This window comes from Magnolia sinica, chromosome 8 (assembly GCF_029962835.1).
Source record: "Magnolia sinica isolate HGM2019 chromosome 8, MsV1, whole genome shotgun sequence".
In the NCBI taxonomy this organism is placed as follows: domain Eukaryota; kingdom Viridiplantae; phylum Streptophyta; class Magnoliopsida; order Magnoliales; family Magnoliaceae; genus Magnolia; species Magnolia sinica.
The window spans coordinates 77,090,672-77,234,850 of NC_080580.1; the positions used below are offsets into that span (position 1 = coordinate 77,090,672).

The 144,179-nt window shown below is 39.5% G+C and overlaps 2 protein-coding genes across 6 annotated transcripts; one reads left to right on the forward strand and one right to left on the reverse strand.

Annotated features, from left to right (window-relative positions):
• The first annotated feature begins 20,954 nt into the window (after nucleotides 1–20,954).
• LOC131253467 (uncharacterized) lies at nucleotides 20,955–58,948 on the forward strand. 2 transcript variants are annotated; one of them, XM_058254462.1, is made up of 10 exons: nucleotides 21,033–21,051; nucleotides 21,088–21,167; nucleotides 23,746–23,946; nucleotides 47,481–47,560; nucleotides 48,781–48,834; nucleotides 55,194–55,457; nucleotides 55,536–55,598; nucleotides 57,161–57,229; nucleotides 57,317–57,362; nucleotides 58,704–58,948. In XM_058254462.1, exons 2-10 carry the CDS (start codon nucleotides 21,134–21,136, stop codon nucleotides 58,760–58,762), a joined length of 870 nt encoding a protein of 289 aa, XP_058110445.1. In that variant the 5' UTR covers nucleotides 21,033–21,051; nucleotides 21,088–21,133; the 3' UTR covers nucleotides 58,763–58,948. The 2 variants fall into 2 exon arrangements, with proteins under 2 accessions (XP_058110446.1, XP_058110445.1); XM_058254463.1 differs by having other exon boundaries at nucleotides 20,955–21,167; nucleotides 47,484–47,560.
• Nucleotides 58,949–61,818: 2,870 nt separating this feature from the next.
• Nucleotides 61,819–103,265, reverse strand: LOC131253465 (uncharacterized). 4 transcript variants are annotated; one of them, XM_058254461.1, is made up of 12 exons: nucleotides 103,040–103,215; nucleotides 102,861–102,938; nucleotides 86,782–86,957; nucleotides 83,903–84,084; nucleotides 83,013–83,774; nucleotides 82,828–82,905; nucleotides 77,306–77,615; nucleotides 76,946–77,145; nucleotides 65,877–65,953; nucleotides 63,222–63,323; nucleotides 62,503–62,689; nucleotides 61,819–62,017 (listed from the first exon to the last, which is right to left on the reverse strand). In XM_058254461.1, the coding sequence occupies exons 3-12, from the start codon at nucleotides 86,954–86,956 to the stop codon at nucleotides 61,928–61,930; spliced, it is 2,163 nt and encodes a 720-aa protein (XP_058110444.1). In that variant the 5' UTR covers nucleotide 86,957; nucleotides 102,861–102,938; nucleotides 103,040–103,215; the 3' UTR covers nucleotides 61,819–61,927. The 4 variants fall into 4 exon arrangements, with proteins under 4 accessions (XP_058110444.1, XP_058110443.1, XP_058110441.1 ...); XM_058254460.1 differs by having other exon boundaries at nucleotides 102,842–102,938; XM_058254458.1 differs by lacking the exon at nucleotides 102,861–102,938 and having other exon boundaries at nucleotides 103,087–103,265.
• Between the last annotated feature and the right edge of the window lie 40,914 nt (nucleotides 103,266–144,179).

Here is a 144,179-nt window from a genome sequence, read left to right on the forward strand (position 1 = left end):
TAAAGTTTAACTCGTAGGTTTGTAGAGAACCAACTAGTTCTTCAACCCTCATATTATCCGTATCACGAAGTTCTTGGATTGCGGTTACTTTAGAATTGAACCGTTCAGGAAGTGAGCGTAATATTTTTGCACACACTTTACTTTTCGGGATTTTATCGCCAAGACCCCACATTGAGTTTACAATGTCATTCAATCTAGTGTAAAAGTCCATAAACATCTCATTTTCCTCCATATGAATTTCTTCAAATCTGGTTGTGAGGAGTTGGACTTTAGATTTTTGACAATTGTAGTACCCTCGTGTGTCATTTCTAATAGATCCCAAGCTTGCTTTGCAGTATCACAAGAAATGATTCTTTTGAACTCATCCGGTGATAGTGCGCAAGTAATTGCATTTAGTGCTTTAGCATTTGCACTACTCTCACTTTTCTCAAGGGTGGTCCATTGGTAATATGGTGTGGTTTTCATAGACTTTGAACCATCAACCCCAGAACTTCCATGATAGGAGGATTCCATTCACCACCGTGGCTTGCCACACATTTTCATCCATTGATTTGAGGAAGATCCTCATTCGGCTTTCCAATAAGCATAGTTGGAGCCATCAAAGGGTGGAGGCCTAGTGATCGAAAGGCTATCAAAATTTGACATCCGAATAGCTTAAATCGTTAGCTCAGAATTAAATCCAAGAATTAAAAAGGAGCTATTAGGCTCGATACCACTTGAAAAGGCCAAGCTATATGTCCTAGAGGGGGTGAATAGGACAATGCCAAATAAAAACTTATAACAGCGGAATAATAAAGAAAATGATAGCCAAATTAAATAAAAATCAAAGAAAGAAAAACAACATCAAAATTCAGATAAATAGAGATAGATACAAACGTTAATCTAAGGACAACCTTACACCAAAACCGAGTTTATGGTAGGACAACCTTATTTCTAGAAAGGTCTTTGTATCAAGTCTCAAATCGAAGAGGAATACAAAAACAAATATGAACTGAATTGAAATAACTTGTAATTAAAGATGTATTGTTCTAGGGACAGCCATACACCATAAAAATGGCAGGGCAACCTTTCTGGAACAACTTTCAAAATGAAATTGAAAAACAAGCTTATAAAGGAATAGCAGAAAGTAAATTCTAAGCTATTACAACATTCTCACAAAGCTTGAAATAATTACAACATTCACCACCATACATACATCCCACAAAAAGAATAAAAATAATTAAAAGAATAAATCAATCAACCACAACTCAAAGGATTTATAGTGGTTCGCCTGTGTGTTCACCAACTGTTATCCAACAGCCACACAAAAAGCTACTCCACTCCTAATATCCTCACACAGGGATATTAGCGTTCACTAAAAATAGGTTTTCCAGGTTCACCCAAAACCCTTACAATTGTGTCTTTGTATGTGGGCTTACACAATTAAAAACCCCCACTTCTGAGTTTTCCTGGCTCTCCTCAGATAACCAATATAACAAGATTTTTCCGGCAAATCTTGAAAGAAACCAAAATAATAGAAAGGAATTTACAATATGTAAAATACCCGAATATCTCCTTCGTTGTAGCAGCCCGGTAGAACCAAATGACAGTAGATGATTGAATGTCCTAGTTCAATGTCCAGTCCGCGATTACAATGGTTCTAGTTCGTCTTGCTTTTAAATTAAACCACATTGGGCTTGCCTTTTTTGATTTTGATTCGAAAGATAGGGAATAACAATTCCTCTTTATCAAATCGATTGGAATATAAGAAACAAAATCAATTAAAATAAAGCTAAGGAAAGAAGATATTAAATAAGCACACTTAGCTTAGATGGAGCACAAAATTATCTCTCGAAGTTCGACGAAGATTGGCGTGAATACTTTAATTAAATCGATGATTTCTTCGAGATTCGTGCACTATTTATAGGTGAAAAGATCGGGTCTTCGAGGTCTAGAGTGCTCTACGACTAGTCGAAGCTCTAACAGATATTTGAAAATCCGGCGGGATATGCTTTGGACCGTTCTACGATCGTCGTAGCCCTCCTACGATCGGTCGTAGGTCACCTACGATCGGTCGTAGGTTTCCTTCGCAGTCGTAGTCCCGCAAAGACCATTGGACTTCGAGTCGTAGATTCTACGATTGGTCGAAGATGCGAAACACTGTCCTACGACTGGTCGAACAGATTCCCGGACTAGTCGAAGGCTAACAGATTTTATCCAATTTGTAACAAACTTACGATCGATCCAGGAATTTCTTAGATCGGTCGAAGCAAGTCTAGGACTAGTCAAAGACCTAAGACTAGTCGAAGAACAGACCAATCACATGTAAAATAACATTCGACTTATTTATTCCGAAATGACCTACTTCTAAGGTCATCTTATGGTCAAACAAACCTCAATCATGAAGTATGGACATTGAAACAAGAGACCATGAAGAATGAGCCTTGAAGTCTTGATGTAGATTAAACCTTGAAGTAGCTCAATCTTAAAAGTGACTTGAGTTTCAGCTTGAGTCTTGAGTTCAGCTTGACTTTCAACTTGAGTCTTGAGTTCAGCTTGAGTCTTGCCTTGTACTTTCTTTTTCTTTTCAGCTTGAGTCTTGTGAGCGGTTCTTGCATTCAAGAGTCTTGTCTTGTGATCAGTTCTTTCATTCAAGATCTTGAGTCTTGTACTTGAGAGCTTTGCTTGATGTGAGCTTAGCTTGTACATGTATGTTGATCCTTGAGAGAGCTTCACTTAAGCAGGTTATATAAAACATAACAGAGATTTTGTCATCACAAATTTGACAACATAATAGAATGCGTATTAATGAAGGAAGATCAACTGAAGATACTCCCCAGTATGAGTACGATCTTCGCTAGTACTAACCCCTTAATGTCATGACATGGCAGTTTCCTATTAGTCTACATTAGGGTGCCAAAATGGGTGTAAACAATGCCTCCTACATCCCTTCATATCAAGAGATGTGATGGGATGTTTTATGTTTAAGTTTCGGCAACCATTTCGAAGTGTACGTGTGACAGAACAAGTTTCACACTTAACCATCGTGCAAGTTAATACAAGTGGCAGAATTCTCCTAGCATGATTATTATCTCTCAATAAAAAGGCTAAAAATGACACTCTCAATGGACGATAGCCTAAGCTTGGTAGCTTGTCCACTATTTTATTAAGAAAGCAAGGAAGATATTTACAAATTAGATTGACCAATAGCTACATTCTATATTTCTTTAATGGCCAATATCGTACCATTTTCTTTATTGCTTCACTCTTTGCTCTAGCCTGCTTGATCAACAACCATCTTTTCTTCAGTTTGAATAGACTTTCATAATGTTGGATAGTAATTTTTCATATATCTGTTGTTGATAGGATTTCTACTTTCTCGATCATCCACATCTTGAAGAAAATAAGCTCTTTTGTGCATGACTTTCTTAACTTTAAATGGTCATTCCCATGTTGGTGACCACTTTTCATATTTTCCATCATTGGTCTGATTGATAACTTAGTTTCACACATTATTTCTCTTTCAACAAAACTTCGTTCCTTTACCTTCTTATTATAGGCTATGGCAACTTTGAGTTTGTGAACCCTTAGGTTATCTAAGGCTTGTGACCGTATGTTGTTCAACTCTTCCTACTCCATAATAAGCATGGACCTAGTAAATTCTTTCGGGGTTAATTTGTGCTGATATGCCACCCTCAAAGATAAAATATTAACCTTTATGGGTAACATTGTGTCATCTTCATATGTTAATGCGAAAGGCGTCATCCCAGTACTTGTCCTTTGTGAGGTTCAGTAGGTATAAAATACTTCGGATAACGTCATTTGCCAGGATCACGGGTTATCATCTACCATCCGTTTAGAGAGAGATGACAGACTTAGACTTTTTATTTTTTGGACATGTATATATTGAGTCCCCGGGTTGAGCAGACTCTGTTGTTTATATGGTTGATTGTATCTTTTGCATACTTTCCCTTCAGTTATATATATATATATATATATATATATATATATATATATATATATATATATATATATATATATATATATACACACTGTTGATTTTGAGTTTCTTTACCATGAATTTGATACCTATTAAATTTATACCATTAAATTATTCATTTGCATTAAAAGTGATACTCAAAAATTTAGGGATTACTATTATACTCAATCCTCGAATTTTGGGGTGTTAAACTGTTGGAGCGACAAAGAACTAGTAAAAGCTCTTACTCAGCCAAACTTAGGCCATTCGTGCGCAAACTACCTTATAAGCTTTCTCTAACCCCTTGCCAACCTTGAAGTGCAAAGTGTGTCCTTACTTTGTTTAGATAAAAGTTCAAACCGTTCAATTCAATTAGAAAAAGCTTCCAAAGCCAAAGAGTATGGTTGAAATCAAGGACATCTAACAATCCATTTTGATTTATTTTTTTTTTAAAGGTGTGTAGTTTCTCATTTTCCTTCTCATATCTCGAATCAATACTCCGCTCCTCAGATTTAAAGAACATCCACAATGTCCACACACACATCTTTACTTTTTGTTACTTCTTTTATTTTTCTTTACTTTACGTACTTGGGATCCTAATACCCTGCACAATATAACGTAATGTAGTGATACTGAAGTTTATTCGATTTTTTTAAAAAGTAAAATCACGTAAAGTAGAGACTACATATCCTGTAGATAAAAAAATGGTGCTTAACCCCTTTATTTTTCATAACTGAGGCCTTATTTGGAATCCACGGTCGCATACTAACCACATGAGTCACTTGAGTTGGCTAGGGACAACTCCAAATCAAATTCACTTTTACCTCTGAGGCAACCCCACATTCAAATCAAATCGAACTAGAGAAATAGAGAGAAGGCCGACAAAGTGAGGACATCAATCTATGCTTGTACACAGGGGCATTCATACTTCTCCTCACTCCTCCCCTTCCATCCGTGCATTCACATGTGTGGGAACCATCGAGTGGATGACTTCCATCATGCACCCTAGCCCTATTGTAGGGGTGTGTGCAAGAGGTTTTCTCCACCTCTCATATAGGAGAGATTTGGGAGAGACTTCTTAATTGGAATATAAGAAGTGAGTGTTGGTATCTGTTTTTCCACAGCGTGGATCAAAAGTATGCATATATATAGTTTATGTTTATACTTTTGGATTTAATTATATATAGATGAAGTCCACTAATCTAATTAAAATTTTAAGTTTTGAAAAGTTACTCTTCCATTATCTTTTTAAAAATCCTAAAGTTAGTTCTAAACTAATTAAGTAGGGATTGAACTTTGCAGCTACTTAATGTCTTGGATTTTTGCTATTTTGAATTTTCAAAAATCCTTGAAATTTTTCAATATAACTAGCATACGTTGTCACTTACTGACCCTTAACGCTCGAGGTAAGCCTATACGTGGGTGGTACCAGTAAAGAACAACACAAATTTGATTAATCAACCATAGGAAGCTAAATAATCTGCCCGATCACTTAAACATCGAGTTTAGCCTCCTAATTTGTTCACATAGGGCCCAAATCTAAACGACCTATAAGTGACTAATCAAGACAACCACAACTAAATAAAAATTTACTCAAAGCCGAGACAACTAGGAGTCGGATCTTAACTAACAAACTAAAGTGACTCAATTATCTTTTTTGCCTAAGAACTAACAATTTATAGTGATTATGACTGAATCATCATTTTCGTTAATCGCGAATAGGCCACACTATGAACTTAATTATCTAATCCGAACCCTAATAATTGCGCACAAGAAATCTCTTTACCTAATTTATTACAGAAACGCTTTAATTATCCGAACAAGCTCTAAACCACTCATTAGTAGGCCACTGAACTCAAGGCTATAGAAATACATTCGTCTTAGTGGGCTTGACGTCTATCATGGGACACCAAGCTGAGATACGCTATTGCACGAGACGTGTGAATATTTTCTGAATTAATGAAGAACTTAAGGTAGTTGTGTGTTCCAGGCTTTTACAAAGTTATGGCTTTCCGACCATTAGATAATGACCAAATTTAGGTCACTAACTTAAGTTAATTCCTTGCATATATCCATATAACCGCGGCCTCGATCGACCATCAATGACCATTGAACTGACTTCTGATCATACTTGTCGATCAGTGCATTCAAATGGTAGGCCGATCATATCCATATATAGATCATCATTAGGGTCAACTATCATATAGTATATATCAACCCCTACACCCCATTGTGGGCCCCAAATGTTAGATACACCCTCCCATAGGACTAATAAAATGAAAACCTAGCCCTTAGGGCCATTTACACTACTTCTGACACTATATAAGCCCCTCATTTGGGTACCCCCTCTCCCCATACGAATTTCATGGCCTAGTCTTGGAGGAGAGAAGAGAAAGAGGAGAAATGAGGAGAGAGAGAGAGAGAGAGAGAGAGAGAGCTTCTCTAATATATTCTTTTGGGTTAGGTTTCTAATATTTATAATGGTTTGTATGATTATTTAGGCTTTGGTGGATTTTCCCTATAACCCTAATCTTACGAGTACTTTGAGTTGATGAATCATTTCAAATGTGCAGACCATTATCTCTATATTATCTTTTATCAACCCTTAAGGGTCTCAGTCAATGATTAGTTGTTTATATATAGATTCATTCATGCTAATATGTTTGCATTTCGATTTAGTTATAATATATGTTATTAGTTGGATATGGATGCTCACATGTTTAATAAAATGTCCAAGTGATTGAATGTGCTGTCTTGTTGATACTCATATGTTTAATTGAATGCTCAATTGAATGTGTTACTTTGTTGAAGCCCACATGTTTAATAAAATGTCTAAGTAAATTTATTGTTTTATTGATGCTCATATGTTTGATAAAATACCTAAGTAGGTGTATTACTTCTATTAATGCTCACATGTTTGATGAAATGCCTAAGTGGTTGTGTCGTTGAATCTATGCTATGACGACATGACGAATTGTTAAGTCCATAATGTTGTTTAGGATTGCTTATGATGTTAAGTCAGTTGGCTAACCGCCCGGCCACCCTAGGCTTGTTTGATCAACCCGGGTTAAACACAGATGACCGATAGTAGCTGGACTACACAAGATGCTTGTACCTAATACCGGTTGCGCTGGGGTTATCGTAGGTCAATCAAATTAGTTCATTAGCTGACTAATCATGTATCTTCACAACGTATGACACGACCAAATTAAATTTAGAATACCCCGTTGTAACATCCCGTACTTTTACATACACGGGTGTTACCTTAAAAATCTGAATTAATCACACGTGTGTGGGGTCACGCGTGACTCACCTTACACATAGGCATCCAGTGGTCTTGATCTATCCATCTGGACCAATTAGGACGATCTTCATTCATATGTCGAGTCATCTGACCATTGGTTCTCAAGAACGGACAATCATCTCATCCAAAAAGTGACATTGATCTTTAGGAACCCACTAAGTTGCTAGGATCCAAATAGCGATGGAAATCTAACCCTACTTTATTAGAAAGATTGAGCCATATGTGGTCAATCGTAGGCCTTAAAGCATCAGAACCACCATTCGTTGCATCCACAATGTCCAACTTAAAGATCTGCCTCTTGGTCATCACAATCAAAGAATCGAACCATCTAGCAATATATTTAATAAATATATTATTTTTTTATCATTTATTATATTATAAATTTTACACAAACACAAATCAAAAGAATTATGGATGTATTTTGATAATTTATTTATCAGTTGAATAATGAATGAAAATGTATTGTAATAGAGTGATATGTATGTACTTTATGTATATAAAATATTATGAAAATAATATTATAATAAATAAACATAATGACTAATAATTTTACAACATATAATTGAATTATAAATATTAGTGTAGTATTAGATACGTGTACAAAGATTATTGGATATTTTAATAAAGCTGTATCTTATTTAATAATGAAATTTTTAAATATAGTGTTGTACAATTTCCAATTCATATGTGTGTGTGTGTGTGTGTGTGTGTGTGTGTGTGTGTGTATAGTATGATATTGAATACTATGAATTATACACTAATAAATGTGTGGCCAATAGCATGTATGTAGTAATATGTTAATATTAAAATGATATTTATATAGGTGTAAATTGTTTTAATCAATGTAACTATAAGTAATGTACAACAGTAATAGATTTTATATTAATTAGCTTGTAATATATGATGGAAGCCTCACAAATGGCCCATTAGGATCTTTTAACCGTCAACGTTCAATCTCAGAAGACCTGACCACTAGAACGGCTGGAAATCTTCCAATACAACCCAAATCAAGTTGTGGGCCCACCCAAGTGTTGGACCAACCTCATTATTGGGCTCATGATCTTATATGGGCCAATGGATTGAATGAATAGAGTGGATTTCCCATGAGCATCATGATGGACCCTACCTTTAAGTGCGAGTGCACAGAGAGAGTGTGCACTTGATTTGCACCAGTCCGGGCAACCCAGTCAAAGCGGGCTGACTCACGTTTTCCATAAATGGAGTGTCTCTCTCTCTCTCTCTCTCTCTCTCTCTCTCTCTCTAGTTTCTGTCAAAGGATGGATGGGCATCCGTTTCCTTGAAATGTGGCCCACCTCCATCATCCAAAAGGAGGATCCGAGCCGTTCATCGTGTTGGGCGAGTCGTCCTGTCCAAAATCATGTAGGCCCCGCACGTGATACCGCATGTGATTACACACAATCTTCAGCGCAAACCGACCCTACAAACATAAGTTTCCAAAAATGGAAATTGTCTGCATGCCAGTAGGGCGATCCGTGTGAACCTGGCTCCCAAAAATCTCAGCCCTTAAATCCGAAACATCCTAGCATCCGTCCCTTCACAAGGATTTTGGTTTTGTAGAAAACCAACGGCTGAAAGAAAGAAAACGCTGATTTCTTGCTCTTTCCAAACCCACCCACCAAACAGAGTCCGAGCTCCATTCCATCCATTCATCAAGCTCCATCACACCCCTAGAAACCGTCCCATGTTGTCGGATTAAAGGAAGAAGCAGAGGGAGAGAAACCGCCATTAACGGCGGAGCTTCTTCCTCGTTCAAGCGGCACCAAACCAAGTCTATTCGGGTCGAATTCGGCAGTCCAGTGACTCTGCTAGACCTGCAGCAGATGAAAGAAAAGAAGAAAGGAAAAAGAAAGAAGGGAAGGAATGGAGCAGGAAAGAAGAGAGGGAGAGTGCATTGCTGCACTGACTCAATTCGAACCGGGCCGAGTCTGGCTCTCTACCAAGCTGTGAGCTCAAGTCTGGTCGGGTTCTCCTGAGTCCCTTATTGGACGTTCTCAACTAAAAAAAAAAGGAAAAGAAAAGAAAATAGGGAGACAAAGAGAGAGACCGTGCAGCTGCACCACCAGGACCCGGCTGTCGTACGCGAGTCAGGCCGAGTCACAACTCGAGTGGATGTGTAGGGCTGGGTTCAGATCCGACTCCAACACTCCAGTGGTGTTGCTGGATCCACCAGCCACAAAGAAAGGAAGGAAAAGGAGAGAACAAGGGAGAGGGGAAGAAAGAGTTTGAGTTGAGTCATGGGTTGACTCGCTGCTGAGTCTGACGTCCCTTGTTAGATGTACGAGCTTGAAGAAAAGAGGAGGAAGCAAGGAAGTAAAGGGAGCTTGAGAAGATGAGAAGGATAGAATAGAGAGTGTTGTGAGTCGAGTTGGTTGCTACCGAGTCGACTGGAATCAACTCGGTTTGACTCACAGCTCGAACCGGGCGGTCATCTTGCTGGAGTTTTCCAGCAGTAGGAGAAGAAGAAAGAAAAGAGAAAAAAAAAAGGAAGGAGAAGAAGAAAGAGAGAGAGAAGGAGAAAAGAGTTGAGCCGAGTCAACTCGAATGCCGAGTTGTGTTGATTCAAGTCAAATCAATCATAGGTGCGCTTTCTCTCAAACATTTTGCATCGGAATTCTAATTAGAACATTAGTAGATTGTTTAGGCTATAACTAGCTATTATAGACAAGATTGTATTTACCAAATAATAGTAGTCTTAAGGATCATCATTAATAATAGATCTTAGTATTTAGTTATCATCATTAGTATTTGCAATAATATAACATGATTAACTATTAAAAGATTATCTATGCTTATATTAATTATTATAAATAAATAAAAAGTTTTACAGTTATTAGATATTAACATTCTATTCATTATGCTCAAACATTATCATTGATAGTAGATTGTACAATTTGATATCATCATAATAGTTATCATTGTTGCGATAGCTAACATTAATCGTAACAGGGATGCTAATAAATATTTTATAGCTATTAAGTTAACATTATAATTAATTACACACCCTTAGGGTTCGACCTTAAAAAATATAGATGTTAATAAATATTATAGAATTATTAAATTAACACTAAAATTAATTGCACACCAACTAGGGTTCAAACCCTAAAAATCTAGCCTGGCCTAAACCCTAGGTCAAAACTTTAAACATAGACGGTGTGGAGCTTGGATCTAGGTGTAGAATCTAATGTCGGTATATTTAAATGTGAACTTATAAACCATCATTATTAACATATTAGCTAATATAAGTTATAAAACTAACGCTAATAGCATTCTTGTAATTATTAAGATTTAATTTTAACTAATACACCAAGTAGAGTTCAAATCCTAGAATCTAAGTTTAAGACTAAACCCTAGGATAAAAACCCCAATTATACACTAAAACCCTAAAAGATGACCCTAGGCTATGATCTTAAACCCTAAGTAGTGATTAAAACTGCGACCTAATTGTACAAGTTCATGATTTGTGGTAGGATACAATTCTAAGGGCACAAGCACTTAGCGACACTAAAAGGCGATTCAAAGTATAAGGTGATGATTCTTTTCCTTGAGCTTTCCATTTTTCCATTAACTTAAGTTATAGTTTGTATTCTAATTTATAATTGATATCTCCCTTTTGTAATCACATGTGTTAGCTGGTGGAAATTGAATTCTTATATAACATGCTTAATATTCATCCTGTATATTTGTTCATGCTTGTGGATTATTTGTGGATTGCTTAGGGAACTTAAACTGGTACATCAGTGGAAAACCCCCACTTATAAATGTACACCTATACGTGGGATGTAACTTTACTGATAGTGTTTATAATGGACCTTCGACTTAGTGGTTTTTGAACGGTGGTTTAAATTAAATGTTGATGTGTGCATACCATCCAAGGGTTGCTATGTCTAAGTGATTTTCAAGGATGATCTTTTATCGCATTGTTTTGATACTCGTCCTATGTGGCTTATTTTAATATTTGTCCTATGTGGCTTGTTTTGATATCGTCCTATGTGGTTTTCCTTTAGTATTTTTCTATGTGGGTTCTATGTTTTATACTATGCAACCATGCGATGGTAAGCCCCATATACTGTAATATGATTGGCCACTAGTTGATGGGATTCCATCAAACATTCTAAAATGGTAGTCTCATGAGCCAGAAATGGTGGTATGGGACCTATGCCCGAGCTGTCGGCTTACGCTGGTGACAAGCCCCCGTAGTGACCTTTGAACTTATTTAAATTGGCTGGTTGTAATTGGATTAATAACGGGTTAGCTAATCATACATACATGACACAGACTAACATCTATTGTTATCGTATGCGATGTAGGTATTTGTCTGACTGGATGTTTTTCCTGGGTCCATGATTACATGGGTGACGAGCCCACTGATCGTTTGGACATTTTTCTCGGGTCGATGATTACATGGGTGACGAGCCCACTGACCATCTGGATGCTTTTCCCGGGTCGATGATTGCATTCACGCATCCATGTATCTAATAAGACCTGTATCATGTATCGTTTTATATGCTTTATTTTATAACTATGCTTACCTAATGTGGTGGTGTTTAATCTTGAGAAAAATTCATACTGAGTTGGCCACTCATCCATCAAATATACAACTGTACAGGTAGTATAGGTGGCTTAAGTAATATGCAGGTTCAGATTGATGAGGAGCTGTTATGATGGTCAAGGATGCGTGGTTGTACTTGTTAAGGAAGCTGCGCGGTCGTGCAGTTTTTATTCATATATTTTCATTTATATTTCTCATGTATGTAAATCTTGTAATTGTTAACGTTGAGACATTGGTTTGTATAAGTCATTATAAGCAACCTCTTGTACATTTTAAATATAATTGTAATTTTTTCTTTATGCTTACTTGTCCATTCTACGCTCATCTGCTTACTCTGATAGTTGAAAAAATATATACTCGAATTTGACCATCCTTTAAGTTTAACACTCGGGTTTTTAGGAAATGAGTCATATACTCGGGTCCTAAAAAGTTGGGGCGTTACACTCATTCTCAATGAATGGGTCTACTTATAATCATTAATGCATTACGATCTCATTAAGACTCGTGAGCCGATTATACTGGTATGGGACATTGTGTCCAGGTTATCGGCCTATGTTGAAGTGACAAGCCTCCTCGTAGTGACTAATGAGCATTGACGGGGATGATAAATCATTGTTCAAACCGCCCCCATCAAATTACCCAGCCGATAGTTATATGTCAGAGTATCGTTCGAACAACCCCGGCATGAATGGAATTGGGTGATGAGTCATTTTCCTTTATAGTGATAAGCCCGCACCTTAGAACCGATTGATCATACCCGGTGTTTAAATGACAACCCATTCCGGATTGATTCATAGACCTTTAGGTATCATGTCATACCTTTGAAATTGTTAATTTGTGAGATAAAAGGGTGATACCTAAATTTAGATTAAGGGACATTGGTGAGGAGCCGTTACGTGCCGCAATGAGTCACATGATCCGGATAAAGACACGTGATATAACATCGATATCCTAGCTTTGCCAAACTGTTGTATGAATTGAAAATTAATAATCACTTAACTAATTATGCACATCAATCGCATTGCACTAGAATAGGATATTTCAATTTGGCATTGAAGTAGCTTGATAAGGGCGTGTTAACATTTGCGAAATAAGCATTGGAGTTGCTTGCAAGGGAGTGTTTGATTGTAAGGTACATGTATAATTACATAATCTTATTCGTGCATTTAACAAGAGTATTTAAGAAATGCTTGATTTCTTGTTTATCATTAACTATACTTATTGATTCGATAACATGTGTAACTTAAAACTAATGGAACAATTGAGTTAGCTACTAACTCCCAACTGGGACAGTGTTTTGAAACACCAACCAGGCATCGTTGTTGTTGCATGTGCTATCGAGGCATCTGCCGGGTAGACTTGGGTCAGCTTTCACTTTCACCATGTTGCCATGGGAGTATTGGGCGAAGTTTGAAGACTTTGTTTTTATTTTAGTTTTGTGCATGTATATGTTAGAGCCCTCGATCGGGCGTGCTTTATGTGTAAATTTTGTTGCATAATCATCGTGGCTTGTATAATTCTCATTTTGGGCAATCACCACTATTGGAATTGTATTTTTGACTCTTGGCCCTATATTTATGAATTTTTATTATTTCTACATCGCTTTGGTTCCGCTAAGTTGAATCGCGCTACTCTGATTATTCGTATGTTGAATAAATGTGACTGAATGAGAACACATGTTCGTTTTATTAAAATAACACCCAGGAACTCGGAATCTGAGTCTATGTACTCAGGTACCGATTTTTAAGGCGTTACGGCTACTAACAACCATTTTGATTATAATTGGAATAGAACATTCAAGAATAACCATAATCACTTGGAAATGAAGTAGATAATACATCACCCAAGCTACTTATTAGGCAGATCTCACTATATAAATCCCTTGTCACATATAACATGGCTACTTAGTCCTCTCAATGGATCATACACCTTAATGGAATTATATTTAGTTACTGGTTTTGAACCCGAGCAAGGATGAATCATCCATTGGAGGTGTTGTACATGCTAGTTGTATTTCATTTTCCAAGGCGGGGCCATTGGACATAAAATTAGTGGGGGCCATCGTGATGTATGTGACTAATCTGATGTCCATCCCTTCGACAAGCTCATTTTAAGGCATGATATGAAAAACAAAGCAAATTTAAAGCTCAAGTGGGCCAAATCACATCAAAAAAAAGGATTTGAATGCCATTCATTGAAAACTTTTTGAAGGCCCCCAAAATTTTTGGATGAAGCTGATATTTGTGTTTTTCTTTTATACATGTCTTTGTGTCATTATGAAGAAGTCAGATGACAAACAAACATCAATGTGTGTTCTAAGAATGAAATAGTTTTCAACAGTAGTTAAGAAGGAAATAGTTTTCAACTGTAGTTACCTTTAGGACCATTGTTTTGTGTTGTGTGGTCCACTTAAAATTCAAATCTACCTCATTTTTTAACTAATGCCCTAAAATTTTATGGTAAAATGGATGGATTGTGTAGATAAGTCACATATACCATGGTGGGGCCCACAAATTTAAGTTAGTCTTTCCCGATAGATTTTCAAGGAGAAAACACTTACTCCTTTAACAAACATTTATATATATATATATATATAAAAAAAATTAATAATGATTTATCTCTATTTAACTCATCGACCAATGCTCAATAGTCATAAATAAAATTTGCATTATTTAATAATACGTCAATTAGAAAATTGTATCTCTAAAAGCTGCAAACATAGCCCAACATATATTTATTAACAAATTTAAAAATTTTGACAATAATGATCCAAACCATTGATTAATACAACTCATCTTGCTCTAAAATAGATATTGCTCTAGAAATCATCAACAATGGAAGACCCAAGCTACTAATCTTGGGATTCTTTTAAGTGCTCCATGAACCTTGTTGTATTTCTATTTGGAACTGTCCAATTTATAGCATATAAATTAAAATGTTTAGAATTGCTTCGTCAAGGTGATTTTCAGGCACTATATCAATCTGAATTATGGACCATGGGCTCGATGGAAAAACTGATAAGAGGTTTCGTTGAATAGATCTTAATGTATTGTAATGCGTTGAGCCAGGACTTTTGGTTTTTTTTTTTTTGGTTAGCTTGTTACTACACACCCCACTGCCAGTACAGACTTTAGTGTTAGCCACCCCACTAAGTCTGGACTTTTGTCTTTGAATCTAGGTCATCTTCCCGTAAGTCAAATAATTTACAAGACATCTCACCTTTTTTTGGTGGAATGTTAACAAAATAGAACATTTTAATTTAATTATTTCAATCCTTTTGGTAATTTAGTTTCTTTTTTATTTATTATTATTATTTTATTTATTATTTTTTTGCTTTGGGAAGCCATTTGCATACTGAGTAACTCACCATGTAAATTCTGTAGGGCCCACCATAATTTATGTATTTTATCCACTTCATCCATCCATTTTACCATATAATTTTAGGACTTGAAACCAGCAGTGAATCACATCCAAAGCTTAAGTGGAACACACCATAGGAAATAGTGCAAATTGAACATCCACAATTGAAAATTTATAGGGAGCTATGGAAGGTTTGGATTAAGTTGATATTTGTGTTTTACTTCATCCATGTCTTTGTGATCTTACGAATAAGTTGAATTACAAATAAACATCACATTGATCTAGGAAGGTTCCAATAGTCCAAATCATTTTCTTGTGGTAAGGTCCACTTGAGGTTTGGATATGATTCAATTTTGATCTTAACTCCTAAAATGAGCTAGAAAAACAGATGTGCGGCATTAATAAATTGCACACATTCATGGTGGGCCCAAAAAAGTTTCCAAAAATGAAGCAGATGCAATTATCAGGTGGACCAAACCATAAGAAACAGTGGTGATTGACCATTAATGAGCCACAAAAGTTTTAGATCAAGTTGATATTTGCTTTTTTCTTTTCTCATGTAACCTTATCAATAAATTGGATGGTAAATAAACACTATCAAAAAATTAAGGTGCTCCCTAATTAATGGTAGGATGGTCAATCACCACTGTTTCTTATAGTATGGTCCACCTAATAATGGAATCTACTTCATTTTTGGAATTAGAGCGCATTAGATGAGACACCAGCTCACCTAAGACTGTTTAGCCTTTACCGTGGGGTTATTTTGGGCCTAACTTAATGTATGTATTATGTATCCATTCTGTCCATCTGTTTTTCACTTCATTTTTTAGAGCATTATTCCAAAAATGAAGTATATGCAAATATTAGGTAGACCATACCATCAGAAACAGAGGTGATTGACCATTAATGAGCCACAAAAGTTTACAATGAAGGTTATATCTGTTTTTTTAATTCATCCAGGCTCATGTGACCTTATCAGCAGATTGGATGGTAAGTAAACACCACAGGAACATTAAGGCGCTCCTTAAGAAATTTTTAATAATAGGACAGCCAATCACCAATGCTTCTTATGGTATGGTCTACCTAATAATTGGATCTGCTTTATTTTTGGGATAATGCCTTAATATGATCTAGAAAAAATGGATGGACGGTGTGGATAGATAATACATAAATCTAGGTCCAATGGTAAGGGATAGACCGTCTTATACATACATCAAGGTCCCATGGTAAGGGACAGACCGTCTTAGGTGAGGCCCGGGTCTCATCTAATCCGTTCTCATGCCATAAAGACGTAGATTGCCTGGCCAGTAGCTACTGGACGATGCTATGTAGGACCCACAATGATATATGTGCTTTATCTCTTCCGTTCATTTATATTTTCAGATCATTTTACAATATGATCCCAAAAATGAGGTAGATTCGAAGCTCATGTGGACCACACTATAGGGAACAGTGGTGATTGAATTCCCATCATTAAAAACTTTTTATACGCTACAAAAGTTTTGGATAAAGCTGATATTTGTGTTTTCTCTTCGTAAAGGCCTGCTTGACCTAATCAACAGGTTGGATGGTACATAAACATTACCATGGCCCTGGGAAGCTTTAAATTGTTGGCCTTCAATCACTAGTGTTTTCTTGTAGTGTGGTCTAATTGAGATTTGGATCTGACTCATTTTTGGGATCGTGCCATAAAATGATCCAAAAAATAGATGGACAGTGTGGATAAAATATGTACATCATGGTGGAGCCCACGGAGCACTGTCCAGTAGCCACCTTGCGACCGGCAGCGTTAGCAGGCAATGGGTATGTTTTTAGTATAGACTCGGCAGAGCACCCACCATTTTTTACTTGACCTGAACAAAACCTACTAAACCAAAATAGACCTCTACTTATACGGACGAACCTATAAAAACAAAAATACCCCTACTTTTTTCAGCTGCTTTATCCTAAAGACCAAGCCTATTTTTATTCATAACCCTATTTTCGTACCCTAAAAACCTCCTTTAGTAGCATAAGTTTTCTTGCGTAAAAAAAAAAGGCACAATACAAAAGAGTGCTAATTTTTTCGCAAGCAATCCCATTCGAAATCAGATTGCGTACTGAGTTACTCACGCTCTCATCGTACTGAGTAAACTCAGTTGGGTCCACCTTGAATGTATGTGGTATATCCACACCGTCCATCCGTTTTTCCATCTAATTTAAGGGGTTGAGCCCAAAATTGAAGCAAATCCAAAGATCAAGTGGATCATACCATAGGAAACAGTGGGGATAGTGATTTCCACCGTTGAAACCTTTCTAGGCCTCACAGTGATGTTTATTTGTCATCCAAACTATTCATAAGATCATACAAATATGGATGAAGGGAAAACACGAATATAAGTAGAGGTGGGCAAGATGGACCCGATCCGGCAGATCCGACCCGACTTGACCCGATCCCCCCCAATTCAAACAGAACCGATGGCCTGGATCGGTCAGGTTCGGGTAAGATCGGGCAGATCCGAATGGTAATTGGATCGGAATCGGGTACATAGCAAATCCGATCCGTTAGGATCCGATCCGACTTGATCCGATCCGGACCGGGTGTAGTAACTAGTGAATTACATATATACCCCTCCCCTGTATATACAGTATACGCGGATTGCGTACTATCCCCTCAGTCCCTAGCTCCGAACTGAGTTCTATGGGTGGGTCCACCGTGATGTATCTGTACATCCAAACTATCAATCCCTTTTCTCGGATTATTTTAAGGCATGTTCACAAAAATGAGGCATATCCAACGCTCAAGTGGACCACACTAAATAATAATCTTGGTTGCATTAAAATGCACAAAGCAGTAAGGGCATGTTTGATTTTTCAAAGAAGTTGTAAATACCGAGAAAGGGGTAATAATTACTTCCTCTTACCTTGTTTTTCCCTGGGCCTGATTTGACGGTGTACTTTTTAGACACCAAAAAAAGAAAGCTGCAAGATATTTGTGGGTCCCACCGTGATGTATGTCTCTTATCCACACCGTTCATCCATTATGGCAGGTGAATTTACGGTATGAGCCAAAAAATGAGGCATATCCAAATCTCAAGTGGACCACGCCACTTGAAAAAGAGAATTGAACATTAACCATTAAAAACTTCTTAGGGCCACTGTTTCTTTTGGTGTGGACCACTTGAATGTTGGATCAGGCTCATTTTTTAGCTCAGGTTTCAAAATGTTGTGGAAAAATGTTTGGACATAACAGATTTATCATATACATCAGCGTGAGTCCAAAATTTTAAACGGACTCTTTTGAACTGGTTTTCAAGTTCGAAGCTCTGATGCATTTTCAAACGAGTGAAAGGGACGAAGGGTTATTATCCGTTTGCAAGTATTTACAACTTCATGTTTTTAAAAAATGGTGTGGTGCATTTGATCGTTGGATCTACCTCAATTTTATTTTGATGCCTTAAAATAATACGAGAAAAGGGATAGACGATGTGGATTTACAGATACATCATGGTGGGCCCACCCACAGAACTGCCCATTCGGAGCTAGGGACGGGCGTGGGTAGTCCACAGTCCACTTCCACCCTATAGCTTAGGCACATGTCGTGCTACGTCGAGCATTGACGCTCTCGAGCTCTGAGTTGTACGAATGGATCAAATGAGGTCAAAGTTATTTATTATATCTACACCGTTCATATAGTTTCAGAGATCATTATAGAGTATTATCCAAAAATAAATCATATCCAAAGATCATCTGGACCACACCACAAATAGCAACTAAGAATGATTTTTCAAGTGTGGTCCACTTGATAGTTAGATCTATCTTATTTTTTGTCTCAAGCCTTAAAACGAGCTCACCAAATGGATGGATGGTTTGGATATAACAAATATCACATGATATGATTTATAGCCACCTACATAACTTGCTAACGTCAAATCTTGAACAACACGTTACAGCTGCTGTGACGTTCACAGTTGTAACCCTCGATCTCCGAGTTGTCCGAATGACTCGAATGATATCAATGTTAGATGGGCCCCACAATGATGTATTTTTTATAACCATACTGTTTATCAATTTTTGGTGATCATTTTAAATCATTTGGAAAAAAATGAATCATATCTAAAGCTCAAATAGCCCACACCGAAAATAATAACGAGGAAAATGATATTTCACCGTAAAAAAAAGTTGATCTGAATCACACCCAACCCGATCTGACTCGGTTTCCCTGACCGAGTCGGACTCAGTTTGGGTCAGGCCATCTGTGCGTCGGATCAAATCGGATCGTATGCCCAGGACCCGGTCCCGGATCAGATCGAGTTCGGGTCAGCTGAGTTAGATTTCAGTCTGAATCAAGTCAGCCCCAATCCAATCCGACTCAGTCTGATGCCCACCTCTAAATATAAGATTGATCCAAAACTTCTGTGGCCCCCAAGAAATTTTCAACGGTAAACGTTTAATCTAACTTCTTCCTATGGTGTGGTCCATTTAAACATTTTACATGCTTCATTTTTGAGCTCAAGCCATAAAATTATCTAATAAAATGGATGGACAGAGCAGATAAAATACATAAATCGTGGTGGACCTTAAAGAGTTTACTCACTACGCTATGTGTAGTGAGTTACTCGCTACGCAATCCACGTCCTCCACGTCCACCCTCTACATGGATACCTATAAAGTAAACGGTCTGATTTGTCTAAGAAAACCCAAATCCAAGGAGTCACAATGTCGGAAGCAGATTGGCTACTCCCCCTGACACCATCCCCGGAGCTGATGGTCGATGCTTTGTGGGCCCTACCATGATGTATGTGTTTCATCCATTTATTTCATCCATTTTTAAATATCATTTTAGGTCTTTATCCTAAAAACTAGAGGGATATAAATCTCAAGTGGACTACACTATAGGAAAACAATAGTGATTGGATATCCATCATTTAAATCCTCCTAAGGCCTACTGTATTGTTTATTTGACATCCAATCTGTTGATTAGGTCATACAGACCCAGATGAAGGGAAAAAGCGAAGATCAACTTGATCCAATACTTTTATGGCCCCCAAAAGGTTTTTAATAGTCAGTTTCCTGTAATGTGGTCCACTTGAGACTGGGATATACCTCATTTTTTGCATGTTACCATAAATTGATCTAGAAAAATAGATGGACGGAATGGATGAAACACATACATCATGATCTGCCCCACAGAGCACCGACCACCAGCCATTGGCTGGTGGCAGGGGGAGTAGCCAATCCGTTTCTCACAACGTCATACGTGGGATGTACTGGAGCAAACGTCAACTGAAAAACCGACCACGGATGCTGTGCAGGTGGGCCACACGTGCATTCTAGGTACATGTGCAAGGGCGCACGTTAGTACAAGGCTAAGGCAACTGGAGCTCTTTTGTGTCTTTCGCGACTGATTGTCCAGTGTGTGTCGCCATCTATTGCGTCCCACATGCTGAGTGGTATCATGATCGGAGCCTTCCGTGTCGTTATATATACTCTATAATACCAGAATAGATGTTATACTAACGAATAAATTTAAATCTAAACACATTTAAGCGAATTTAGAAAAGTGAGAAGAATATTTTCAATGGATGACTTTTAACAGTAAAAAATCAATTTTATATCATAAATTATTATTATTTTATCATAGTATATATAAACGGTTCGGATCATTTTAATATCTCAGCATATGGTCCACCTGGGTGGCGATAAATTCTTTATTCTATGTCGCGACGGAGGAAAAACGAACTCAGGCAAGTAGGATGAAGGAGATGGAGAAACTTATGAAATGGGCGGACATTTCTATGAAAGAAAATAGCTCATAAACACACTTCAACGGTGCCAGCTACCAAACCCAACCATCTCTCTCTCTCTCTCTCTCTCTCTCTCTCTCTCTCTCACTCTCTCTCTCTCGATTTCCACATCTCTCGATCTCGATTTCTGGTTCTGGCATTTCTGCTCATCTTCTATGGAAACTGCTGCGATTCTCCGCTCATTTCACTGTAAGTCTCTCTCCCGCCCTTCTCTCTCTCAGCTAGGAAACCCTAGGCTGAAGTTTTTGCGTTTTTAGCATGCGATTTGAGCTTAATTGCTTATAATTCGGCGACGATTCGGTCTGGAACGCTTCTTTGATAGATTTTGTTGTTCTACGTTCGAGATGGTCGGGAATGCTGCAATGCTATTGAAATCGGCTCACGAAGAACCTCCCTACGCACACTTGGTGGAGGGTAAGGTAATCTGGACCGTTGATCTCATGGGCCGCACTGTGGATGGGCTGAAGTTTGAAAACCACGCCAATGGGATGATTTTTTCCGTGTAATTTATGTTCTTAGTGATGGTAAGAGGTGTGAAATGGTTGAGGGTTTGTTTGGGGGGACAACGGGCGGCGGCGGCGGCTTGGATGGTACTGTTCCATGGTGCGGCCTACTAGATGGATGGTCCTGATCACCTTCTTCCCTGCTGCTGATACTGGTGGTCCAGGAGGTCGTTTTATGGGGTTTTGCATACAACTGAGGACATTGTATCACTACCCTTGTGATATTACGATTTTTTTTTTTTTTTTTCTCTTTTTCTTTTTCGAATTTCAGGTGTAGGATTTGATGCAATCGATGTGTATTTTAGGTTCTATTTTTATTGCTGTAGATCTGGAATTATAGTTTTTCATATGGCCAGTCTTTATGTTCGTTGTATCCTTATATGTTGCATCAAGTTCTCACATATGCTTGCCATTGGATTAGGAAGAAGAGAGGAAATATACAGTGCTTGGCCCAAATTGTCAACGTTTCCAATTGTCCCGTTCAGATTCATTATCCATACCATTCATCTGTTGGGTTCCACCATGAACTGGTGTTGGACAAAGTATCTCACTGAGCAATCTCATCATGCAAGAATTGACCTGCAAATGGATGTTTGCAAAAAAAAAAAAGTAAAATAAAATAAAATAATGTTAGTTCTAGTTCACATGAAATGGGAAGAAGTCCTCCGATTGGATGACTGGGATTGTCCACTGAGGAGATCTTTGTCTACACCCATCCATGATTTGGTCAGCAGCAGATGAACAGCCTGCATCACTGAAAGGTGGGCCCCTCCTGTACCAATACTGGCGCTGATCAAAGGACCGATAATTTGAGCAATATTTTTTTATTTTTTAGGTATACCTCTTTTTGCAAACTTTCCCCCTTTTTAAGTAACACTAATTTGAATTTCTGTGAATTGTGGTGGAAATATCAGAAGACTCATTGAAAGCAGCTCCTCTCTACATTAGATCCTTTTCTTAACAATCCTGACATGTGGGACAGAGTGCACACCCTTTAATTAACATAATGTTTGACAAAAGAGAAGGGAGGTAGTCACGTAATCCTGTTAACTGGTGTGAACTTCTGCTTCTTAAGGAAGCCTTACCTACTTGGTTGTTATCTATTTGAGCATAATCCACTGTGCCTTGGGTTACTTGCAAAAGATAGTAGCTATCTGGACTCAAGGTGTAAAGATTCAGCACTATCTTGGGAACTGCCCTGAGTTAATATGAATTGGGCAACAAGATGTTGTTGGTGCTTTAATGCCTTGTATTTTACTCTTTTTTTGAAAAATGAAAAACAAGATAAGATTTTCAGTTGATAAGTCCAGTTATCATTGTCAGGGGTTGTGAATTTTCATTTGGTTTCAATTCATTTTCTTATCAACCTTTTGGGGATTATGTCAACTGAGTCAAAATGATTTTGTTGGGAGGTTAGATGCTTCAAACTTTTTTAGGTAGATGAATTTTCAATTGGTTTCAATTCATTTTCTTATCAACCTTTTGGTGTCCGTACTCTGTAGCCATTCATTTCTTTGCATATTACATATTTCTTAAATACAAATCTCATCCTTCTCAAAGTTGCCCATAAAATGAAGCTCTCGTGATGAGCACAGATGACTCTGCAGATAGTTTCTACTGTATATTCTTTAATTAATGAAATGCATTTTCTTATCAACCTTTTGGTGTCTGTACTCTGTAGCCATTCATTTCTTTGCATATTACATATTTCTTAAACACAAATCTCATCCTTCTCAAAGTTGCCCATAAAATGAAGCTCTCGTGATGAACACAGATGACTCTGCAGATAGTTTCTACTGTATATTCTTTAATTAATGAAATGCATTTTCTTATCAACCTTTTGGTGTCTGTACTCTGTAGCCATTCATTTCTTTGCATATTACATATTTCTTAAAAACAAATCTCATCCTTCTCAAAGTTGCCCATAAAATGAAGCTCTCCTGGTGAACACAGATGACTCTGCAGATAGTTTCTACTGTATATCCTTTAAATAAAGAAATGCATTTTCTTATCAACCTTTTGGTCTTTGTACTTTGTAGCCATTCATTTCTTTGCATATTACATATTTCTTAAATACAAATCTCATCCTTCTCAAAGTTGCCCATAAAATGAAGCTCTCGTGGTGAACACAAATGACTCTGCAGATAGTTTCTACTGTATATCCTTTAATTAATGAAATGTTATAGCTGATTATGAAGCAATTTTTTCTTCTTTTTATTTTTTTAGTGTAGTACAACTTGATCATTGGTACCACCGAATCGCAGGTACTGTAGGAACAATTCCACGAGTTCAGTCCTTCCTTGAGAAGCCTGGTCTTCCTATATATAATGCTACCTCGAACAAGCCATTATTTATGCCAGGGCTCAGAGTAGGGAGAAGGTTTATTTCCTCTCCAGTGGATAGAAAAGAATCATTCATACCTAATGCAAAGGCCTCCGAAACTACATTACCTGCAACACCTGATGGTGAGTTCCTTCCAGTTCTCCTTTTTATACTTCATTTTCTTGATTCAGTTGACATTTGAAAAACTTGTTAGAGTTAAATGATAAATCTTGATGCTCCACCTTTTTGTTATAGAACTCTCGTTGGATGCATTTGGACACACACACATATCAGTGTTTTAAGTGGCACGTGGCGTATTGCATAGCATTTGGTCCTCTATAGCATGTAGTGTAAGCTACACAATACTTTTATTTTTTTTAATTAAACAGTAGAGAAAAATATGATAAATATTAAATAGTAAGAATACATGTAAAAAAAAGAAGAGCAAAATTGCATAAAAAATTTATTCATTTTTGCAAGTAAAAGCATGTTCAAACCAATGTTTATCATATCGGTATTGCGTTATGTGTCGCACCATTGGGATATAGAAATATAGATACGCATCGGTTATCCAACAGGATATCATTTGTATCAAGTAATGCATCAAACTTTTTGGGAAACATGGGGAAACATTGGGAAATTGGTCAAAATTTTCACTGAAACTTCAGGGATTGTTTAAAAATACCTTAATACACTTTCAAATCATAACATCACAGACAAAAAAGTGATCATAATAGGTTTCCTTTGTATAGGGTCCTAAGCTATGCGTTGTCTCATATTTATTAAATATTTTTTTAAAAATAAATTTATAATTATATATATTTTTAAAAATCAGCAAACACATTTAAAAGCTCAGAAAATGCAGCAGATTGACCGTTGGTAGAAACTAATTAAAAAATATTAATTTTAAATTAAAAAATATAAAAAATACATGAACTAGTAGATCATGCCTCATACATGTTTGATTTTATGTTTTTTTTTTTTTTATTTATAATGACGGCAGGTGTCCTTGCCCCCTTTTAAGGCGAGACTAATCCCTGCTGCTGCACGCAATCACACGCAAACCACTGCATCGGGTAATCTCCGGGAGGGGAATCGATCTTGCATATGTGGGGAGCAAACCCACAACACTAGTCAATGGCCCACACCCCGTGCGGCGGGATAAATTGTGAGATTGCAACAAATTTGGGAGAAATCTAGGAAATTTTGAATTATCCCTAATTTCCCCCAAATTAGACCTACCCTCAAATCTCGAAATTCGAGTGTATGTGATGATCATTTTGTCAAACACTCCTAAATACTTTGAGATAAGACTCAATTGATTGTTGTTAGAAGTGAAATTTTGAAAAAGAAAAAAAAATCATTTTTAAAATTTTTTTAAAATTATTTTTATTATTTTTAAATTTGACAAGAACTTAATAAATTAGCAGATTAAGCCTCATGCATGTTTGATTTCATTTTTGGAGTGCAAAATTGCAAGCAATTTGTGAGAAATTGGGGAAAATTTGAAAAATTTCCAAATTCCCCCAAATTTGGCCACCTACCATCAAGTCTCGAACTCAAAGGTTAAAAGTCTTGATTTTCCATGTAAAACATATAGAATAAGGGATTTCTTATGATTTCATACTGATTTTATACGATTAAAAAAAGGGATTAAAACACAAAATAACTCACCACAATATCTGACAAATAACACACTAACATTTAAGAATTTAACCATAGAAAACAATGGACAACTACATGATAGAAAAATGAAATCATAAAAAATAGCGGACAACCACAACACAGAAAAATGGTTCAACCCTATTCGGACTGGGTGATGGGTCACACCATAAAAATACTAGCCAACTGTGAGGCACCTAAGGCGTTGTTTGGTGTATGGTATTGGATGGGATTAGGTGGTATGGAATTGCATTTGGTCCCATGGAAATTCCATCCAGTGTTTGGAAATAAGGGGAAGGATTGGATTAATCTTGGTGTCATTTATTCTAGAGACAGTGGTGGATACTGTAGGATTTCAAAATCTACTACATCTGTGGGCCCCATGCGGATGCCTGTGTTTTATCCATGCTGTCCATCCATATGTGCCCTTTACATGTGACATTCAAGTTGCATGTGTACAAGTGATCGGCATTAGTTGTGAAATCTGGTATGTTGATTACAATTCCGTGGTCCATCAGAAGTAGGCTTCACTTAATACAATGTATTTCCCAAGGAAAGAATTTGATCCCAAACATGGGATTGGACGGTGAAAATACCATAGTATTTCCAGAATCTCGACATGCAATCATTATGCAATACTGATGTTAATTCCATCTAATGCATTTTCATACCATTTAATCCTGCGGACCAAACAAGCCCTAAGAAAATCAAGCCTATCCAACCATCACTTAGGCCACGCCATAGAAAACAAGGCATAACCACCCAAACACTTCCATAAACACACACAAAAGAAAAAGAAAACATTTCATAACACACATTGCCTAACAACAGGCTAAAACGCACACACACCACACACACAGCCCCCACAATAGGCCCTAAAAAAAGCATAACAACCCCTATCCTACAATATTGTATGTCAATTGGCCTCCTAAAATGCAAAAAAAGAAGAAGAAAAAAAGTCCTAAAATAAACCATAATTCTTCATTCGAAATGAAAAAGAACTCATTAATCGATATTAAGGGGCAAGAACAGACCTCTATAAAGCTCAAGAAGAGATTCAATCAATAACAAAACTAATTATTCCTGCTTCGTAGTTGTACGGATGTGACCCACCCCCCGGTTTCAGCTCCATTGCTATTAAAAATACAATAAGGGGCTGTTTGATTTTTTAATTTCCTTGGTAAATACACGGAATTACCTGATTATTACTTACTACACCTGTTTGAAAGTCGCCAAGAATTACGTTTCGAAAATCAGTCCATACAAACGTTTCTATTACCAATTTAAACATGTGGGCCCCACCATGATATATATGAGTTATCCACAACATCCATCCTTTTAAAAAATACATTTTAAGACATGAGCCAAAAAATGAGGAAAATCAAAAGCTCAAGCGGACCACACCTTAGGAAACAATGATCATTAATACGTCAATGGTTGAAAGTTGTTTTCTCCCTAGGGCCCACGGTGATGTTTGTTTGTCATCCAACCCGTTAATAAGGTCACACAGTCATGGATAAAGTGGAGACAAAAATATCAGTTTGATCCAAAACTATTGGGGTCTTCAAGAAGCTTTCAATGGTAGGAGTTCAATTCCCATTGTTTCTACTAGTGTGGTCCACTTGATCTTTGGATCTGCTTTTTTTTTTTTTTTGGCTCATGCCCTAAAATGAGTTGGGTAAAGGGATGGACGGTGTGGATAATACACAAACATCAAGGTGGGCCCCACAATTTACCTTTTTTCTCCTCAGGTGACGTGAGGAGTGCTATAAATGAAAGGTGGCGGTCAAATCACCTTAGAAATCCAACCCGAAACACAGAGGTAAATAATTATTACTCATTTTCCTTGAATTACCGCTGTAATTAGAAAAATCAAACAGGCCCTAAGTGGACCTTCTTGTTGGGTTAATGATCGGCCAAAATCTCCTCTTCAATGGTTTTATTTATTTATTTTTATGACGACAGGGTATCCTCGCCCCTTTTTAAGGCGAGACTAATCCTTGTGGATGCACACAATCAACCACAAACCACGTGCATCGGGTAAAGCACGGGGAGGGGAATTGAACTCGCGTTTATGGGGAGCAAACCCATGACGTTAGCCATTCACCTAAACCCCAAGCATCTCTTTAATGGCTTTATGGATCGAGAGAATCGAAAATGAGGATTTGGGGGCTGGAGGGGTGCATGCGTCAAGTATTAGGTTTTGAACGCCTTCTTTTGAAACCGTCAAGATTTAAGTTATTTTCTTAAAATGTGAGTTGCAAACCATTTAGAAATAGTCACAAGTGCTCAACCATACACGTGGAGGCCCATTTATAGATCGTCTACAATAGGACCCGCTACTTGGATGGTTTGGATGGCTCTACATCGTTGCTACTTGTGAGAAGGATGGGTCACCACCGTTTACAACAATAATTGAACTAACAACATTAAAATCTCTTTTTTAAAAAAGGTGCAGCGTACGTTTTGCACTATGTAGCGTACACCAATGTTTTAAATATCGAGGATATCAGCCGATATCCCACGATATATCTTCTATCCCACCTGTGCGATATGGAACGCATGGATAGTGCCGACGTATCCCACATGTTCAATCCAGTGAGCATTTTCAATTTCCGATCTTTTTTTTTTTTTTTTTTTGTTGTTGTTGAAATTATGTTAAATCAGTATCAAATGGTTACAAATCCATTGGTTCATCATGTTGTCCTTGTTTTTTTTTTTTTTTCCAAAAATTTCCTTCAACCAACTGTCAATTGAGACTGATTTCGAAGTATTTAGGAGTATTTGATTAAAAGATCATCACATACACTCTAATTTCGAAATTTGAGTGTAGTGTAGGTGGTTCGATTTGGGAAAAATTGGTGAAAATTCAAAATTTTCCCAATTTCTCCCAAATTGCTTACAATGTTGCACTCCAAAAATGAAATCAAGTATGTATGAGGGCTGATCTACTGATTTGTTAAGTCCTTGTCAATTTTTAGAAAATAAAAATCTTTTTTAATTAAAAGTTATTAATTTTTTTTTTTTTTTGAAATTTCCCTTTAATTAGCTATTAATTGAGACTAATTTCAAAGTATTTAGGAGTGTTTGATGAAATTATCATCACATACACTCTAAATGTTATGCATTCAATTTGAATATAGTTGCGTTAGTTTAGTCAGATAGTGCATAGCTTAGGACCCTATACAAAGGAAACCTATTATGTGCACTTTTTTTTTCCTGATATGTTATGATTTAAAAGTGAGTATTAAGGTCTTTCTTTAACAATCCCTAGAGTTTCACTTAAAAATTCAACCATTTTCCCAATGTTTCCCAAACAGTGCGATAAATTACCTGATACAAATGATGTATCCCATGTGATAACACACACACACACACACACACACACACACACACACACACACTACGGACGCTATTTACAGAGCGTGGTCTCCTGCGCATGGATTGCAGATAGGTTATTTATGATCCAGAGGCCTGGTTGGTCAAGTGGGGGCCACTGTGATGTTTACATGAATTCCACACCACACATCAGATGTGTTAATCCATTTTAGGTCCATGGCTCAAAAATCAAGCCCATCCGTGACCTAGGTGGGCCACAATAAGGGAAACAATTTGGAGGATGAGTGTTGCCTTTCATTATTTCTAATGGTGACGTCCACTTGAATCAAGGGTGGAGTTGGTTTCTCCGCCCGAGACCTAAAATTTGGTCACTCACTTGATGGTTGGAGTGGATTTTACAAATACATGATAGTGGGTCCACCCTGACTGGATGACTCCAAAGTAAATTTAATTCACGGTTACATGGATTTTGTATTGAGGTGCTAACCACCCTTTATGGTGCTGGGAAGATATTATGGGGCCCACTGTGATGTATGTAGTTTATCCATGCTGTCCATCCAATTTTTCAGCTCATTTTGGGGCATGAGACCAACATTGAAGTATATTCAAATCTCAAGTGGACCACGCCATATGAAATAGTGGGAATTGAATTCCTGCCATTGAAAACATTGTAGGGGCCACAAAAGTTTTGGATGAATCTAGTATTGGTGTTTCCCTTTCATCTTGGCTGTGTGGCCTAATGAACAGTTTGGGATGACATATAAACATCAGTGTGGGCCTTAGGATGGTTTCAACGGTGGATGTCAATATTCCCACTGTTTTCGGCGGGGCGGTCTAGTTGAGCTTTGGATATGCTTCAATTTTGGTCTCACGCCTTGAAATGAGCTAGAAAAAATGGATGGACAGAGTAGATAAAAAACATACATCATGGTGTGCTCCATAAACAATCCAGACCATGCTAGCATCTGGGCTCCTCAGCTACATCCACATCCACGAGACAGAATGATAGGGCTGAGGGTGGGGCCCACCATGATGCGTATGTAAAATCGGCTTTGACCACAAGCTGTATCGTGATCGGTTAGCTGAAGGGCTAAAAAAATCTGCCAAATCCATGATTCAGGTGGTCCACCCGAGAGGAAACAGTGTTGGGGAGGTCCACCATCCAAGTTGTTTCACTTGGTATGGTCCACATAAATTACATATTGGCCTAATTTTTCGTAGCCATGCATAACGTTTTATGAGGAAACTAATGGTTGGAGTAGATTTCACATAAAAATTACAATAGGCTCCATAAAAATCAAGTTTAGGCATCCTTTCTCACACTATTTATCTTTGCATGGCCCCACCTAAATCACATATCTAGCCGAATTTTTAGCTTTGTGGCTAAATTTTCATAATGCACTTGATAGTCGGAGTGGATTTCACATGCACATTATGGTGAGGCCCACCATGAGCTCCGACCCATCTACTTGTCCTGCACAAAGGTAACTTGCGCACAGTTCACACACACATATAGAGTGAAATGCTCACCGGCCCGCCAGTTCTCACGAGTTCCTGTGAGAACTTTTTGAGAACTCATCTCACGTGATATGAGCCCAAAATCCGAACGGTCCACATGATGTAGTGTCCTCCCTTTTTTTTGCATCTCTTTGCTATGCCCCACTGGAGTTTTGGATCATGCTGTAAATTGGGCCTTGGGGGTTTCATGGGGTGCCGCATCACACAGACCGTTCAGATTTTGGGCCCATGACATGTGTGAGTAGGTGCGCAGGTGATTGCATCACATGGACCGTTAGAATTTTGGGCCCATGACACCTGTGCGCAGGTGAACATTCCTCTATATGTGTGTGTGTGTGTGAGAGAGAGAGAGAGAGAGAGAGAGAGGAATGCGCTCACTTGCGCACCTTCTTACGTGAGCACCCGTGCACACCTTTTTACACGTGTCTTAGACACATAATCTGAACGGTCCACGTGATGTGGCACGCCTTGAAACCTCATAAGCCCAACTTTCAACCTGATCCAAAACTCTAGGGGGCCATAGCAAAAGGAAACAATTTCCCCCACTTGATTTGCATTTCTCTTTGCTATGGCCCACTAGAGTTTTGGATCAGGCTGAAAATTGGGCCCATAGAGTTTCAAGGGGCGTCGCATCAGGTGGACCGTTCAGATTCTGTGCCCATGATACGTGTACAAAGGTGCGCACGGGTGCTCACATAAGAACGTGCGTAGGTGAGCATTCCTCTCTCTCTCTCTCTCTCTCTCTCTCTCTCTCTCTCTCTATATATATATATATATATATATATATGGAAATAGTACTATGAGATCGACCTCATGGGAACTTCCCACGAGGTCGAGCTGTGTGGGCCCCACTATGATGTGCATCAAACATCTACCCCATCAGTCAGATGCACCATTCCATGGTGGCCCACTAGCTTAAAAACCAAGTCAATCCATGACTTGGGTGGTCCACACCAAATACAACAGTTGAGAGGGGTTACCCTCCCATTAAACATTCATAATCATTTATTGGGCCCACCGAGACGTGGTACACAGATCCAGCCCATTTATTGTGTGTTTCTCGCATGGATGAGGGGTCAGACTAAGTTTCAGCTGCATCCAAAAATTAGGTGGGCCCCACCAAGTGCTTTTATATGTTTTAGGCATGTCTTCACATAGTTTTAGATGGTATGGCCCATCGGAGTTTCGTATAGGGCTGATGTTTGGCATATCCCGTGACCTAAAGGGGACCCATCAAATGCACGGTGTTGATGTCCGACATATATCATGGAGGGACCCATATAGCTCGACCTCATCGGAAGTTCCCATGAGGTCGACCTTAAAGTACCATTTCCCATATATATGTATATATAATGCACTCTCAAGTCCAACCGGTTGGACTACACCTTCGGTCCAACCAGCATAGGAAATGAAGATTAATTAATGATTAATTAATGTTAATAAATGCAGAGAGAAGGAAAAGGGATTGCTCACTGGGGTGGGCCCCACCGTAATTTTTATGTGAAACCCACCCCAACCATTAGGTGAGTGATGCAGGACATAAAAATTAGATATGATGTGCAAGATTTCAGGCTTTAGATCATAATAATTTAGAAACAATCACAATAATTCCACATCCCACATAAAGTCAAGCATTCAACAAGGGGAATCTACGAAGGTCCAAGCCTACACATGTTAGGGCTGAATCAATTAAAAATTATAGACCAAACAATGCTCAAAGGATAATCGATTCATCCACACACAAAAGGATTATTTTCCAATCCAAGGGATTCTCACGTTTCAATTTGGGAAAACCTAAGGTTTCAAAAGTGGAATAGAACTTGGGGATTTGAGATGATCTAGGGCTAGGGTTATGGAAACAAGGCGAAAGAGGAGTGAATTAGAGACGAGAGGGAACCTGTGATCAACCCGCATGTGTGGTCAACAAACTGGCCTGACGCACGTGCGTGGATGGCGGCCTGCATGTGTGTGGAGCTCACGAATCTGGAATCTGCCAGCTAAGGCCACCTTCCCTCCAAATTTCAGGCCTCCAAATTTTAGGCCAAACGGATGATCAGTTTGAACACGGTGCACCGCCAAAGTTTTAGCCTTCCTGCAGGGCCAGATTTTGGAAATCTGCTGTAAAGGAAAGATTAGTTGCAAGCGTGGGTGGATTTGATGAGGGGATGGTTGTAGGAGATGAGGAATATGGAGGGTAGGAGATGGGGGCGATTTGGGATGGGTGTGGCTTTGCAACACGGTAGTTAGCTCTTTGAAGAATGGAGGGTTTCGCACCCAATTAGGTTTCCATAACTCAGAGAATTAGAAAAGCAGGAAAATACAGAATTTTATTAATCATCTTTAATGAAAAAACCCTACAAGGGGTTGCTTGTTTATGAGAAAAACCTATACCCCAAAAGCCGCGCCGTGTGCGCATATTATTATTTAAAGACGAAATAATAAAAAATAACAACTAATCAATGCAATCTAAACTGTTCATGGTGTTCATACCGATGGTAATAAGCAAAACTCAAAGTCCTAGGTCACCTAGGGTAGTGGGCCACGATTATAAGATCCAATGATGGGATCCACATGATGATCGGATCCACCCCAAGGAACCAAAACACAGTCCTGTAACTAGGAGGCCCTCCATGGATATCATCATCGATTCATATCGAAGGTGGGGCCCTCCTTGCGTAGGTGCGTTAGGGGGGCGTGCGTGTGCGCGAGATGTCCCCATTAGTGAGTCATCCCATGTTAAGCCCGGGGCTAAAAACTCAGCCCCCATCTATGATTCAAATGGACCCCACAATTAGAAACAACACATAGGACAACAATCACCCTCCTACCTATTTCCCTTGGTGTGGCGCACCTGAATCATGTATGGCCCTGATTTTTAGGCACTAGGCCTAAGTTGTAGTGTGTCATCTAAGAGTTGGAGTGGATTGCATATAATCATCAAGGTGAGCCCTATAACAATCAAGGGTGGACATCTGTCTCCCAACAGTTTCCCTTGGTGTGGCCCACCTGAATCACAAGTCAGCCCTATTTTTTGACAATAAGCCTAACATGTGATTACACATCTAATGGCTGGACTGGATCTTACATACACATCATGGTGGGCCCTGTCAAAAATCAAGGGTGGGTGTTCGCCTGATACCCGTTCCTGAGAAACTGGTGATATTCCTAAAAGACAGAGGAGCTCAAGTTCAATGGGTTGTACCACGAGCTGTAAAACACCCATATGACAACTTTTAAAGTATCAAGCGCATGTCACATCTCGTCCTACCAATAGGTTAGCCTCAACACCATGGTTTGCGTGGTGCAATTTACAATCCTATCCACATGCTAAGTAGGCCACATCATAAAAACAATTCCCAGACATTAGTAAACAGAGAAACATAAGTGTGATCCACTCAATGAGTGGCTATTGAGAATTTTTTCAAGAGGTAATGCTCATGATGGAGACAACCTATTAGATGGGTTAGACTTCGTATTCACACGAAGGTTGGAAGTTATTGCAGGTTGGACCTTAACCTATAGTCCAACGTGTTGGATTTAAACCTTCCATTAAAAAAAGAAGAAAAGAAAGACTTTGCTAGTACGTCTGGCCCTTATTTATTATGAGCCCCACCATGATGTGTATGTAAGATTCAATCTGACCATTAGATGTGTAATCCCACATTAAGCTTATTGTCAAAATATCATGCCCGTGTGTAATTCAGGTGAGCCACACCAAGGGAAACAATTGGGAGACAAATGTCCACCCTTTATTTTTATTTTTTTTCAGGGCCTACCATGATGATTATATGCAATCCACTCCAACCATTAGATGAAAAACTAAAATTTAAGCCAGGGCCTAAAAATCAGACCCATCCGTGATTCAGGTGGGACCGTCCAAGGAAAATAGTTTGGATGGCAATAGTTGCCCCATATGTTGTTTCTAATCGTGGGGTCCACATGAACCAAGGATGAGGCTAAGTTTTTGGCTCTATGCCTAACATGGGGTGATTGACCTGATGGTTGGGATGGATTTCACATAAACACCACGGTCATAACCACTAAGGCAGGGCCCACCTGAACGAGCAACCCCTTCCCCTTTACTTGTCTTTATTACCATTAATTACACATTAATTAATGGCCAATTTCGAAGCTGGTTGGACTTGAAAGTCATATATATATATATATATATAGAGAGAGAGAGAGAGAGAGAGAGAGAGAGAGAGAGAGAGAGAGATGCTCACACACAACTAGTTGGACCATTTAAATTGGTCCAACTAGCCGTGCATTAAATGTTAAAGATTCTTCTTTTCATCCCCATGTAATGCACCCTGTGTGAGGATATGTGACATTTGAGTCTTACATAAGTATGATGGGAATTATGTGTCATAGATCCAACTCGTTCATTAAATAGGGCCCACTAATGAAAATTTATATACTAAAAATTAGTAAATTGTCATCACCACTAAATCACATATGTAACTTGAATCTGAACTGTTGGAATAGATTTCTACTAGTTCACTTTTCTTGTAGATGATATCATACTATTGATTACAAAAAATTAAAAAAATTAGAAAAAAATCCTTCACATGCTTACAATGGACCCTACCTAATTAACAGACCGGATTTCCAATAAATGTGGCGCATCATCCGAATATATCACATGTGCACAACTTCTTTAGTCATCCCATTTTCTTTATAAATATTCCTCCTTTTTTTCTCTTCATTTAATGAGTAGTTAATGCTAGCAAACCTTTTCATGTGAAAGTTATTTCAATTAACAAAATGGATTTGCTTGTTTGGGTGGGCCCCACTATAACGTTAATATGAAATCCTCCCAACCGTTAGGTGAGTCACCTCATGTTAGACCCAGTGCAAAAATACTAGCCCCATCCCTAGCTCACATGAACCACATAATTGGAAAAAGTGTAGATAGAAAGCTCTCCCTTCAAACTCTTTCCTTTGGTGTAGCCCACTCGAATCACTTATGAGCCTTTTTTTGTTCGAGGCCTAACATTTGGTGTGGCACCTAACGGTTGGATTGGATTTTATATTCTCATCATGATGGGCCCTATAAAAATCAAGGGCAAACATCTTTCTCAACTGTTTCAATTGATATGGCCCACTTAAATTATAGATTAGCATAATTTTTATTTTTTATTTTTTATTTTGCTTTGAGTCCAATAAGGGATTATAGATCTAATGATCGGAGTGGATCTCTGAACACATCACGGTGGGCCCCTTTAAAAAATGAAGGTGGGCTTACGCTCAAACTATTGTTAGTTCCGAGAAAATTGTTAAGTTTCCATAACAACATGAAGCGGATTAAGTATTACCCGAGTAACACCGTGGTGTTTCCCTAACCATGGGCTCATCGTGATGTATGTGTTGTATATCTACGTTGTCCGTTGGCTTTTACGGATCATTTTAGCACGAATTCCAAAAAATGAGGTAGATCCGAATCTCAAGTGGACCACACCATAGGAAACAGTGGACATTGAACGTCCACCATTAAAACATTCATAGGGCCCACTATGATGTTTATTTTCCATCCAACCTGTTCATAATGTTACACAGACGTGGATGAAGGGAAAACACAAATATCAGCTTGATCCAAAACTTCCATGGCCCCTAAGAATTTTTCAATGGCAGGCATTGAATCCCCACTGATTTCATGATCTAGCAAAATTGGCCCATGTCCTTACATGATCTAGCAAATTAAATTGATGGGTGAGTAAATTTATCACAAACATCATGGTGGGCCCTACCTATCTTCCCTTGGTAAGAAGGCTTTCTTAGGCAATGCACCTCGATTTCCTATTTGCAAAGGGATACAAAGCATTAAATGAAGAGAGATAACATTAAGTAGAGAAGAAAAAGAATAAAAGACTTGTTCTCAAAGAAAATGGGTAATTAGAGAAACTGTGCACCTTCGATGTATTCTTGTGATGCACCATATGAGTAAAAAATCTAATCCATTAATCAAGTGAGCTTCCTTGTAAGCATGTGAAGAACATGAAATATTATTGTTTCGTGATTAATAGTAGGATATTTTTCGATAAAAAAACTAGGCGATTAGAAATCCATTTCAACTGTCCCGATTGAACTCAAATGTGTGGTTATAGTGATGAGGATCATTTACTAATTTTTTGCCAATAAAATTTAATAAGCAGGCCCTATTTGATGAACAGACTAGATCGATGATGCTTATTCCTATTGTACCTATATCAGATTTGATGTCACATGGCCTTTTACAGAAGGAATTACACTTGATTAAACAGAAATAATTTTGCTATTTAAAAATTGGTCCAACTAGTTGTGTGTGAGCATTTCTCTCTCTCTCTCTCTCTCTCTCTCTCTCTCTCTCACACACACACACACACACACACACACACACATATATATATATATATATAGAGAGAGAGAGAGAGAGAGAGAGAGAGAGAGAGAGAGAGAGAGATTATCTTCTTATAAAACTTGGATATTTCTCTATCAATATTGCTTGGTATATTGGGGTAGCTGACAATTTCCTTTAAAAAATATATATAACACGAAATTTCTTGTTTTAATAAAGATCATTTGTTTAGCTTCTAAAATATTAGAGCACATTTTGATATGCCATATGTTCAACACAAATGTCTATTGTTTGATATGATTTGATGTTGGTTTGATTATAACTTCATTGCAAGGATATGCACCCAAATATGACCTGTCAAGAGGCTTTTATTGATTTGGGAAACGAAGTACATTCCAGGTTGTGGTTTACCACAGGCCTTTAATTACATTCCTAGGGGGGAAAAGCCTTGATTAAAAGGTAAGAACAAGAGAGAAATACACATGGTACAGAATAGCAGAATGCAAGTGATGCATATAAGTTCTAATCTATGACCCGTTTGTCTTCAAACTGTCCAGACCATTGATCAGGGTAAGGAAACCAATGGTAGCCTTCAGCATTTAGGTGTCTCGAATAGCTAGCTGCACATCGAGATACTAGTAAATAACGTGTATCACGTATCCTGAGAGGCACTGGCTTCATATAGCCATGTATCTTTGCGGTGTACACAAGTATAATAATTCCAGCATTGCTAGGGGTCTCAGATGCCAGAGATGATGAAGAGATGCATAAAATTGCATGTTAGCACCTGCCATTCATTGATAAGATCCTTAGTGCTAGGTGCTAAGGGGTTTGCACTTGACGCAGAGAGTTAGGTTGAGAGAGTTTTTGGCCTCAGATCATAGCACCTATTGTCCTTGAACAATGGCTATGGATGTGGTACTCCGCGTCTAGCATAGATGTTGCAATAGGTTTGCTCTTGGGCACAAAGCCTGTCTTTTGAGAGCCTAGTGCTTGGTGCTGAGGCTTCCCCTGAGAGGTTGAGTGCCTGATGTGCCTTCTTGGTGGGAATGAGAGTTTTCGTACTAGTGAGACTCACTTGAATGAGCATTGGTGTCTGAAGTCTCGAAGTCGAAGATTGAAGTCTCGCAAATAATGCGCTAGTAGGTATTTATAGTCCCTAAGGTCTTGGTGTCCCTCAAAAAGTTTGTTACATGGTTATGTGTATGTGTCAACAACTCATTGGATGAGAGGAGTTGGATTTCGTGGAATCTTGGGAACCAGATAGACCGGCGCCTGTGGTGAAAGTGGCTAAGTGCCTATGCCTTGGCAGGATCTAGGTACTTGGTGCTTGGTGCAAAAGATTTTCTGAAGGAACTGTCCACAGGATAGGTGTAGAAGGGAATTTTATGCTCTAGGCATTTGGAGTTGACCTAAATAGGCGTTAAGGCTCCATTTTAGGTGTCCGGGCTCGTTTTAGGGAGTGAAAAATTCCATGTCAACACTCTAAAACCAAAATTGGGTTAGTTGTTCTAGTAAAAGACCAACTCCATTGTCAGAATTGGGTTGGTGTTCTGCCATGCGTAAAAGTTTAGAGAAAGAAAAGAAGATAAGAAAGAGAGAGAGGAAAGGCTGGAAGAAGAGAGGGACCCAAAATTAGGGTTGATGCCCCCACTCTCTTTTATATTAATGAATTTTCATAATAACAAAAGTGCCTTAATAAGAAAAGTCAGAATCCCCATCATGTCCTAAACCACTATTAACAAAAGAGAGTGTAGAAACAATTGAAGTGAGCCTAGGTGGGCCATTTAGTGGTATGGCCCACATCCACATCCATTAACACTGTGCATTCAGGATGGCCTGGAAACTAGAAATTGTATTAGCTGGGATCCCAGCCCCACGTAGACAGCCTCAAACCGGTAGTTAGATCCATTCTTATCCTAAAAATGATTTTTTTTTTTTTGGGGGTGTTGGCGGTCTGCAGCTAAAACTAGAAACACCAAACATACCATCTCCCCCAAAACACCGAAAATTAGGTTGCACTCCAAAATGAGTGAGATTAGTAAGTTTTGTCAATGTTTCCTAAGTCTCTAACCTGCCTACTTTTTCCGTTGATCTGGATCGCTATTTTACCCATTCAACATTAAGGTTCCATACTCCTAAGTGTATGTTAAGTTGTAATGTGAATATGTATCTAGAACCTAGAGTCCAGAGATTTATACTCTGATTTATGCAGCATCATGCATACATATAATACAATGCATATGGGGCCTGTGATACTAATATTATACAAATTAATCAATTCATATAGAAAACTACACTATATTTACCTAGTTTTTTTTACTGGAGCAACCCACATGATCCTATCCTTATGATGCAGGACATGAAAATTTAAACATGCTATGCAAGATTACAAGCTTTAGATCATACTAGTTCAAAAACCATCACACAAAATTCCATATCCCACATAAAGTCAAGAACTCAACAAGGGGAATCTATGCGGGTCCAGGCCTACACATACTAGGGCTGGATCAATTTAAAATTATAAACCAAACAATACTTAAAAGGAGAGTAGATTCAACCACACATGCACAAGAATAATAAACCAAACAATACTTAAAAGGAGAGTAGATTCAACCACACATACACAAGAATATTTTCCCCAATCCAAGGGATTCACAAGTTTCAATTTGGGAAACCTTAGGGTTAGAAAAAGGGGCAAATAAATTGGGACTTAAGACAATCTAGGGTTAGGGTTAGGAAAATCAAGTAAGAGGGGAGTGAAAGAGAGGAAAGAGTGCACCTGAAGCTAGCCCACGCGCGTGGACAACAGGCCAGGCCTGATGCACATGCGTTGAGGGTTGTCCGCACATGCGTGGAGTCACGAACCCAAAAACCCCCTCCTTAGGGCTGGTCGGCCAGGGTTGGGCTACAAACCCCCCAAGTTTCGGCCCGATCTGACATACGATTCGTGCCTGGTGCTCCACCGAAGTTTCAGCCCTCCTGCAGGGCCATATTCCAAAAATATGCAGTAGAGAAAGAATGACTTCAAAATAATGATGAATTTGCAGGTGGAAGGACTGTAGGAGAAGCAGAATATGGATGGTAGAAGGTGGGGGCAAATCGAGGTGGTGTGGTTTCGTACCACGGTAATTAGCCATTCGAAGAAGGGAGAGTTTTGCACCCAATTGGATTTTCATAAGTCAGAGAGGAGCAAGAAAACGTAGAAATTTTATTCAATCTTTAATGAGAAAAAAGACTATAAAAGGTACCTATTTATAATAAAATCCTATACCTCAAAACTCGCGCCATGTATGCAACTTATTGCTTAGAAATGAAGTAACCACAAATAACAACTAATTAAAGCAATCTAAACCGTCTATGATGTTCCTAATAATAAAAATAACCAAAATTCAAAGTACTAGATCATTTAGAATAGTGGGTCACAATTATGAGAACTCATGGAAGGATTCACATGACGGTTGGGTCCACTCCAAGGGACCAAAACGCAGTCTTCTAGCTAGGAGACTCTCCTTGGATGTCATCATCGATCTAGATCGATGGTCGGGGCCTTCTCCTCCTTGCGTACGTGTGTAGGGGTGTGCGTGTGTGCGTGATGTCCTCATCACCTTAGCATACTGTGCATTAGAGGAAGTAGCATACTGCATACCTGTTCCCATATGGTGTAGCAGAGCAATCTGTGAACCAGAGAACATGGGCTATGATGTTTTTTTTTTTTGGTGGAAATTGGAAGCCCATCTGAAAAATGGGGGGTTCTGAGGAATGAGGCAGAATGAATAAATTGAGACTATCTTTTCCTGTCCAGGGAAGGTTGCATATTCGAACAAGGTGAAGTCAAGGCTATGATGTGGAAAAGATTTGAGAATTCCCTCACATTCTTTTCAATTACTAGTTGTTAAAGGGAGTCATGGATATTGGCTTTTATCGTCAACCATATCTGGGTGTTGATCTGAAGTTTAATGTATCTTTTAGACATGCATTGAAGGAGGCTAATGAATTGCTAACATGTTGAAGTCTGTCTATCTGGAGCATAGTTACTAGGATTGATGATCAACCAAATTTTTTTTTTAATCTCCCAAATGCTTTCACACTAAAGTTATATTAAATACTCAAAGACTCAACTTTCTTACAGCTTAGGTGGATAAACAACATTCTTAGCAAAGAATGGTCCAAATTCCAATACAACATTGAATACACACCAAAACTAGAAAAAAGAAGGAAAGATTCTTGTCTTTCTTCTTGTTTTCCTTACACAAATAGACACACACTTTGCTCACGTATTGTTTAAGCTGTGCTCGATCAAAAAGCTTCTCTCTCTCTCTATCATAATGTTGGAGGAGGCTTACAACAACTTATTGCCTTTGGTTGCTTGCATGCGGTCCTATCCGACCCAAACCCGGAACTTAGAAAGGCTAACATGTTTTGGGTGGTGGAATGGACTCCGCATGGTGGCCAATACAGAAAGACACCTAGATGGTGGTGCAACCCAGTTATCGAGTCAATGAGATCTTGATACTCAATGATGCGGACATCAGTGGTGCACCTTTTAGAGTGTACCAGAGGAGGAGGCATCGCTGACAGAGTACCGGAGCGAAGGAGTTGATGTAGATGGATGCTGGGTCCATCGGATCGATTTTCTGACGCACTACGAGTGCAGGTGCGGCATGACCACACCCTGACCATAGAACCATGGGTCGAATTTCACACCCTACCACACGGGTGTTTTAATTTTAGGCATTTTTGTTTTTTTTCCTTATTTCAGGGGCTTTATTACACTTTCTTTATTTTTTTTGTATTTTTTTGTTATTTTTCTTGTTTTTTGGAGCTTTAGTAAACTTTTACTTTTTTTTTTTTCCATAACTTATATATACATTGTGAGAAACCCTATTTTCATAATTATTGGATAAATAGAAATTCGTATTCTTTTCTTCCTCTTTATTCAAGAGATTAGGATTTTAAGATTGGCTCTTGGGTGTTGATGATTCCACCTCGATTTCAGGTTTCTTTTTTTTTTTAGATCTTCGAGGTGCAGGAAAAGGTAAGAATCATCATCCTTTTCTTTTGATGACAAAATGACCCGTACTTTCTTCATCTCGAACCCTTCATTCTTCACCACTTTCGTTCCTCTTTAATACTCCATTTCTAGTTTGAACGGAAAAGATGGATGGTTAGTCAGTAGAATTGGATCCAAACTTAACTGTGAACTGACTTATGTTAGATCTAGGATATCTTTATATCCCTAGCTCCTCCCTTTTTACCGTTTACACGATTTAATGCTAAGGGGCATGATCCTGACGGAATGACCTCATCTTTGTTTTGAAATTTACCTAATCCCTTTGATTGGAAACGGTTAGTTGATTCATGTATTTACTTGAACATTCTTTAACTTGATTATACATGCATCTAGGATTAGGTCATCACATGTCCCTGCATCACCCAAATTGCAAAAAAAATAAAAAATAAAAATATGCCCTCAAACAATGTAGGAGAGAGGGAGAGAATTTTATTGATATTAACCTTCTTCTCTTACGAAAGCTTTAAGAAAACTCACACTTAGAAAAATATTCGAATGCCTAACTTCTATACTATGACTCCTTTTATAGATCCTAAATGCATCTCTCTTCTTTCACACTTCCCTCATTCTTTTGCACCTCTCTCTCTCTCTCTCTCTCTCTCTCTCTCTCTCTGGTTATTTATTTATACAGTTCACTCTTTTTTGTACTTCTCTCTTGAATTCCCCACCCAAAAAAAAAACTATGACATTGATTTTAAATCAATCACAATTTATTTCAAAACAATCTAATCTTCCTTAATATGTAAATACTCAACAATAAAAAAAAAAAAAAAAACATAGAAAGTAATTATGTCTCTAAAACCAGCCCTTATATTTAATTAATATCAATCACATCTTCAAATTAGCCCTCATATCTCCCAAAAACAGTAAACTATAATCTTTGATTTAGGCTCCTAAATCTGTAAATAATCATCCAAAAAATCAACACACATTGGGCTTTACAGTGGGCTATGGACCTATGTCTTGCTAGGCCCTATGGTGAGCCTAGATGGGTCGTGGGCCTGCATCATTCCCCTGGGTTAGAAAGAACTCGACTTTGATGAGCTGGACACTTCATATAACTAGTAGAGGTCTGGATCCAATCTTTTCAATTTGTTGCCCGCAATACATGTGCATTCAGAATAGTGTGCTTGTTCATCCGTTTTACCAAGTATTGCCTATATTGACCTTATCGAGTATTAGCAATCTTCATTCACAACACTTGTTTGACTTCTTCTTTTTCTTTGGGAGTTGTTTATCCATATAGATAATGGCTTCATATTACCTGTCAAAACTCAGATGCCTTACCATGGTACTTGAATAAGTCCGCTACATTGAAAGTTAGTGAGATATCTAAGTCATTTGGCAACTAGATTTTATGGGCAATGTTACCAAGCTTTCTCTTGACTCGGCATGGACCAATCTTCTTAGACTTGAGCTTATTGTAAGTTCCCCTCAGAAACCTTCCATTGCGGAGATAGACCATAACTAAGTTACCTTTGTTATATTTTTTCTCATGCTAATTTTCATTCACAGCTTCTTGGTACCTGGTATTATTGTTTTCAATCTTCTTCTTTATTTGAACTTGCAAGTCTTGGACATGCTTGGTAAAAGCATCAACATCTTCGCTCACTTGATCTTATACCGGTAATGGTACCGAGTCAAGTACATGATGTGGACTTCTCCCAGTTACGATCTTAGATGGAGATTTTCCAGTAGTATGATTTACTAAGTTGTTGTATGCAAGCTTGGCTGGAGATAAAGCCAAGCCTCACCGGGACACATTATTGCCTATGATACTCCTTAAGAGGTTACGAAGGCTCCCATTGACTATCTCAATTGGCCGTCTATTTGATGATGATATGTGCTAGATAATTGATGCTTAGTCCTAAATCGCTTACATAAAGTGTGCTAGAAGTGGCACATGAACTTCAAATCACGGTCCAAAGTTATTGTCTTAGGTACTCCTTGAAGTTGCATGATTTCTTTGAAAAATATGTTGGCAATATATGTAGCATCCATTGTCCTTTTTCATGAAAAGAAGTGGGCCGTCTTCAAGAAAAGTTCACCACAAAAAAAAAAAAAAAATCGAATATGCACCCCTTTTGAGTCTTAGGAAGACCTATAATGAAGTCCATAAAAATATCCACCTAAGGCACTACTGGAACAGGAAGCGGGCTATAAAGTCGGCATTTTGCACATGACCTTTGAAAACTTGTCATCGGTGACATTTTGCTAGGAACTGTTCAATGTCACGCCACATACGGGACCAACAATATTTTTCATTCACCCTAGTCAATGTTTTATCCTTTTCGAAGTTTCCACTCAGTCCTCATCCGTGTAGCTCAGATAGGATCTTCAGGAATGCATAGGTGGTAACCCTTAAATAGATTTTTGCCATCCACACACATGTCAAGTACTTTGCCAAAAGTGGGGTTCTTTTTGTATTGTTCTTTTAATGCCTTGAATCCAACAACCTTCACAGTGAGAGTTCCTAGTAGAACCATTCCCCTAATTAAAGCATCCGCTGCTTTGTTCTGGCTTTTAGCTTTACGATACAAAAAATGTATATTCTTATAGGATGGCCATCCGCTTCACATGACACGCACTCAACTTACTTTGGGAGTTTAGATATCTCAACGCCTCATGGTCCGAGTATAGAATAAACACCTGATGAATCAAATAATGTTTCCAATGTCGTAGTGCCTAGACCACTGCATAGAACTCAAGATCATATGTGGAGTAGTTCTTCCATACATCATTAAGCTTCTTGCTAAAGAAAGCAATAGGCTTTCCTTCTCGACTCAACACCACGCTAATGCCAACATTTGAAGCATCGCTTTCCACTTCAAAGACTTTATTGTAGTCCGAAAGTGCTAGAACTGGAGCTTTTGTGATCTCTCTCTCTCTCTCTCTCTCTCTCTCTCTCTCTCTCTCTCTCTCTTTTAATGACACCGAAGCTTTGATCTGCCGCTTTTGCCTATTCAAACTTGCCTACTCGCACGCAATTGGTGACAGGTGAGATGATGGTGATGGAATTTCAGATAAATCTCCGGTAAAATGTCGCAAAGACATAGAAAGAACAAACCTTCGAAAGGGTTCATGGGGTGGGTCACTCTGCAATAGCCTTGATTTTCTCTTGATCAACCTTGATCCCTTCTGCAGACACAATATACCCCAAATACACAACACTATTGACAAGGAAGGAACACGTTGTCAATTTAACAAATAGTGACTCCCTCTATAGTACAACAAGTATTTGTTGTAAATGATCCAGATGAACAGATGCATTAGAACTAAAAACAAGAATATGATCAAAATAGACAACTAAGAACTTTCACATAAAAGGGCGGAGTACCTTTGTCATCATCCTCATGAAAGTGCTTTGCACATTTGAAAGGTCGAATGGCATGACGAGCCACTCATACAATTCAACTCGAGTTTTAAATGTGGTCTTCCACTCGTCCCTAGGCCGAATATGTATATGATGATATTCGCTCCGCTAGTCGATCTTTGAAAAGACGTTTGCTCTATGTAGCATGTCCAACATATCGTCCAAGCAGAGAATAGAAAACTGGTACTTGATAGTAATCCGGTTGATTGCATGGCTGTCCACGCACATCCTCCAAGTTCATTTTTCATAGGGGTTAATAATGCAGGAGCAACACATGGTGACGTGCTTTCCCGAATTAAACCCTGTTGTAGTAACTCAATAACCCATCAGGAGAGCTCAACATGCTTAGCTGGACTCATCCGGTAGTGTGCAAGATTTGGTAGGCTTGAACCCGATATTAAATCAATGTGGTGTTGAATGTTCCTTATAGAAGGAAGTCCAACAAGGAGTTCTTCGGGCACCAAGTCTTTATATTCATGAAGAAGCTCCTGTATAGGAGGAGGAACATCTGACTGCTTTGTGACTTCTTTAGCAACCACGACATAGATGATGCCAGTCATTGTTGTCAAATGTGATCTCGTGTGTGCATACTGTGGATCAAATCGCATATGCCCAAAATTTGAAAATAATCAGCACATGTTGGGCTCTACAGTGGGTTGGGACCTACAATGGGCCTGGATGGGCCTAAGTGGGTCGTGAGCTTGCATCAGATGGACAGGGCTTTGGAGTATGTTGTCTACTCCAGGGTACCTAAGTGCAGTGTGGGTGGGTTCTTATCTCTCCTTTAGGAGTCGCGATTATTGAGACATCCTGGAAGTCTGTAACTTCAACCAAACTCTTTATATTGTTACTTGTTAGAGGCTTTTATATATATATATATATATATATATGGTCATGTCCTGTGTCTATCAGTTTTGGGCCGAGCCAATTCACCACCCGAAACTGATGCTCAGAACCTTGCTTATATGAGACTGACTGAAAATGCCACGAGGAGGAGAAGAGATGCCCTAAATGACAATAATGCTAGAAAAATGTAAGAGTACAAGTTATGGGTCGCGAACCTTGCTTATGTGAGATTGACTGAAAATGCAACCAGAGCGCAAACTGCTATAGTTAAGGAGAAGGAGATTCCCTGAATGACAATCATCATTGTTGTCATCATCATCTAAGCCTGATCCCAATTAATTGGGGTCAGCTACACGAATCCTGTTCTACCATTCCACTATCATTTGGAATGTCATGTTGTTCCGATTCATGATGAAAGTTATGGCATCAGTTTGATGCTGACTGCCAACATGATGCAACCCTCCTTTATCCGGGCTGGGGACCAGCAATGAGAGCACAAAACTCCCATGGGCACAATGTAGTAGACTAGTTACATAGGATGATTACAATCAAGCGCTATCTAATAGTCGATTATGCATGTTGATTACAATCAATGAGTTATGCCCTGAATGACAATAATGATTTAAAAAAAAATATGAACACCCCCTCCCACACCCCAACACACATTGTTTTGATGGGTTAGGGCAATCCAATCTCTTTATTTTTATTTCTGTAACGAGTGTATATAGTTGCATTTTACATATTTCTTAGGAGGGAAATGTGAATATGTGGAACCTATGATGCAAGAATGTGAATATGTTGAGATGGGAGTGGGAAATCAACCTTCTCTTAACTAAGACCATACATGCATTGATTGGAAACTAGAATAAATCCTAGGTGAAAGATCTGCTTCAAAGGTTCATGCATGCATATACTGTGAAAAAGTAAAAAAGATTTTAATAAAGAGGCATATATCAAAACTGTATACATCCTAAGTAATTCCAAAAAACTGAAAAATATGAATGGAGTTCATTCGGTCTCTCATGCATGTGTGGCATTGCAATTGCATTTTTTTTTCATCTGGAAAGGTGTTGTTCTTGTAATAGAATTGAAAGCATGTCGTGTAGCTTTGTACTTTTAATGTGTCTAGACTCTAGTCACAGATAAATGCATCCACACATTTGCACATATGAAGACTAAATGTAGAAGAGACTGAGAATATAAAACATAAAAATACATTAGCATTGAAAACTGTAAATGGAGTATCATAGTGTCTCAAGCTCTGGTTGACTGCTGTTTCAACTTCCTTTGAAAGGAAAATATTGGATAACTGTATGGTGCTGATCACATCCTCTTCCCCATTGAACAGTGTTGGGGATTATTTGCTGGCTTAAGCTCCACATTGGTTTGTTATACTGAACTGGAGTCACATGCCTGTTATCAGTGATCCATTGGTTTGTGGAAAGAATATGCTTAGTATAATGCATTGTGTGTCTGCACAAGAATCTTGTTAGATTTACCATGCTGAAGCCTGATTTTACAATCAATGCAGCAGTTTCTTCAGATAGCAGTTCACAAGGGCCATTGGAGGAGAAAAATCTGCGGGCTACAACTTTTCCTAATGGGTTTGAGGTCAGACGCATGCTTCTATTTTCTTTAGTTCGTTCTTGTAAAAGTTAGTTCAACTACTGTGGCATTGTCTGCATGGACATGCAGTACTGAATTTATTTGCAAATAAGAAATTATTGATTTAGTTTGTGAGTTGGGTGTATTCCATGCACATCACTGCATTTAGTTGCTTATGTCTTCTGAGTCTGGTATAGGGATATCTTCTGATTTGATTGCATCATCTGTAAAAATGAGATTGCTGATTGAGTATTCCTACTAGATGTTTTTGTAACTGATTCATGTAGGAATATATATACATACATTATATAAATATAAATTTGGTTGGGTGTATTCCATGCACATCACTGCATTTAGTTGCTTATGTCTTCTGAGTCTGGTATAGGTATATCTTCTGTTTTGATTGCATCATCTGTAAAAATGAGATTGCTGATTGAGTATTCGTACTTCTAGATGTTTTTGTAACTGATTAGGAATATATATACATATATTATATAAATATAAATTTAGAGAGAGGTTTTCTGTCTTTGATTCCAAAATATTTAGCACCCACCACCCCTTCCCCCCCCCAAAAAAAAAACTTGCATCTTTCGCTTGCCTTGAGGGAAGGGGAACCATCTTTTTCTGCTGTCCTCTTGCCCGGAAAATTTGAAAAAGCTTCTTAGCCTCCTTAAAGCTATCCTGATTCCTGGGTGCTGCATGGATCAGTTGGAGAGCTTTTATTGGCTTGGCATGGGGTTGGGCTGAGGAAGGAGAGGAGAGCAACATGGAGGTTGGCACTGTTAACCGGCCTATGGACTATCTGGGGGGTAAGAAACAATAGGTGTTATGGAAACATTCAAACCTCGGAAGGGGACGTGGCTATTAAAGCTAAGCTCTTCGTTTTTGAATGGGCCTCCTCGTTAAAGGATTTACAGGATTGTAATTTTTCTTTTCTTTCTAGGATGTAAATTTTGGGGAATGTCATTCTTTGCACCATCTCGGCGCCCTATACTGAAAAAAAGAATTTCAGCTGACTTTCAAAATAATAATAATAATAATAACTGCAGTATCTTACTGTGGTTGATGCTTTAGATGAGTTTAGCAGACTAACTTAAGGTCTGTATTTGAACTATATATATTTAACCATCACATCTTGTTCTAGTTCGTAATCGAGGTTCTATGCTTCTCCATTTACTTATCTAAATCTGGAACTTGTTTATCATGACTTTGTGTTTCCATTTCAGTCACTGATCCTGGAAGTGTGTGACGAGACAGATGTTGCAGAACTAATAATGAAGGTTTGGTTGTGTTCCTTTTACTGATTCTGGCTTATGTTTATTGTGCATAAGACCCCGTTATTATTCAACAATGGATGTCTTACTTCCGGTGTCTGCCCAACTATGCATTTTTTTAATGCAGTCTGTTACTTTAATTCCATGAAGACAATAGTTCCACATCAAATGATAACAGATCCCATAAACTTCTATCTTTTCCCTGGAAATTGCAACTTCTAATAGGCATATAAGATCTGAAGGCCCTTATTCTGTGTTGTTTCTAGGTTGAATGTCAGTGGGAAGGACAGGTAACCATATAGACATATTGCAGATGGTCTGCTTTTTCTTACTTAGGGTGCTTCTCAAGGAATCACATGTTTTCGAGTACACTCGTAGGGGGGACTGAAACCAGTACAACTTGTTCCAATTCAGTCAGAATTGTTCCAATTTTGTCCATGATATACATGCATTGATGGGGCGACTCCTTTTGTTCTCCATTGAAACTTGGTTTACTCGGATGAGTTGACTTGGTTTTGGATGATGCATTTGGATCTTAGTTGCAGGATGCTTCCAATTGCATAATGCTCCGGCTTCAGGACCATTAATTCTCACTTTCAATTTAAATTCTTGCAGGAACCATAGTACTCTCTCAAAAGATTCATGCTTCCAACTCCTTAGACCTGCTTTTTTTGGGCTTTCCGGGATGGGATATAATCTATTTTATCTCCTCTATACATTTGGGGGACATTTTACACTGGAGATATAATGTGTATGTTATGATATGAACATTTCCCATGTTACGTCATATCTACCCTGTCCATCAGGCATGCTTCTGTGTTAGGGCATGGGACAAAAAATCAGCCAAATCAGAAACTCAAGTGGGCCACACCATAGGGAGCATTTGGGAGGGGTAACCAACCAATAAAACCTTCCAAACTTATTGTGGGGTTCACCGTGTTGTGTATATGCCATTAAATCATGCACTCGACAGCAAGTTTGGTGGTTTTAGGCATGATTTGAGATTGTTCCCTGTTGTTTGGCCTACCTAAGTCTTAGATTATCCTAGTTCTTGGGTTATACGATGAACATGAAGGTCTGAACATGATGGACAGGATGGATTGGATGCACACATCATGTGGGTCCCTCAATAGGCCAATAACATCATGGTGGTACCAATGCCTTGTGAGCACACCCCACTTGCGTGTGTGTGTGTTCATATGTATGTATGTAATGCATGTATGTATGTGTGCATGTTGTGTGTTTTGAGTGCGCATGCATCTCAAGTCCAACCATTTGGACCATAAGTTACCTTCACCTAGTGGAAACTTCCAACCTATCATGCACATGCTACATCCGACTCATCCAATGGATTGGCCCCATCACGAGGATCACATCGTGCAAAAATAGCCCCATCCACTCATCAGGTGGACCCCACTTGTATTTTGTTATTTTTTTAGCAGTACGTTGTTTTGGTCCACATGATAAGTGGGTGGGGCTGATTTTCACACAAGGTGATCCTCATGGTGGGGCCAACTTATTAGGAGGGTTGGATGTTGCGTGCATATGATAGGTTGGAAGTTATTCCATGGGTGGACGGTAACTTATGGTCCAATTGGTTGGACTCAAGACCTCATGTGTTAGTGTGAGAAAGAAATGTTCACATGTTGTTTACCCTAAGGTTGAGCAAAGTGGGCCTCATCATGATGTCGTTCAGATATCCAATATAGCAATCAGTTGCAACTTGTGACTCTCCCTTTTAGGCTCAGTGCTAAAAAAATCAAGTAGACTGAATGTAACATAGCTTCCGCCCAGAAAAAATGAGGAACATTTATAGCTGTCATCAGGGTGTTGGCAGTTTCAACAATATGACGATTTTTTCGTTCAACCACCCCGTTCTGTTGTTGAGTATCAGAACAGGTGGTCTGATGAATAATCCCATGACTCTGAAGAAATGTACGAAAATCGGTTGAGAGATATTCCCCCCTGAGTCAGAGCAGAGAGTTTGAACTGGAACCCGAAATTGAGTCTTCGCCATAGCGTGAAATATCTTGAATTTTTCAAAAACCTGTGACTTTGAGTGCAGAGAGTAAATCCAGGTGTAACGTGTGAAATCATCAATGAATATAACATAGTATCGTAACCCAGAGAGAGACATAATTGGTGAAGGACCCCAGACATCTGTATGCACTAGTTCAAACAAAGAAGATGATTTTGTAATACTTAGAGGAAAAGGAATACACTTACTTTTTGAAAGACAACAAGATGAACAAGAATAATCCAAATCTTTTTTATTAAGAGAAATGTTCCCTAACATGACATAAGAAAATAACTGAATTAACCGATCGAAATGTGGATGACCCAGGCGCAAGTGCCACAGTTTCCACAATTTATTTGCCGAACAAATATCTGATGAAGATGGAGAAAAGAAACAACGAGCCGGAGTGACAGATGGATCAAAGTCCAGCACGTACAGACGACCATGCTGCCTACCCATCCGAAGTATCTTTCCTGTTTCCAGATCCTACACAAAACAACAGTTGGGAAGAAATATGACTAAGCAATTATTGGATGTGAGTTGACCAACTGAAATTAAATTGGAGGAAAGGTTAGGGACATAAAACACATCACAAAGGGTGAATTGACGATGAGTAGAAGGAGAGAAAGTCAATGATCCAATAGACTGAATAGGTAGTCTAGTGCCATCCGCAGTAGAAATAGCCTGATTTTCGGTGTATGGACAAATGTTACGAAGATGGGATACGGCACCAGTCATATGATTGGAAGCACTCGCATCGAAGAACTATGTAGAAGATGGGGATATATCTGACATACCAGTCGCAGAAAGGGCTTGAACGATTTGCTGGAGCATCGCAGGAGTCAAAGGTAATGAAAGACCTTCAGCAGAAACAGTATAGGTAGAATCACTAACAGACGACTCAGAAGAAATAGTGGCAGCAGTAGCAAAAAGAGCACGACCACGGCCATGACCACGACCACCACATCCACTGCCGAAAGAAGATGCATAAGCACGTGTACAGCAGTCCTGAATACCATGACCAGTCTGTCGACAATAAGCGTATCATTCTTTGCATTGAACGACAACATGACCCACCTTGTTGCAGCCCCAACAAGTCAAAGGAGTGGAACCACGTGTTGGTGTAGTGGTGGACACAGCAAGTACCATATCAGATGATCCCAGAGTTGAGGAAGGAAGAGAGAACTTTCAGTCGTTGTTCCTCAGCCAATAAATCATTAATAACCGAATTCAATGAAGGAGTAGGGTTATGGTTCAAGAGAGTAGCCCAACAATGCTCAAATTCCGGACGCAGCTTCATAAGAAATTGTCAAACTTGTGCACTCTCGCGCATAGTTTGGAATATCTTATAGTCATGAGGAAATGTTGGATCCATCATAGCCATCTCTGTCCAAATTGTGACAATTTTGGAGTAAAATAATTGAATACTGTCGTCACCCTGAGTAAGCTTAACGAGATCCTGTTCCAGGCGGTATAATTGGGCCGCATTACTTTGTTGATAAATTGTCTGGAGATGTTCTCACATTACCTTAGCAGTGCGATGAGGTGTGAGGCCAACAGCAATGGATCGATAGACTGAATCGAGAATCTAGGTAATAATCCGTCCATTGTTCATTTCCCAATCAGCTAATTTGTTGGCATCTGTGGAAGTGGGGATAGGAACAGATCCATCAATTAGTCCCCATAAACCACGACCCTTGAGGAAGTTCTGAAAATGGATGGCCCATAGAGAATAGTTGGTACCATCAAAACTACAACGTGGGGCCTCTGTACGTGAGGAGTCCTTGTCCATTGATCTGAAGTAATGTAAAGCGCGTAAGGAGTTGCAACTAAAGAAGGTTTTAGATGTACCGTACAACAGGAGATACCCAAGGGATTGCAGTTTTTGGATCTGGCGGAATAACAACAGCAACAGGGGCTCTGGAGCGGGAAAAGCTAGATCGGAACAGAGGAACGCTGGATCTGGAACAGAGGGGCGCAGGATCTGGATCTGGACCAGGATGAACAGAGGGGCGCTGGATCGGGATCGGGATGAACAGAGGTGCGCTGGATCGGGATGACGCAAGTGCGCAGAGTGGTCGAGCAAAGGGACCGGACGAGCAGAGGGGTCGGACGAGCAGGTGCGCAGAGGGACCGGACGACGCAGAGGGGCAGAGGCGCCGGACGAGCAGAGGGTTGGACGACGCAGGGGCGGTCGAATCTAACAGGTGGTGCCGGTTTTGGATCAATGATGCTCTGATACCATGAAAACCGAGATGAGCTGAAAGTTTTTCTGTATTTGAGACAACCCAAAGGGGTTGAATATATAGAGATTACAGTCATCTATACACGGAAAATAATAAAATCAGAATCCTCTACCTATGGAAACGAACTATACAAGGTATACTAGCTATACAAGGTATGTGAGTCTGTCTAACAGGCCACACCATAGGGAGCATTTGGGAGGGGCAACCAACCAATAAAACCTTCCAAACTTATTGTGGGGTTCACCGTGTTGTGTATATGCCATTAAATCATGCACTCGACATGCCCCACTAGGATGAAGGGAAATACCAAAGTTCTGGCCATTCCAAAATTCAGGTGTGCCAAACCATGCAAGTTTGGTGGTTTTAGGCATGATTTGAGATTGTTCCCTGTTGTTTGGCCTACCTAAGTCTTAGATTATCCTAGTTCTTGGGTTATGCGTTGAACACGAAGGTCTAAACATGATGGACAGGATGGATTTGATGCACACATCATGTGGGTCCCTCAATAGGCCAATAACATCATGGTGGTACCCATGCCTTGTGAGCACACCCCACGTGCGTGTGTTCATATGTATGTATGTAATGCATGTATGTGTGCATGTTGTGTGTTTTGAGTGCGCATGCATCTCAAGTCCAACCATTTGGACCATAAGTTACCTTCACCTGGTGGAAACTTCCAACCTATCATGCACATGCTACATCTGACTCATCCAATGGATTGGCCCCATCACGAGGATCACATTGTGCAAAAATAGCCCCATCCACTCATCAGGTGGACCCCACTTGTATTTTGTTATTTTTTTAGCAGCTCTACGTTGTTTTGGTCCACATGATAAGTGGGTGGGGCTGATTTTCACACAAGGTGATCCTCATGGTGGGGCCAACTTATTAGGAGGGTTGGATGTTGCGCGCATATGATAGGTTGGAAGTTATTCCATGGGTGGACAGTAACTTATGGTCCAATTGGTTGGACTCAAGACCTCATGTGTTAGTGTGAGAAAGAAATGTTCACATGCTGTTGACCCTAGGGTTGAGCAAAGTGGGCCTCATCATGATGTCATTCAGATATCCAATACTGCAATCAGTTGCAACTTGTGACTCTCCCTTTTAGGCTCAGTGCCAAAAAAATCAGCGTGATCCATGACTTAGGTGGGAAATACCATATGAAACAATTGAGAGTGGACACCCACTGTAGTTGTGTGGGGGCCAACCATGATGTGGTTCAGGCATCAGTTCCATTCCCACCTGGATGGGAGGGACTGACAAAAAATGAGGCCATTCAAAAACTCAGGTAGCCCTCAAAAACATAATTTTAAGGTTTTAGGCATGATCTTGCACTTCCATTTGGTGGGAATATCCACCTTACTTTAGGATACATACACGCCTCACTTGCACGAAGCAGGAATGGGAGCAAGAGTGGAAGTGGAGAATCACCTGTTTTTGAGAAGTTAGAAGTTAAAAGGGTTTCTAATGCCACTTAATTTTAACGTGAAATCACTCTAGTATCTTAGGATTTCTAGTGCAATATTCATTCAAGTTCCACTGAGTTTCTAGTTTTGCTTCCAACATTACATGCCCGGACATCTACAACAATGGGGCTGCTTGTTTTGGGGGCTTCTGCAATCATTCCAAGTAACAAATATTTTGATGTTAATGGAACTGTATGATCATCAGCCTGAGGATATGCAGTATCTTCAATCTCAGTTTGTGACAAATTCTGATGGTTTGCTGATCCATACGTCTTTTCGATGGACCCAGCTGTGCATGGACCGTGCCCTATTAATCTCCAGCTGCAACAATCTTAATCCTTGGATCCATGGCCTGCAAATAGGTGTTAAGTAAGACAGCAACCTCCACATTCAACTAAAGATATGAAATATTGGATGACTAGGATCTTCCAAGCTGGGAGATTTTTGGGCCATGGCACATCATTGGTGGGACCCTTCTCGTTACCTTGAGGATCATATATTTGTTCTTAACATTATAGGAAAAACTCTTGATCATTGCTGAGCATTTTCAAGGAGAACTTTTAACTTTTTAAGGAGTGTATAGAACCTCTGATGAGGATTTCATACCGTAATATTGAACTAATTCTTCTGCAGGTTGGAGACTTTGAAATGCATCTGAAACGGAACATAGGAGCCATAGTAGCTCCAACACCACCTGTTGTTTCACCTTCAACACCACCTCCTGTTCCAACCAAACCCATGGTTGAATCAGTATCTACCGCCCCACCAGCTCCGCCGCCAAAATCCTCTCTAGCAACCTCTAGCCCTTTTGCAAATGTATCTCTGACGAAGTCATCAAAGCTAACGGTTTTAGAGGCTTCAGGAAATACTTCATACGTCATAGTATCATCACCGACGGTATGAGTTGTGCCCCACACCCCCCCCCCCCCCTAAAATGGTCCCAATCTTATAAATTCATCATTGCTGATTTGCCAGGTTGGTTCATTCCGAAGGGGAAGAACTGTGAAAGGAAAGAAGCAGCCTCCAATTTGCAAAGAGGTAACATTATCTTTTTTAATTATGCAATGCTTGACCGTATTAGATTGTTTCTTCTATTCAATCAACAAACACATGGATACGCCCATTGTTGTCATGTGTGACCACATATGCGCATATCCGTATGTAGATCGCATATGCGATCTCGCACATATGCGATAGCATATGTTGCATATGCGAAAATATGTGATCACATATGCGATCGCATATTGGCCATGGCACATTGATTTTTTTAAAACTTTTTTTTGCAAAAAAAAATAACATTTTGCCTATAAAAAGGCTTCCAAATCTCCTCCATTTGCAATATTCTCACTCCAAAACTCTCTTATTCTATTTTTCTCTTACATTTCTTAATTACAAGTGCTCTTAATCTCCATCTCTCTTGTATTTCCTACTTCCAAGTGATCTCTCTCTCTCTCTCTTGGAAGTTGGAAGATCAAGATTCAAGCACTTTTAAGTTTCAAAGAAGATAGCTTGTTGATTTTCTACCATAATAAATAAATAGCTTGTTGATTTTGTTGTTACTTGTTAACTATATTGTTAAATGTGGATGACTTGATGTTTAATTCATTGTTTAATTGATTTTACCTCTCTCAAATGTATTTTAAATATGTAAAATTAGTTATCTATTAACTTAGAAAAGTTCTCCTCAATTTCTTATGTTTTTTTACATTTTTTTTTTTTGAATTTTTCTTTTTCTAAATTTTTCAAAAAAAAAAAAGCAATCGCATAGGCATATGCGATCGCACATGATCGCATATGCGATTCAACAACATTGGATACGCCTATCTTTCTGTGATTGAGGTCGCTCATCTTGTGGACCAATTCTAAGAGGGTCAGGACTTAGAACCCAAATATACATACGATGGACCCACCTATCTGCGGTTGAGGCTATTCATCTTGTGGAACCATCTGCATGGGTCATGCTCATTCCCCAAGAATCTCCATTGGTGGGAAATCTTACCCATACGATTGGTGGGTTTTTCCTCTTCATTGAATGTAGACTGTTGACTAAGTCTTGATTTTCAAGACACCAATTGTACAGTTAAGATAAACCAAGGGGGGCTTTTGGGGCATCGCCCATAATGGGGCCTGCCCAATGAACAGTCGGTATTGTTGGAAGGTGAGCTCAACATTTACAGTCGTGGGGGCTGAACTGAAAGCACTGCTTCATTCAGGCGTGCTCAATATATTGCCTCTCTTACCTTTCAATGTTGTGCTTAGTAACTATTCAAATTAGTCAATACCTGAACCCAAAGCAACTTCCTTATCTTGTTTTAACTGAACCTAAAGACAAATTGGCATAGAGCTCTCCTTCATTAAACAAACAAACTGTATCAAGTTTCGTTGTTCTTTATGACTATTCTAATTAAGCAATTTGCAAACCTAGCAACCAACTTCCTGGAACTTTGTTTTTTAAAATACTGGAGCCAAAGATAAATTTCCATGGAATTTTCTGTCATTGTACGAGTAAATTGTACCCAATGAGGGTTTTTTTTTTTTTTTCTATATATCTGCAACTATTGATTTCTGCAATCTGATACTTGCGCCTTCAAACAAAACAGGGGGACATCATCAAAGAAGGGCAAATCATTGGTTATTTGGATCAGTTCGGAAATGAGCTTCCAGTTAAAGTGAGTCCTCTTTCTACTCTTCCAAATGCTCCAAGTAACTCATTATCACAATCTTCTCATACATGTTGCTTTTGATTTCTTGAGCAGTCGGACGTAGCTGGAGAAGTCCTAAAGCTTCTATACAAGGAGGGTGGTAATACTTCAAATATTATTTCCATCACTTAAATCCAGTTTTAAATACAAATTGGTGTTGATGTATAGTGGGGCACTGATATGATGCACGACACATCTGCACTAATTCAACGCAATGTGACATAGATATGGATGTCTGTGATAATATCTATTTGTTTTCTTGAGAAATTCCAAGCTATGGGTGTGAAGCTTTCCACAACCATTTAAGCTTCAAAAGCTATAAACCCTGGATAATACATGGCAGCATGATAGTTCATACACATATGGTAAATTGTACACGGTATACATGTCAGTCAAATTAAACTGGTCAAAACTGTGGGACCCACTGTAGTTTGTCATGATTGATTGGGCAGGGCAATGATTAACTGTTTATTGGAATAGGACTGGACTATTTTGCATTTTAACTGATCATTAGGTGTTCACCAATCAGTTATTAGGACATAAGTTATGTAATTGACCTTCCAAAAAAAAATTAAAAAAAATCTTTTACGACCTATCTGAAGTGAGGCAAACAATTTGGAGGGTTTGTGAGTTACATGTAGGCCACATGTACAATTCTGGGTGAATGCATATGATGCATCAGACTGCCAATATAAAAAATAAAATAAAATAAAATAAAAAAATCTCTAATATTATTTATAAACCAAACATTTTGGCCAATGCAGTCCATACTTACGCGCACACGTGCATGAGCATGCCTGTGCACACATGCACATGCCCACTGACATATATTTGTATGCATGTATATATTTAGCCGATAAATATATTTTAAGAGCAAGTATGAAATATACAATGGTCACACGTTTATTTGTATGTGTGCTTGTATGTATATGTATGTATTTTGATTGGAGTCCACACTGATATTTTAAGGGGAAATGTGAAATTTACCATGCTTGTTTTGAATCATGGCATCATGCTTTGGCTTAGCAGTCTATGCAGGTGGGTCCCACCTTTTTGCCATCTAGACCTTTTAGTTTCATTGTATCCATCATGGATAAGTGATGCTGCAAAAAAAAAACTTCCACTGGACACTCCTAGCTGTCCGCTGCAAATGTATGGTTAAGAACAGAATATGATCAAGGAGTCCATAAACCATAGGAAAATCCCATATATTCAAATAGTTAGAACTGTTTGGTGGAGAATTCAAGGTCCATTACTTACCCATGATAGGTCCAACCAACCGGACGATTGATCCAGATCACCAAAAGCTGGCCGGAACAAAAATGCTACTGATTTGAGCCGAGGGAACTAGTAAAGCGGATTTTACACCTAATTAAACAAATCCACTAAACAAGAAAAATAAATAGAATTTTCCTCTGTTTGTTTTGTGTCTGATTTACAGAGGCAGTAGGCTACGGTGATCCGATTGTTGCTGTCTTGCCTTCATTCCGTGGGATTTAGTGAGCTCCTCTTTCTGGCCACACCACTGTTCTCTTACACCAGGAGCCTTCTATTTCTCAACTCTTATGTAATTTTTCCAGTGAGTAAATGGATGTAAGCAGCTATATTTTATTTGCTGGACATTTTATCTGATAATTAGATATTTGCGGGAGTAATAAATTTAAGGAGAGTTAAGGATTTGTTTTATATCTTTCTTTCTTCATTTGGAAATTGACTGGGTGCTGACAGTTTTCAGTTGTTGGAATCAAATGTTTCTGTGCACTACATGGGTTCAGTCATGTGGCCCACAATGGATCCCCACAAAAACCCGTGCAATGATTAGGGAAGATTATACCAGATGATTGGACCCAGCCAGATGGTCAATATGATCTAGCTGTTTACAATGCAAGCCTTGATGTGGAGCTGTTGTAGACCACAGTTGTAAAATTTGGTGACTTGAGACAAAACCTGGCTGAGTCTCGTGGAAACTTGCTGGTGTGCATGCATGACTTGGTCAAGCAGCCCTGCTACCAGGCATGGCAACATATTTCTTTACACTCTTTTAGAAGTTTTCATGTGTTGTCTGAAAGGTTTAATATTAACCAAACTCAGATCGTTATTATTATTATTATTATTAATATATGAATTTTTATTTTTTTATTTTTAAATCCTTAATATATCAAGTCGCGTCGATTGAAGACTCAGTGGACTCTTTGAGTTGACCTTGACCTGATTGGGCATCGAGTCAGGTTTTTAAGTATTTGAACCATGTTGTAGACTCACATACCTTCTCATCTAACGAGCTGATTGAATGCAGATGCAGACTGGAATGTGGATTGTTTGTTTCCTGGGTTTTTTTTTTTTTTAAAAAAAAAATTTATAAACCCCTGCACTGGTAGTCCACTTGTGGATGATTGTCGGAAGGGTGGACCTAGTCACTGGTGGCTCACTTACACATTGAGATATGTCTATGCATTAAAGAGAGTTTATGGTTTCCTAATGTGCCCATCGAGGCTATGTTTACGTGGTCCATCTTTGAGAGTTATCTGTTTAGATTTCTTGTGTCCCAAAGATCTTCAAGATTGGAAGATCCTGACCATTCAGTCCTTCAGATGACTGTAGAAACCCCACCTGTGGATTCTGACAGTTACAGACGCTTACACTCTGGTTTGGATTAGTGAAGTATCTACCCTACGGTTTGCAAATTCATTGCACCTTCCCCATGTTCCCTCTAGCACAGTTTCCTTTGAGAAATTAACCTTTTTTACTCATTTTACATGTGGGCTTACCATATGAAACACTGAAACATGCATTACTCATTCACAGTCATATGAAATTAACCTTTTTTACTCATCTTAGTGTGTTTTTGGTAAACAGTCATCCGGTTCCCAATCCAGTTCCCTCCGTTCGATACCCAGTAGCAGCCCTCTCATTGAAAGTTTCATAGTCCCTGGTAGTAGATCTATATGTAGTGGACCCGGAAGGAAAAGCAGCAGCTTTCACTCAATCATTTCTGGGACCTACTAAAGATGTAGTGGAAGAGGCCGGATATCTAAGATAGCAATGGGAATTGTACTTGATCGAGGAAGACTGCTACTCGAGGAAGCTCCCTGAGAAAGATTCCTAATTCCAAGAAAGCCCGTGCGAAGCAAGCCAGCAGACAAGTTTGCCCCGACAACACTAGAACCTATGGCCGGGCCATTTTCAGGGAGTAGCCCGCTTCTTCAGAAACTTCCTGGCATGATCCACACGCCAGCATCGGCCCTCGATGCCACAGCCGCCCCTTGGCCTTTAGCAATGTGGGGTTTAGATGTCATCGGCAAGATCTCCCCCACTGCATCGCATAAATTTCAAAGGTTTTGGGTAGGTGTGGCCCACCAAATAATTGGATTAGCCTCTTTTATTTATTGAAATTCTTTTTGCGTGTGCCCAATATTTAATGGTGATGGGTTGAATACCCATGCATGCAGGCAAAACAAACTCCTTAGACAAGGATCATTTTTTTTTTTCATTGAGTGCTAACCTCTCCAGCGAACCAGAAGGGAAGTATCATAATTCGTCGGAAGCCAGAAGATCCTACCCATCTGAGCTTGTAAATGTTGAGACTTTATAACTACGTGCAAGAGGATGCATCTTAACAGTTCTTTAGAAAAAAACTTAGGATCTAACAGAGAGTCCAGACTGGAAGATCCTAACCCTTGGATTAGCGGACCAAGCAGCAATTCAGATTCAAGGAAATAGACCAAAGATTAGAATATTCCCATCTGGAAGCGAGTATATGGAGTGGATATGATGTTTTGGATATGGGTATCGACCTGATGGGAGCGGTTCATACATGTTGCATCTGTCGTTTGGAGGCACAAAGCATTGCTGGCCCCACACAATGGATGGAGGACGATTCCAACCTTTGGCCTTTCTTTACAGTTACTAGAGTAGGCCAGTGATCAAAGGGTTACTCCACTCCACGTTGCAGACCATCAGATAGTCCAGATGACCAATCCATGGGTACTACTTGCGCATTTGGAGAACAGTAAGGTGCATTCATAACCACTGGGCAGCTGTAGGGCCCATGTCAACCATACTTCCAATCAACCACGTCCATTATGATTTCCCCCTCATGCTCACTGTAGAAACCAAAAGTCAGGCCTACCCAAGACTTAAGTGGGCCACAACATGGAACGATGTAAAATCATGCTTGAGACCTCTAAATTCAGACGACATGACCCACCTAGGTTTTTGAATGGCCCAAGTTTTTGGTGTCCCTTCATCTTGGTGGGGTGCATCTGAGGAATGAATTAGATGGAATATGCACAACACTGTAGGCTCAACAAACAGTACAGTGGGAAGGTTTCATTGGTTGGGCATCCCCTCCTAACTTTTCCGTGGTGTAGCCCACTCTGTTACATTGCTGATTTTGGCCGCACATCTAATGGGTGGAATGGATCTGATGCACAGTTGACGTGAGCCCCACAACAGCCACTACCACCACAAGTTGTGGTGGCATCAGTGCCATATGAACACACCTATAGGAACACCACATTGATTCATCAAAGACACCACAATTCTTTTGAGAGAGAGAGAGAGAGAGATGGCATTCTTTTTTCCCCAAGTATTCTTGCCCTACACAGCAAAGTCAACATATCATCTACAAATTAAAAATCCAAAACATACACTACCCACCTCCAACTATAAAACAATCACAGACAAGAAACACCTTTTCCCAATGGCTCTTGAATTGGCAGCCCGCCAACAGGATCCTGCCTTGTAACACTCAACCTGTCATTATATTAAAACGACAATAAAAATAAGAACTGATGATTGTTAAAGAAGAACATTCTCGGGAGACTTTTTTTTTTTTTAAAATAAAATAAAATAAAATAAAAAATAAAAAATGCATCAGGCTATCATACTAGCCCATAGCTCAATAGTTCAAAACATTGATCTGATCAGCCCCATCATTGATTGGGGATGCCCCAAAAGTCTTACCAAGACTGAAGATCCTAGTCATTTGCTCACTGACCCCATAAATACAGTAAGAAAATAAAAAAGAAAAAACTTAGAGCCATGATCAAAGGCTAGGATCTTCCAATCCATTGAAGCATCACCCAGAAATGCTGTGGCCAAACAAATTAACGGTCTGGGGATCATCAAACCCGCCTTTTAGTTAACAGCAAGTCAACAATTAACATCTAGAGGGTACACGTATTGATGCATCTGGACCATATAATTCCAGGAGAAGAAAAAGGGAAGTAGTCACATACAGTATCTACACAACTTGCACCATCTTTCATCCCTCCAATGAGATATATAGAGTCTTCAAGAACTGCTGTAGCAGCATATCCCCTTGGATGGTTTAAGGGGTCACCCATCATCCATGAACTGGTACGAGGTTCAAACACTTCGGTACTAGAAACCATTTTGGCTCCATCATAACCACCTACTGCATATCTGCATCAGAAATTGTGGGTGGAATCATGTAGTTGCAAAATGCCGTTGGGCATTTAGATACCCCACGAGCAAGTAGAAATTATGGTTTCTTCTGATATTCATGTTGACAAGAGCTCTGGTATACGCACATGTTTGGTCAGTAAAGCTATTGTACATGCCACACATGTGCCAGCATGACAAATGCATGCAAGATCTAAATCCTTGATCACATTGGCCCCACCACATGCATGTTCCCAAAAATAAAATATGGTCAAACCAGTATACGTGGGGCCCCAATATTGGAAACAGGTGGTGGGTTAGAAAACTTCAGCCAAGTTTTTCAGAGCTGTACATTTGTTTTACAAACTGTGACCCACCTAACCAGTGCACCAATCTGATTCCTGGGCTAGGGCATCATTATAGTGGTGCCATTCTGATGGATGGACTGGATCTAGGAACTTTCGTGTCATACTGGCACATGTTGCATGCTCATGAACTTTATTGAACACATGGGCTTAGGAAAGCTGTGTTGACAAAAGGGAGTTTAACTTACAATTTCTCGTTTATAATGGCCAAAGAGTGGCACCCCCTTCTAGTTTCCATACTCGGAAGCCTGGCCCAAGAAGCTTCTCGAGGGTCAAATCTTTCAGCTGATCTGACCCAATAAAAGAGAGAAAACAAATACATGTCAATAACACAGTGTTGAGAAGAATGATGCAGATGCGAGAATCAGAATGGTCTTGAATTAATATGGAGAACTGCATCAATAAAGGCAGCGTTTGGGTGAGTCACCAGGTAACATTTGGTGAGACTTCCTAGCCTTATTGAGGATGTGTTTAGGGCAGTGCAAAATGCAGACCCACACCGAACAGCTTTTATTTTCTTGCTCCTAACCAAATAACAATATAGACATGTACATTAAGCAAAGTATTCCGTAACGGTAATGGTGGCTGTATCAGCCACCACCATTACCTTTACGATACGGGCTGGAACGACCATTACAGTCTTTTCTTTTTTTTGAAAAAAAAAAAAAAAAGCGAAAAACCTCTATCGGCCCATAATGGACCATTACAGCGGCGTTATGGCCTTTATGGGGGGTGTAATGGGCTGTTATGGGCATTTTTTTTTCTATGACAGCCATTACGACCCCGTAACGTGTAACGATTGCCACCATTACCTTTACAACCCAATAACAGGCGTTACGGTACACCATGACAGGAAGGGCCTCAACATATCTCGTTTTTACTTCAGTGCTTGTAAAGGTCCCAAATGCACCCCGCTTACCGAGTTCCTTGATTATGAATAAGGGTGGTAAAGGACTAGGAAACTCGCCCGAGCCAATAAGCCCAACCCGGCTCTGGACTGGCATGGACCTACTAGCTTGGGCCTTACATGCATGGCCTGATCAATTTTTTTGGTCAGGCTTGGGTTAAAGTCACTGTAGTCTGACCTGGCTCAGCCTATCCCGACCTGACCCAACTTAAAATTACATGTTATATCCTACAAATATGCCATTTCAATATTTTCAATATAGCCCAATATTGTCAAATCGCATATGTGATCGTTTGCGACCAGCACATGCTGCTCGCATATGCCGTTGCATATTGCTCTGGCCTCTATTTTTATAAATTAAAAAATGTTTTTAAAAAATGGGAAAAATCAAACAAATTGAAAAGGAGGAGGAAAAACTATGCCTAATTACTACAAGTTGGGTTCTTTTACCTATTTCATTGTAGTTTGATTGGTGAAGACTATTAGACCATCTATAAATTAAGTTATATACCTAATTAGTTAAGTAGTTACATTATATTTACATAAAATTTAACAAAACAATCAACAAGTAAAAGCTTAAGAGAAAATTAATTACTAAAAACTTCGAACGTAGAAATTTTATTAATAAATGATAACTTGATAACTTGAAAAACTTACAAATTACAACTTAATTTACAAATACAATTTACAAGAAAACAAGCACAACTTACAAGTATGCCATCACATACTCCCATATGCAATCGCATACTAATCGCACAAAAAGTATGCCACTGCATGCTCTCCTACATTGCATATGCCATGATGGCATATGCGATCCTTCTGGAAAACAAAAAATGGCATATGCAATCGCACATGACAACAACAGTATAGACCATTTGTTTCATTCCTCTAAATTGTGGATATGGTCCGTCTGATCAACCAATAGATTAGAAACATTCAAGTGAGAAATAGGGACTTCAATTTTTGTGCTTGACTGGATTGGGTCTGGTTGGACCTGGTCCCAACCAATTTTTTCCAGCTTGGGATTGGCCTGTTGTGCTAGGGCCATGGCAGGCTGGGGCTCGGCCGGGCCGGGCATTGGTCTAAAGTGTCAGGTGGGCCCAGGCCTAGCCTGGCCTGGCCCATTGCCACCCCTAATTATGAACCACTTAAAAAGTTTTGTACGATTGTGGAAAATTTACCACTCCACACTTGGTCTCACTGCTAAGACATCAGAAACAAGAAAAATAAACAAAATATTTTTTATTAGAATAGTATGGAACTCTACATGGAGCATACGATACTGCCTCAACTGATTGGGTAATTAAACTGGAAGACCCAAGCTCCCCTCTATCCAGATAAGACCCTTAAATCGATTTAATACAAAGAAACAATGGAGAATGACCACAATATAGCAACATAAAACAAAAAAGCAAAAGTGAACTTAGAAAATTTACAATTGGGAGCCATTTGGATGCATGGACTAAACCCCCATACGCTCCTACATGCCCCACACATGCCAAAATGTGCAGTGACAACCACACCTTGCATAAGGCGGGCAACACCATATACGAGTGAATCCAAAAATCACACCGGTCAACTCATCAGGTGGCCGCCCATGCATGAAAACAAATATCGCAAATGATCCACATTCAATGTGCATCGTGTGAGTGAAGCAGCCTGATTTCTGGAACAAGTGAGGCCCGACTGACACATGGATATAATGCCCCACATGTGTGCCATGTGGAGACATCGTAAATGAGTCATGTGGTGTAGAAGGGCGCCACATGACAGCCAAACTTGCTATTTTATATGCCTAATAGCTGCAGGTGTAGTAAAATCTACAGGCTTTAAGAGATTAATTCTGATGCAACTCGCAACCAAAATAAAATGAAGTTCGTTAACCACACCTAAAATTCTACTGGCACAATTCAAGATGGTCGCTACAGTATCTTACTTGAGGTAATCATTCCCGTCATATCCACCAACAGCATAGAGCACACCATTAAGTTCCGCTGCAGCAGTAGCAAATCGCTGGACAGACGAGAATAAAAATGTTAGGAGATACAGCAAACCAATTTCGTAGCCACAACAAAGAACATTTCCTTCCCATTTCCTTCCCACAGCTTCTTTTTGGAGATAATACCTACATGATCAAGCACCAGCAATACATACAAAAAAATTCTTGGAAGAAACTGGAACATTCTGAAACAAGTGTTTTGAATAATCAAACATGCGATGGATCTCCACAAAAGAGCCCTGGACTAAGAATTTCTTCCCAAAATAAGCCATGGAAAGGCTTCATTTAGTTCATACACAGGAGCACTACGGCCCACAAACTGCCTAGATAGGTCCTTATGAAAAAAAGAAAAAGAATGCCAGCATGATTTCTAACCAAATAGACTGCAAACAGCAAGTGACAGTTTTTTTTTTCTCAAATCCCAGCATGATTTCTAACCAAATAGACTGTACACAGCAAGTGACAGTTTTTTTTTTTTTTTCCATAGACGGGCTGAACATAGATTTCTCATCCCACAGTAGCTTCCAATGCACCTATTTTTGCATCTAGATGCATGGGCAGTTCATATCTTTGATGTGACAGTCTGTTCAGTCCAGTACACTCTTCATGGTCACCATGCAAAATTCCAGCCAGATGTCCCTCTCCACCTTCATCATTTGTTTCTCTTCTCCCGAGTTGCATCTACAAAAGACTATCCCCTGATGAACTACTTGCAGCATTTAATAGTAGTTTGCCAGCAGCAGCTGCAATGCTTGAAAATGGCCTCAGCTACTATTCATGTTGAGCTTTTACATTCCATGCATGATTTTAGCTATATTATGCATGCGTTACTGTGTATGCCATGGATTTAAGAAATGGTTTCATAGTGCAACTCGTGTGGGTACCAGCACCAGCACAACTCACCCCCATATCAGCATGGTGACTCTTTTTCAGACTGAAACAGATATGACACAGATAATATTATATGACATGGATGAAACTGATTTGTATCTGACAATTTGAATGGGCCCAAGGCCCAACTAGCAGATAATTGCCCACATGTTATGTGCCTATGACTTCCAATCTCCAAAAGGTTGGCCCAACCATGACAATTGCCTGGTGCAAAATCAACATGATCTACTGTTTAGGTGGGCCACGTGTACTTTGCATCTGATGGGCAGCTATATATGGTCTTCTATGGGGTGAGCCACATGGCAGATTGCATTAGGCATTCTTCACGGTGGGGCCAACCTTTTGCATGGGTTGGGTACTGTACACACTTGACGCTTATGTGCTACTTGTACATGACTTATCATCCAACTAGTTACCCTTGAGACCCCGAAGGCCATATGCAAGAAAGTAGTTGATGAATATTTTCAATAGCGAATGGAGCGTTTCTTCTTCTTTTCCCTTGGGAATTAGTTAAATATTTTGATAAGATGACATTAAAACAATTGGTACGATGCCATTGGATTGGTAGAGTGATTTTTCCATTGCATCACACAGTAAGGATATGGACCATACGGATATGGTTATGCTCACAGCTATGGAATGAGTGACTTTAGTAGCTACTGAACATAGTTGCAATCATCCAACTAAGGACATGGGTAGGAGTATGCCTACAAATACGGGCAAGGATATGTTATAGGCAAGTATATGCAAGAGTCACATAAATACCCTGTCCAAATTCAACTCCAGATCTGCATTAGCCACAAACGGTCACGATTATGAAATACCCACGGATGATCATTCTCATCCAGTTCAAAGAAGATGAGTACCAAAGATACCTGAACGAGTACCTTGATTGGTATTATTCTACTATGACATGAGCGCAATATTGCCGATATGTGGAGAGCAGTACTATGGACGCCCTAGTGAAGATGGAGACAATAACTTTGAACCACTTCATATCTCTATGTAGATCTGAAGCACAGATGTAAAGGGCAGTGGGCATAGATGTATTTTTGCTTCTTTTATGGATTTTGAATATATATTTTTTCATACTTGTATTGTATAAAGGGGGAGTCAATCGGTGGAAGTAACTATGGGGATAAAGGATCTTATCGTGATTGTATTCTAGGTAAGTCGAGAAGAAGAGGAGATTGTGTGGGAAGGGGGGTCCGGCTCCATGGCTCAATGGTAGACAACTTCTGTTTCAACACTAAGATCTAGGGATCGAGTGCCCATGTGGTGTGGTGTGGTATGTGTGGGTGTTAAAAAGCGAGCGAGCGAGAGAGAGAGAGAGAGAGAGAGAGAGAGAGAGAGAGAGAGATTGTGTGGAAGGGAGGTGGGATCAGTCGTGGAGTCAAAATGACTAGGCAAAGGGGTGGGAGATGGAGATCAAATTACAATAGGGAGGGAAGGTAACTAACAACGCTCAGTAGGAAGCACAGTTAGTGACAGGCCAAAAGCCATATGGGTTTGGCATAATTGGTTCCAAGTAAGCCAGCGACCTCTGTTAACCTTGAGATGATCAAGACGACGGCCATGTCCATGTCCTTCTATTGGTGTTTGGTGGCAAAAGTAGGGGAAGGGCTTGCAATGAAAAAGTGAGTCGGTAGCTTGAAGCAAAATGTAGAGTTAAGGCAGTGAATCGTGTATTAAAGCCCTTAAAGGCTTAAACTGCTCGAAAATTCTTATTTCCATGAGGCCAAAAATGGAGGCAGATCGAGTGGTGCTCTTGGGGAACTTTTTCAGGGATGGAGTAGTCAAGGGTTTGCAGGGGTGGGATCAATGGTTGATCCTTGGCTTTGAAGGGAGTTGGTTTGCTTTTAGGGGTCTCCCTCTAGGGCTATGGGTGAAAGATGTCTTCATGTAGGTGGGTGCTTGTGTTGGAGAGGGGATGATGATAGACCCTTTAATGCAGCATTTTGTTAATTTCAGGGTAGTTCACCTGCATATCCAAAGAAATCGTTCGATGCCAGTCAAAGAATCAGTGACAATTGACAATTGTGGTCGGTGTAGTGTCTCACAATGCTCATGGAGAGGGAGATGGAGCAAGTAGAGTTTCAGCCCAACCAGCCAACCAGAACCATCAAAGAGCAGCGGAAGGGGTGGTGATGGTGATCGATCCCCATGCTTCGGCAATCCACCAGATTGTACGTGGCAAAATATGATGCAAAAACGGTACGGCTCGGGTAAGGTGGTTGAAGGAGACGCAACCTCTCTTCTCTCACAATCTAAATGTAATAGGGAGGAGTGGAAGGACATTGACAGGTGGAAGGATGGGGTAGAGGCATTTATTAGTCATCAAGCGCATGCATTGCCCAATGACAAAGGCAACCTTTAAACCCGTATGGCAGGCCAAAGGATGCATGATCACGTGCAATGGTTGAACTGGCCCAACCAGATGCAGCATGATCAACTTTACAGTGTACTACCACTTGAGAACGACATACCATAAGTCAATTGATGCATCAAATGAAACAAAAAATGATAATTATAGTTTTTTCCTAATGGATAAAATGTTGGGTGAGATTGGAGAGGCGTATGTGTTGCAAATTGTGACAGATAACGAAGCAACATATAAGGTTACGGGACAAAAGTTGATGATAAAGAGACCAAATATACTTCGGTCACCATGTGTTGCCCACTATATTGATATTATATGGGAAGAAGAAGAGTGTTAAGCAAATTATCAAAAGGGCAAGAGAAGTAACGGCATTTATTTACAACCATAATCAAGTAGTTGCAATAACGAGGTTTAAGGGGGGACGACGTGCTTCGGCCTGCGACGAATAGATTTGCAACTAACTTTATACCCCTAGAGAGTTTGTACCAGCATAGTGGAGAGTTGAGTGAGATGTTCACTTCCTGAGATTGGCTCAACACAAAACATGAAAAGAAGACATAAAGAACACCGGTTGAAATTGTGAAGACCATAAGGGACAACAAATATTGGAAGAAGGTCCACAAGATCCTAAAGGTAATGAAGCCACTAATGAGGGTACTCTGTCTTGTTGAAATTGATGAATCACCTACCATGAGCTTCATCTACAATGCCATGGATAAGGCAACGCTAGCAATTAAACGTGATACTTCAAACTCGGATATCTACTAGAGGATGATTGACAGGAGATGGACAAGATAGCTCCATCACGAACTTCATGCAATAGGTTACTATCTAAATCCTAGATACAGATATGCCCAATCATTTGTTGCAAATGATGAGGTCAATGTCAGGCTAAAGAATGTGATAAATATATTAGAGCCTGACTTAAATATGCAAATAAGAGAGTTGAATAAATTATATACATTTAGAAATTGTCGGGGTAGCTTTGGAGATGCTTTTGCATAACATGCGGTATCTAGGTTGTAAGTTACCGAATGGTGGATGAATTTCAGAGAGAGTGCAAAGGTTCTCCAAAAAATTGCAGTAAAAGTTTTGAGCAAGACAACATCTTCATTTAACTGCAAAAGGAATTAGAGTTATTTTACACTTATTCATTCGAATAATAGGAATAGATTGCAGACTAGGACATTGGATACACTTGTCTTCATGCACTACAACATGAGGCTAAGAATGCGGTGATATCATAAGAGCATTACAACAACCGCCAGTGACGACTATTGTCCAATAAACTTGGATAATATTTATGATGAGGGCGACTCGCTTCTAATACGCACGATGCAGCAAGAGAGTCGTGTAGCTATGCTGGACCCAGAAAGATGGGCAAATTTCATGCGAAGTCCGGCTCAGTGGAAGAGTACGAGTAGCAGTAGCAGCGAAACCAAGACAAATGATCATGGTAATTGTGGTGATGACGCACTTAATGTTAGTCCTACTTATAGTGTTGCTCGGCACACCAACATACAACCATCTACAGATCACAAGGCCAATGACCATTGACAGGGTACGCGAGGTCGGACTTATGAGCCTATTGAGTCATGATACAAACAATGGGAGGACGTTGGCTCCAGTGGTGCACCGGGAGATCCAGAACATCAGCAAGCTTATGGTCTCGAGCATTATAGATATTCTTACGGCCAATGAGATTATACAGAGCTTATTCTGTCACATTCATGTTGGAGTAGTCATCCTGATCCACATGTTCCATATGATTACAAATATCTAGATCCAAATCCAAGTTATTCATCACAGACACATTCTTAATCTCAAGATTCTTAACCGCCCGAATACGGGGACCAATACGGCTATTCGACGGGCACTAGTGAATATCCTTACTCAAGGTCGAAGTCGTCGCCTAGTTAGGATCAGTCATCCTTTGGTTTCGTTGACCTGATCTTTCCCTCTGGCACAAGATATTATGGATATGCAACACCTACTCCACAACTGCAGCTTGATGATGACGAGGACATGGAGGTCGAGCAACCACCACAAAACATATTTTCATTTTGGTGTGGGAGTTTTATTAAGTATATTTTTTAAAAACATTATTTACATTTAAGGTAAATATCTCTATACCCATTATCCACACATTCATGACACTGCCGAACTTATGCTTAAAATAACTCCCCTAATAACCAATCAAGTAATCTTTAATCAAGTTGCAGGGAAGTAAATTGGACACTACTAATTTTATTTTATTTTTATATTTTTAAGATAACGGGACAGGAATCACAAGAGAGGAGAAGTCTCTAACATGTTCAAGACTTTAAATAGAATAAAGCAAATATTGTAATTTATGCAAGTCCTCGGGTATGTAATATTGTAATGTAAAGTAAATTATGAAAAATAATAGCAAACACCTACACATGTGAGATATTTTGATATTAAATTCATTCTAATATATCTATCATTGGTATTAGATAGGGCTGAAAGTCGGGTGGGTTGGGTTGGGTTGGGTCAGGTTGGTGCTCAACCCTAGCCCAACCCAACGTTCTTGTACCTCAACCCTAACCCAACCCAACCTCAGGTTGGGAATTCTCAACCCAAGCCCAACCCAAGCGGGTTCAGTCGGGTTGGTCGAGTTGGTCAGGTGGATACATGCTAATATTTTAATGATTGCATTAGTTTATTATATTTTAATACACATCTTATTTTTTATATTTATGATTTTATTAATTATATATATAGTTATTTATCGTAAAGAACTTCATTTATTCTAAACAAACAAGCTAAAATATAGGACTACTCATTTAAAAGTCGTGTTGTGTAACACACAATCTATTTGGTAGAGAGAAATCCAACATTTCTTGTTAGCTTGAGTCATCGGAAATGATGTGGACCAATGAGACCCGACAACACCGGAATTTCCTATGTCTTCAACACATACGATCCACACTCAATTATAATTTATAAGTTACTTATATATTGATCGGGTTCGGGTTGGGTCGGGCAACCCGAGCCCGACCCAAGATTTATCGGGTTAGTGTTTGTATAGCCCAAGCCTGAGATCGAACTCGATACATCTTGCCCAAGCCCAACCCAATGTCGAGTCAGTCACGGGTCGGTCGGGTTCAACCCGCCCAACTTTCAGCCCTAGTATTAGATAGTTAGAAAATTAAATATATTAGTTTTGTAGTCAATTCCAGCCTGTCAGGTTCATAAATTCATCAGACAGTCCAATATAGCTTTCTCACCAAAGAGTGGACCGTTACACCACCTTAAAGATGTTTAAAATTACAAATGAATGCATATTTGGAATATTAGAATTTCTTGAATTTAATGGACATTTTCCGATTTTTTTTTTTTACAACAAAAAATAAAATAAAATGACCGTTACAGGGGTGTATCAGCCGTTATGGACTGTAACGGCCAATACGGCCTGTAACTGTAACGGTGGGCACCGTTACGCCCAACGCTACCGCAACAGTACATCTTGGTTCCCAGATGATTGATTATTTATTTAAACTGTTAAATAGTATAGTTGAAGAGGTAGGAAAGGAATATGTTATTCGAGTTATCACGGACAACATAACTAATTATGCAGCTATCGATCGCTAACTTATGGAGAAGAGGTGATGCTTATTTTGGACACCATGCTCAACACATTGTATCGATTTAATGTTAGAAGATATAGGTGGGTTATATCTTAAAGTAATTGCTAGGGCTAGGAGAATCATGGTTTTTATGTACAAGTATCCCCTTCGTCTCCACCAATGAGAAGCACCTTAGGTGCAAGTTGCTTCACCAAGCCGTGACCCAATTCGCATCAACTTTCTTAACACTACAAAAATTAAATTCAAAGAAAGTTGAACTTAGGCCATTTGTAGTGACAACCAATTAGAATAATGAATCATGGTCAAAGAAGGCCAAAGGAAAGTTAGTCCAACAAACCATTCTTTCCGCTCAATTTTAGGCTCAAGCGGTAAAGGCTTTAAAATCATCGGAACCCTTAGTGAGTGTATTGCGACTAGTAGACGGTGATGAAAAGCCACAAATGGGCTACATCTACGATGTGATGGAGAGGGCTAGAAATAAAAAATTTAAAAATGGAACACTTCAACTATAAAGAACTTGATTATCAACCCATCCTAAATATTATCGATGTTAGATGAGGCAGCCAAATGTCCTCCTTTGTATTCGGCTACTTACATCCTTAATCCAGCCATATTCTTTGAGTCTGTTGATCGAATTGTGGTAGTTGCATTTCATATGGTCGGATTTCTTAATGCTTTAGAAAGATTGGTTCCAAACAAAGATGAACATGATAGAATTTCTTAGGAGCTAGACTTCTACCTGAAGAGTGCAGGGATTTGGTCAAGAGAGATTGTTATTAGGCATGAAGTGTGAAATTGTCAAGTATGCAATTCTAAGAAGTCTTACAACTTACAATGTAAGGAGTCTAAGTGAGAAAGTGTCTATCTATGTATGGAGTTGACCCGACTAGGAGGGACCCGGCACTACAGAAGCTGGCCATGAGAATTCTTCGGCTTACGTGTTCTTTGGGCAGTTGCGACTGCAACTAGAGTACATCGAGTTGGTAAGTTTTACAACTTGGAAGTTTTATAATTCAATTCCGGTTTCAAATTTCAATGTTAAATTGCTAATACACATTTTAAACGTTATACAGATTCATACGAAAAAAAAGAAATCGCCTCGAACAAAAGAAACTCAACGACCTGGTCTTCGTTCGGTATAATCGTAAGTTGCAGTAAAGATTCCTGGCTAAGAGAAAAAAGCCTGGATTCTATGATCCTATCAGCCTAGATGATTTTAAGGCAAATAGTAAGTGGCTTGTGGAGACAAGATCCAGTCTTTGCCAGCGAATCCCTTACATGAGTCCAAGTTGAAGACGCCGCTCATGGATTGGCACCAGGCGAAGGTTCTCAACGACAGAAAAAAATGAGCTAGATGGGTAAGCAGTACCACGATGCATGCTAGTAGTTAAGGTCCTCAAAGAGAAGATGATATTAAGATTGAAAAAGTACAAGAAAAATATGCTCAACCATTAAACGTGGACTAGCAACTTGTGTGGACAGATGATGAAGAAACATAAGAAGATGAAGTGTTCTTTAAAGAATGAGATGACTCTAACGATGATGACAATGGTGATGGTGATGATGTGCCACAATTGGAGAGGGAACAATGCATGTAGTAGATTAGTAGGTTTTACTTTGAGGATTTTATTTATCAATAAAAGTATTAAATTTTTATTAATAAGTTGAGTTGTTGTTAATTTTTAATTTTTTACATAATTACATCTTATGATTAATGGTTTAACTTAGTTATTAGTTATTTATAGCTTAGATAGTATAGTAGTATTACACAAATTAATTTGAAACTTGATGGGAGTAGTTAAGTCTTTATGGGAAAAAAAGTTTTTCCCATTTTTTCTGAATTTTTTCTTCTTTTTATTTAATTTCAAATTTTTCAAAAAGAAAAATTGTTGTGCAATTGTTTATGCGATTATCCGATCGCATAAGTGATCACACAACTGGGAACGCATACAATCGCTTAGTTGATTTGACAACATTGCATTTGAAATTTTTTTTATCATTAACTATTGCTATATTTCTAAAAAAAATTGGGTTATTACAATTTTCCACTGCACCATGCATCCTCCAATGAGCGTGTGCGTTGACCTTCACCAACTAAGAACGATGCTCTCGCTTTGCATACAATCCATCTAAAGTATCACCTTCCGCAAACCGGATGCCTTATATTAGGAGCCCTTACCCACCACATTCCATCTTGGATTTCGTACTTGTTAGCAATTTCTTCTCTCTGCATTCTCCCTTCTTCAACCATAAACCTCCACATCCACTTTCCTAAAAGCGTCATATTCATAGACTCCAAGACCCTTAATCTTCCACCCCAACTAAGAATGATACTCCCGCTTTGAATAGGAGCCACCGAATATATCACCTTCCACAAACTGGATGCCTTATATCGGGAAGAGCCCTTGACCCACCACCAAAGTGTTTCGTATCCATTATAATACGGCCGTAAAAGCCAATACGTATAGGTAACGGTTGTGACCATTATACGATACGGGTGTGAAATGAGGCAGTTGGTTTTTTAGGGTTGTATCAGCCATTACAGGGGCTGTAACGGCTATTACATGGCATGAAGACAGTTACTCCCATAACGGTTGAAAAACTACCACTTCTTTTTTTCCATATAAATCCATTTTTCCTCATTTTTTTTCATCTTTCTCATTCCAACAACTCTCCTAGATTATTCTACAACAGATTTTGATCACTCACACTATTTTTTAGGATTAAAATAGTATATTGAAGCAATTTAGGCTCTGAGGGTCATTTTTTCAAAAAATCAAAAAAAAAGTGGTATCTATGCATTTTTTCCGCTTTCTAATTCTAATGCTTGATTGTGATGTGTGAACATTAGAGACACATAACCATGTTCATAAATCCACCAGACAACCCAATACAATACTCTCACCAAAGATTGAACCGTTACGCTACCATAAACATGTTCAAAAACAAAAAATGAATACAAATTTTGAATATTTACATTATTTTAGTTTTTCTAAATTTTTTCAAACAAACAAACTTTTTTCAACCGTTACAAGGGTTGTAACGGTTGTTTACACCCCTGTATCGGCCAGTACGACTGATACCCGTATCAATAACAGTGTTACTGATATGAAATACCTTGCCCACCACCCTCCATCCTGGATTCCATACTTGTTATTAATTTCTTCCCTCTGAATTCTCCCTTCTTCAACCGCAAACCTCCGCATTCACTCCCCTTCTGATTTCATCCTAGAGGAAGATAAGTTTGATATCAATTGGCAATTTGGAAAACCTATTGAGGAAAATACATACGGTCTAAGTGTAACCACTTAGTATTTGTAAGTGTCAAGGGGTGGAGTGTCAAAGTTGAAGGAGCATTTGGCGATGGTGATAATTATGGTGATTGCTTAATATCCACCGATTGGCATACTGGTGCACTTCTCTAAAGAGGCTTAAGATCAATGTGAAAGAGATAGAGAGCACACTACCTCACATCCTCAGCTCATTAGCTGGCACAATTTTGCAGTCATGTGGAGCAGGAGTAATATAGCTTCCTCCTAGGGATAGGAACAACAACTTCTAATCGCCTCATGACTCCACATGTATTTGATGAGACCACATCTTTTTTTTTGTTCATGTGTATATTCTAATCAACTCCATGTGCATATTCGTTTATGTACTTTTAATTTTTTATTGTATTCTTCGTGCTGTATTACTTGTATTATACATTTTTTTTCTTTTTTAATAATCAGTAATCAAGTATTTAATGACATTTAAATGACATGGACTCATCAGATATAATTGCATCACTAGGGCTGATAATGCATAGTTGTCCCCTAAACAATGGAAAAGTATTATTCATAGTGTGTTTTTTTTTTTTTGGGGCAATGTTTCGAGTTAGTGTGTAATTATATTTTTAACATCTTTCAAACTTTCCTGAAAAATTCCACTAATTTCCTAATGTTTCCCTCAAACTATGACATGTTATGCAATGCACATCATATTTCCCAATGTTTTATCCTAAGGGTGTGATGCACAGTGCAATACCGATACAGAAAACATTGGACATGCGATAGTATGCGCTTACACCCATGTTTTGGTGATTAAACATTGAAACTGCAAACCAAATAATACATTGGATTTACCTTTTGAAGCATTGATGGATTGTAGATCCATCTTCCAAGAGCTGGGTCAAGCATTTCTACATCGGAGAAAGACTCAACACCATCTCCACCACCGATTGCAAAAATTTTGCTATGTAGAGTAGCTCCTGCTAAACATCCCTTTCTACGAACCAAGGGAGGACATAGCGTCCACATATTTTTACTTGGACAGTAACTTTCCACTTCACATGAATAAAATAACAACATGAACATAGTAAGCAAGCAAGATAAACTTTTAATTACATCAGAAATTTATAAAAAATAAAAAATAAATAAAAATAAAAATAAAAATAAGAAAAGAAAAGAAAAAGAACAAGTTGTTTGAAGAGTGAATATTATTACCTGTGTCATACCATGACCGTCCATCTCCTCCACCAAAAATATAAAGGTTGCCATTCAATGTTGCTGCAGATGCATACGAACGAGCGGAACTCATTGGCCTAAGAGATGTCATAATGTCCTTGGAAGGAGAATACGAATCCAACGCTGACAACCACGAAATGCCATCATATCCTCCTAATAAATATATTGGACCCTCATGATCCAAATTGAGCATATTGATTGACACATTTAGTGATTCATTAACAAGTGCTAATGATTCCAATTCCTTGACACGTTCCTTCAACTGCTGAATTTCCATGTCTGATTCAACCTGAAATTAATAATTTTACTGTAAGCATGAGGAAAGATGCAATGTTGTACCAAAAAAAAAAAAAAGTGTGCACCACAACTTTGTACTTTTATTTGTTCATACACACATTGCTTCCAAGCTATTTTAATATATGACATCGTGCCTATAGACATCTCATTTTGCATGGTATGGCAATAGTTATGGATATTAATGCTAGAGTATGATGGCTTTCATTGGGCCATGACTATTGGAAAGACTTGATGTCTAGAACTAGTGTTATCTCTCACAATCGAGCCACGGACCCATCCATATCCCTACAAACATTAAGGCCCCACTTGGCACAACATCTATATCTAAACTCCAAAATAGCCCATTTCTCAACCTTGGGCTCATTCTCCAAACTTATGATCCTTTTTTCTAAGCAAGCAACAAAAAGATTTTATTAAGAGAAAGCAAAGAAGAACTGAATTTCTGATACAAAAATTGGAGCGGCCAGCTCATAGAACTGTTAAAACTAAGGCCAAGTCAATAGGCTCTGACTTTTAGTGACTAAACTTATGGTCCATTTGAGCCCATTCCTATACCAAAGCACCATATTAAACCCATCTCCCATCTCCAAAGCAAAACTTCAGTCCACCGCCTTATTCTAAGCGTAAAATCCATCACCTAAGGATAAAATCTAAACAAAGCCCAAGACGGAAGCTAGCCTCACACACGATCACCTAAGCCCATGCTCTAGCCTAACCCATTAGCCTTCCTTTCCAAAGTCCATTTTCAAAGCCAAAACTAAAGGCTTTACCAAGCTATTATCTCTCTAACCCACCTTTCCACATAACCCTGACTTTCCACCTCATATCCAACTCACATTGCCACGTCCTCCATACTTTCCAACTTGTCATCTAACATTACCGTCCCATGTGATCCATGATTATTTTCTCATATTTATATCTCATTATGTTTATAGCCCCATCCCTCCTGATCCATCATTCCTCTTCCTCACCTTACATCACCTCAAAATGCCATCCCTCATCACCCACCACCACCTACCAAGCTTATCTTCTCCCTTTATTTTGAAATCAAGGGTCTAGTTTTGAGGGTGGTCAAAGTGACCATTCTACCTCTAATGCTCTACCAATATCTATAAATAGGGCACCATCTCTCATTCTTAGTTAGTGCAATTTCCTTATGTAAAGAAAGCAAGAGTTCATATTATTCATGATAAGGAATGCTAATCCATGAAAATCATAACATATAAAACATGATTATCCTACCATGGTATGTAAATTGTGAAATGTGGTAAACCCAGACCTCATCCAAGGGGGAAGAAGCAGTCAGCAGCTGCGCTTTGCCTGAAAATTTTGGACTCAGCAGTCAAGTGGAACATGCAGCATGAGCATATGAAGGGAATCTCCAAATCGATGTTTCAGCAGAATGGGAGGAGCTCATCCAGAGGAGCTATCACAAGTCAACAATCACAGCTAGATGGTCTCCACCTTCGAGTGGCTTCTTCAAGCTCAATTTCAACAGTTGCTCACTCAGCAACCTCGGACCCTCTCAAATGGGTGGCTTCGTATCTGCAGACAATGCAGGCATGGTGGACTTAGGCCCCTTGGGCATCAAGAATTCCAGCTATGCAGCAGCGGTGTCCTTACTTCAGGACTTAAGCTTGGCGGCAAGCTACAATTTTTTAGCCCAATTATAATCGAGGGAGACTCTAGCCATGCCATAGTTTGGAGCCATGAAGGGCATGGACCATGGAGACTGGCAAATCTCCTGGATGAGATAGAAGATCTCAAAGGCAGAATCGATACATCTTTTCAGCACATTGCATGCTCGTGTATAATTGGATTCCCTAGACAAAGAAGGCATCACTCGAGATTCTCTGGCGACTATAGATAAGAGACTGAGTAAGCTTGATGCAGCAGAGTAGTTTATTCCGCTGCAAAGCAATGTATACCTGCTACCTACAAGTGGAAACTGCTAGAAGCTTCAGTCCAACTCATCTAATATTTCATCTCGTGTATGCTTGCGCTCATGCCAAGTAGCGGATGGGTAATCTTGTGTCAATGCATTTATTATATTTGGGCCATTGAATGGAGGAAATGAATAAATCCTACTAAATCTATGTTTCAAAAGTCTTTCTTTTTTAAGACATACACTTACAGTTGTTAAAACTTTTCCCCCTTATGAACGGCAACTTCAATTTATTAAAAGAGACCCAAAGAGTCAAAAAAGCCAAACAAAAGAGAGGGATGATGAGGAATCATCTGATAAACAACAGAGAATTAGGCCATTATGAACCAATGAAGGATAAAAGATTACAACTGACAACAACTTTCAAAATCAGTGCCCAAGAAATAGCCCAGTTCCAGGCCCTTTCAAAGATTTCCTGCCTAGAGCTGGAAAAGTTGCAGAAAGCTCCATTGTTCCACTCTTTCAGACAAAAATAGAACCTCATCTCCTCCCTTTATAAGCACCAATCCAAGCCAAAAATAGACTTGAAATTTTGATTGGCATCACCCATTTGACATTGAAAAGCTGTAGGAATCACCACCAAATACCGTAACAAACTCGTAGTGCATGAATAGATGCTCGACCGATTCACTCTCACACAAGTAAAGGATGCATGCATTGGGGATGATCCAATTCCTGGTTCTCAAGTGCTTTATGGTAAGTGGTAAGCACCCCATCCCTTCAGACAAGCCAAGAAAAAACTATCACCCTAGGAGGGGCAGGAATGCTCCAGGTCTTCGAATTTAAATCACAATGCCCAATGAGTCTGGCATGGAAGGATTTGACTAAAAACATCCCATCACTACTCAAGGACCAACTCCAAATATCTCTTTGACCCACATTTGATTGCCTGTCTCACAAATCGGTTAACAAAGATGCAAAGCCTGCAATTTTTGCTTCAGATAGGGCCCTCTGGAAGTGCAAACACCATAAACCTTGGGCTACCCATACTAATGAAAACCTGTGAGACCTCGCTGCCATTATCTGCTGCCACCAATAAAGGCAAGGATAGACCTGAGACAAAGCCCTTGACCCATGCCATATGTTCTCCCAAAATCTCAACCGTGAGCCATCCCCCAATATGTCACAACCTCTGCGAACTCTTCTTCCATGCCATAATTTCCGTCCAAATATGAAAGGCCCTAAAAAGCAACTGTTTAGTAAACCAGCCACCATCTTCCACCCCATACAAACAATCACACACCTCCACAAATCTTCATCTTGGGTATCTAAGCACCAACATCATTTTCCTAAAAGCGCTACATTCATCACCTTCAACAATTGTATTCCTGCTGCTCCCATAATTTTCGGTTTACATACTTCATATCACTCCCACAGGTGATATTTATGCTTATCACTGGATCCTTTCCGAAAAGAAAAGTCTCTCTTGAACTAATCTAACTTTTTTATGATAACCGAAGGGCATTTGAACAAGGACATAAAGTAGACTGGCAGATTGGAGAGAGATATGTTAATTACAGTGATTCTACCCCCAAAAAATAGATTCCTGCACTTCCATCTGGATATATTTCCCCACCTTTTCCACTACGGTGTTCCAAAGACTAATCAAAGACTTGCAAACAAGCAAAAGAAGACTCAGGTCTGTGAAGGAAGTGACCCTGCCTAGCATCTGAATCTACCTGCCAATTCCACCACATTTTCATCTGACAAACGAATACCTAAAGTTTCACGTTTGCCCAAATTAATTCTCAGACCTGAAACTGCTTCAATGTACATGACTATAATATGAAGGTCTTCCCTAAGTGATTCACAACATATAGCAGTAAAGTGTTGTCAGTGCACAAAAGAGAAGTCACTTAGAGCAAGTTATTACCCAAAAAAAAAAAAACTGAAATGAGCTCAATTTCATCAGCTCTCAACTGCATCTCACTAAAAGCCACTACTACAACCACAAATAAGAAAGGTGACAATGGATCCCATTGCCTAAGACTCCATGAACCTTTGATAAAGCACTACGGAGTGACATTACTGAATATTGAAACATGGACCGAACTCACACATTTCCTCCATCTAATCCCAAAGCTGAGCCTACAAAGCATATAGCTTAGGACTTCCCGATTAACTTGATTGTAGGCTTTTTTTCCAAATCAAGTTTACAGATAAATCCCAATCTTCCTTCTCTAGATTTCGATTCAAGACATCCATTAGCTGCTAACGCTCCATCCATAATTTGCCACCCTGAATAAAAGCCCCCCTAAACAAACAAGGCGATCTTCCCCAAAACCGTCCTCAACCTAGATGCAAGGATTTTAGCTAGAATTTTATATGGCCTCCAATTAGACTTATCGACCTAAAGTCCTCAACCTAGATACAAGGATTTTAGCTAGAATTCAATAAAAAGGAAAGAAATTATAAACCAAGCACCCAAAGTTTCCATCTCTACAAATAGGGAGCCAAACAAGATGATCACCAAAATTGTCAGAGTACTAAAAGTTGTTAGAGAATCATCACTGTAATGACAACGAGTGGAACCCCCATTACTTTATTCCACTTAGCAATGCGACTTTCCAAGTTTCCCCCATTACTTTAGCCCACTTAGCAATGAAGGAGGAGGAGGAGGAGCAGGAGGAGGAGCAGGAGGAGGAGGAGCAGAAAAAGGAGGAGAAGGAGGAGGAGGAGCAGGAGGAGGAGGAGGAGGAGCAGCAGCAGGAGGAGGAGGTACTGTGCTAAAACTCCTATTGACAAAAGAAATATAAACATAGTTATAGTACTGTGCATGACTACAAAATGTACATGATACATTTCCATATATCTCTGCATATTACACTCGTTGGAATTCAGAACACCACACTGACTTTACAGTACTAATATATACATGTGAAAGTTTTCGGATTGAACATGATTCCCTAATACATACTATTCTGCATGATGTCCCAAGGAGAGGATACATGTTGAAGTTTTCAGATTGAACATGATTTACAAAATGCCATAGGGAATGAACATAAATTTTCGTGCCAAAATAAAAAAGGAAAAAATACCAATTAACAAAGAATTACAGCATGTAATATACATTGCCAGTCAAGGAGTCCAACTGACGGATATTTGTGCAACCACTTCAAGAAAGCAAAGAAAATTTTAAGGGAAATTTGACATTGAACTCAAGCTAAATCTGCTATCGGCATTGTCCGAAGAATGCAAAAAGCTAGTATAAGAGATAAATCCAAACTATTGAGCAATGTCAGGTGTGCAGTAGTAGTACCAGCTTAGTCTCCAATGCTCTGGTCCGTTGAAGCTGTTGCAGTGCAATATTCTTTAGCTCGTCCATCCCTTTCCTCAACTACACAATGCATAAAACAACAGATATTTCTTTCCAAAAACAAGCAAATATTGACAATACAGAAAATAGGCATATAATACTTCCGACTAGTTACAAACTTTAATTACCTGAGCTATGTCAGGATAAGGATCAGATGAGATTGACAAGATCTTTTCATACTCTTCTGAATCAGACGGCAGCCCTGGAAACCGTTCATCATCCTGATGAATGCCTCTTATCACACTAGGGCCAGCAATATCATCTGAGCAATCCTCATTCAAACGTTCACGATCAGCCATCAACTGTTTCAGCTTAGACAACACTATATCCACATCTTTTTCCCCTGCCTCATCAAATGTTTGGCTTTCTCCATTCAGACTAGGATTAGCACTTGATGAGACAAAATCCATATTGACTTGTTCCGGATCATGCAAATCCCATTCTGATATGGGTTTAAACTCCCCATCTTCATGAGTGCTGGATGAAGTTTTACTTGAGCTTCCACATTCATTATTTCCCGCATCATCCCAAGGCAGTGTTTCATATCTATTTGCTTGCGCCAAACCAGCAAGTGGCCTCAAATCCTTTTTTGAACCACTAGTGTCACTGTTCATCCTCTCACTAGGAAAGCAAGTACTATTCATGCCTCCAATTGGCTGCCATTTACCAGCAGGCAACACATTCAAGAGACTGTTTCTCTTGGATGTAATTGGTGAAGAAACAGCATTTCCACTAAACGGTGCAGGTGTGAACAGCTTGATCAAACTCTCCACCTGAGAATGGTCCAATTCGAACCAAAAATGGCTCGCAGTGAAAAAATTGTCACTTATTTTAGGACGAAACTGCTTTTCCAATAATGGCTGGCATTGTGTGCGGATACAGATGCGAACCTTAGCAAAAGCAAATGGCATACAATCAGAGAGGGATGCTCAATCATTGCCTAGTAAATTGCAAATATTTCCACGAACATATAAAGTAGATGCAATATATAATATATAAAGAGTCTTATAGGCAATACCTGTGCAGGATATGGCGTTCTTTCTGAACCATCTTCTGTCCATCCATATGGGTCAATATTCATCTGCCCTGTGCTTGCAGACTCGAAGATGCCATGTAGTTTTCTATCACTATAGTTAAATAAGAACAACGGCAAACCAGGATTGATATTCCTCACATACGCAAAATGTGGTGCTGGCAATCCTGTCAAATAATTGGCAAATATTTCAAGCATTCTTGGAAACAGAACTAATAAAGTAATAATACTTTGTGTAAAAATGATATTAGATTACTCGATGAAGAAAGAGATTGTTCCAAAACAGAGGTGCTCGACAATGACTAGGGATAGTTCCAAAATCAATTATCCATGAGAAAAATTGTTTATGTTTTCAAGTGGGGTTGGGAATGCCTTAAAAACATAAACCATAAGCCAAAATTTATTACAGTAAACAGCAGCCCATCAAAGACATTTAATTGGTACTAGAAGATCAAGATGTTTCTGTAAACTTTAAAGAAAATAATAAGAACTGCAGAGAAAATTAACCATTCTATTTAGTAACATCACACAACCTGCATTTGAATTTGGATGATATAAATATTTATTTATAAAATTACACTCCTTTTCTATCATCACAAAATAAGAATGAACTTAACACCCATCATGCTAAAGAACATGCATCCTCTGAATTTTCTCAGATAAAAGGCAAAGCAGCATTTATTGTTATATTTAGGACATGTTGAAATATTTATTATATTAAGTATAAACAGACTGTTGTAAAGCTACTCCTAAATACTGCTTGAAAGATATCAAACTTGGTACTTGAACTTTTGGCCCTTTTCATTGCCACGATGTTGCAAGGTTTTCCAGCAAACTGTGTCGACAAGTAGGAGCTTATTTGAGTATTATTCCTTATTCCCCACCTTGTTCAATGCTTAGACTGGGAAACAGAATGTTGTAATTTATTAGGCTTGATTTTAGCGCACCAAAAAATGTGCTTGCTCAAGCATTGAAAATAAAAGTTCAGGCAAACATTGGATGATTTATGTATAGATCCTGAAAAATTTCTGGCATTGATTGTCCATCCGTATTTGCAAGCTATGATAACCCAACACTAACTGTCCGTAGGTCCAAAGAAGAGTATGCCATATGAGGATCTTATTCAGACCCAAAATATTATATATCAGAAATGATTCAATGCAAACACTTTCATCGTAAGGACAGGGAAAATGTTTTGCCTGGGCCCACTGCGATGCATGTGCAAAATCCACTCCAGCCATCACTTGCTTGTTTAGCCAGGGCCCAAAATTCAGTCCAATCCGTGACTCAAGTGGGCCACATGACAAGGAAAAAGTGGAGCTGGAATGCAACCCTAGTTGAGTAAACAGCCTATCGTGTCACGTATATGCTGGCATATGCGCAACGTGATGGGCCCATTTTCACTAAGGGTGGGCATACTACCTGGACTGCTTACTTTCATGTGGCCCTTAGTTTTCGATTGGACTGAAATTTGAGCCCCTAGCTAAATAAGCCAGGACACCTCTGATGGATGGGTCAGATGTCTCACATGCATTACAGTGGTCTCCACACAAAAAAGTATTTTTTTCTTTTTTTTAAAAAAAAAAGACATTTTCACTGTTCTTTTCGGGAAAACAATTGTGTTGAATCATTTCACATTACATAAATACATAAAGATATGTGTGTGCGTGTGTACACACACATGTGCGTGCGTGCATGTGTGTAATTCACTCACTCTAACATTCTTTAATTTTCCATAATAAAGTCCTTTGTGAAGTAGATTGTGTTGCAAGGATTTCTTTACTACACATTACGCCAATAAAGATACTTCCACCAAACTGCATGAATAAAACAGAAAATGGTTATTCTTGTTGCTTGTACTGGTACAGTTTGCTTTCTTGGATCCAAAGGGTGAGCTGTGTTTCTCAGCAGTTTTGATGCTACCAGATTGGAGCTGGTCAACCATTGTCACCCGTGATGGCCCGACTACAACAAAAGAATATTGAATTTTTCTTTTCATTTCCTTTCTCCTTTTTTTCTTTTTCCTTTTTGAACGGTAGAATATTGAATAATTCAATCTGCTAAAGAGAAAGAAGGGTGAAGAAAGGTCACACACATCATGAGGAAGAGGGAAGAGGTGAGCAAGCTCCAAGCCAAACTACACACTATTCATTGAGATACATAACAACATTCAGATTTAATTCTTCATCCTGCATTATCAGCTTGTAAAGGGTACAACTGGAAGCATACGGCAAATGGGTTAGGTGGAATGCTTCCCCACCAAAGTACTCACTAGTTTCATGTGCAACTTGAAACATTCAAAATATTGGTTTTGTTATTTGATTTGCATTTTGTTAGGAATTAGCCGACTCCAATTAGTTGGGATAAGGCTTAATGATGATGATGATGATGGACTTGATCTTATAAATATTTTCTGCAAAATGTACATAAAACGGTATATAGATTGTTAAACGGCTTGGTGACACTGTTAGGCTAGTAAATTAGTGAAACTCAGTTTTGCTAGAAATGCTTTCATTCTCATATGAAAATCGTAAGATATGAAACTTGTTATCATCGCAAATTTGTTTTAGAACTTAAAAATGCAATAAATGAGTTTAGAGTGATATAATGAGCTAGTACTTACAAATAAAACAGTGACAAAGTTTGTGAGATCAGATTACCGATACAAGCTAACTACCTTCGTCATGTGGGCAGATTCCACTATCCTAAAAGAATTCACTTGCTTAAAAATAAGGAGAAAAGGTCGTGCTTGCAACCAAAGAGAGCAACCAACTAAAACAGATATGATAAATTTACTACTGAAATCAATTGCAGAAGCTACCTTACCATGCAAACAAGGAAAGTGGGCAGGGCAGTAAACTAACCAAAGAGCTGCTTAGAGAGGCATTCCATCATTGTGTTGTTCTTACAACCAAAGATAACACCACCGAGATCATTTTTTCTCAGATGCCTGGCTGACACACTGGCGTTCACGGTTGTTGAAGAAGATGGAGGTCTTTCATTTAAGATCAATGTCTGTGTTTTCCTCCCTGCCCCCATTCTATAACTCCACAATATACTAATCAGTACAGTCTTGAATTAACATTAACCACTATAAAAGAATAACTAGAGCTTAATATCAGAAGCAAATTAGAATCTATATAAACAACAGATTGATGTCCAATGTCAGTGATTAACTACATGTGCCCACCAGAAACCTGTGTTCATTAGGACACACATGATGAGTCGGACATGGCAACCCAAGAATGAAATAATTAATGAATCCATACAATGACATTAAAAATTAAAGTATACTCTTCGAATATTAGTGCATATGTAACAAGACAAAAATATCAAGATATTGAAATATATAACTACATTTTTTTTTTTGGAGTGGCTATATCAATTTTTTTAAACTACTAATATTCTGAACTTGTTTCTTCTTTAATTTACAGTGCACAAAGCTGACATTGTGACTGGAGAATCAACATAGCATCATCTTTTTGCTTACACTGACCATAATGTGACGTTCTTTTTGTTGTCCTTTTTTTAATTTCCGGGGAAAAAGTCAACATGCAGTCGCAATGTTTTGTGCATAACTGCTTGTTTTGCAGCTATTCGTCTCTCTACAGCCAGTTTTCAGAATCTGGCACTTCAGGAGTTCCGAAACTTCGACGGAGCACTGTGCCTCGATCGTACGTCGGATTGTACATCAACCCCCCCCCCCCCCCCCAAAGCACACGTACACAAGGAGAGGGAGGGCCCCACCATCGATCTGGCTCGGTAACGACGTCCAGGGAGGGCCTCCTAGTTAGAAGATGAAGTTTTGATTCAAAAGGGTGGGCCCAATAGTTAAGAAAAGCCCATCATAGGATCTTATGATCATGGCCCACTAGTCGGATTAAGTTCATATTTTAGGTTTTGCTTATTTATATTATTTAGAATACCATGAACGCTTTAGATTTCTTTGATTAGTTTTTATTTTTGTTTACTTCATTGCCAAGTAATAAGTTGCGCACATGGCGCGAGTTTTGGAGTATAAGATTTTCTTATAAATAGGCACCCCTTGTAGTTCTTTTGATTCATTGAAGTCGAATAAAAATTCCTGCGTATTTTTCTACTCTCTGAGTTTCTGAGTCGTAGAAAAATTCAAGTGGAAGCGAAGCCCTCCCTTTTCGAAGGGCTAACTACTGTGGTGCGAAACCATATTTATCCCAATCCGCCCCTCCATCTTATTTTATCCATTCCACGACCATCCTCGCTTTAAATTCGCTTGTTTTGCAGCTATTCGTCTCTCTACAGCCAGTTTCCAGAATCTGGACCTTCAGGAGTGCCAAAACTTCGACAAAGCACTGCGCCTCGATCGTACATCGGATCGCTACAAAACTTGGAGGGTTTGGAGGCCTCCCCTGGCCGACCAAGGCCAAGGAGTCTGTTTTGGGAAACGGGCCCCACTCACATGTGCGGTCAGGCTCGTGCGCACGTGCACCAGTCCCTGCCGCTGTCCGCACGCGTGGACGTTCGCTGATTCAGGTTTTCCTTCCTATTTTTTCTCTTTTATACCAATTTTTATAAACCCTAGCCCTAGATTTCATTATCCCAAATTTATTTGCCCCTTTTATCACCTTAGGGTTCCTTGAATTGAAATTGGGGAATCCCTTGGACTAGGGACTGGTTGCTGTGCATGTGTGGATGATTTCTATTTCCCTTTGAGCATCGTTTGGTCCATAATTTTACTGATCCAGTCCTAGCCTATGTAAGCCTGGACCCGCACAGATTCCCCTTTGCTTGAATGTTTGGACTTTTGTGTGGGATGTGAAAATTTAATGTTATTGTTTCTGAATTAGTATGATTTAAGCCTGAAATGTTGCATATCATATTTAAATTTCATGTTCTGCATCACTGCATACTCATTATCTGTGCACAAAAGATAGATTTTTAAATCTGATGTTCATTTTCATCACTCATGGAATGTGGGTAATGTGGTATTGAGTTTGGATGGCTGTTAAATTTGTTACTAACCATCAAAGATGCGGAGATTGATGAATCCTCAGTTTTTACTACACGTGTGTAACATTGAAGGAGAGTAGGATACAAACCCACCCACCATTGCTTGAGATTGAGGTGCAAACAATTATTCTGTCACGAAGGACAAAGTAATTTCCATAAACAAAATCAGCTATTCATGAAGAAACTTTAATGGATAACATTTTGTAGACAATTGATCTTCCTCTTGGCAGCACTTCCTTGGTCCAATAACCAGGCTAATCCAATCATGACAAGAATTGACCTGCTCCTAACTTCAGGGAATCGGCATCTTTATGCACAAAGCATTGCAACATGTGCTTCCACAGCTACCTCCCATCATTGTCTCATTCTTTTATCTTAAAAAATGGAGTGGGGCCCAACTCCAATCTTTTTTGCGCTTATGTGGCTTGAAGACGACTTGCTCAGAAAATTAAGGATAGGTGGAGAAGTTTACAAGTGGAAGGGGGAGCTGATAGAACATTGGCGTTATACTTAAAAGCTCCCAAGTCCAAAATCAAAGAATGGAGGAGCACTTTGGGAAGATTGAGGAGGATGGTAAAAAACCTGAAATAAATTCAGGACCTAGCTAGGAAAAATGTGAAGACAACTATCTAAGGAGGTCCAGGAGGAAGCTAAGAAAGAAATTACAGCAGAGTTCAATGGAAGGTACAAGGAGGAAGAAATCAAGTGCAGACAAAAATCTAGGCCATTGTGGCTTAAACAGGGATTAAAAATACCAAATTTTCAAAAAGATTGCCAGCCTTGGAGAGGATTGATCAAATCCAATGCCTCAAAGTCAACAAGTAGATATCAAGAATCCACAAGAAATTGGTGGAGTCATAGTTGAATTTTGTTGCCATATATATTATAAGCCTAGGAAGAGTTGTGCATGCCAGGCTTGGGAAATGTAGATTTGACTAGATTAGCAAAGGTGATGTCGACCTCCTGGAAAGACCAATGGGAGAAGCATAAATGAAGGAGGTTTTGAACCAATTGGGCTTGAAAAACATCCAAGTTTTGTTTGCAAAACCCATCTAGAAAAGGCATATGATTGCAACTACAAAATAGTGGAAAGAGAGATGGAATAGAGAGGAAGAGAGAGAGAGAGAGAGAGAGAGAGAGAGAGAGAGAGAAGAGGAGAACGTAGAGAGAAGAGAATGGGCTGAAGTTCAAATACACCTTATATTATGAAAGTTTCATACTTATAAAAATTTCATTAATAAGAAAAGCAATAATCCCCTCTATGTCCTAAAGTCAAAATAACCTGCCTAAGTGCATCTATGTCGGCCCATATAACATTCATTAACACTCTCCCTCAAGCTAGAGCACAGACATTATCAATGTCAAGCTTGGAATATATGTGTAAACTGAGTAGAACGAAGAGCCTTGGTGATCACATCAACCCATTGGTCCTGAGATCAAACATATGGAGTAGAGATTTTACCACTCAAAACTTGCTCACATATGAAGTGACAATTGAATTTGATGTGTTTAGTTCTTTCATGAGACTAGATTGTTTGTTATGTGTAAAGCAGCCCGATTGTCACAAAATAACTATATAGGTAGGGCACTGTAAATCCCATTTCTTGGGACAATTCCTTGATCCACATCAACTCATAAGAGGTATGAACTGTTGCTTTGTAATCTGCTTCGGCATTCAATCGGACCACCACACTCTACTTTTTGCTCTTTCATGTGACTAGATTTCCTCCCCTAAATATATAATATCCATTAGTGGATCAGTTATCTACTACGAAACCTACCCAATTTGCATTTAATATCCTGTGACCCGAAGATAACCATTCTATTTATACAAAATTCCTGGACATGGTGCTCTTTTGAGGTAATGCAAAACTCAAATAATTGCTTCCAATAACAATAACATCATCCACATATGCTACAAGCATAATGAAACTTGAGATACCTTTTTGTACAAAAACGGAATAATCAACGTGACAAAACAAAGTCATAGTTTAATACAACCCTGTTGAATTTGTCAAACCATGCACGTGGAGGGTTTTTTAACCCATAAATTGTTTTTCAATTTACACACTTTGTCAAACTTCCCCTAAGTAACAAATCCAGGTGGCTACTCTATATAAACTTCATCTATTAGATTACCATGAAGGAATGCATTTTTTATGTCAAGTTAAAAGAGGGGGCAACCATGATTAATAGTTACCAATAGTATAACTCAAATGGAATGCAACCAGGCTACAGGAGAGAAGGTTCCATTGTAATCAATACCAAGTGTTTGAGTATGCCCCTTAGTGGCTAGACAAGCCTTTAACCTTTCAACTGTAGCACCAGGATGAAACTTGATAGTCCAAACCCATTTGCAACCTAAAGTGCGTTTACCAGTTAGAAGAGTGGTAAATTCCTAGGCGTCATTCAAATCAAGTGCATCCATCTCTTCCTCCATAACCTGCTTCCACCTCTTATGTAACAGAACTTCCTCATATGACTTGGGAACAAAGTGAGAAGACAAGGACAGGGCAAAGTTGAGGAATTTGGAGATAAGCAATGAAAAGAAATGATCATCACATGTACACTTACTTTTTCTTAGGGAAATAGGAATATCATATGTATCTAGAGAACTCACAGAACCACGAGTCTTTGAAGAAGATATATTGGATGGCACATCATGATTAGTTGTACTATTTGTCTGTTTTCGTCATGAGTAAACCTTCAGCTTAAGCATGATGGGAATGGAAAAGAGAGTAGATAATAAAGATTGGATGCCTTCGTTGACAACAACAGGTATAGGAACAAGTTCCATATTAAGATATTTGCTATCTTTTGAGAAGAACGGAGTAGACTAAAAAAAGTATTTATACATACTACACAAACAGTCTTCGAAGTGATAGACTATAACAACGATAACCCCTTTATGTGCGAGAATATAGAAAAAAAAAATACCTTTAACTTCTCAAGGATCAAACTTACCATGACTCCAGCGAATGGACAAAATAAAAAAGAAACTTTAAGAGGTAGAGGAACTAACGAAGTATCTAGGAACAAAACTTGATGAAGTGATTGACCCTTTAAAACAAAAGAGGGCATCTGATTTATCAGAAAATATGTTATGAGAATTGCATCACTCCAAGAACTCTTAGGGGTTGTTTGATTTTTAATTTCCCTGGTAAATACATGGAAATAAGTAATTATTACTTACGCCACCTGTTTGAAATTCGCTAGGAATTACGTTTTGAAAATCAGTCCATACAAACCCTGTTATTACTGATTTAAATATGTGGGCCCCACCATGATATATGTGAGTTATCCACACCATTCATCCTTTTAAAAAATATATTTTAAGGCATGAACCCAAAAATGAGGAAAATCAAAAGCTCAAGTGGACCACACCTTAGGAAACAATGATCATTAAGACATCAATGATTGAAAGTTGTTTTCTCCCTAGGGCCCACATTGATGTTTATTTGTCATGCAACCTATTCATAAGGTCACACAGTCATGGATAAAGTGGAAACAAAAATACCAGTTTGATCCAAAACTTCTGGAGTCCTCAAGAAGCTTTCAATGGTAGGAGTTCAATTCCCATTGTTTTCTGTGGAGTGGTCCACTTGATCTTTGGATCTGCCTCATTTTTCGGCTCATGCCCTAAAATTAGTTGGCTAAAGGGATGGACGGTGTGGATAAGACACAAACATCACGGTGGTCCCCACAATTTAACATTTTTCCCCTCGGGTGACGTGAGGAGTGCTATAAATGAAAGGTGGCCATCAACATCACCTTGGAAATCCAACCAGAAATACAAAGGTAAATAATTATTACCCATTTACCTTGAATTACCTCTATAATTAGAAAATCAAACAGGCCCTTAGGAACATTCAATGAAAAGAGAGCACGAGTTATATCAAGAAGTTGGTGATTTTTCCATTTTGCAACTTGTTTTGTGTTGTGTGTGCGCATAACGTCTGATGTGGGATTTATGTTTCAAGCAAAGAAAACTTATTAAAAGCTTGTGACATGTATTCCTTGATATTATCATACCAAAACACAAACACTTTCAAATTAAACTGACTTTGCACTTCCATATGGAATGTCTTAAAAATAAAAAATAATTCAGATCTACAAATGTAACAAAATACTTAAGCCCAAACTTGCTAGATATTTTAACTAGACCCCAAACATCTAAATGAACTGAGGAGAAAGGAACTAAACAATGCTTCTCAATAAATAAAGCATCATTTTCGAACAATCATCAACAAATGTAACAAAATACTTCAACCCAAACTTACTAGATATTTTAATTGGGCCCCAAACATCTAAATGAACTGACGAGAAAGGAACTAAACGACACTTCTCAACATGTGGGGAAAGTAGTACGATGATGCTTACTCAACTCACACACGTCACACTCTAGACATGACTCGACGACAAGGAATGACTCTTAAGAATCTTCAATGATGGATGATCGAGATAGTAATGCCATTGGTAAGCTGAGATGTCTCTACGTTGTTGCACCCACAAAGTCATGATTAAGATAGTACTACCTGTCATGCTCATGATCTTCAATCTTCCTCTTTGTTTTATGGTCCTCGAAAACACAATGTGAAGGATAGAAAGTGACACAATAGTTAATGGATTTGGTAAGTTTGCTAACAAACAAAAGGCTTAAAGGAAATTTTGGAACAAATAAAACAAAAGATGATGAAATGGAAGGACTTGTATGAATGGTATGCATTCCACATACTTTTGATCAGGTACCATTTGCCAAAGTGGGAAAAGAGCCTGTTAATGAGCCATCAGTAGACGAAAACACACTAGACTGACTTGTCATATCGTCAGACGCTCTAAAGTCAATTAACCATGGAGTATGAGACTTGGATCATAAACAAACCATACATTAAGCCACAAATGTAGCCATAGGGGTGGAAGTAACTACAGAAGTAGTATGAACAAACTAATTTTGTAGATTGTTTAACTATATGGAATATTTTTCTAGAGTCAAAGTAACCATCTCACCAGTCAAACGTGTCTGTGGCGCAGTAGATGTAGAATTAGCAAGAGGAGGCCTGTTGTGCATTAGCCCATGTCGGCTTCCCATTGAGGTCCCAACATTTTTCAACAAAATTATTGAAAAGCCCATAGTGCGTGTACTTCCTAGGTTCGCAACCTTTGCCATAGCCACCTCTCTTGTCATCACGACCACCTCCACCATGGCTACCACAACAGCCCCCACAAAGAACGATACTAGAGTTGGGCTATCATTAGCTCCACTTATAGAGCCCAGAGATACACATTGGAGGCGTGCATAACCTCATTTGAATATGGCACATCTTTGCCACTCAAAATCCATGTACGAACCAGTTCATACACACGTTTCAATCCAAATAAGAACTTAGCCACTCAGAACTCTTCACATTGCTGACGTTGTGTTTCCAAATCCGTAGTGGAATGTTGGTGCACTATACACATTCAGTTCCTTCTACATTCTTTTAAGTTTTGAATAATATTCACCTAGGGATTTCTCTTGTTGAAATCCAAATATTTCTTCAAATAATTGGTGCGTACGAGAAATGTTTTTATCAAATGAATACATCTCTCATAGTGCATTCCAAACTTTGCAGTATCCAAAAACATTATGTTAGCATTGATGGATGATTCCATACTATTCCACAGCTATATCATAATTTGAGCGTTCTCTTGAATCCATTGTCCATATGTACTAGAACTCTCATCGGGTTTCTCCACGCTCAAGTATTTCAATTTCCCATCTGTCATTAAAAACACTTGAATGAACTTAGATCGCCGGAGATAGTTTGTTCTAGACCCCTAAAAAAATCAGATGGATTAATGAATCCAGTGCTCAAATCACTTCTGACTTCCATTTAGGATAGGGGACCAAAATATATAACGCAAGCTTATATGAACACAAGCTAACCTTTTGTAAACAAAAAAGACTCAACTTGTACACTTCACACGGTACAACACCACATTGGAAGAGAATAACTAGTTGACACGACCACACATTCCAACCAATCATAAGAATTGATGATCACGAGCACAACATCTAACGAAGGCAATCAACCCACACATTCACACATCCCATAAGAGGCGATGATCATAAACATTTCATCCCCTTCTCATGCACGGAGCATTACAAAAGGGTCGGTACGACAAAAAGAAAATAAATCGTAAGTTTCTGAAAATATTTTCAGTACAAAGGGATGGGAGAGTGTAAAAATAAAAATAGGAAACAAGGAATAGGGTAGAAGGGATGAAGATGGATTAGATCATAAACAACTTCTCTGATAACATGTAAAATAGTAGAAAGAGATGGAATACAGAAGAAGAAAGAAAGAAGAGAATGGGTTGAAGTTCGAATTCACACCTCCCTCTCCATCTTTTGTATTATGAAAGTTTCATAATTACATAAATGCCTTTAATAACAAAAGTAAAATCCCCTCTATCTTAGATAAAAATAACCCATCTAGGTGGGCCTATCACATTCATTAACAATAACAACAACATTGGTTTGACACTTTCTAGATTCCTTGGTGAGCAGGATGGGTTTTAGGGTTCGTTGGAGAGGTTGGACGCAAGAATGAGACGGGTCTGTGAAGTTCACGAGAGTTGAGGTTCGTCGATGGATCTCCTAAAGGGTTCTCCGAAGGCTTGAGAGGGATCAGATTTCTTTGTTGTGATCGCAGGAGAACTTGATACTATGTTGGAGAAAGCTAAGGACTGTTTGATTGAAGGATTCAAGGTGACTAGATCTTAGCTCCAAGTAACTCCTATGCAATTTGTAAATGACACATTGATCTTCTATGATGCACACTGGGAGCAAGTCCTAAATTTGAGATGCATTTTGATATACTTTGAGCCAATCTCTGATCAGAAAGTAAAGTTATCTAAGAATAAATGCTCGAGCTGCAAATAACAGGTTGTTTAGATGTCCAAAAGTTATCTTACTAGAAATTTCTTCCGTGGAAGTTGCCAATTTATGGCGTTTGGATGACTCTTTGGTGGTGAACCTCTACTTCTCGATAGCTCAACTTTCATGAAAACAAAGAAGTATCTAATTAAAAATATATGACAAGGCTTCCACAGATCAAGGTATCCCGTATCGGTATCGGTTGGCGTAACGATGCCCTCCGATACCAATACGGATACGGGGGTGTAACAGCGATACGGGGACGTAACGGCCCGTAACGGTGTAAATTTTTTTTTGTTGCCAAAAAAATATGAATTAAATGCAGAATATTCTAAGCATTCCAAATATGCATTTATTTATAAATTGGAACATGTTTATGGTGGTGTAACGGTCCACTCTTTGATGAGAAGTTGTATCGGACTGTCTAATGAATTTATGAACCAGACAACCTGGATTTGAAAGCAAAACTCATAGATGTAATTTTCTAACTATCCACTATCAATGATAGATATATTAGAATGAATGTAATATGAAAATATCTTACCTGTGTAGGTGTTTGCAATTATATTTCATAATTCATAAAAAAATAAAAAATGACAATAACAATCTGTAAAATGAACATTAACATGTTCTACTATGATTAACACATCATATTCTACCATTAAAACATTAAAACATTCAATAAAAAATAATTTTTCGAATTTAAAAAAAAACGAAAATAATGCGTAAATAGAAAAAAATTATAAAATGATAACAACAATCTGTAAAATGGACATTAATATCTTCTATTATGATTAACACATCATATTCTATTATTAAAATAGCAAAACATTGAATAAAAAGTATAAATACCTATTTTTGAGGAATTTCTGAAAAATGGCCCACAGAGCTTCGAATCAAGAAAATCCTTAATATAAATTGTTTTTATTTGTAATATCAAGCTGAGAGTGGTCGAAAATAGCAATAAAATGATTTAGGAAGAGTTTAGAAGAAAAAAGTTTTTTTAAAAAAAAGTGAAAGAACAGACCTTAAAAAGCAAAAAAGGGGGGGGGGGGCATTTTTTGATGCCGTTACGGCTACAGAATCGAAGGGGTGACCGTTACAGCCTCGTCTCGCGTAACGGTCACGACCGTTACCGATACGTATCGGCCGATACGCCCATATCGTAACGGATACGGGACACCCTGCCACAGATGGAGATTTCCATCCACTCATCTTGGTCTCACCTTGCGTGAGAAAACCCTCCACGAGATTGTGGGACAATGGTTCTAAATATCATTATTGGGTGCATGTATTGGCCCGGTTGAAAAAGGATTCAATATGGCCATCAAATGTCGGTCGAAAAAAAATTTAAGTCAAGGGATTAAGGAAAAATATCAAAAAAAGGGAAAATGATGAGATATCCAAGAAGTTGTCCTTCTTTGTATTTTGTATTTGTATATAATGGTGTATCAAACCTATCTTTAATAAGCATGTTGTCTATTGGCTTGACATGTTTAAAGTCAACCAAATGGGCCCTAATTGAACACAAATCAAAAGGATTTGGTGAATTACGGCCCATTACATTGAAATACAATATAAATATATAGATAATATATAAAGAAGATGAAAACATGAGGGAAAAAAAAAAAGGAGTGATGGTTTGCACTTTATCTTATTTTCCCAGAATGGTCCATTCCACTTTGATTCGTCAAATCCCACGAAAATCTTTCTTTTAATCCCCAAAATAGGCTTAGATCTAACATGATTTTTTAAGCTTCTTTCATGGCTTAGATGAAAAAAAAAATAGAAGGAACAAAAGGAGAGAAATTTTGGGAAAACTTTCACATTTGGGCCTTATTGCTTGCCTATATTAGGCCAGTATTGATGCCGATACGCCTCATATCAATCAACATCGGCCAATACTGCCCTTGTTTTAATTGGGGTAGATACAACCCCATAAGAAGCATCATATTGAGTAGATGCAAATACGCCCGTATTGGCCAATATGATCCAGATATTTCAATTCATGTGTGGGACCCAATGATCGTGAGAATGGAGAGAAGTTGTCAGCTTGAAAGGAGGTATATCTATTCTTGGAGCGTTGGAAATCTAGCATTAAAACAGCCATGTTTGTTCTTTTATTGTATTTCTTGTCCATGTTTTAATGTCTTTATTGGCAAATTGGAAAGGTTGCAAAGGGATTTTTATAGCAAGTAGCAAAAAAAAAAGAAAGTAGAAGACCCATCTTTTGGAGTGAAAGGAGGTGTTCAAACTAACAAAGCAGGAAGGAGCTTGAATCAAATTGGTGAAGGTCATGACAATGCTTTATCGGGAAAATGCTTTGGAGATTTAGTGCTGAGGTTGATCCCTTGAGGAAGAAAGTAACTGTCGCCAAGTATGGAATTCAGGAAGATGGATGGGATACTACTAGCTCAAGATAAATGAGTTCAGGGATGTGGAATTTTTCTTAGTACGGTGAATGTTGTTGGACAAGGCATGGTATTTGAGTGGGGCGCTCACAAGCTTATCAAAATTTGGGAGGACTGTTGGTGCAGCAATGGCAATAATCAATGCTTTAGTTCATTCAAAAACCATTACAACTTATCAGCATAGAAGGGGGCAAGTAATAGATTGATCGAATTGTGTGGCTCCACTTGTTCAGAATAAACTTGAGTGAGAAGCATCTACTCAAGCATATTGAAGAGTGTATAGATTGATCATTCTATGCATGATAGGAGAATATGAAGTTTACGATCCATGCTAAAGATTTTCAGTTAAATGCTTTTACCAAGAGTCCCCAATCCTCTTAGTTTTTCAGTTAAATCCTTTTACTAGAAATCCTTCTTTTAACGGTAAAGCTTCCGCTCTAGTCGAATCCCCAAAGCCTGCTAGAGCACTAAAGGTTTGACAAACAACCCCATTATCGTCATGGATAAAACCTGGGCCATAAAGGGGCCAGTTACCAAAGGAGGATCCTTTTGGATTTGAGTTTCCACCATCCAAGCAAAGGCAAGATTGCTTCATCTTAGGATTCTCCTCTCTTAGCTCACTAGAAATCCACACATCCCAACTAATGATGAACTCTCGAATTATGACAAACTCTTTACTCAAAATGGCCAACTACACAGTGACTCGAATCCAATCAATGAGACTATTCATAGGCCTCTTTATGCAGTTGAGCATTCTTTCACTTCTCTTCTTCCAATTTCCCAAATGATGGCCAAAGTGCTTATCTCCACAACACCCTTACTGTATAGCTTTGAAGGGGTCATTTTTTCCCAACTGTCACATACCTCGTCAATGAATTGATGAAAAACCCAATTGATCCCATTGACTGAATAGATGCACCCAAATACTCCTCACCACACTACTGGAATAAACAGGCGCAATCCAATCCCCCTCCTCTCCACACCTCACACCTAGCAACCATTCTAGGCCTCCTCTTCTTCAAATTGTCAACCATAAGCAACTAAAAGCACAATTTTTTGCTCCCATATTTATTTCTACAACTTATCTCCATAACAAGTTTGTTTCGAGTCCGAGCCTATACCATCGTTTCCCAAGAAGCAACAAATTCCTAGCTTTGAGATTCCCTATGGCCTATTCCAACATCTCCAAATCTATTAACCTATCGAACATTGGTCCACTTAATTAAAGGATATGTTTTCTTTACACCACCAATCAGTTTGGAGTTTCTCCAATTTCATAGCTATCTTTCTGATAGTTCAAATAACAGATAAATAAATATGAAGTTTGGATAATAAGGTTAATGCTACCCCCAAAAGGGAGGCAACTTCTTTTCCACCTCACAAGTTTACCTTCCATTCCCTTGATGATCAGATCCCGAGGAGAGGTAGAATTTCTTCTGGCTGCAAGGGCAAGGTAAAGAGGGAAGGTAACACCCTTGCACCACCACATTTTCTCAAGAGATTCCAATTGGGTACCCTCCATTTCTATACAACTAAGATTATTTTACAGCCCCAAAACTGCTTCAAGATATCTAAGCACCCCACATGAGTTCTTGATTTGGTCTTTAGAAACATTGTAAAAGTAAGAATGTAACATGCAATGCACTCTAGGAAGGGTGATCAAGGGACATGATAAGTGAAGGACACAGGCTGTCCATTACTCATGGCTGAGATCAAATAGGAGGAAGGCTCATTGCCGATTGTCAACCAAGTGTGTCATCTCTTTGATTGTATGCATAATCATAATGGATACTGTACATTTTTCTGTCAGTAATAAAATAGATTGTTGATGATAAAATAAAAACAAAAAAGATTGTCATCTGCAAATTGAAGATAATAAATAAACACACCTACGTTGCCCAACATAAAGCGACAAATAAACCCATGATCAACATTTTACTGAGGCCTTCCATCACATATGTAGAAGGGAAAGGGGACGAAAGGTCCCATAGCCGAATACCACAAGAACTGCTAAAGAAGCCCCTAAAACAAGAAGAGAAAAGGACACCTGAAATGCACACTTTGATCTATATGTACCACCTCACTTTAAAGCCCATATGACAAAAACTATAGAAAATTCCAATATACCCAAACCTTATGCCTTCACTGTCAATTTTGCACAGGATCCCTACTTTCTTTTTCATTTTCGTCAAATACATGTATCTGTCCATGGTTAAGCAGCCATCTACAATTTGATGGCCCACAATGGAAGCCCTTGGAAAGTGGAAATAATAAAATGAGTGGGAGAAAAGCAAAAACAATCAAGCTTTGGAAAACTCATAATACTGAGTCTCAAACTATCGGTCTACAAATTGTTTGGAAGGAAAGTTCCAGTTGGATTCAGATTGGTAATATGTAATAGAATCAAAATTCCAATCCAAGGAAAAAAGAGACAGATTGGTCTAATCGGACATATAGAAATTCCCTTGAGCATGTTCTTTGAGCTGTTATCAGCCTATCACCCTATCTCCCTTTGTTTGTAGCCCAATAACGATAAACATTGAAAAGATTAAAAGAAGATTTGATTGTTCCAATGCAAGCAAGAAGACGAAAACAAAAAAATGAAAAAGAGATGGACATCAAAGGACACTGTGCAAAAGTCCAACAAACCCAACAAGATAATTGCAAAAATGAAAATCAAATTAATAACTATAGAAAAATAAGACCTACAAAACAAGACTTCTGCAGCCGAAACCTCCACCTTACAGGAACTAAAAATACTCCACCACCCTTGTTTATAATTGCAAAGAACAAGCATTATAAGCAACCCAAAATTCAAACTACCCAATACTTATTCCTAATGCATATTGAGTAAACCCAATCCCAATTCAAAATCAAGCTACTATATTCCTAACTTGTAGCCCCTATTCACATGAAGCATAATCAAAACCAAATCCCACAACAGATAGAAATTAATACATTACATTTCGAGTCCCGACTCCTGAGACAAAGGGGGAAAGGAATTGAATTTCATTAAAGGCGGAAATGATATTTCCGTGACCTATATGGATCAAATAGTACACATTCGACCATAGTTACCAGATTGACGAACGAATGGAGAGAAACGATGAGCAAGAAACAGATGTGGAAAACATCTCGTTTTGTGACAGTTGTCACAGTAGTTAGCTGGAAGAGAGGAATGGATGTGGGATTCGGGACACGAGAATCATAGCTGTTTGCTGGTAGAAAGGGTTTCCCAGTAAATATGCATTGAACATCATGATTTTATCCAGTCCAGACCATTCATCAGATGGGCATGACTGTAGATGGTCCATGCATCAAAAACCACACCAATCAGACGATCATATCCATCTGACCAGCCAACAATGAACAGACACACAACTAAAAGTCCATATTTAACGGACAGATGTATTCCCTCTCACGGATAAAATCATCCAATCAGCAATCTTCCAATAACAGCCCATCTGAAGTACGGTCCACCAGATGGTCGGACAGTTAAAATTGTCTGATCAGCCTGATTTTTGAACTACAAGGCACTCGACATAGGCCACACTTGATGAACGCTCCAGATCACGCCCATTAATGCCATGCGTGCTCTTTTTTACCGACACCGCAGAGCTTTCTTTGTCTACTATTCTGAACGTATAGGCACATTCCTTTACCTTATTCATCTACACCAAAAATACTACATTTAATGTAGAAAAAAACCATAAAAACATGACATTCAAGTCCATATTTAACGGACAGATGTATTCCGTTTGCACAGATAAAATCATCTAATCAGCGATCTTCCAATAACAGCCCATCTAAAGTAGGGTCCACTTGATGGTCAGACAGTTAAAATCGTCTGATCAGCCTGATTTTTGAACTACAAGGCACTCGACATAGGCCACGCTTGATGAACGATCCAGATCACGCACATTAACGCCACGTTTGCTCTTTTTTACTGACAACGCAGAGCTTTCTTTGTAGACTATTCTGAACATACAGGCACACACCTTCTTTACCTTATTCATCTACCCCCAAAAATACAACATTTAATGTAGGAAAAAAAAAAAAAAAAACCATAAAAACATGACAGTCTAAGTCCATATTTAACAGACAGATGTATTCGGCTCGCACAGATAAAATCATCTGATCAGCGATCTTCCAATAACAGCCCATCTGAAGTAGGGTCCACCTGATGGTCAGACAGTTAAAATCGTCTAATCAGCCTGATTTTTGAACCACAAGGCACTCGACATAGGCCACACTTGATGAACGCTCCAGATCACGCACATTAACGCCACGTGTGCTCTCTTTTACTGACGACGCAGAGCTTTCTTTGTCGACTATTATGAACATACAGGCACATACCTTCTTAATCTTATTCATCTACCCCAAAAATACTACATTTAATGTAGAAATTAAAAAAAACCGTAAAAAACATGACAGTCTCTGCAATTAAAGAAGAACTCAAACTAATACATTCTGACATGCAATCAAGAAACACCGGACCAAAACAGTCATGAAAATGCAAACTAAACAATGAAGAAAATGCAAACGAAAGAGAGATGAAAAGAGAGACAGAGGAGCGATTTCAATAGAGAAAACAAGAAATGGGACCTTCAAATGTCACGGATACGTCCTCAGATGTCGCAGCACTGCAAATGTTTGTAGAAACGCCTAAACGGAGAAATGCCGGAATGGAGAAAGAGGGAAACTGAAATATGAAACAAGAGAGTTGCAGTGCAGACGGTGGAGGGAAGAAGGCTGTCCTTTTTTATATTTCCTTTTAAAATATGACATGACATGTATAAATACCTTCATGAATGCTTGCTAAAGAGGCGATTCGTAAGAAACGAACCGACCTGGCATGCGCGTGCAGGATCGGGATCGTTGATGAGGTGGGACCGGCCGTGAACATGCACAGCACAAAAAAACCGGGCCGGTCGAGTACTGCCCCTGCCTGGACGGAGCTCCTCCACCCTGACGTGGCGCGTTTTATTACTTGGCTGGCCGATGTTAAGTTAGAAGCCGGTCGAGTAACGAAAAGCTTCCAAACGGACGCGGATTGAGTGGGACGCCGATTTCGTGCCAAAGCCTTCACCAAGAAGCTCATGTCGGGGCCCACCGTGATGTTTGTGAGAAATCACACCGTCTATCCGTTTTTTAATATCATTTTAGCAGTTGGGGCCAAAAATGATCCGGATCAAATACTAAAGTGTTCCGAAAACGTGAGGATTGCACGTTCACAGTTGAAATATTCGTGGGTATCTTAACTTTTGAATCAAGATAATATTTCTTTTTTTCAGTTTATCTCAGTAGTAATGATGTTATGAACGGTGTGGATGGCATGTAAACATCACCGTCGACCCAGGGAGGTTTCAACGGTAAGAATTTTTCTACCCTCCTTTTCCTTTAGTGCGGAGTACTTGAGTATTGGATCCTTCTAAACTTCGTTCCCATTTCCTAAGATGATCTTTAAAAAAGGATGGACGGGGTAGATTTCTCACAAACATCACGGTGGGCCCCACCAAGGTTTACATCGCAGTAACTTCCCGCGAAAGCTTTTCCTGGAAATCCGCGTCCAATTGAGTGGGAACGCGGTAACCAGGGATATTATATTCCTGGTGACCCGACCCGACTCTGTGGGGACCACCGTAAAGTAGGTATTTCATCCAAGCCGTCCATTCGTTTTTACCTATCATTTTATAGTATGAGATCAAAATTTAGTAAGATCCAAACCTAAAATGGACCATACCACATGAAACACAGTAGGATAGAATGTTTACCGTCGAAAACACCTTGGGGCCACATAAGTTTTAGATCGATCTGATATTAGACTTTCCCCCTTCATCCAGGTCTATTTGACCTTGTGAGCACGTTGGATGGCTAATAAACCTCACAGTAGGCCCCGAAAAGACTTCAACGGTGGGTGTCATTATACCCACTGTTTCGCATGGCGTGGTCCAGTTGTGGTTTTTATCTGCCTCAATGCTTGGCTCGTGGCCGAAAAACGGATGGACGGCGTGGATAAAATAAGTAGATTACGATGGGCCCCACAGAGTCGGGTTACCCCGCACGTGCAGGCGTATGAGACAATAGGCGGTTTCTGAGCGGTGCCCAATGTGCCCCGCACGTGCAGATGACTGGACACAAAATCAGAACAGTCCGCTTCTGTATTACTGGGTGGCCCCCGTGATTTTTGCTCCATATCATCTGCCGTCGACCGCACCTTTTCACGGCTCAGATTGCCCGTTAAATGTGCCTGTGGGCTGTGGAGAGGGTGCACTCAAAGCTTTCCTTATTGATCGTTGTACCATTTTCCTGTAGTATGTGCAATGCATGTGCACTCTAGCTACCCGAGGTGGCATGCACTTACCTCAATCCAAACCGTCAAAATCATAGTATAACTTCGGATGGGCATACCCTACAAATTCATAGATTGGATGATCCTAACCGTCCAAATACCAGTCTTTCTGGCAACATTTGAACCCTTTGGAACGGATTAGGTGCGGCCCGGCCTCACCACACACAGTGTGGCCCTAACCGTGGGCCTACCTTGATGAATATGTAGTATATCTACACCGTCCATCTATTTTTCCATATCATTTCATGGCATGAGTCAATAAATGAAGCAAATCCAAATCCAGGTGGACCACACTACAGGAAACAATGGTGTGTGACCCTTAAAAACTTCTTGTGGTCAAGAAAGTTTTGGATCAAGATGGTATTTGTTTTTTCCCCTTCGTACAGCTCTACGTGACCTTATCAACAGGTTGGACGACATATAAACATCACAGTGGGCCCAGGAAGTTTTTAACGGTGGCGTTCAATCACCACTTTTTCCTATGGTTCATATGGTGTGGTCCGCATGAGATTTGAATCTGCTTCGATTTTGGGCTCATAAACAAAAATGAGATGGCAAAACAGATGGACGGCATGGATACAAAATATGAATCAAGGTGGGCCCTACAGTCAGTGACGCACCTAATCCGCTCCCTGAACCAATGGATATCGTTTCCTTTCACTGCTCTTTTGATGGACAATGGACGGACAAGATCACATGCTTAGGTTTTGAAACATTTTGGACCGTTTGATTAACGTACGTACATACCATGGAAACTGTGTAGTCCGTGTCTGCTTGCATTATTATTTTTTATGCAAGAGTACGGTATAATTCTTTGCTTTTTCTTTGACAGACAGTACCGTATGGGGGTGGTGATTTCGTCCATCATCACATCTGAGGTAAAGTGATGATCTGTACCGTTGGTATTCCTAGTGCTGCCTTATGGAAGCCATGATCTTATTATCATGTTTCATTGATGATCTGTGTTTTTTCTGTTGGATTTGAATGTGAGCCATTCAAAAATCGCATTTCATTCTTTCAGATTCACCTTCATCTTCGTAAACAATCAACAGTTCAATGAATTCTTTTTAATATGGCTCCTTTTAATTCTGTTAGATCATTGTTGAAAAATGCATTGTAAGGTTAAAAACCCACCCCATGTGGCAGATGTGCACCTTGTTCCATCAAAACAACATTCCTTTTTCAACATTTCCCTCCTTTTCTTTTTTTGGAAACCAGTTGCTAAAAGTGGGGTTGTGTGGTCACCATACCACGAGGAGTTGGTATCCCGCGTAGTTAGAAACGGCGGATTGGTTGATGTGATGGGATATCGGTTTGGGTAGCGCCAGGACGCGGATTTCCTGCAAATGCCAACCGGAGGAAGTTACTTCGATGGAAACCTAGGTGAGGCGCACCGTGATGTTTTTGATCAATCCACCCCGTCTATCCGTTTTGTGAGATCATATTAGAACAACAAACGAAAAATGAACCGGATCCAATACTCAAGTGGGCCGAAAACATGAGGATTGAATGTCTGCAGTTAAAATATTCATGGAGCCACAGAAGTTTTGAATGAGGATAATATTTATGTTTTCCGTTCATCCCAGTAGGAATGACGATATGAACGGTATGGATGGCATGTAAACACCACAATTGAGAACCAGGGAGGTTTCAACGGTGGGAATTTCACTACCCACCTTTTCCTTTAAGTGTGGCCCACTGGAGTCTTTGATCCTGCTCACTTTTGGGCTTAGGTACTAAAATGAGCTCAAAAAACGGATGGACAGGGTGGATGTCTCACAAACATCACAGTGGGCCCACCTAAGTTTCCAGCCCACGAAATTCCTAGCACTATTTACAATAAGCCCATGGGCCCACTTGTGGGTGATGGCCCACGTGAATTTTTCCTTGAATATCTTGAGATGAAAGTTGATTTTTCCATCCTCTTATAGTTCGAAATTTGAATTTTAAATTGGAATTTTAAACTGAGAGTTAGAAGAGACAGGAATAAGCCTTATTACAACCAAACTCCTCTTTTTCCATAGAATTCTTAAAGAGAAAAGGGAGAGGAATATCTATAAATGCTTATTTTCCATTGAGCTTACACTAAATAATTCAAGCCATTAATAATGTTTGGAGTCATTAACTGTTACATTTGAAGATTGACTAAATCATGTCTACTTCTGTGATGGTTAGGTGAATCATTGGACATGGGTGATACATCTTTGACTTTGTCTAGAGGTCTTTAAGATAACGTAGGTGTCTTAAGATCATACGTGTCCTCTCACCCAGGCATTTTAAAGTGGTATCAAAACAACATATAATAAATATTGAATATATGTAGATGACAATCAAGATAAGAGACTATAATTATCTGGATTTCGAGGGCCGAGTAGATAATCAACTCTTGATATCCTGAGTGTCACTTATGTTTTGTAGAAACTAGTTCTATGGTTCATTTTACTTGGCATGCAATCATTTGAGGAATTAAAATGGATCATGCAATGTACATTGAAATAAATGTAACTTAAACTCAAAATACGACTAATAAGGATATATATATATATATATATATATATATATATATATATATATATATATATTACGGACCATATCCGAGTAAAATATATACGATTCAAAAATATAAAATGTCTCGGCCCTAAAGTCTCATCGCTAGCCCTAAGGCAACCAATAATGGCCCACCCAGCAGCTGGAAATACAAGAAATCCTCCTCTGAGTCCACGGACGCCTCCTCCAGTGTGTCGGACTCCATGGGACCTACATCTATGATAAAGTCTGGTTCGTGTTTTAAAACACCGTCCCAGAGTGGGAGTGAGTGATCAACTTAGTGGTTCCATTAACATCAAGTTACATATGTTATCAATTCCACAAGTACAGTTAATGATAAAGCAATTTAAACATTCAAATCCTAGACATTCTTATTAACTCACGTGCATGTTATTATGAGATGATTCATGTCCTCGCAATCCAACACTCCCTCATAGCAACTCTAACGCTTCATTCGCAAATGTCAACACTCTTCATCACACGACCACAACTCCCAAGTCATCACAGCCTAAACTAATGTGATGCAATGAATGTTCTTGTTAGCCGAATAGCTTAATTAAGTCCGTTCATCCAAAAATTTGGGAAAGCTAAAATACCTCAATTTGGTCATTGGTCTCATTCAGATCATTGGGCACGGGGCACCCGTAGCGGCTCCATGCCTGTGTCCCTTGATCTGTATTCGGGTTTATCACTCAGGCGACAACTCTTCAATCAATGTGAGTCTAACATTGGCCCGACCAATCACTAAAGACTCAAATGACACAGCCCCGGCGCACAGGGTTATGCAGCCCATCGATGGGTGGAGGACGCCCACAAATATATAAGAGTCGTCACCCAAACACAAATGTGGAGCGGTTGCGGCATTATTACAGTTTGATGTACTAGGCTCATATCCTTCTTCATTGCTCATTGGTCACTACGGGAAGGCTCGTCACCCTAGCGTAAGCCGACAGCGCGGACATGGTGTCTCATGCCACCAAGCCCAGCTCATGATACTTGAAGATTGTACCACTAATGGTTATTAGTAGACTTTTCAAATGGTATGAGGTATTCTAGTGTAACGTCTTGAATTTTTACTATTCTGAATTTATAAAAATTCTTGAAAATTTTCGATATAACTAACCTACATTGCCACTTACTGACCCTTGGCGTTCGAGGTGAGCCTATACGTGAGTGGTATTATTAAATAATTGCACAAATCCAATTAATCAATCATAGGAAGCCAACGAATCCGGCCGATCAATTAAACATTAGGCTTAGCCTCGTGATTTATCACATAGGGCCCAAATCTAGCCGACCTATAATGACTAATCAAAACAACTGCATCTAAATAAAGACTTACCAAAACCCGAGACAAGCAGGGGTCGGATTTTAATTAACAAACCAAACTGACCCACTTATCCTTTTAGCTTAAGAACTAATGGCTTAGGATGATTATAATTGAATTGTCATTTCTGCTAGTTATGAATAGACCACACTATGCACTGAGCTAATTCGAACCCTAATCATTGCGCATAAGAAATCTCACTACCCAATTCATTCTAGAAACGCCCTTATTATTTGAAGGAGCTCTAGACCACTCGTTAGTAGGCCACTAAACCTAAGACTAAAAGTACATTCATCTTAGTGGGCTTGACGACCATCGTTGGACATCGAGCTGAGATCATGTCTTAAATCGTTCAACTTGGACTCGCGAGGTAAGTGTTTGGGTTTTGCGAATACCTTATATGAAAACTTAAAATTTAAGTGAAACTAGCTCATTACTCTTTCGTGAAGTTGTAATTTTCGGATCGTTGGTTCATGGCCAAAGTCGGGATATCGACTAAAGACATTCTCCAAACATATCCATAAAAGCTCCAGCACCGATCGACCATTGATGACCATTAAAAAAACTTCTAATCATATCCGTTGATCGGGACATCCAAATGGTGGTACGATCACATCCATATATTGATCATCATTATGGATAACTATCATAAGGTGTACATCAACCCCTACACCCCATAGAGGGCCCCAAATATTAGAAACAACCCCCTTAAGGGTTAATATAATGAATAGAGGGCCATTAGGGCCATATGCACCAAATCTGGTGCTATAAATAGGGCATTTGTGGGCCGCCTTTTTTCCCATGCGAATTTCATACCTTATAAGAGAAAAAGAAAAAGGAAAAGAGAAAGAGAAGAAGAGAGAAAGAGGAAGAGAGATTATGAAAGAGAGGGAATGACCTTGGTGCTTGGTAGTTAGTAGTTCATCGATCAAACCCTTTAGCTTCCGAATTCTTCTCCAAATCTATCGCCACTTACAACTGGAGGTAAGACTTTCTTTCAACCCTTCGATTTCACAACTTATACCTACTTTACTTGTGATTAACAATGCTTCCTTTCTTTACATTAGGAATTGGTGATTTTCCCCAAATTCTCAATCCTAGTAGCTCAAAGATTGAAAATTTCCTCTTAAGGTGCGGATCATTATACTTATGTTTTCATTTATCGACCTTTAAGGGTCTCAGTTAATGATTAGTTACTTTTATATGAATTTGTGCATACTAATATGTTAACATTTTGATTTTTACTATAAAATATGTCATTGCTTGGATATGGATACTCACATGTTTGATGAAATGTCTAAGTAACGGAATATCTTGCTTTGTTGATGCTCACATGCTTGATTTACTGCTTAAGTAATTGTATTACTTTATGCGTGTTCATATACTTGATTTAATGCTTTAGTGAATGTAATACCCTATGTATGCTCACATGTTCGATGAAATGCCCAGTAATTGTGTAGTGAAACTTATGCTATAATTGTGTGATATAGTGTTAGTCTATATCAATACTTAGGATTGTTACAATGTTGGGTTAGTTGGCTAACCGCCTAAACTGAAAGGGTGGCCCAAGTTAGGGCAGTCACCCTAGTCTTGTTTGATCGACCCGGGTTGAACATGGACGACCGACAGTAGCTAGATTACACGGATTACTTGCACTCAATGTTGATTGCGTGGAGGTTTTTCCGGGTTAATAAAATTAGTCTACTAGCCGACTGATTGTGTATGTTCAAACTGTATGACATAACCAAATAGAATCTAAGATACCATGTTCCCAATGAATGAGTCCATTCATAATCGTTAGTGCGACACGATCCCACTAAGACTCATAAGCCGGGCATTGTGGTATAAGATACCGTGTTTGAGATGTTGGCCTACGTTGGGGTGACGAGTCTCCCCGTAGTGACCAGTAAGCACTAATAGAGGTGATAAATCATTGTTCGAACGGCCCCATTAAATTACCCGGCCGATGGTTCCATGTCAGAGTATCTTTCGAACAACTCGGACATGAATGAAATTAGGTGACGAGCCATTTTCCTTTATTGTGATTTAGTTTTATGTGAGAAGCTTACACTTCATAATTGAGTGATCATACTCGATGTTTGGGTGATGACTTATACCAGGTTGATCCTCATACCTTTAGATATCATGTCATACCTTTGAAATTGTTGATTAGTAATATAAATAGGTAATAACTAAATTTAGATTAAGGGACACTAGTGAGGAGCCGTTACATGCCGCAACGAGCCACGTGGTCCGGATGAGGACTTGTGATATAACGTCGGTATCCTAGCTTCACTAACATGCTAAATGAATAGAACTTAATAACTCCTCGGCTAACATACGCATTCATCGTATTGCATTAGATAGGATTTTGCGACTTGGGCGTTATAATCGCGTGTTGAGGGTGTGTTGGTATTTGTGAAATAGGAGTTGGAGTCGCTTTGTGAGGGAGTGTTGGATTGTAAGTCACATACATCATTCCATAATCTCATTTATACATTTAATGAGAGTATTTAAAAAATATTTGATTGATTATTTATTATTAATTGCGCTGATTGAAACGATAACATGTGCAACTTAGAACTAATGGAATCACTAAGTTAGCTACTCACTCCCACGTGGGATAGTGTTTTAAAACACCAACCAGGCATTATTATTTATGTAGGTTTTATCGAGGCCTTCGGCGGGTAGGCTTATATCAGCTTGCACTTTTACCATGATGCCTTGAGAGCGTTGAGCGAAGCTGGAAGACTTTGCTTTTATTCTTGTTTTATGCATATATATGTTATAGTCCCCGATCAGGCATGCTTTATGTGTAAGTTTTATTGTATGTTTATTGTGGCTTGTATAATCTCCATTTTGGGCGATCACCACTACTGGAGTTGTATTTTTGACCCTTAGCCTTATATTTATAGATTTTTGTTATCTCTACATTGCTTTGTGAAAAGGCGAGCTTAAGTAGTCCTAAAGGAGGGGTGAATAGGACTATGCCAAATAATCAAATAGAGTACTGAATAAACCAAAAAATTAGAGATCTCAATCGTACTAGTATTGAAACGTTAATTCAAACTGATTCGTAGGACAACCTTCATACAAACAAGTTAGGCAAGACAACTTTATTTCACGAATATGATAAGAATCAAAATTTCAAACCGAGCAAGAGTAAATAAAAACATCTATTACAAACATTCACCATTTTTGAATAAAAGAAATTACAATCATTCACCAAAACACTAAGAATTATAGTGGTTCCGTGTGTCAATAACTGTTCTCAAACAGCCATACCTACTCTACTCCCAATATTACTAATCACGTAATCTTGGTTTTCACTATGAATAAGGTTTTCACATGGTCACCTTAAAACTTGATACTCAACCTACAATAAGTATAAAAACCTAAATTTAGATCGGTTTTGAAAACACCTAAACCTAAGGTCATTTTAGGGTTTATAATACCTGTAAGGACTGAATTTCATAAGACTAAAACTTCACAAAGGAGCTTGATCTTCTACTAGCACTTCTAGTAGATCTAGCTTAGTTTTCAACTTAAGCTTGAGCTTGAGCTTGAGCTTGAGCTTGAGTTTGAACTTGAATTTGAATTTGAACTTGAACTTGAACTTAAACTTGAACTTGAGCTTGACTAGAACATGACTTGCTAAGTTGTTTTGATAAGACGAAATTTGATAAACCAGGTGTAACATGTGCTTTAAATATAATAGTACTTACGCTTTGTATCTAATAAGTTGAATTGCGCTACTTTGATTATTCATGTGTAGAATAAATGTGAATTTGAATGTGGATACACGTACATTTCATTAAGTTAACTCTTAGGAACTCGGGATCGGAGTCTATGTACTCGAATATCGATTTTTGGAGCGTTACATCTAGATTCAGGCAATCACGATCAGACATAGTGAACATATGTGGTTAGTTAGTTATTAGACGAATTCAGTTGACTCGGGCGAACATTGGAGCAACTAGCATTGGATGCAAGCATCTTGCGTAGCCTAGTTATTGTCGGTCATCTGTGTTCGGCCTGGTTTAATCGAATGAATCTTGGGTGGTTGACCAAACTAGGTCTACCCCCGTATTCTGCGATTTGTCAACTAACCTGACTACTCAAGTACTCTTAATCATTTGACAGAACTAGTTAACTCACAATAGTAATTTACAAGAATGAGACATGAACAATAAATCTAGAAACTTACTCATTCGGGCATTTCATCAAACATGCAAGCTTCACCACATCGGCAATAACAATCAATGAAAAAATCAAAATATACATATACAAGTTAGCATGCATTCATACATTCACAAGCATAAATCATTAATTGAAGCATAAGACTCGATAAACGGCAACTTAGGGATAATGGTCCACATCTCTAAGAAGGAATCTCTGATTTTAAGCTCCTAGGGTTAGGGATTTGAGGAAAAATCATCAATTCCTAAATCAAAATTAAGAAAAATACCATTAATGACTACAAATCTACACTAAATTTCTTAATTGAAGGGTAATATATAATTCTTACCTCCGATTCTTAGAATGGGTAGATTTGGTGGAGGTTTGGTAGTAGCCAAAGGTTTAGTTGAAGAAATAACAACCCCACAAGCCTCGAGATTTCCCTCAGTCACACACACACACACATACACACTCTCTCTTCTCTCTCTGCCTTTTCTCTCCATCTCTCTCTTTCTCTTTCTCTTCTTCTTCACCAGAGCTAGGGCATAAAATTTGTATGGGAGAAGGGGTTGCCCAAATGAAAGTCTTATATAGTTCCATAAATTGTGCAAATGGCTCTAAGGGCTAGGTTTTCATTATACTAACCCTATGGGAGGGTGTTTTTAACCTGTGGGGCCCACTATGGGGTGTAAGAGTTGATATACACTGTAGGATAATTAACCCTGATGATGATGCACGTAGGGATATGATCGGCTCGCCATTTGGATGCGCCGATCAACGGATATGATCAGAAATTTGTTCAACGATCGCCAATGATCGATCGGGGCCATGACTATATGAATATGTGTGGAGAAATATCTTTAGTCGGTACCCCAACTTTGGTTGTGATCCAACGATTGGAAAACCACAACTTCATGAAAGAGTGAGGTTCATTTCACTTAAGTTTCGGGTTTCAGTCTTGGGTATTTGCGTATTTTAAGCACTCAGCCTCTGACCCAAGTTACGCAATTCTGGGTATTATGTTGATCTGCCACTAGTGATAGACGTCAAGCCAATTAAGATGAAAGTCTTTCTATAACCTTGGGTTTAGTGGCCCACTAATGAGCGGTCTAGAGCTTATTCAAATAATTAGTGCATTTATAGAATGAATTGGGTAGAGAGATTTCTTATGCGTAATGATTAGAGTCTGGATTAACTATGTTTATAGTGTAGCCTATTCAAAATCAATCATGATCACTCTAAACTGTTAGTTCGTAGGATAAACGAGTAAATAGGTTGACATGGTTTATTAATTAAGATTCAGCCCATAATAGTCTCGGCTTTGGGCAAATCTTTAATTTAATTACTGTTGTCTTGATTAGTCAGTGATAGGTCGGCTAGATTGGGGCCCTAGATGAATAATTCACGAGGCTAGACTTGAGGTTTAAGTGATCAAGCATATTCGTTGGCTTCCCATGGTTGGTTAATTGAATTTGTGCGGTTCTTTACTGGTACCACATATGTATAGGTTCACTTCGAACATCAAGGGTCAATAAGTAACAACCTAGGCTAGTTATATCGAATTTTTTTAAGGATTTATGAAAATCTAAAATAACGAAAATCCAGGATGTTACAGAGATTATTTCCCATTTAATTTTTTATGCCTCTTTATTTTTATTAAATATGTTGATAGTTATACTATTCCCATTCATGAAAACAACACAATTGGCTATTTTAATTTCATTAATTGGCAAAAAAATGTATCGATATAAATCACTACTGAGTAATGAGCGATGAAAAATGGGAAAGGAGAAGAAAATAAGCCATTAACAAAAAATAAAAATAAAAAGAGGAGAGAGATAAATAAAAGTAAAAATAAAGGAGAAAGGGGGGAAAATGGCCATAATATGCTATTTATGGGTATTCCGACAATAAGTTTGAGACCCACATTAGTGAATAAAACAAAATGAGCCCTGATCAAAGTTCATAATTTTTCAATATGAAAGGTTAAGTGGTTCTTATTAAGAGCTTTAACTAGTCATTTGTAGGCTAATTCAAGCCATGACTTCAGAAGTGACTAATAGAATTTTGGAAAAAAAATATCTAGTGGCATGGTCCATTTTAGTAATCAATGGTATAAATCACTTGTGATGAAATATATTAAAATAAAGGCAATTAAATAATAAAATTGTAATGAAATTATATTGATTTTGATATTACGATTATATGTAATGTCTCAAATTTTTACTATTTAAATTAAAAAAATTGAAATTTTTTTGTTATAATTAGCTTATGTTGTTGTTGATGGAGAAATTTGGTTAACCTTCCCTGGACCTTCGAGTACCTACACAAAGAGCAGACAAAGGAGACCTTGGCTGGTGTAGGAGACCCTCCGATGCCTAAGTTAGGTAGGGAATCTAAGTTTGATCGTGAATAGGGCTTTAGGCTTAAGATTGTGCGTCCCTTTTACCATTAGAGACTCTTATTTATAGTTGAAGAGAGGCGGTGGTGCAAGGGAGACTTCTTCACTTCAACTTCAACTTCAAATTCTTGGGTAGATCCATGTTGCAGCTGCCTTCCTAGACCCTCGGTTGGGATCTTGGGTAGACACCGTCAGGATCAGGTCGAAACTAGTGGAAGAGGGGTTATGCCGACCTGGGGTTATATCGACTTGACTCCTTTGGCGAGTAGTAGTTGAGTTCCTTTTGGCATCGGGCAGATCAATGGGTTTTCCGACTTGCTCTCAAGGACTGATGAGAGGCCGAGTTCGACCTCTTTTTCTACTTGGTTTGAGGCCATAGGTTGAGTCTTTAGTCGTATCTGTCGTTGACCAACCTGACGAAGTGCACAGAGTTCCGACATAACCTTATCTTATTAGTCAATCCATTTTTTCCAAAATAGTAAGTCCCCTCCTTTTGAGCTTACATAGCGAGCTCAAGAAGTAGATCAGTTTTGGTTAGGTTAGATTGTCTTGTGCCTGAGGTGTTGAATCTACTTATCATTAATGTAGGATAAGGCAGTATGCACAGGGATTGGGGCATATATGGAATCATGATGAGGCATACTCGAGACAATGCGCACTACTCGAGGTCACGTGCGCTAGCGGCACGCTTGCTCGACTTCTGACCTAACGTGTGGTGCTTCCGGGGGAGTCGAGTCAGCCAGTGAGTGGAACCGTTCCACGTGTCCGTGCATGGTTATTGTAACACCCCGAAAATCGACACCCGAGTACATAAACTTCGATCCCGAGTTCTCAAGTGTTAACCAAATGAAAATACACGCGTGACCTCATTCAAATTCAAATTCATTTCACACATGAGAAATCAGAGTAACGTAATTCAAATTAACGGATCAAATGCGAGATAGAGATAACAAAATTCAATGAATATAGGGCTAACAGTCATGGTATAATTAAAAGTGGTATTCACTTAAATAAGGATTATACAAGCTACAATATACATACCCAAGACGATTAAAGTGTAAAGTTTCAATTTTCGCCATATCCTCCAAAACATAACGACGGTGGCACAAGTCGATGTATGCCTACCTATTTGAGGTCTCGCTAATACTTGCATTTAGAGGTGGGCATCGAGTCGAGTCGGACTGAGTTAGGTCCAACTCAACCCGATCCAGTATTGTTAAAACCCTGACCCAAACTTAATCCGACTCGGGATCGAGTCCAACGTGCCTAACTCGATCTGAACTGGATCTTAGCTGGGCTAACCCGAATTGAGTCCGACTTGGTCAGAGATACCGAGTCGGATAAAGTTGACTACAGTTGGATCGGGTCAAAAGCTCAAGTAGATCGGGTAAAAAAACCGTTGACATTTTTCTGGGCCCCACAATTTGGTCTAACTTAACTCGATGCACACAGCCCACCTCGCATGGGAACATTATTGATTGGACCAGCTACAGTAAGGGTATTTACATGGTGGGGCCAATCTGATGGACAGGTTGGATGGCTTGGGTTTATCTCATGCATGCAAATGTGATGATGTGTCAATGGGTATTGAAATTGGACTCTAGCAATACCAAACATTCATTATTCATACAAGTATAGTGAGTACTACCTAGGGGAAAGAGGATGGTGGAGGGGGACAAATGTTCCCACCTCCAACTGCTTCTGTGCGGGTGGGGCTAGGAGCTAAGAATAGAACAACTTGACCGAGATATTTATCTCGGTCATGGTTCATTGTTTACTCTTAACATTTAATATTAAAAACTTAATTGATGTCGATAGATCAAAACATTTCATGCCACATCGGACCAAGGGTCCACTGTTGATTAGACCAAACATTTCAACTATTAAAATATCACAGATCCAACTTCTAGGGTAAATAAACTAAGTCCATAAAATGAACAAAGTGAACAAACTCTTTTAAAAATCAAAAGTAAATAAACCACGTCCACATACAGACAAATAAAACTTTCATTCATTCAATAAACTCTGTATAATTAATGTATTTGTGGCATGTAATTAGAGTAACCTTGTCCATTATAGTAACCCCCTCCTCCACCTCCACCTTCGTTGCCAGAATTATTATTTGGTTCTCTTTTTACGGCTTCAACTGTAGGAGAACTCTGGGCTAACTCCAAGATGGAGGTGTCCAAAAGATAGTCGTTTACTTTTGCTGAATCGGATGGTGGAGATATCTTTCCATCATCATCATTCATAAATTTAACAAGTTTTTTCAGCTGCTTTTTATGATCTAATTTATACGGGATTCCCAACTGCCTATAAAATGTTGCGAGACATTTAAGAAACTTTGATGATTTACTCGTGCCTACTTCAGCATCATGTTGTCTTTGAAGGAGTGGATGTTGTTGTCTGGTCCTGGATGCTATTTTCAAGCTTTCTTTTACGGCCTCTTTATAATCATGTTCTTCTTGTTCCCTTAAAATTCACTCATATTCTTCTTCTCTACTAACTGCGGAGGGCCTGGAGGTAGTTCCTCTGCTTAACCTTTTTCATTTATAATAGGCCTACTTTTATATCTTTTATGGCTGGTTGTATTGGTTATAGTTGTAGGGGGAGGGGTGGAGAAAGTCTTTATATTTAAGTCGAGAATGACTCGAAATAAATCTCGGACTTCCTGAGAAGCTTTGCTACATAGTGCAGTGTCTCCTCCCCAACAAGCTAAATGTAATTTCAGTCGATTTATTTTGTTTATAAATTATTTTCCACACAACTTATATTGTAACTTTATCTTTCTGTCTCGAGAGTAGACTTGGACTTCATAATCCCAAATATCTGCTAATGTATCATCTTCCGATGACATATTTACAGCTGTATATTTTAAAAGAAAAATATTTGGTTAGGTTAAGGCAACATTAAAAAATTAGATATAGTGATGAATGAATGCAATTAGCCAACCAAGCTCTAAGCAACATTAACTAATTTAAAAGTACAAATGTAAAAAAAAAGAAATATCCATTCACCCATAAAATATTACAATTTAAGTAATGTAATACATATTAAGCTAACTATATAATGCACAAAAATAAGATAAGTAAAAAAAAAAAATGTAATAGAATCATATTAAACTAATTATCTAATGCATAATAATAAGCTAAGCAATAAGCAATGTAAACTATAATTCTAAAAAATTAACCACTAATTATATAATTCAAATAAATAAAACACATTAGCAATTTAGGTTTTACTGTTTAGGGATTAATGTTTAGGGTTTATGGTTTGGATTTAGGATTTAGGGATTAGGTTTAGCCATCCAGGTCTTAGGGTTTAGGGTTTATGGTTTGGATTTAGGATTTAGGGTTTAGGGTTTAGGCCTTAGGGTTTAGGGTTCAGGGTTTGGATTTAGGGTTCAGGGTTTAGTATTTATGGTTTAGGGTTTATGGTTTGGATTTAGGATTTAGGGTTTAGGGTTTAAGGTTTAGGGTTATCTAGGGTTCAGGATTTAGTGTTTAGTGTTTAAGGTTTGGATTTAGGGTTAGAGTTTAGGGTTTAGGATTTAGGGATTAGATTTTAGGGTTTGGTGTTTAGGGTTCAGGGTTATGGTTTAGTGTTTAGTGTTTAGGGTTTAAGGTTAGGGTTTAGGGTTTAGTGTTTAGTGTTTAGGGTTTAGGGTTAGCGCTTAGGGTTTAGGGTTTAAGGTTTAGTGTTTAGAGTTAGGCTTTATAGTTTAGGGTTTAGGGTTTGGGGTTAGGGTTTAGGGTTTAGGGTTTGGATTTAGTGTTTAGGGTTAGAGTTTAGGGTTTAGGATTTAGGTTTAGTGTTTAGTGTTTAGTGTTTAGTGTTTAGGGTTAGGGTTTAGGGTTTGGATCTAGGGTCTAGGGTTAGAGTTTAGGGTTTAGGATTGAGGGTTAGGGTTTAGTGTTGAGGGTTTGGATTTAAGGTTTAGGATTAGGTTTTAGGTTTAGGGGTTAGGGTTTAGGCTTTGGTTTTAGGTTAGCCCGACTCCACTTAAGCTAGGCCAGATGCACTACAGCGAGCCTGACCGCACCGCACCCAAACTAGACCGATCCTAACTCGGCCCAGATGCACCACGGTTCACAGTGGGCTAGGCTGCACCGCACCCGAGCCGTGCCACAGTAAGCCCTGCCTCACTGCCCCCGAGTTAGGCCAGGCGCACCACACCCGATCCGAGCAGAGTCCACACTGGGCCAGGACGCACAATATTCCATAGCGGGCCAGGCGCCACCTCACCCGCACTAGGCCAGGCTCACCAACCCAATTCAAGCAGAGTCCACAACGGGCCAGGACGCACCACAGTTGTAAGACCCGTATTCTAGCCCATACCGTTCGGCAGGCTTCCGCGGTCCTCCCGATCAAATTTCGGCAACCTGCGATTCATAATCAGTAGTTGCGCGTGACCTTGAGTCGTATCCCGTATTCCAGAGTCACATTAACCCAAGACTTGTACCTTAAAGACTGCGCCGTCACCGCGATTCCGATGCCGCGTCTCGCGCGCCGAGGTGATACCTGGGCCAGGAGATGTGGGCTCGCGTTCAGTTTGAGAAAAATGCCACGCGTTGCAATCCTTAGAAAACATCAATCTCATCAATCAAGTACACATCACTCCTATCACTCATACCCATCCCCAAGTACAACCACCCTCCACAAAGTCAACTTTCTCTTACAACAAAATACACCCATCCATCCCTCTCTCCCATCACTTCTCTCCCATCATCTCTCTCTCTCATTCTCTCTCTCCATTTTTCAAGCAACCCCATGAGAGGTGGGCGTTCAAGCTTCCCATGAGAGAGCTAGTGTGGCCCACCTTCCTACCTTCCATCTCCACAATCCAAAGTCCATCTCGACCGTTAAATTACACCCCTTGGAGCTCTAGATCGCATTGGCGAAAGAAGGAAGAGGAGATTAAAGGTAGGTGTTTTCTAGGATTTGAATTTTTTCTTTTGCTTAGATTTGATGATTTGAGGGCCCACTTGTGGTGGGAGCCATTTGATGTACGGTTTGTATCATATAGTGGGGCCCATAGTGGCGGGGTCCCTCCTCCATCCGTCCTCTTTTTCTCTCTTTCCCCTCTTTCATCTCCCTGTTTTGATGGCCCACCTTGATGATATATTGCATCCATACCATCCAGCAGTTTGGTGTGTGTGAGACCCACCTGATGGATGTGTTGGATGGTGCCATGTGGGCCCTACCTTAATAGTGTTAGGAAAACACAAATGTCAGATTAGTCTAAATCAGGTGGGCTACGTCTACGTGGGACTCACCAGCCATGACCCCCACACGTGGGACCCACATGCATATCCATACTGTCTAGCGTCCAGGGACGCTGGACGTGCCTATACAGTGAAGTGTGAACTAGCAGTGGGGTGTACTAAACAGCTAACAAAAAAATAATAAAATATAATAAAGTATAATATATATATATATATATATATATATATATATATATATTATAGGGTATATGGTGGTGGGCCTTACGTGGGACCCACCTGTACCATCAGCAGCAGCTGATGCTGCATCTTACACAGCTCAATAGCTGCTGTATTGATGTCAGTTGTAGTGGGCCCACCTGCTGTGGGGCCCACCATGATGTATGTAGATATCCACACCATCCGTCCATTCTACTAGACTGGTGGGCACACGTGTGGACCCACCTTGGGAAGCAGATTGGCTGGGGTATCTCACACCAGCCATATAGCTATTGTACTAACGGCATCAAGTTTTGGGGGACCCACCATGTTGCATGTGTTGTATCCATACTGTCCAACTATTTTGAGAAATAGTAGGGGATAGTGACATCCATCGTTAAAACTTCTAATGGCCACAACAGTTTTCCACCAAGCTGATATATTGTGTTTTCACTTCATCTATCTCTACGTTAGCTTATGTATAGGTTGGATCTCAGATACATCACGGCGGGCCACACCGTGATTTGTCCAGCCATTGATCAGGTGGACCACATCATAAAAATAGTGGGGAATGAATGCTTACCATTGAAACCCCTTTTGGGAGTATAGAAGTTTTGGATAAGTATGAAATTTGTTTTCCTCTTTATCCAGGTCTTTGTGACCTTATGAATAGATTGGATGGAAAATAAACGTTATGGTGGGGTCCACCTTGATGTATGTGTTGTACATCCATGTTGTTCATCTGGTGGGCCCATTTGGGAGGTGCAGGCCCACCTACTGGTTGTGCAGGGCCCACCTGTTGTGTGGCTCATCGTGATGTATGTGAGGCCCAGATGGAGAGGCCTATTGTGATGTATTTGAGGCCCACGGGATATGGCCCATTATAATGGAATTGCGGCCCAGTTGGAGAGGCCCATTGTGATGTATTTGTAGCCTATGGGCAAGGCCCATTATGATATGCATTAGGCCCATTAGTGCCGCCCATTAATGCAGCCTAATTGATGTATATGAAGCCCATTAGTGCGGTCCGTAGATGTGGCCCACTTGATATATGAGGCATAGTATTGAGGCCCATGGGCGAGGCCCAATATGGTGTATTCAAAGCCCATGGGCGAGGCCCATTGTGATGTATTCGAGGCCCATGAGCGTGGCCCATTGTGAAACATTTGTGGCCTATGAGTGAGGCCCAATCCGGCGCCGACAGCCTCCGTAGAACCCCATTTTCGGATCCCGGCACCCATTCACCAGGTTCCGATCCTGGGATACTACAAGGAGGATTTCAAATCATCAGTCTGATTCATAATGAGCATAACAAAAGCATAACCCACAACTAATAACCACAAGAACACCACCACAAAATCCACTATGATCAAAAACTTTTTAGTACAATGCGACAAAAAAGGGAAAATACAATGTAACAAAAGAAGCAAACTCCAGAAGCTCAGCTGCACGCTCCAACTACAGCGAGACTATGGCTGCGACTGCGTCCTGGCGTCACCTGCACGCATCAATCGTGCATAAGCTTATGGAAAGCTTAGAGGGTGGTGTAAGTGTGTGCGCAATATAAACGTACTCAAAATGCAAGGTCAGAGTGATGTGGAAACATGGTAATGAGCACATGAATGCAATCAGCCGTACCAAGGCTATGCGGTGCAAGATATGAATGCTATCGGCTATACACAGCCATGCGATGCGAGATGCAACTCAAGCATGCCAATTCTCAACATGTATCAGTACAGTTTTCATTCTGGATAATTACCGGGGTTCAATACACTCCAAGTGGCACTGTCGCTCTCCTAGCCGCACAGTCCAAGTGAGCGTAAGAAACCTCACTATCCGCCTGGCCAATAGTCTGCCAATACCTATCCGGCACGTCGATAGCGGACCCATTCACGAGCTGGTCAAACTCCCTAGTATTGCCCCTACCCTCGGGCGAGTAAGGCCACACTCCTTTCCAACCGACCACGACACGGTGGGAGACGCGGCCTCTGGTATTCGGCCCTCGTGCGCTCATATATCCACTCGGTCTCAACATTGGAGTCATCCTCTGGTACCATCGGGTTTAGGGATTTTCACCCGGGGACGTCTATGGCGCCCGTATGCTGAATCAAATATTTTAGGTATCCAATTCGGCCATCCACGATGTGTCTATGAGGCTATGGCCCCGATGTCGCTAGGGCATACAAGAACTACAATCACTCAAATGCAAGTGCATGAGTCACACTATCAGTCATGCCACAGTCCTGTATATATCATGCACTTATATGAGGCAACTCCACCTATCAGGGAGCCCATAAATAGTCTATCCAAAGGTATATGCTATGATCGGTCACTCCTCACATCAGGCATACATATGGTGCGAATGATCATGAATCATGCATCTATACTAAACATGTAATAAGAGATGGGTTCTTGGTATAATGGAGATGGGCCTAGACGGCCTACTTACCACAAGTTTGGGCCTATCAGTGGGCCTTAGGGAGAACTATAATGCGGACATTTAACCAACATTATCAATGTGGACGTCAAACCAGCATTACTCCCAAGGCGTGGCCCGTTACAAAATCAACACATATACCATGGCGGAATTACACTGCAAGCATGGGCCTATCAGTGGGCCTTATGTATGTCCTATTGGGCCTTGACCTATGGGCCTCCAGCACATCAAATGGGCCCCATACATAGGTCTCATATATACATATCAAGGTGGGCCTCAACGACGGGCTACACATGCATCAACATGGGCCTAGTCACATGGGCCTTGCGTACATTACAATGGGCCTCATAATATGGGCCTTATACAAATCAAGGTGGGCCTCAACAAGGATCACCAGTACATGAAGATGGGCCTCCACAATGGGCCTTAAAATATCCCAAAAATGATTGGATAGTCGAATGAAACACATGCATCCTGATGGAGCCCATACCAATGGAGGGTGTGGTTTACAATACTTACATATGTGGGGCCCACCATGATGCTTATTTTTCACCCAGCCTAAGGCACAATATAATGTTTATTTTCCACCCAACTTAAGGCCCAACATAATGTTTATTTTCCACCCAATTGTTCATAAAGCCACTTAAACCAAGGTAGGGCCCACTGGACTGGGCCCATTGGAATGTTTATTTTTCATACAACCTATCCACAGGGCCATGTGGTGAAGGGGCCCACCGTAATGTTTACTTTCATCTAACCTGTTGACAGGTTACGTGGGCAGGGAGCCCACGGTAATATTTATATAATGTCCAACCCCTTTTTAATGGGGTCGTGTGGACCAAGGGCCCACTGAAATGTTTCTTTCTCATGCACTCTATCCACAGGGCCACGTGGTGAAGGGGCCCACCGTAATGTTTATTTTCATCTAACCTGTTGACAGGTTACGTGGGCAGGGAGCCCACTGTAATATATATAAATATATATCCTTTTTTTTTTAGGTAATGTGGAGGGTGTATGTGGGGCGCAACGAAGTGTGGTTCACGAATCCAGCCCGTCAATTATATGGGTCCCAAATCAAGTTTCATTTGCATCCAAAACTCAGGTAGGCCCCACCAACGATTTTATATGTTTTAGACATGTCTTCACATGATTTCAAATGATGTGGCCCACCAGAGTTCCATATACAGCTGACTTTTGGCGTGGACGGATGAACCGTGGGGACCCATCAAATGCTCGGTGTTGATGATCGAAGTTCATCACCATGGGGGCCCACAGCTGGAGCCGTGAGGCCCCAGCGTCCGTCCGCCCGTCACTCAGCAGCAGCAGCGCTGCTGCTTTAAATTTTTTTTTTTTTTTTTTTGTTGTTGTTTTGGGGCCCACCGAGATGTGATTCACAATCCAGCCCGCCCATTATTTGTATACCAATGTTCTAACCGTCCAGAACTAGATTAAAAAGCATCAAAAATTCAGGTGAGTCCCACTGTTTTATGATCTGGCATGTCTTCACATGGTTTTAGATGGTATGGCCCACCTGATGATCAGATCGCCTTAAAATTTTGGCTCAATGCCTAAAGAAGACTGGAGAATAGATTGGACGGTGTGGATCACATACATACATCAAGGTGGGGCCTGTATGAGTGGCCACCACTCCTCTTGGCTAGCCCGTTAGCACAGCCCACGTCAGTTTACACATCACCGTTCGCCAGGGACGCTGGACGGCATGCATGAATACATTAATGTGGTGGGTCCCACGTAGATGTGGCCCACCAATACTTATACATAATATATATATATATTATATTATATTATATTATATATATAATACATATTATATTATATATATTATATATATTATATAAAATATAACATATATTTACATATATAAAGCATTTGGCCCACCTAAACGGTGGATGGTGTGGATCATCACCTACAATAAGATGGGCCGCACCGTCTAATGTAGATGGACGGGTAGATGTAACACATATTGGTGGGATCCACACCATCACAAAGGAAGAGAGAGAGAGATAGAAAGAGAGATATACGGTGAGATAGAGGAACCCCGCCACTATGGGCCCTCTTGAATAAATCACATACATCCAAATGGGTCCCACCAACAAGTGGGCCCTAAAATTTAAAATAATGGCAATTCACCCACCTTATCTTTCTTCTTCTTGGTCTCTTAGACTCCAATGCCCCTCAGCTTCAACTTTGATGGAGGATGATGGACTCTTGATGGTGAGGATGAGAGATGGGAGGGTGTAGATGGATGATGGAAGGTGGACCACACTTGAGAGGGAGAGGAGGCTTGGACGTTTGGGGCTTGGGGTTGCTTGGAGAGATATGAGAAAATGAGAGAGAAAATGAGAGGATGGGAGTGATATGAGGTGATGGAGTGATGGGTGTAATTAATGGGGCATGGGTTTGTTTGAAAAGTGAGTAAAGGAGGGATGGGTGAAGAGAGAGAGAATTGACTTTGTGAAGAAAGAGGTATGGGTTGTTGTACTTGAGATAAGGTTGCATTTAATGATGATTGATGGGACTTATTGTGTAGAGATTCCCTCGAAATCCGCAACGCGCGGTGTTTCTTCGAATAAACGCTGATCGGCATCTTCTTACCTAAGTATCGGTTCGGTGCGCAAGTCACGGCGTTGGAACCGCGACGGACGCGGTCGCTATGATACAACTTTCGGATCAAGCCGACGTCGGTGCGCGGGACCTGGCCTAGGATCGTGCGCAAACACCGAATACGGTGCGAAGGTTGCCGGAATTTGACCGGATGTATTCAAAGCCCATGGGCGAGGCCCATTGTGATGTATTCGAGGCCCATGAGCGTGGCCCATTGTGAAACATTTGTGGCCTATGAGTGAGGCCCAATGCAATGAATCTGAGGTCCTTGAGTGAGGCCCATGGCGATGTATATTGGGCCCTTGTGTGAGATCGTGGGCCTACTGTATGTTTGGCCTTATGTGGGCTACTCCTTGGGAGCAATGTTTGTTGAATGTCCACATTAAAGGGCAGTGATGGTTAAATGTCCACATTGTGACCTTCCCTTAGGCCTGGTTAGGCCCATTCTCATCATTCTCTAGTGGGTTAACCCAAATTATTGGGCCCCATTGATATTACTTGATTCATCATCGGTCGTCCATCTATAGACTCTGCCTTGCGTCGAGGCTGATTTCGATTGTCGAGGCCGATTCTGATTATCGAGGCCGATTCTGATTGTCGAGGCCGATTTCGATTGTCGAGGCCGATTGTTTATCAAGGCCGATTCTGTTTATTGAGACCAATTCCGATTGTCGAGGCTGATTATTGAGGCTGATTTCGATTGTCGAGGCTGATTATTGAGGTCGATTCCGATTGTCGAGGCTGATTATTGAGGTCGATTCCGATTGTTGAGGCTAATTCCATTTATTGAGGCCGATTCCGATTGTCGAGGCTGATTGTTGGGGTCGATTCTGATTCCGATTGCCGAGGCTGATTGTTGAGGCCGATTTTAATTCTGAATGTCGAGGCCAATTATTGAGGTCAATTTCGATTCCGATTGTTGAGGTAGATTATCGAGGCCGATTTCGATTGTCGAGGCCGATTGTCGAGGCTGATTCCGATTGTCGAGGCCCGATGTGATGTATATGTGGCCCATATTTGAGGCCCATTGTGATGTGCATTCGGCCCGTGTTTAAGGCCCAATGTGATGTATATACGACCCGTATTTGAGGCCCATTGTGATGTGCATTCAACCCATGTTTAAGGCCCAATGTGATGTATATGAGGCCTATTGTGATGCATTTAAGGGCCAGGCGATGAAGCCCATTGTGATGTATGTTAGGCCCATGCAAAAGGCCCATCGTGATGTGTATTAAGCTCTTAAGTGAGGCCCATAGTGTTGTATACTTGGCCCTTATGTGAGGCCATGGGTCCACTATATGTTAGGCTCTATGTGGGCCACTCCTTGGGGCAATATTGGTTAAATGTGCACATTGTTAAGGCTGATTGTCGATGTTGATTGTCGATGATGATTATCGGTGTCAGTTATTGATACCGGTTATGAGTATATGACAGCATAGCATCATGATACATGCCCATACGCATCATCTATATGTTTGTTATGAGATATGATTGACCATTGCATATGTCATAGTGTCGGTGGTTTATGAGACTCCTTAATAGGTGAAGTTATCCCACATAAGCGCACGGTATGCGCAGGATTAATGCATGACTGGATTGTATGACTCATGCACCTTGCATTGTGTGTTGTGATTACTGTACGCCTCAGTGACATCAGGATGTAGCCTCCATAGGCATATCGTGGATGGCCAGATGGGACACCAGAAATCTGTTACTAGCATTGAGCTGTCATAGATGACCCTGGGTGAAAATTTCTAAACCCTCTTGGTACCAGAGGACGCCCCAACGTCGAAACCGAGTGGATATATATGAGCGCATGAGGGCCGTATACTAGTAGGCGGCGTCTCCCACTGTGTCGTAGTTGGTTGGGAGGGGATGTGGCCTTACCCACCTGATAGAGTAGGCATAACTAGGCTGAGTTTGACCAGCTCATGAATGGATCCACTATCGATGTGCCGGGTAGATATTGGCTAACTACTGACCAGGCGGATAGTGAGGTCTCTTCCACTTACCCAGTTGTGTGCTTGATGGGACATCAAGCTGGAGTAAAGTATACTAGACCCCGATGATGATCCCAGAGATGAACAACACTGATATGTGGACTTATTGAGCAGGAGTTGCATACTCATTCATTCATTCATTCACTATCCACTCGGGCTAGTGGTGCGTAACTATTTGTTACGTGTGCCTTCGCAATAGTCAGGATTTCGGTTGGGGTGTGCGACTAATCTGAGACTAGGAGTTTACCACATTGAGTCTGACTATCCACATTTAAGTATAGGACTGGTTTGGATAGAAGTCCCTTGTGGTGGACCCCATAACCTGTGATATTACGTACTATCATCCCGACTTCACACTCCAGCATGGTCATTCCATTCGCACCGCATATTGCATTACATCCGCGGCATATGGCATTTTGGGTTACTGTGTTTCTGGATTTATATGGTCTAGATACGTCTGACAGTATTCGTGAACTCATCAAGAATTGTATAGTGCATTGCATCCTCGACATCTGATATTTGGCTCTTTATGACTCCTCATTTGCATAACTGATCTATATTGCGTACTCTGATATTATTTGACTCATGGACTTGTCAATATTTCTACTTACTCTGATATCATATGATTCATGATCTTACCAGTATTTTCGATATTGTATGATTATGGCATTGTATTAAATACTTGGCATTTACCTTGTGCACACACTTACACCACCCTCTAAGCTTTCTATAAGCTTATGTATGATAGATGCGTGCAGGTGATGTTAGGTTGCAGCAAGGTGGAGCTTGGAGCATATAGTTGACTTCTGGAGCTTTGATTTTGACATCTGTATTTTCCTTTCAGCATTGTATTTAAATGTTTATATTAGTAGATATGTGATGATGATGCTACCTTTGTGATTTGGGTAAACTTATGGTTATGCTTATTATGAGTAAATGTACATTGAAAAATTCTTCTTGTACGATCCCAGGATCGGAATCTGGCGTATGGACGCTAGGAGCTAAGAATGGGGTACTATGGAGGCTGTCGGCACCGGATTCGACAATCGAAAATTTTGTGAGCCCGGTTTCTGAGTTTGGGGCGTGACAACAGTTCACAGCGGGTCCGGCCGCACCACACTAGAACGGCCTCACCGCACCCGCACCAAGCCAGGCGCACCAAACCGATCCAATCAAGACCGGAAGCACCACAGCGGGCCAGGCCGATCCCACCTCAGCCCGGATGCAACATAGCGAGCCAGGCCAATCAGAGTCATCCATTTTAAGTAAAATAATTTAAAAAATACATGAAGAATCGAGCTCAAGAATGGGCTGGGTGGCTGGACCGATGCTGTTGTGCGGACGGGTGGAGGAGAGAGAGAAAGAGAGAAAGAGAAAGAGAGAGAGAGAGAGGAGGAGGAGCTCGAAGCTGGCGAAGGGGACGCTGGGATCGGGTTAGGTGCGGCGGTCAGTTGCTAGGGTTAGGGACTTGGGGTAGAGAGGGGAATGTGTATTTTTTTTTTTGTATATATAATACCCGATTATCGGTCCGAGTTGGGTTTCGGATCGAATCGAGTTTGACCGGATTAGATTTCGGATCAAGTTGGGTCGGGTTACTATGTAACCCGAACTCGACTTAGTCGGGATTTGGATCTGGGTGGGTCTACTCGATCTGAACCCAACTTTGACATTCGGTTCGGGTTGAGTTAGATCCGACCGAGTAGGTCGAGTCAGATTCGCCAAGTCGAGTCGAGTCCTGCCCACCCCTACCTGCATTAATAATATTGCTTGGTTAGTGTTTTAAAATACCGTCCCAAGTGGGAGTGAGTAGCTAACTCAGTGGTTCTATTAGTTATTAGTTACACATATTATCGATTCAATGAACGCAATTAATGATAAACAACCAATCAAACATTTTCTAAATACTCTTGTTAAATGCATAATTGAGATTATGAAATGCTGCATGCGCCTTACAATCTAACACTCCCTCACAAGCGACTTCAACCCCTATTTTGTAAATGCTAACACTCCCTTACAAGCGACTTCAACACCTATTTCACAAATGCCAACACTCCCTCACAAGTGACTCTAACGCAAAATCGCAAAATCATATTTAATGCAATGTGGTGAATGTGTATACTAATCGAGTAATTATTAAGTTTCATTAATCCAACGTATTGGTGAAGGTAGGATACCCTCATTTTATCATGGTCTCAATTGAATCACTAGGCTCGGAAAGGTAAAAACAGCTCCTTACTTGTGTCTCTTGATTCGTATTCAGCTTTACCACGCAGATGACAACTCCCCAATCAATGTGAGGCTAACACTGGCTCGACCGATCACTAAGGACCCGGATGACAAGCTCGGACACACAAGGTTAGGAGGCCCATCGACGGGTGGAGGGTGCCCACAATTGATATAAGAGTCGTCACCTAAACACAAATATGGAGCGGTCACGACATCATTTCAGTTTGATGTATTAGGTTCATAGCTTTCTTGATTGCTCACTGGTCACTACGGGGAGACTCGTTACCCCAGCGTAGGCCGATGACTCGGACACGGTATCCCATACCACCATGCTTGGCCCATGAGTTTTGTGGATCATACCACTAATGGTTATAAATAAACTCATTCAATGGGAATGAGGGTATCCTAGATTCTATTTGTCATTATCATATATTATGAACATACATGGTTAGTTTACTATTGGGCTAATTTGATTGACTTGGAGAATTCTGTCGCAACCAACGTTGGGTGCGAGTATTCGGTATAGTCTAGCTATTGTTAGTTGTCCATGTTCAACCCGGGGTCAATCGAACAAGCCTATGGTGGCTGACCCAATTCGGGCCACCCCTTTAGTTCAGGCGGTTTGCCAATTGACCCAACATCTTAGCAATCATAAGTATCGCTATAGACTAAGCACTACATCATGTAATTTTAGTATAAGTTCTACTACACAACCACTTAGGCATTCCATTGAACATATGAGTATCAATAGAAGCAACACACATACTTAGGCATTTTATGAACATATAAGTGTCATTAAAAAGCACATCCACTTAGGCATTTTATCAAACATGTGAGCATCAACAAAATAAAACATTCGATTAAGCATATAAGCATCCATAAAATAACACATTTAATCACCTAGACATTTTATCAAACATGTGGGCATCTATATCCAACCAATAACATATATTATAAAAAAAATTAACATATTAGCATGCACAAATTCATCCACAAGCATCTAATCATTAATTGAGACCATCAAGGGTCGATAAACAATAACCTAGAGATAATGATCTGCACTTTGGGTTGATTCGTCGAATTCGGACTTGCTCCTAGGGCAAGGACTTTGCGGGACGGTTCATCGATGCCCTATAATATCGCAATTCTCTTGTAAGAATCCATGCATTCAACCTTCAAGATTAAAACCTTAAAAGGGGATTCATTCATTACCTCTAATGGTCGTTAGGCGACTCCGGCGATGTTGTGCGGTCGCGGCTATGTTATCGGCTAACAAGGATGGGATGAATCCTCCAATCAACCCCCCTCTTACACTTTCACCCCATCTTCTCCTCTCTCTTCCTCTCTTGTTGCAAGTAAAAATTCGTATGGGAGTGAGAGAGTGAGAAATAGAAGCTATTTATAGTGCCAGAATGTGTGCAAATAGCCATGGTGTCCATTTTTCCATTAAACTTGCCCTAAGGGAGGTTGTTTTTGACTTACGGGGCCTTTCTGCGGGCCCACTAGCTTATCTACACAAAGGGACAGGTGTCCCACTATGGGATCTACATTTTATCACAATCGAATAGCAATCCGATACTTCGATTAGCTGTGGGGGCCCACTTACTATTGACAGTCGTCGGTGCTCGATTGGGGTCACGACTATACGGATATGAGTAGAGAAATATTTTTAACTCTTACCTTAAGTTTGGTTGCGATCTAACAGTCAGAAAATCACAACTTCGTGAAAGAGTAGGGTCTATCTCACTTAAGTTTCATATTCAACCTATGGTATTCATGCGTTTCAAGTACTTAGCTTCTGGCTCAAGAATAGTTCTAGGTACTTTCTTGATTTGCCACCCGTGATGGGCGTCAAGCCCAGTGAGACAGACATTATTCTACAGCTTTGAAACTAGTGGCCCAGTAACGAGCGGTTTAGAGCTCGTTTGGATAATCAATACATTTTTTAAATGAATTAGGTATCAAGATTTCTTATGCACAATGATTAAAGTTTAGATTAGCCAAGTTCATAGTGTGACCTAATCGTAACTAACGGAAATGATGATTCATGCATAATCACCCTAAACCATCGATTCTTATGCTAGTCGAGTAACTGAGTCAATTTGGTTCATTAATTAAGATTTGACCCCTAATCATCTTGGATTTAAGTAAATCTTTATTTAATTATAGGTATCTTGATCAGTCAATAATAGGTCAGCTAGATTTAGGTCACAGATGAGCAAATCATGATGCTAGACTTAAGGTTTAAGTGATCAAGCTGATTTGTTAGCTTTCTACGATTGATTAATCAAATTTGTGCGATTCTTTATTGGTACCACCTGCGTATAGGCTCACCTCGAGTATTAAGAGTCATTTAGTGACAATGTAGGCTAATTATAGCAAAAAAATTTCAAGGGTTTTTGAAAATCTAAAACAACGAAAATCCTGGACGTTATAGTTATTGAGGCGCTGCTTTGGCCACTGTAATGAGTACGACCATTAACTACAGCAGAGTCGAGTTGGCTATAAAGGGGGGTGCCCTAGCACATGACATCATTTCATGGATTGGATGACTTGGTAAAATGGTAATTTTGGCTAAGGAGATGGGCATCAGAGTAAATACACCTCATACACACACTTGAGGTTTGAAAAATGAGCAACCCACATGCTTGAGGGATGCTGCCCGAAAGAGGGGGAGTGTCATGTGGCCAGTGATAGCCTGGTTGCCACCAGTCCCCACTTGGACTCCCTGTTTTAGCAGAGAGCATCCACCAAGCATGTGGAGGCTCTGCTGTGAGGGTTGGTGGTTTAAGGTTTCGACCATATCTCTGATTGGGCTTGGAATTAGGATTGGGTTTAGGCTTGGGTTTCGGCTTAACTATGTGAGTTGACTAAGTTTTGGGTTTGGGTAGGCTGACTAGGTGAGTCGACTTAGTGAGTAAACTAGGTGAGTTGACTCGCCGAGTTAACTCAAGGTTCTAGAGTTTTAGGTTCCTAGGGTTGAGGGTTGGGCTGATCGGGTTAACTGGGTTAAATAGGTTGGATGTGTGATGGTTTAAGACTGTTTTTTCTAGGGTTTAGGCTTATGGGGTTAGGGTTTAGGATTGGGGTTCTGTTGGAATTAGGGTTCTTAGGGTTTAGGTTTTTAGGGTTAGGATTTAGGATCAAGGTGTGGTGGTATATGATTTGTTCAAACTCTATCTTCTTATCAGCTTGAGGTGGGGTGTCTACAGTAGCCTACTAAAAGTAGCACGACTTAGAGCCATGCACATGTTTATGGTCAAGAAAAGAGAGACATTATGTGGAGGACAGGTGACCGTCACACAAGTGGCACGTGTGATTAAGCAACGTACGCACCAAGTTCAATAAAGACCCGCCGATGCCATATATCTGGCAATCCAGGATACACATGGCAAGGTTGTCTTACAATCATACCAAAAAAAAAGGAAAATCCCAAAGATGATTAATGCTTTCACAGAGATTATGAAAAGCTAGAGGGTGGATTCTTCCAAAATTACAAGGAGATTAAATCACAATGGCATAAAGAATCTAAATCCAATTGGAATACAACCAAGTTACCTTTGAGGATCGGTAAGGAAACCTCGACTTGGCCATGCCATTCCAAGCTTATATAAGCAGTACTCAATGAAGAGCTCTGACCCTCACACCACATAACCAATCAATTTCTACAACGCAATGCTACATATCCTAATTTTAGCTTATTAACTTAGATATTTCACTTTTATCATCTGAAATCCTTAGTTTAGCTTAGATTCGCTACTATTCGGCCTCATCACTGCAATAAGTCTCAAGAGTAGATTAAATATTCATAACCTCCTTCCTCGGATTCCACCGATCAACAAGTTTTTATTTGGTAGATTACACCAGTCACCTCCTATAGACTACACACCTCAGTTGTTTTGTCCAAATAAGCAGTCGTAGGTAATTTTCTCTGTTTTCTCTACTTATTTTAGTTTAGTTTAAGTTTGCTGATTGTATTGTTCTTATATGTAAACCAATAAAATCAGTAATTGACCTTAATTTTTAAGATTATTTATTGATCATTGCATTATTGAGAAACTTAAGTCCCTGATCACAGTTGAAAGAAAAAGTCTTAGCTCACTGCAAAATGATCTCATTAAAGGACTAACCATCATCTTCCAAAACACTTAATATCTACAATATTGATGGCTGAACAATCAGATCAACCTTCGTAACCTTCATAGATCTAATTCTAACCTACCTTCGTAACCTTCACAGGTCTTATTCTAACCTATCTAATTTAGTGTCAAGGAGTCGCAAGTGTTGAGACAATCTGAATTGGATATAACTCTGGCAGGCACATTCACATAAATTTAATTAAAGAAAATTCTTCATTAACACGTGTGCCTCATGTCTGATTCAACAGCAACCGACGCCTATCTAGATATGGCCTGTGAGGTTCCCTATAATGCTAATTTAACATTTTGAATATAATTTAACATTTTGAATATTTTGTGATGGGAAATTGTTTTAGGTACCCTTTTACGAAAGTTAGTGGGCCTTGTACTTCACCTCCCAACTTTTCCCCACAAAAAGGTTGGCATGTTGTTAGAAACAAATGAATGGCTAAAAATACTCATTTTTTCTCAAAAATCTACTTATTTTGTAACCTGTGGCCCACCTAATTTGTGCATAAGAAGGGCATCTACACCGTAGATGGAAGTAGACCTACCCTTTCTTTCTTTACCTGCCTGCGCCAATCCTAGCCATCCATGTCTAAGGCGAAGACTAAAGTGCACCACCAAATTTGGATGGTGCAGTTGCCTGCAAAAACCCGCTGTGCTAGTTTTAGAATTCTAGAATCATAATGAGATTCGAACTGACCGTACCAAAAGGGAAATCATACGGTCAATAACAGCCTGGCCATAAAAACAAAAGGCCAGATCCAGTGCGTCTAATACCATGTAGTAAATGTATCCCCACTATAATTGATGAGATTAAAGAATGTGTTGGTCAATCAGAGCCGACCAACCGATTGGCCACCTGGTAGACAGGCCAATGGTTTTAAAAAAATTGCAGCGATTGGATGTTTACAACCATTTGATTATAGACTTCTCAACGCATGGTTCCTCTCAACTTTTTTTTTTTTTTAAAGGGTATGATTTTAGATCTGTTAGCGGAGTTGTAATGTGTGTGGCTCATGGAAAAGGTGGTCCGCTAATTAGACGGTCCGGATCCATCGCTAAGTATACAAATCAAAGGGTTTTGTTGTTGATAGTTGATACCTTAAATGGTGTTGGCGCCACTCGAAGCCGTCAATCGAAAACGAAAATGGTGGTCCACACCACCATGATATCAGTTCTGTTGATTCCCTGAGCCAGTCACATGTCCCATCTGAGCTTTCATGTGTCAATGTTGTGGATGATACGAAGGCACTTAGAAATTGCATACGTGGATTTCAAGCAATTCAAATGCAACCGTCCAAAATTCCAGCTACTATGTTGGATGTAACATGACCAAAAATTAATCTCATTTGATTAACTGACTATCAGGTTGGTGGACATTTATTGGACGGTTAACTATGAACGATGTACAACAGTCTTATTTCAGCAAACAAGTGTCAATCAATCAGCTGTTAGGATTGCTAAAAAAATCTTCTGTCTGGACCGTAAATAAGCAACGGCCAGTTTCATAATTAGTTCATATTTATCTGATGTGCATTTTTTTTTCATGACAATAGTTGAGCTTGATGCATGAATCTCCTTCGTACATTTATGACAGGATTCTCCTTTGAATGGATCAGTATTAGTTGGTAAATACTGATAAAAGGAACAGTTGTCAACGGAAAGTACACTAGGTAAAAAAATTGAACAAAATTAGATAAATAAACAGAGGAAATGAAGGGAATGATGCCAGATGCTCACTAGAGCGGATCTCAAGGGGTGGCACAACTATCCTCTCCAAAATAACTACTCAAATAAATTCAAGTACCGTTGAAGCCTCTATAGCTTTTTAGATTCATTTCCCGGGGGATTCATGGTATTTCCCCTTTTTAAGTATAGAGAAAATGACCACTGTAGATAAAACCTTTTACCCAGCGGTTTTTATGAAGGAATACAAACTTAAGTTACCAACTTAGACTAGCACGTGCGGACAGCGACTTTGAGGACGAAACTACCCCTGCTTTTCACTGGGAAGACGAGCGCTGACGCTCCTCCAACTGACAGTTGTACGAACGGCTTAAAAGAGATCAAAGTTACATGGCCCCACAGCTATGTATTTATTATATCCACAACGTTCATCCATATTTCGAGATCATTTCGGAGCATTATCCAAAAAAAAGAAAATCATATCCAATGATCAACTGGGCCACACCACACAGAGCAGCGGAAAATTGATTTTCATCGTTAAAACTTTTGTAGGGCCCACCATAACATTTATTTTCCATCCAATCTATTCATAAGTCCACAAAGACCTGGATGAAGAGGAAAAACGATTTTCGTAATGATCCAAAACTTGTGTGCCCCTAAAAGGGTTTCAACGGTAGACGTTCAAGTAGAATGGTAATGGCGTGTGGACAGGGATACGGATATAGCTACGGTTATAATCCGTAGCTATAGCAGTAAGTCGGCGATTAATCGTGGATTCCATGATTCCACCGCAAGTTGCTGTCCCTATCGGCGATTAATCGTGAACTTTGCGATTCCACCCCCCGATCTTTGGCTACGGCTTATAACCGTAGCTATAGCCACATCCCACCACAAGTTGCTGTCCCTATTGGTGATGAATCGCGGAGTCTGTGATTCCACCCCCCCAATCTATAGCTACGGATTATAACCGTAGCTATAACCGTAGCTATAGCCGCATCCCACCACAAGTTGCTGTCCCTATTGGCGATTAATTGTGAACCTTGCAAATCTACCCCGATCTATGGCTACGGATTATAACCGTAGCTATAACCGTAGCTATAGCCGTCTCCCAACACACTTTCTTCTTTTTTTTTTCTTTTTTTTGTTTGTTTGTTTTTTTTTTTTTTTTTTTACATGGAGAATTTTATTCTACCTACATTCTTTTCTAACACATATTTATATAAATATGTAAATATAAGCATATAAAAAAAATCTCTTTTTTTTTTTCATTTCTTTCTTTATTCATATAATAAGAATATTTTCTAAATCAAAATTAGTTACTTAACGTACCATATATAATTTTAGGGCTGAAAGTTGGGCGGGCTCAACCCGACCAACCTGTGACCGACCCGACATTGGGTTGGGCTTGGTCAAGATGTATCGAGTTTGGTCTTGGGGTTGGGCCATACAAACAACAACTCAATAAAACTTGGGTTGGGCTTGGGTTGAAGTCTCGGGAATTGCCAGGAAATGCATGGAAATGACCATGAAATGAAGGAAAATGACCATGAAATGCGTGTAAATGACCATGAAATGTATGGAAATGACCATGAAATAAAGGGAAATGACCATGAAATGCATGGAAATGACCGTGAAATGAAATGGAATCGCTAGGATTGACCGTGAAATGCATGAAAATGACCATGAAGTGAAAGGAAATGATCATGAAATGCATGGAATCGACGTGAAATGAAACGGAATCGCGGGATTGATCGTGAAATGCATGGGACTGATCGTGAAATGAAACGAAATCGCCAGGATTGATCGTGAAATGCATGGAAATGACCGTGAAATGAAACGAAATCGCCGGATTGAACGTGAAATGCATGGAAATGATCGTGAAATGAAACGGAATCGGGATTGCCCGTGAAATGCATGGAAATGACCGTGAAGTGAAGGAAATTGGACCGTGAAATGCATGCAAATGATCAGTAAATCAAAACGGAATCGCCAGATTGACCGTGAAATGCATAAAAATGACCGTGAAGTGAAGGGAATTGACCGTGAAATGAATGGAAATGATCGTGAATCAACGCGGAATCGCAGGGATTGACCATGAAATGCATGGAAATGACAGTGAAGTGGAGCGAATTGATCGTGAAATGCATGGAAATGACTGTGAAGTGGAGCGAATTGACCGTGAAATGCGTGGAAATGACCATGAAGTGAAGGGAATTCACCATGAAATGCATGGAAATGATCGTGAATCAACATGGAATCGCCTGGAATGACCGTGAAATGTATGGAAATGACCGTGAAGTGAAGCGAATTGGACGGAATTGAGCGGGCCGAACTGAAAATTAAGCAGACAAACTAGAAAATGAGCGGGACAAATCGAAATTGAGCGGGCAAACAGAAAATGAGTGGGCCAAATTGGAAATTAAGCGGACAAACTAGGAAATGAGCGGGCCAATCTAGAAATTGAGCGGGCCAAATCGGAAATTCAATGAGCCAAATCGGAAATTAAGCGGGCCAAACTAGCTTACTAGAAATTGAGCAGGCAAACTGAAAAATGAGCGGACCAAACTGAAAATGCACATTTCCACCGAAATTGAGCGGGCCAAACAGAAAATGAGCCAGCCAAATCAGAAACCGAAGAAATCAAAATTGAAAGGCCAAACTAGGAAATGAGCGAGCCAAACCGAAATTGAGCGAGCCAAACTAGAAATTGAGCGGGCCAAACTAGAAATTAAGCGGCCCAAACTGGCCAAACTGAAAATTGAGTGACAAATCGAAATTGAGCAGGGGAAACATGAAATTAGCGGGCAAACTAGAAAATCATTATGCCCACTGTTTCTGTGGTATGATCCAATTGATATTTTGATATGCTTCAATTTGGGGCTCAACCCCTTAATTAGATAGAAAATCAGACGACCGCGTTGATATACTACATGAAACGGATTGACTACTCCCCTGCCACCAGCCTAGTGGGCTGGTGTTCAATGCTCTGTGGGCCCCATCATGATGTATGTGTTTCAACTATGTTGTCTGTCTTTTTTTATATATCGTTTTATGATATTATATTAAAAAATGAGGTATATCCTGATCTCAATTGGACCACATTATAGGAAACAATGTTTAATGAACATCGACCATTAACAACCTTTTGGTGGCCATAAAAGTATTGGATCAAGCTGATCTTTGTTTTTAGCCTTCATCTAGGTCTTTATGATGTAATAAACAAATTGGATTTCAGATAAACAGTACAGTTGGCCTCAAGAGGATTTAAATGATGGATATCCAATCACTATTGTTTTCCTGTATTGTGGTACATCTAAGATTTATATCCCACTTATTTGTAGGATAAAGCCTTGAAATGACAATAGGGAAGGATGAAGATTTCCTACTAGGCAGTTTCAACAACATAGCCATTGGAATGTTGTCTATGTAATGAAGGACTTGGTCCATGGCTGGCTAGTGGTAGACTCAAGACATGATTTAAGGTCCAATTTGAGGCCCACATATCTAATCAAATTCCATTGATTGGACTTGGTCTCACATATCTAGAACTAGTAGCCTTATTGTTGGGTTTATGCAAAAAACCATATAGTATGGGAGGGCTTCATACAACCGTACACATATCCAAGCCCACACGGTTGTACATAGAAGAAGCAGCTGAGTGGATTTTTGGAATCATTAAGTTGGGACCTCTTATTAAATTTTCTTTCCTTCATGATGGATGGATTAAGTCGAGTTTGACTCGAGTCGAGGTGGGCCAAGATCAACTTGACTTGTCCAGTTTGTCCCGCTCAATTTCCTGTTTGGCCCGCTCAATTTTCAGCTTGTCCTGCTCAAATTCTAGTTAGGCCCTCTCAATTTCTAGTTAGGTCCGCTCAGTTTTCGTTTGTCCGCTCAATTTTCAGTTTGGCCGCTCATTTTCTGTTTGGCCCGCTCATTTTCGATCTGTCCCGCTCATTTCCATGTTTGCCGCTCAATTTCTAGTTTATCCCGCTCAATTTCTAGTTTGTCCGCTCATTTTCCGGTTTGGCCCGCTCAATTCTAATTTGTCACGCTCAATTTCCAGTTTGGCCCGCTCGATTTAAAGGGAAAAAGTAGAGATAGATGAAGTTAATTTCACTATTCATCAATTTATTGTTTATTGTTTACAGCATAGCTGTTAACTCTCCTTTTTTGTTTATTTCTCATATATTAGATAAAACGGGCAACTGATTTCAGTCCTCAAATAGAGGTAGAAAAAAAGAGCTCATGGTGCTGCTTCCATTGATATATCTTCATCTCCCGCACTATAAAAGCCCTCATCTGTAATCTCTATGCGTGGGCAAATGGAATAGAAGCCATGGGAAATAGAGAAAATGATGATTAATGGGATGCATTGGATTTTGTCTTGAAAATGTTCAAGATACAGCTGCCATGCATCTCTCTCACCTCACCATATGCTCAAAGTCTTGACATGTATTGCCATTAGTCCTGAAGAAGATGCAGAAGAAACAATCTATAATAGATAGATCTCTTCATTTCTCAGAGATGACTGTTTGTCTTTAAAGGTTATTGATCAACTGCTATTGGCCTGTTTCTGACAGTTGCTCATCTTAGGACATCATGATACACCTGGTGAGTAATCAAAATCCATTGAGGAGAATGGAATCCATTTCTTTCTGATCAGGATCATCAGGTGCTGCCATGACCACATTATCCCCTTCTCTTTCTCATGAGAAGCACTGAATCAAAACCTTTTACCCAACGGTTTTTATGAAGGAATACACACTTAAGTTATCAACTTAGACTATCACGTGCGGATAGCGACTTTGAGGACAAAACTACCCCTCCTTTTCACTGCCAAGACGAGCGCTGACGCTCCTCCAACTGAGAGTTGGACGAACGGCTTAAAAGAGATCAAAGTTACATGGCCCCACAGCTATGTATTTATTATATCCACAACGTTCATCCATATCTCGAGATCATTTGGGAGCATTATCATAAAAAAGAAAATCATATCCAAAGATCAACTGGGCCACACCACACAGAGCAGCGGAAAATTGATTTTCATCGTTGAAACTTTTGTAGGGCCCACCATAACATTTATTTTCCATCCAATTTATTCATAAGGTCACAAAGACCTGGATGAATAGGAAAAACAAATTTCATAATGATCCAAAACTTGTGTGGCCCCTAAAAGGTTTTCAACGGGACGTTCAAGCAGAATGGTAATGGTGTAAGCATAGGGATACGGATATAGCTACGGTTATAATCCGTAGCCATAACAGCAGCTCGGCGATCAATCGTAAATCCCATGATTCCATCGCAAGTCGCTGTCCCTATCGGCGATTAATGGCGGATCCCGCGATTCCACCCCCGATCTATGGCTACGGATTATAACCGTAGCTATAACCGTATCCCTATGCACTTTCTTTTTTCTTTTTAAAATTTTTATTATTATTTTTTTTTACATGGAGAATTTTATTCTACCTACATTTTTTTCTAACACATTTATATAAATATGTAAATATAAGCATATAAAAAATTTCTTTTTTTTCATTTCTTTCTTTATTCATATAACAAGAATATTTTCTAAACCAAAATTAGTTACTTGACGTACCATATATAATTTTAGGACTGAAAGTTGGGCAGGCTCAACCCGACCAACCTGTGACCGACTCGACAGGATGTATCGAGTTTGGTCTTGGGGTTGGGCCATACAAACAGCAACTCGATAGAACTTGGGTTGGGCTTGGGTTGAGGTCTCGGAAATTGCCAGGAAATGCATGAAAATGCCCATGAAATACATGGAAATGACCGTGAAATGAAATGGAATCATCAGGATTGATCGTGAAATGCATGGAAATGATCGTGAAGTGAAGGGAAATGATCATGAAATGCATAGAAATGAAACGGAATCGCCGGGATTGACCATGAAATGCATGGAAATGACCGTGAAATGAAACGGAATTGCCGGGATTGACCGTGAAATGACACGGAATCACCGGGATTGACCATGAAATGCATGGAAATGACCGTGAAATGAAACGGAATCGCTGGGATTGCCCGTGAAATGCATGGAAATGACCATGAAGTGACAAACTGGAAATTGAGCAGGACAAACTAGAAATTGAGCGGGCCAAACTGAAAATTGAGTGGGCCAAACTGGAAATTGAGCGGGCCAAACTGGAAATTGAGCGGGCAAACATGGAAATGAGTGGGACAAACTAGAATTTTAGCGGGCCAAACTGGAAATTGAGCGAGGCAATCTAGGATTTGAGCAAGGAAAGCTAGAAATTGAGCGAGGGAACCTACAACAATGCCGACGCCGAGACTGTGCTGCATTTCTACACTTCAATTCGAAATCCAAACATAAAGTCACTGACCTTTGGCCTAGCAATCGAAAATTCCCTGATACCCTTTAAGGTGACTGACATTAAGAGGATTTCTGGGGTGCCACGCGGGACAGTGATTGTTCGACATAGGGATTCGAAATTTCCCTTTTTTGGATAATTTGCCATAGTTAGACTCATGTAATAATGGTGTGGGGCTGATCATGTTTGCATGTGAGTTGAGTTGGTAATCAAATGTGGGCTTGATTGTGTTTGCATGTGAGTTGGCAATAATGTATCGGTGGGTTCTGTGCTATTTTGTCCTACCAACTACTAAGCATGGCATATCTTGTGTGTGGGTGTTTTGTGGTTGGCCGTTTGTTTGGCAACTGCTGTTCCATGATCCTACTTTGCTTGCTTGCCCTCACCCTTTCAACAATCTGCCATTGAAAGGCCAATCCCAAATCACTATGAGAAGGAATAAGATAATGATGATGCCGATGGCAGCGGCAACGATCAAGAATAGCAAAGCACGGATAAAGACTAGGTTAGAAAGTCCCAACGAACCAAAACTAGGAGATTTTCCATCTAACCTGCCTTTTATTTTATTTTATCTATGCATACACTTGTGCCACTATATTCATGAAAGTCTGGGAAAACCTTAGAAGAGTCTAAGATCATGTTTTAATTCCCCATGTTTTTCACTCCCCGCCTAGAAGTTGGGGCAAGATTTATGACCAAAAGGAATTCATGGGAAATGTAAAAACCAACCAAGAACTGATTTATTTTTTATTTTGCCTAGAAACTAAGGAATTACTAAGCTAAGAAATGTAAAACTCAGCAACCAAAAATTTTCCTCACATAATGAATGTATTTTATTCAAGCCCACCATTCATCTTTTCAACTCATTTTCAAGCTTGAATCCGAAAATGAGGCAGATCCAAATCTAAGGTGGGCCACACCATAGTAAATTACGTAATCTAAGGTGGACCCCTGACTCTCCTCTTTTATGTAGTAATACTTGGTGGCCTTATCCGGTGTCGATTTTCTTTTGGACTGTTGGAAGCTGGCATTCTGAATCAGGTCAAGATGATCTCTTAGTTTTTTCATATACCTTCTACAGGAAATTAAGGATAGCATTCGTTCCTTATAAGTACTGAAAGTATTGAACGATGACAGACTATAGTAAGTTTTCGTAGATGCAACATGCTAGTGTCTTTATGTGTGCACATGCATGTATAAGTGCTTTTGTGGCATGCATATGTAGCACTTATATGAAATTCATGTTTATCTTGGGGCCGTTTGGTTAGCCTTAAAGTTGTATTCAGATAGAACTTTTTGAATGCATTTGTCTAGCTACGCTTGTTCGAAGCTTCTTGTATGGATAAGCAAATCTTCAGTTTTTAAAGATGCTGGAGAACGAGATGGAGGAGAGCAGGAGTGGCACCATTAAGACAAGTGATGTATACTATGACGTTCTTCCCTCCTTTGTACACTACTTGTACACTAACACCCATTTGTTGTTAGTAGTCCATACATATTTATGTTGAAAGCACTAAAAAATGAGAGTACCAAGCTTCTTTAAGCTACCTCAATAGTATGTAGAAAATGGGGACATAAAACATGCATATGAAAAAGATTTTGGTCAGTTGGGGTTCTCCCCAAGTTGATGAAAGAAAGAAAATTGATGGATTCTTGCTTCTTCCAAGCTGCATTTGCAGTTCTACTGACAGTTCTTGGCCTTAGCACCATGATCTGATGAACATTTGCATTGCATGCAGTCTGCAATACTTATCCATTTATGTCGTCAAACCTGTACTTTTTTCTTTTAAGTTGTTTCTTTATTTCTTAGCATATACTTTGAAGGACAAAAATCCTTCATATCAGTGACCTTGCTTTGATTTTGTATTATGATTCAATAACAGTCACTTGAATGGGTTGCTTTCGAGTTTCAACACTTGATGTAAAAGTGCATTTGGATTTCATAGTTCCCATAGTTGTCATAATTCATTGCAGAACATACTGACATAGGATGGTCTTGGTGGTGTGGGCTGTTTTTTGCCTATTTTGCATCTTCTATTTCTCTTGATTTGGTTACGTTAGGTCACTCTTTTCTAATCTTGCTGGCTAGAAGATAGTCTCTTCTTTGTTTGGTTGAGCTATCAATGCTAGCAACAAAGAGGTTCATTTTTTTTTATTTTAATTGGATTTCATGATTTTGTTCATCATCCACATGATTTAGTGATTATGTTGTTGTGGTACGATGCAATTAATAGAGAAGGTGAAACTC

Excerpts from the sequence above, each read along its gene's own strand:
- LOC131253467 (XM_058254462.1), top strand. The coding sequence starts at position 21,134 with ATGGAAACTGCTGCGATTCTCCGCTCATTTCACT. Across the intron at positions 23,947-47,480 it reads ATTACCTGCAACACCTGATG|CAGTTTCTTCAGATAGCAGT; the intron begins GTGAGTTCCTTC and ends CAATCAATGCAG. Across the intron at positions 48,835-55,193 it reads TTGCAGAACTAATAATGAAG|GTTGGAGACTTTGAAATGCA; the intron begins GTTTGGTTGTGT and ends ATTCTTCTGCAG.
- LOC131253465 (XM_058254458.1), bottom strand. The coding sequence starts at position 103,142 with ATGTTCACGGCCGGTCCCACCTCATCAACGATCCCGATCCTGCACGCG. Across the intron at positions 83,775-83,902 it reads GAACGCCATATCCTGCACAG|GTTCGCATCTGTATCCGCAC; the intron begins GTATTGCCTATA and ends GCTTTTGCTAAG. Across the intron at positions 63,324-65,876 it reads GACGGGAATGATTACCTCAA|ATCAGCTGAAAGATTTGACC; the intron begins GTAAGATACTGT and ends TTATTGGGTCAG.